The sequence below is a fragment of the Mytilus californianus genome, unplaced genomic scaffold (genome assembly GCF_021869535.1).
Source record: "Mytilus californianus isolate M0D057914Y unplaced genomic scaffold, xbMytCali1.0.p SCAF_1, whole genome shotgun sequence".
Lineage (NCBI taxonomy): Eukaryota > Metazoa > Mollusca > Bivalvia > Mytilida > Mytilidae > Mytilus > Mytilus californianus.
The window spans coordinates 9,050,679-9,194,857 of NW_026262581.1; the positions used below are offsets into that span (position 1 = coordinate 9,050,679).

At 32.6% G+C, this 144,179-nt stretch overlaps 7 protein-coding genes and 1 long non-coding RNA gene across 13 annotated transcripts in view; 7 read left to right on the top strand and 1 right to left on the bottom strand.

Annotated features, from left to right (window-relative positions):
- Positions 1-4,017: 4,017 nt before the first annotated feature.
- On the bottom strand, positions 4,018-14,298 carry LOC127699909 (myosin regulatory light polypeptide 9-like). Of its 2 annotated transcripts, none has more exons than XM_052203303.1 (5): positions 14,204-14,298; positions 9,150-9,341; positions 8,610-8,771; positions 7,269-7,336; positions 4,018-5,728 (listed from the first exon to the last, which is right to left on the bottom strand). In XM_052203303.1, exons 2-5 carry the CDS (start codon positions 9,331-9,333, stop codon positions 5,633-5,635), a joined length of 510 nt encoding a protein of 169 aa, XP_052059263.1. In that variant the 5' UTR covers positions 9,334-9,341; positions 14,204-14,298; the 3' UTR covers positions 4,018-5,632. The 2 variants fall into 2 exon arrangements, with proteins under 2 accessions (XP_052059263.1, XP_052059265.1); XM_052203305.1 differs by lacking the exon at positions 14,204-14,298 and adding an exon at positions 13,933-14,069.
- Positions 14,299-17,826: 3,528 nt separating this feature from the next.
- Positions 17,827-26,108, top strand: LOC127699761 (mitochondrial substrate carrier family protein ucpB-like). The gene is made up of 6 exons (XM_052203072.1): positions 17,827-18,178; positions 19,428-19,587; positions 20,637-20,776; positions 22,460-22,671; positions 23,995-24,160; positions 25,135-26,108. The coding sequence occupies exons 1-6, from the start codon at positions 18,115-18,117 to the stop codon at positions 25,314-25,316; spliced, it is 924 nt and encodes a 307-aa protein (XP_052059032.1). The 5' UTR covers positions 17,827-18,114; the 3' UTR covers positions 25,317-26,108.
- A 4,503-nt stretch (positions 26,109-30,611) lies between these two features.
- On the top strand, positions 30,612-60,053 carry LOC127699411 (lipoamide acyltransferase component of branched-chain alpha-keto acid dehydrogenase complex, mitochondrial-like). The gene is made up of 11 exons (XM_052203033.1): positions 30,612-30,716; positions 36,296-36,416; positions 36,777-36,849; positions 39,344-39,528; positions 41,262-41,398; positions 49,944-50,040; positions 50,571-50,875; positions 54,266-54,343; positions 56,330-56,521; positions 57,799-57,870; positions 58,824-60,053. Exons 1-11 carry the CDS (start codon positions 30,663-30,665, stop codon positions 58,989-58,991), a joined length of 1,482 nt encoding a protein of 493 aa, XP_052058993.1. The 5' UTR covers positions 30,612-30,662; the 3' UTR covers positions 58,992-60,053.
- Positions 43,359-45,182, top strand: LOC127699875 (uncharacterized). The gene is made up of 2 exons (XM_052203285.1): positions 43,359-43,618; positions 44,197-45,182. The coding sequence occupies exons 1-2, from the start codon at positions 43,534-43,536 to the stop codon at positions 44,724-44,726; spliced, it is 615 nt and encodes a 204-aa protein (XP_052059245.1). The 5' UTR covers positions 43,359-43,533; the 3' UTR covers positions 44,727-45,182.
- A 9,599-nt stretch (positions 60,054-69,652) lies between the features above and the next one.
- Positions 69,653-77,551, top strand: LOC127699962 (uncharacterized). The gene is made up of 2 exons (XR_007981319.1): positions 69,653-69,785; positions 75,519-77,551. It is a non-coding gene; the product is annotated as an uncharacterized LOC127699962 (long non-coding RNA).
- Positions 77,552-85,148: 7,597 nt separating this feature from the next.
- On the top strand, positions 85,149-91,624 carry LOC127699887 (histidine-rich glycoprotein-like). Of its 2 annotated transcripts, none has more exons than XM_052203291.1 (3): positions 85,149-85,265; positions 89,033-89,307; positions 90,962-91,624. In XM_052203291.1, exons 2-3 carry the CDS (start codon positions 89,199-89,201, stop codon positions 91,405-91,407), a joined length of 555 nt encoding a protein of 184 aa, XP_052059251.1. In that variant the 5' UTR covers positions 85,149-85,265; positions 89,033-89,198; the 3' UTR covers positions 91,408-91,624. The 2 variants fall into 2 exon arrangements, with proteins under 2 accessions (XP_052059251.1, XP_052059253.1); XM_052203293.1 differs by having other exon boundaries at positions 85,210-85,254.
- A 7,056-nt stretch (positions 91,625-98,680) lies between these two features.
- LOC127699202 (low-density lipoprotein receptor 1-like) lies at positions 98,681-118,069 on the top strand. 3 transcript variants are annotated; one of them, XM_052202974.1, is made up of 20 exons: positions 98,681-99,143; positions 99,500-99,622; positions 100,913-101,038; positions 101,379-101,489; positions 101,631-101,747; positions 102,046-102,288; positions 103,221-103,337; positions 103,679-103,816; positions 104,333-104,359; positions 105,565-105,684; positions 106,079-106,225; positions 106,649-106,817; positions 107,088-107,315; positions 107,580-107,695; positions 108,151-108,432; positions 108,811-108,966; positions 109,401-109,496; positions 109,856-110,112; positions 110,370-110,528; positions 115,113-118,069. In XM_052202974.1, exons 1-20 carry the CDS (start codon positions 99,071-99,073, stop codon positions 115,140-115,142), a joined length of 2,835 nt encoding a protein of 944 aa, XP_052058934.1. In that variant the 5' UTR covers positions 98,681-99,070; the 3' UTR covers positions 115,143-118,069. The 3 variants fall into 3 exon arrangements, with proteins under 3 accessions (XP_052058934.1, XP_052058939.1, XP_052058940.1); XM_052202979.1 differs by lacking the exon at positions 104,333-104,359 and having other exon boundaries at positions 98,687-99,143; XM_052202980.1 differs by lacking the exon at positions 109,401-109,496 and having other exon boundaries at positions 98,693-99,143.
- Positions 118,070-133,779: 15,710 nt separating this feature from the next.
- Positions 133,780-144,179, top strand: part of LOC127699657 (phospholipid phosphatase-related protein type 5-like) — a 10,742-nt gene continuing 342 nt past the window's right edge. The window contains exons 1-9 of one of the 2 annotated variants that reach the window (XM_052203058.1): positions 133,780-134,081; positions 134,633-134,785; positions 135,535-135,688; positions 137,624-137,735; positions 138,305-138,491; positions 139,294-139,351; positions 140,077-140,253; positions 140,758-140,853; positions 143,834-143,942. In XM_052203058.1, coding sequence (XP_052059018.1) covers positions 134,637-134,785; positions 135,535-135,688; positions 137,624-137,735; positions 138,305-138,491; positions 139,294-139,351; positions 140,077-140,253; positions 140,758-140,853; positions 143,834-143,839 — 939 coding nt within the window. In that variant the 5' untranslated portion in view covers positions 133,780-134,081; positions 134,633-134,636 and the 3' untranslated portion in view covers positions 143,840-143,942. Of the gene's footprint in view, positions 134,082-134,632; positions 134,786-135,534; positions 135,689-137,623; positions 137,736-138,304; positions 138,492-139,293; positions 139,352-140,076; positions 140,254-140,757; positions 140,854-143,833 lie in introns of both variants that reach the window. The other variant, XM_052203057.1, reaches the window with a different exon arrangement.

Genomic DNA, 144,179 nt, shown 5'->3' on the forward strand with positions numbered 1-144,179 from the left:
AGTTTCATAAATATCTGTGAAGGTTTGACAAAGTAATTGATGTATAACTTAATCCCTAGACTGTATCTACTTGTTAACTGTAAAAAAACTAAGTCCATTTATCAGTAAAATATGGTAAATGAAAGCAAATATGTTCAAAATTTTGCTCTGGATACTGTATTTTGGTCATAAACAAGCTTCTGACCAAATTTCATAAATTTCCATGAAGGTTTGACAAAGTTATCGATGACCTAAAACCTTTAACCTCAGACTCAGCCTGAGTGTTAGCTGTAAAAGAAACTAAGTCCATTTATCAGTAAAATACGGAATTAAATGCTCCGCTGCGCAGCTTGATACGACCGCAGAGGTCGAACCCTGAACAGTTAGGGCAAGTATGGACACAACATTCAAGCTTGATACAGCACAGAATTTGGATAGTGATTAAATATTTGACACAGCATAGGTTTCTGACACAGAATGAATGTGGTCTAAGAACTTAAAATTTTTAATTTACCTATTCAAACCATATCATTATTATTTGCTTTTATATATAAATCAGAAATAACCAATTCAAAATGGAAAATTTTAAAGAAAAAAAAAAAGGAAAAAAAAATCCCTCCCCCAAATTTTTTGAACCCTTTATGATTCATCACCCCCAAACTCAATCCCAGCCTTCCCTTTGTGGTATGGTACCTTGTTGTACAATTTCAGAGAGATCCATACACTTGAACACAAGTTATTGTCTGGAAACTAGAAAAATGCTTGTTTTTAGGCCCCTTTTTGGCCCCAAATTCCTAAACATTTAGGGCAATTACCCCCAAACTCTAACCCAGCTTTCCCTTTGTGATATGGAACCTTGTAGTACAATTTCATAAAGATCCATACACTTACACACAAGTTATTGTCATGAAACTAGAAAAATGCTTGTTTTTTGCCCCTTTTTTGGCCCCTCATTCCTAAAATTTTGAGGCAATTACCCCTAAATCAATCCCAGCCTTCCTTTTGTGGTATGGTACCTTGCAGTACAATTTCAGAGAGACCCATACACTTGAACACAAGTTATTGTCTGGAAACTAGAAAAATGCTTATTTTTGGCCCCTTATTCCTAAACGTTTTGGGCAATTACCCCCAAACTCAATTCCAGCTTTCCCTTTGTGATATGGAACCTTGTAGTACAATTTCAGAAAGATCCATACACTTTCACACAAGTTATTATCATGAAACTAGAAAAATTAATTTTTTTTACCACTTTTTTGGCCTCTAATTCCAAAAATTTTGAGGCAATTACCCCCAAAATCAATCCCAGCATTCCCTTTGTGATATGGAACCTTGTGGTACAATGTCAGAGAGATCCATACACTAACACATAAGTTATGTCTGGAAGTTACAAAAATGCTTATTTTTGGCCCCTAATTCCTTAACTGTTGGTACCATAACCCCCAAAATCAATCATAAGCTTCCTTTTGTGGTATTGAACCTTATGGTAAAATTTCATAGAGATCCATTAACTTAAACTAAAGTTAGAGTGCGAAAACCAATGTGTCTTCGGACGACGACGAAGCCGGATGACGACGACGACGCCAAGGTCATACCAATATACGACCGCAAAATTTTTTTGCGGTCGTATGAAAATGAAAATAAATATTTTCAAAATTTCACTCTGGATACTGTCTTTTGGTCAAGTTTCTGAAAAAAAATAAGTCAATTTTTTAGAAAAATATGGAGAAATGAAAATAAATAGTTTCCAAATTTTGCTCTGGACACTGTATTTTGGTCTTAAACAAGCTTCTGTCCAAATTTCATAAAATTCCATGTAGGTTTGACAAGTTATTGATGTCACAAAAAACTTTAACCACAGATTGAACCTAAATGTTGATGCCGATGGAATCTAGGATCCCTATGTCTCACTTTCGTGAAATAAATTTCACCGGCTCAACAAAAACCAATAATAAACCAAACACAAATATAACAAACAGCAACCAACTACTACCACATAATTACAGGCTCCTAATTTGGGACAGGCACATATAGAGGAAGGGTTAATCACGTTTGTGAACGTTCAACTCTCCCACAATTCTGATAACTGTGTTTCAGCACACTATAAGAACAAACAAAAATGCACATTATAATGTACATGTTAGGAATTTGAATACAAAATATTTAAAAAGACACAAACCCGACCACCAAAGCATGAAATATGGAGTAGGCCAAGTTACATTTCAGACTGACAAATACTCTTTGCAACATGTTCACATACCCAATATAGTAGCCATGTTATTTCTATTAATGATGAACAGACCACTTTCTTAAACCGTGTGAAAACCAGGTCAAAACCATGTTACATACATATATCTCGTCTTACTATTTTTAATGATGTATTTAGTATGACGAAAAATTTTTCACTTCTGTACTTGTACTATGAATAACAAATCTATTTTGTAAAAATTGTTTCTGTACTCCTAACAACACAATTATTATATTCAAATTTACCTGTGTATGTTACTTTATTTAACGCCATTTTGTCCTAGATTAAAGTTGTCTTTTTTTTAATTTATACTGTCATAGATCAAACTTATTCTTTCAGTGTATATTTACTTGTTTTTGTGTAATGTCTTTTTGATCAAGTTAAGCCATTTCAATTGATATTTTATTGTGTGTCTTTTTATGTTGTAATGTTATACCACTGTTTCAGGTTAGGGTGAAGGTTGGCGCCTGTTAAAACGTTTAAACCCGCTGCATTTTTATGCACCTGTCCTAAGTCAGGAGCCTGTTTTTCAGTGGTTGTTGTTTGTTGGTGTGGTTCATAAGTGTTTCTCGTTTTTTATATAGATTAGACCGTTGATTTCCTGTTTGAATTGTTTTACACTAGTCTTTTTGGGGCCCTTTATAGCTTGCTGTTCAGTGTGAGCCAAGGCTCAGTGTTGAATGCCGTACTTTTGACCTATAATTGTTCACTTTTTACACATTGTGACTTGGATGGATAGTTGTCTCATTGGCACTCATACCACATCTTATTTATATACAAGATATTGTTGACCTTTCATGTGTAGTTAACTGAAGATCAGACCTCATCTTGAAACTTAAACTGATCAAATTAAACCATATCTGGTTGACAAGGCTTCAATACAAAATAACTTAACAATTAAATTTGATAATAGGAAGAATAAATGAATTATAAGATAAAGAGTCAACTATATTTGCAAGTTGTGCAGATGAAATAATAAGGGTGGCAATATGTAAACACTTCATCTAAATGTACATTAGTTAAAAGTTAATATGTGCAACCGAAGATGATGAGTGACTGTTTTTTTTTTAATTGATTTATTTATTTGGTGAATTCCTACACAATAAATTATTGGCTATGTTAGTATCCTCTATGATACTTTGTATTCTCATTTCCAGTTGTTTTAGTGATTGATTGACTATGTACACTACAGCTCGTGTGGATTTTGCTTTGTCCACCGGCCCACCATGGGAGTGGGCACCGGGTGGGCAAAATTTGTACCTTGTACACTCTGCCCACCTGTAGGAGTGGGCATTCAATTTCTTTTGTTTCATCTAAAGACTTGCAAGTACAATCACTTGAAAAAAGCAGATAAGCATTTGTAATCAATATTTTTACAAAAAAAGAGATTATAGCTACAGTGGGCACGGGTGGACTGCCCACGGTGGGCCGGTGGAAAAAGCAAAATCCACACGGGCTATTGTGTAATTACATACAATAAGGAGATGTTGTATGATTGCCAATGAGACAAGAATCCACCTGAGACCAAATGATGTAGTTAGCAACTATAGGTCACTGTTTGGCCTTCAACAATGAGAAAAACTCATAAAACCTATAAAAGGCCATTGTTTACTTACCTTTTTTCTTATTTATTCAAGATGAGTGTTTTCATGACATTTATGTTGAATGCCACATCGAATACCAAATGTTTGTGTGCAAGATGATTTATCTTTTGTACTGTATGTCTCATACATAACGAACCAATACTTCTTCATTTATATATTTTTGTGTATGGTCTTAGATAAAGAAAAAAAATTATTTCATTTTTTATTGTATAGTATAAATGTTAACAATTTGTTTGTAATACAAATATTTCAATAGACTGGTCCATAAGCACAGTGATTGGAATGATTCATTGTTGAAAAAAATAATATAACTTACAAATGTAAAATATCTTTAACAAGTACAAAAAAACTTCATCAAAATGTTTTATAAACCAATAAGTTCCAGCACTTCCACTGTGTGAACAATATTTTGATCCAATTACAAGCAAAATATTCTTAATAGTAAATGATGCTTATTTCAATAATTACAGGAATGTTAATTAAACAAATGTGACTAGTGAATACTTAACAGAATATGAAAAATGTCGTCCACAATGGTTTTAAATTTTATCTGAATTAAATGTATGCACATGCTTTCCTATTTGAAATATGATTATCTATAAAACTTAAGATTTTTCTTCACCCAGAATAAGAAATAAAACTGGTAGTTCTTGAAAACGAACATTAATATTCAACTAATTTCAAATCTATATATGTTGTAAATAAAACATGTCATTTTATAACAATCTAAATTGATTATGTTGAATACTAGTCTAGGGGTTTATTTTACACCGTATGTATGTAACTTGCAAAAGTGTAGCAACATAAATGCACTTAAGAGAACTAAAACATTTCAACTATCAACTCATTGAATATTTCAGTCTTGTACAGTTCAGATTATCACACTTACAAAAGAATTCAGTTTACTTTCAAAAAAGAGATTCTGATTAAATATCCTTTGAAAATTAAAAAAAATAGTATGTTTAAATTATCTTAATATCAACATTATAAGACAAAATTGGATTGATGGCAAAAACATAAAAAAAATCAGTGATGGTGATGTCATTCTTTCAGTCCTTTAATAACTTTTTTACATCCCAAATTCATTCTTAGGCATAATAAAAATATCTAGGCACTGAAATCCAAGTAAAATGGTTGATATGTAAAAAATCATATGTTCAAGAACGAAGTCTAAAAACAAGAATTCTTTAATGGTTTCATATTCATACCTTGTCTATTTTTCGAAAATTTTAAGACAATATATTAAATATACAGTAATGGAACTGAAAACCTAACTGGGTCTACTAATTTTTACAAACAAACAAAAATCTAAGAAAATATTAAATGTGGAAGATGAGATAGCAGTAGTTGTACTATGTCAAGTCATACAAAATTACATTAATAAGTGAACTATTGGCCGATCATTTCTGATCAGTAAATGCATAAATATATATTTATATCATCTAATCTAGTGATAAAAAATATGGTGCCATTAAAATACATTGTCATGTGTGTGTTTATTATTCAACTTGTAAGATATTAAAAATATAAGTTGCCTACGTTTATTTTGCAATGTGGCATCAAGACATTAAAAAATCTAACATGACATCAAAATTTTATAAGAATGTCTGTGATGTATAGTAATGGAAGACAAGCAGCAACACTGTGCATTATTTAAAGCCAACATATGCATCAGAATTATCCGATTTTGACAAAAATTTACATGAATATCTAACATTATCGCTAGATTAGATGATAAACTGGCATAATAGTCTTGATCAAGCATGCAACTAATGTGTTTGGAATGTTACGTAGATCACCATCTTCATTCATCTTTCTTGCCATGTTTTAGTATCCGTGTGAATTCTAGATAATCAAAGTTTCCTTTCCTGATTGGTGCCTCTCTGAACATCTCATCAACCTAAAACAATACAAGATATATCATACATCTACATATATTTTGTGAATTTTTAAAAGCAGATCTACAAAAGGAATACATTGTTAGCAGTTCTTCTGACATTCATTGCCAGCCAGACAAATTGTCTCAGAAATGCTGAGAGTGGGATGTAAATATATTACATGAATAATTTTTCCACTTCTTAGACCATGGCATTCCTTGACATCTGCATTTTTAATTACTGTATCCTCCAAAACAGGACCCAATTTATGGCCATGTAATGAACTCATTATTCGATGATAAATCAAATGAATCTCACTGTTTTATCTAACAGACTAAAGACAGCTTATCACATTTACCTGTTCAGACCTGGCTGGAAAATATATTTAATTACTTCATGATTTGATAACATTTCAGCAAAGGCTATCAACAATTTAGATTTAAAAATTCATTTTTTTAAACAACATAAGATGCTTAATAAAAGATAACTCACAAAAGTATAATGCAATCAATTATCATTTAAACAAAAAATAGAATGGAAAGTTGCATGGTCAATTCTTACGGAATTGAAATTTTAGCTTAAAATCAAAAATCAATTCAATTCAAACTGGTGCATTCCATTTTTTAAATGTAGACAAAAAAGCAGGTAAGAAATTGCATGTTGTTAAAATTATTAAACCATGATCAGGTTTGTTTATCCCTGGAGTTCTGGTTTGAATTAGACAGTTTGAAAAAAAATGACCTTAACTTTCAATTTATAAAATATGACTGAAATCACACAAAGTTTTCCAGAAAGTCTTTTAGGTAGTAGTACTTAAACAAGCATTCTGTGAGTATTGCATGGCAATACATCCCTACCTGTTAAAAATTCATTGTATTGGAACAAAATTCTAACTTGATCTATAACTTGTCATGGTGTAAACTATATAACAAATATTAAGTCAATGTCTTCAAGCATGACGAAAAAAAATGTTGAAAACTGATTATTTTAGTGAATTTTCTAAGTCAAAGGACCATAACTCTACACAAAATCATCAGACGGGAACAAAATTCTAACTTGATCTGTAACTTGTCATGATAAAACAATACACCAATTATCAATTAAATATCTTCAAGAATGACAACAACAAAAAAGTGTGGAAAACTGATTACTTTAGTGAATTTTCTAAGCCAAAGGACCATAACTCTGCACAACATTATCAGATTGGAACAAAATTCTAACTTGATCTGTAACTTGTCATGATAAAACAATACACCAAATATCAAATCAATATCTTCAAGCATGAAGAAAAAAAGTGTGGAAAACTGATTTGCCGGACTGTCGGATGGACAGAAAGACGGACGTAGTGCAAACCTAAAGTCCCCTTCGACTTCGTCGGTAGTGGACTTAAAAAATTCTAACACTTGACTCATATAAGTTATTGTTCTCCCCAAGGCCTAATAGAACCATGGTGCCATCTAAATAGATTTTAAAATAGTGATAATACAATTTTAAGATAACAGTGCTATTTCAAATCCCATGGTGCTATTTGAAAATACAGGAGAGAATACTGAAAGTACAAACCTCATCATCAGTAAATCTTTCTCCCATTGTAGTTAACAAATCTCTCAATCTGTCTTCATTGATGTAACCTAAAACACGAAAAAAGTATAAATAGAAAATTAATAACAAGATGTACTGAGTTCTTGCTCACAACTGAAAACCCTGTTATCAGTATTCAGTAAACACAAATTTGATGAGCCATGAATGTTAAAATTCATTACACAGTATAGTATGTTACATTTTTGTACATAAAGTTTGATTAAAAATTTCATGAAGCCTTGATTTGCAGTTTTTGATAGAAAGCGTCCAAAATTGCATACATGGCCATTATGCGTAATAACTGATTGATTGATTTTTTGTGTTAAACGCCACTTCCATTCACTATTGGCTATTGTGTGGCGGCCAGTTTTTATTGGTGGAGGCAGCCAGAGTGATCAGAGAGAACCACTGTATGTTTAAGAATATGTAAGTATTTGGTATGGATATTAAAACGCATCATACAGTATAGCATGCTCACATGAAGCAGGATTCAAAATTTCAGAAAGCTCTGATTCACTGATTGTAGTTCTTTATAAAATCTGACAATATATACATGGCTTTATGTGTAAGAATACATAAGTATTAGCTAAACTGGAAGTTGATTAGTTATAGATGTGAAAACACATCACATGCATGCTCATATACAGCTTGATATTAATATTTTTTGAAGGTCTGATTTGTAGCTCCTGAGAAAATGCAATAAAAATTTCATGGCAGGGACAAACACATGGGGAATGGATATTCAAAACAACCAAATGATTACCAGTATAAGTTTCTTTTACAAGACTAAAATGTGGAATAGATTGTGTGTGAATGTTAAGCAGGGCTTGATCGTGTGTGTGTGTATATGTAAGGTTGAGCTCAATCTGATTAAATTACAGATCCTGTGTGATCAAGCTTTGCTTACATGGATCAGAAAATACTCCATTCTACTTTCTGTTTAAAGACATTTCGAGATCATCTGGTTTTGTCGGATTAATACATACACACCTTCAAAAATTTGAAGGCTGAAATTTCATTGGCTGATATACAAAAATGTAATAATTACCAGAATAGAAAGTAAAACGGAGTGTTGTCAGATCTTTGTTAGAAAAGCCTTGACACACTGACAGGATCTGTATTTGAATCAGATTGGGTTGAGCTTGATGATGGCTTAAGAATTAATTTTATCTCTCTTTGACTAAAATCCTTCATCTGTATATGTAAGTGTTTATATACAGTTTTGACTGTTGTAAGGTCTGAATACATTACAATAATTCCTCAAATCTATGACTATCCACAGTTTTGATTGGTCTTTGGATAGAATAAGTATATCTTACAAACCTGATACATCTTCATCAAAGCAAGCAAAGGCATTTTTAATGACATCTTCAGGATCTGTACCATTCAGTTTTTCACCAAACATTGTTAAAAACATTGTGAAGTTTATTGGTCCAGGAGCACAGTTCATCATCTCTTCTAAGGAAGCATCTGTTGGATTTTTACCTGTCAATTACATATGCATTATTATATGGATGTGTTTATTACTATGGAGAATCACTCCTTTAAATTTAATATGTCAATTTTACATACATTATCAATTTTTTTATTAGATTTTTTGTAAGAATATCTTAAAGAATACAGAAGGTTATTGAGTTTTGTGTTCTGTACTGTCACGTGTACAATGCATATAAGATCAGGGATGTTGAATATTTAACAAGTGGTTTATTTTCACTTAATTTGGATTAAGATATATACTTATGGAATTAAACATATCATGACATAGTTGTTAGTTATGGATACATTTGTTTCAAAAAAGCAATAAAGCTGGAAAATTGCCAGAAAAAAAGCGAATGAAACGCTCGAGAGAATTTTGAGCCATACCTAGTGATGCTAACATATCATGAAGATCTTCTTTATCAATAAAACCATCTCTGTTTTGGTCAATCATATTAAATGCTTCTTTGAACTCTTGTATTTGTGCTTGATCAAACATAGCAAATACATTAGAAGTTGCACGTTGTGCCCTTTTCTTTGTTGTCTTTCCTTTAGTTTTTCTGCTAGACATTTTTAGTTCTGAAGTGAAATAAATCATAATTTTATATAAATGTACAATGTATATATGTCAATGAATATAATCAAAACACATGTGTACTTTCATAGAAGATAAAATAAAATGCTCTACGGGGCAAAGCTTGATACAACCGCAGAGGTCAAACCCTGAACAGTTGGGAAAGTATGGACACAACATTCAAGCTTGATACAGCTCTGAATTTGGATTGTGATTAAATATTTGACACAGCATAGGTTTCTGACACAGAATGAATGTGGTCTAAGAACTTAAAATTTGAAATTGGATATATACGTATTATTGACCAATATCTAAAATCTAAATACATGGTTTGATTCAGCATATAAAAGAACACCAAGAATTCAATTTTTGATGAAAATTAAACAAAATTTAATTTCGGACCCTTTGGACCTCAATGTGGACCAATTGTGTTACGGTGCCCAAAATACAAATCTAAATACACAGTAAGATTCAGCATATAAGAGACCCCATTTATTCAATTTTTGTTGATATCAAACGAGGTCTAATTTTGGACCCCAATGTGTACCAACTTAAAAACTGGGCCTAAAATTAAAAATTTAAATACATGTTTAGATTCAGCATACATGTATCAAAGAACCCCAAGAATTCAATTTTTGTAGAAATCATACAAACTTTAATTTTGGATCATTTGGAACTTAATGTGGACCAATTTGAAAACCGAGCCCAAAATACAAAATTTTAATACAGTTAATATACAGCATACATGTATCAAAGAACCCCAAGAATTCAATGTAGAAATCATACAAAAGTTTAACTTTAGACCCTTTAGACCTTAATGTGGACCCCTTTGAAAACGAGGCCCAAAATTAAAAAATATAGATACATGGTAAGATTCGGCATATCAAAGAACCCCAATAATTCAATTCTTGATATAATCAAACAAAGTTAATTTTGGACGCTTTGGACCACAATGTGGACCAATTTGAAAACTGGGCCCAAAAATCAAAAATCTAAATACACAGTTAGATTCAGCATATATAAGAAATCCATTGAAATTGATCAAGAAATAAGAAATTTATACAAAGTAATAGAAAAGTATTGTTTTTGGTCCCTAATTCCTAAACTGTTAGGGCCATAACCCCAAAAATCAATTCCAACCTACGTTTTTATGTATGGAACCTTGTGTTACAATTTCATAGAGATCCATATACTTATACTCAAGTTATTGTACGGAAACCAGGATATCCTTGGTTTTTTGCCCCTAATTCATAAACAGTTTTGGCCATTACCCACAAATCAATCCCAACCTTCCTTTTCTGGTATGTAACCTTGTGGTACATTTTTTATAGAGATCCATACACTTATACATTTGTACTCATGTTATTGCAGTCATATAAAAAGTAATGCATGTTTGTTTTTAAAGAACAGGATACATGTAGAAAAAAACTTATTTTTAATGGGATAGCACATCCTAATTCTTACGGAGATGTTGTTTACCGAGCCAAGAAATTTAGGGAAAACTTATCGATCCTTTAAATAGACTTATTTTAAAAGGTTACCAATTCAACACTATAGTTGGATCTTTGAATATTGTTTTTATTGATATTAATATTGATTTTGTTATCAGTAAATTAATATCAAACTAAATATTATTTTTATATACATATGCACATTCATGGCTCTACAATCTGCCGATACCTGTATCTTGGCATTGCACAAGGTCATGTTTTTCTCTTACTATTAATGACGTCTTTACACTAAAGGCCGTACGGCGACCTATAGTTGTTAATTTCTGTGTCATTTGGTCTCTTGTGGAGAGTTGTCTCATTGGCAATCATACCACATCTTCCTATTTTTATATGTCTGACAGATTTTAACTGTCACATGCTCATAAGAGTCTGATACCATGAATCAAAATCCTTGATCATTTTTATTGTTTGGTTCCAGATTCTATTGATATTAATATATTTTGAATGAATGAAATTTAAAAAAAAAAGAATTGAATTAGTTTGACATATTTCTTGCGGGTATATTTGTCACAAATGCCTCTTCGACAAACAGAAATTTGAAAATGGATTAATTTAGAATTCTATATGAATGAGTTACATGTAAGCCTGCTGACTGAGGTTAATCAGCATACATGATATAGAACAACAGACTCATACTGTGATGTAATATCTTAAGCATTGTTAAATGAGAAAATACACCAAAGATATGTACAGTACAAAAAAAGTATACATGTACTATTCAAATTCTTGAATGCAGAAATGTGAAAGTCTTCTATTTAGTTCAATGAATTTTTTTAAAAGCTTTTAAATTCAAGTTTTCAATAGTTGTTTAAAAATATATCTAAATCTTGATCAAAGGAAAAATTGTTATCAAACTTTGCTTAGATCAAGAATATTTTCAGTGATTTCACAAACTTTCAACTCATTAAAAGGATAAACAATCTTTCAATGCGCAGAATGCTCAGAAAGAAGATATGAAGTTTTGTTCTTGAAAACCACTATATATTGTTCCAGAAATACAGATTTCTTTTTAAAATGGTGACATGATAGAAAAAATATTGCACCACGTGACCATCAAAAAATGTTTAATATATTCTTGTATAAATCATATACATTGTCATGATTGTATTTTCTTTTATGTTGTTCAAGAGTATTGTTTGTTTTGATTTGCTTATAAGGATGAAAGTTTAAACTAGTACTGGTAAGTCTTATTCGCCTTTGCAAGTCCAAAATTCAACATTAAATAAAAAAGATACATGTATATTTGTACATATACAAAACATAATTGAAGTGAACACAAATACAATATGGCTTAGGTTTTTAATCATACCACATTTAATTTTATCATTTTGAACAGATTTCAAGTTCAACAATATTTCCTGATGAGTTCATCTTCCTTACGTTTTAATCGTGAAACTAAAGTAAACGTTACAAATTGTGATTGTATGGAAAATTAACAAAATTAAAACACCGTCTGATTGATTCTATTTACAAGTGATTTTTTCAGGATCATTAGGACCCATCATCTGATCAGCAGATTACTTAAGAAAAAAGGGGTCGGACCTTTATCGGGACTCCGGGATTGTCCATTTTTAAGTTCGGGATTTCGGGAACGAGCTATATAATCATCGGGATTTCAGGATTTAGTTTAATCGAGACACAGGATTTACGTGTATTTACGTCCGGGAATTCAGGATTTTTATCTATCAGGACTCTTGTTTGAAAAAAAATAGCATTAGTCATGTTAGCTAAGCCTTCCGGAGCACCTGGGTTTTCTCCTGGTTTTTGTAGGAGTACGTGCATGTTTTTTAGTGTTCTGTTTGTGATTGTTCCTTTTGTACCCGGGTTTATTTGTTCAACGGTTTATGTTTTTTTTTTACACTACTTGGATATATTTGCACATTGTTTGTTTTATGGTTTTAAGTCTTTGGATTTCTCAGAAGATAGTTTTGTTCATAAATGTAAGAGTATTAAAAATTAGTAAACCAGAGGATATGATTTCACACAGAAAAAAAAAACAGCATTTAAACAAGGTGCGTCAGCACAAGATAAGTATTCAAAGAAAAAGTAGCCCTTTCAAAGTCGTCTAATTGTTTGAGTTTCGTGTTACACAATCTTAATTTTCGAAGCACTCTACAAAGTTATTTGCAGAATAATGTCAGTCATTGCGGCAGTGATCACCCATACCACAGAGCTAAATGGGGCCCATATTGAATTTAAAAAAAAAGATGTCGGACAAAATTAAATGGCAAGACACAAATAAAGAATTACCCAAAAAAAACACATTGAATTCACTGTATACGCACAACTACTCGACACTGTATCCTGGCTTCGGACTAGCACATAAAAAAGAGTGATAACGTATACAATGTACTATCATTCTCCAAGTAACTGACGAAAAGTCCTTACCTTCTTTTATTGAGCTCAAACTAGCCAACTTATTTATGTGTCTTTTACATTTTGGAATGTCGCAGTCTCCATGTATATATAATCTGTTTTAAACTAAGCTCACTAGATTATATTAATAATTATAAGATACAGGGAATCTACACAACAGACTAGCTGACTGATTGCTTTAAACATTATACAATCATTAATTAGTGTATTTTGCAAAAAAGTATATTTTATTTTATCAGGATTTCGGGATATTGTCAAATTAGGCCCGGAAATCAGGATTAGGCAAAAATAAACTCGGGATTTTGGGATTGGACCCCCTCTAAACCCCCCTCAATAGTATATCGCCATGTAAAATTGTAGATTTTCTTATGCAATTTTTTTTAAACATCTACAAATTTGATTAACAAAATTGATCAGAAATACTTTCATTTTAAAAACTTTCTCGTAAATGAAATTGCGGAAATGACGAGCACTGGCAAAATCACTGCTACTTACTATTCTTCTTTCTAGTGGATTCAGATAAATTTGGACAGGAAATTGTAAGCTCTTTAGGTTTAATTAAAAATACTGAAATAACAGGAAAAACCTGACAGAAGTTTTTCGTCATGATGTTGAAGTTTTGGCACTTTTCAACCATACAAAAGGAGTTAGATAATTTGAACTTAAATTTCAGTTTCACAGAGAAAAAGAACAAACATTCATTATGTACCTGTTTTAACCTTGCCTGGCTGTACCTTCCAAGAATTGTGTTCTTTACCTTAGTCTCACAATTAAAACATGTACGTAACACTTCCGATATGAATGAATCAGCCCAGGTGTAGCCCAACCCACTTAGACAATCACAATTTGCCTCCCGGAAATGAACAATATTTTCACTTTACCTAACTTCTGCAACAGAAACCATATTTCATTTTCAAAGATGTGGAATATGTAGTTATGATTATGGTCTTATATTCTAGAAGAGAAGATTAAATACCTACTTTTGTGTTTGGAATGTTAAAGAATTTCAAGAACTTGACTTCCAACCTTACCGGAAACTGGGTAACGAATAGGTTTTGAGTGGGCATGCGTCAATAATGCTAAATAAATGGTTGTGAGACAACTCGGCCCCAAGACAACTCGGACCGTCTACAAAAAAAGACAACTCGGACCGTCTATAAAGACAACTCGTTTAAATGCCAACTCAGACAAAGTATAAAAGGAGAGTTTTTACTATATAAAGATAATATAAGATCTTTATAAGCACGCACACATTAAAACAATTATAAATGGTTAAGGCAACAAAATACAGACAAACTGGGACTGGCATACTATATTGAGTATGATAGTCCCAGAGACAAGCTACAATAACATATGTACAATGTAAGAATGACAGTGGATAAGTATGAGAAAAAAATAAAAATCAAGTATCTTTTTGACCATGAGTTTCTTACCAACAACAGAGACATATATATATATATATATATATATAAGTCTGAAAATTACACCCAACAGTGTTAGAATTAGACTTTTGTGCTGACAAATTTTTGTCCCTCAACGGGATTCGAACTCACACCTTTGATACACTACAGCACCAATTGCTTAGCCTCATGTCCAGCGCTCTAGACCCCACGACCACATCCGCTATAAAAATATAACTTCAATAGTCGTAGTGTTACCTTGTCACGTAAGGCGAATCTAGAGATAGACATAAGACATGTGTTTTTAAGCGTGTGAAGATGTTATATATATATAGTATTATATGTCTCTGCCAACAATTAAGCACTCATCCGTGAGTATGAAAATAATTCACAACAATTTTTAATACTGTTGGAAAATTACTATCAAGTTAGAATTGATATAAGCAGAGACATATAATACATTGTATTATATGTCTCTGATAGAACATTGTTTAATTTTTTAATGACAAAGTCATTATCTCTCAAATATTTATAGGTAGAACATTTAAAAAGAAAATGTAGTTCATCTTCAATGTCTCCATTGTTACAACAAAGGACAGATCCTACTATGCTTCGGTATATTTAAATTTTAGAGTGAGTGAATTATTTGACTCTATATAAGGCCAATACTTTATTGCTGACGATTCTATTCTGGTATATAAGGGCAATGTGTTCAGCTCGGCTAAACATGCAGCATTTGATGCTGTGCAAGGTACTCCTAGAATTACTTAAATAAATTTAAATTGTTCAAAGAGATATGAATCCCTGTGAAGTTTGCATTAAAGACGGTCCGAGTTGACTTTTGAGTTATCATTATAAACGGTCCGATTTAACTTTATAGACGGTCCGACTTGATTTTATAGACGGTCCGTGTAGACGGTCCGAGTTGACTCGATCCGAGTTGTCTCCGGGCCGGGTTGTGCCGCATTCTTAACAAATATTTAACAAATTAATGTCGACTGGAAACTTTTTTTCTGCCAATATTATGATATTAAGCCTAAGTTAAAGAATATCGGATTTCATAAATTTATTTTTGATGAATAAATTAGAATATTTGAGCATTTTTTATTTAAATTTGTTCAATTTGGTCATTGAATTAGAGCTTGAATTTTCATTGAGTTCCAAAGTTTTAGAAACTTACAAAAACTATCACTAATCGCTAAGAAGACGTTCTGAATTATCTCTCCATTTAAATATAATTAGCAATTTTATTTGAAAAAAATAAATTTGTATTATATGTCTCTGATTTCAGGTATCGGATCCTAGATCTGATCATGTAGAATACATTTATATTCGTTACAAATTTGCCCTGGTGTTATAGCTGAGACTACTTTGTGCATATATAGTCTCAGGTTATAGAAATATCAGCCCAGCGGACCGCTGGTACATACAAAATGGAGAACTAGTATTCAATTTGGAGTGGCCTTAACTTTATCCTTCTTTATACCTGGTCCATAATACTAGGTCCCAGCTTATATATACAGTTTCTATTAAGCGAGTCATTGAATGAATTTGACTAGTTTACCATGGAAGATGTTTTGCATAAACTTGAGATATTAAAATAAGAAATTGTGGTGTCTGTACGTGTATTCTCCTACCAAAGTATTTAAATTTAAATGGTCTCATGATGAAAAAGCGTCCCGGCTTGTACATCATGAAAGGACAACAACCACAGAGAAGCAAACATAATAGAATAATTTCAGTCGGAAAAAAGTAAACTTCAAAGATGTCAAAAAGGGAATTACCTGATTCTGTGCAGTTTACTGGTTCCATTTTCATCTAAGGTTTCATTTTGGTTTGCTCAGTAATTAATCGATCATTCTGAATACATCTTCAATATCGTAAAATTCCCGGGAATGCACCGGCATAAAGACACCAGTTAACGAAGTCACAAAGAAAGATCAATTAATCGTATTACGGTGACATTTGCTTTGGAAAGAATTTTAAGATTAATTTGGATTTGCCAAAGAAACTTCCAATTCATTTAAACATTGCACATGGAGAGTGCCAAGGGACGTTGAATCAACAATTGTCCAATCTAGGAAATGAACTTTTTTTAATTCAATTTACATTAGTCCCACAAGTGCGTTTAACGTCGTGCAATGCCATTTATCATCGGAAAGAATTACACACATCATTCAGCACTGTTGTGCTTTCCGAGTTCGGCTGAAACATTAGGTGGACATGCTGCTGACAATATTATTCCCTCTATAAAGTTTAATCATGTTGATATATTTTTTTCATAACCATGTACGTACTGCTTGTCTAGTTTTAAGAAGCCTTTTTGTGCTGGTGCAGCGTAAAGCAATCAACAACCAATCAATCAATCTAGTTTTAAGGCACACATTTCAGGAACAACACAACGGGTGCCACATGCGGAACAGAATATCCATAAGCATCGTCCTTTGGTGTCTCCTGCAGATGAACAACCATATATCTTAACCATATAAATCGAGGTGCACTGCTGGACATAGAAATAATAAAGGGAAAAAATATTCAAGAGTACTTATAATGTATTTTATTATTCATGCTATTTTCATATGTCTATTATAATATCTGTCACATTATATGCTGTACAACGTCTCATGTTTGTTGCTTATATTGTCTTATATAATTAAAATTGTTAATTGTAAATGCCCCCTGTGGGACCCTGATTGGAATAATAAAATATTTGATTTGATTGATTTATTTGATTTAATATATGTGGAGCAGGATCTGCTCGTAGTACCCTTCCGGAGCACCTGAGATCACCCCGGTTTTGATGGGTTTCGTGTTGCTTAGTCTTTAGTTTTCTATGTCGTGTTTTGCAATTGTATATGTTGGGTTTTTTTCAGTCACCTGTAGTATCTTTCTCTCTCTCTCTCTACAGATCAGTAATTTAAAAAAAAACTCAGCAAATATACCAGGCTGAGGATTATAATTTTCAAAGTACGCTAGACGCTGCGGTTCGCCTATATAAGACTCACAAGTGACGCTCGAATATATAAAAAAATAATTAAAAGGCCATATCAAGCACGAAGTTTAAGAAAATAAAGGACCCAAAATTTCCGAAATTTTTTGCCAAATACAGCTTTTACTGCTCAAAGAGAGATAACCTTAGTTTTTTTTTATCACAACGTTTGTTTTTCTCCATACTTGTTATCTTCACTGTATCATATGTACGTTTCCTGTTATGTTCACTAATTAATGTACTGTCATGTTTTCATTCAATATGAGGCAAATATATGTTATTTCCAAATTATATGGCCATCGTGTACAAGATAAATCGATCTCTTGATCATATACTCTGATTGAAAGTCACTTGAGGCTGCATGCATCGTTAAACACTATTTTTAATACAGTCAATGAAGCGTCAAATAAGAATAAACAACATAAGATGATCAGGAGAAAATAAATACTAGCATGAAGAACGAAGACATATGATAACATAAGTATAGATCAGGAAAATAATTATGAAGAACGAGGACAAATGGAGATTTTTATTAGCAGGTGTTTCCAATATGTGTGGCGCTACAGGTAACACTATAGCATGATATAAGATGTATACACGTTATACTGTAATAATATCCTATATTTATATTGCTCATATTTTATTTTATATTTTTTGTGTATTAATTGTGTATTTTCACCGAAAACTCTATGTTTTATATTGATTAGTGTATTATCATGATGTTTATGTATCTTGCCTGACGAGGACCTACATGGGATTAGTAAATAAAATGTCTAACGTCTAATGTCTATACATGTCATTAGAACTTTATGTGTGTGTAATCTATAAAGATGTATTATGTGGTCTTATAACCCCAATAAATCCAGTCGTTATATCTCACTACGATCACTACATTACCGTCTGACCGTAACCATTGAACAATGGTAAACAATTCACACAGGGTATGCAAAGACAGGCAAAAAACTATTTCAGTATAGATATAGTGTCAGCTTATTCAATCCATCTTGTATGAGGAGAAACAAGATTTGTAAAGGATTTGCCTTTTGTCCAATCCCCTTGTTTAAATGTAGATTTGATGTTTGAACAATTCAAGTAATACAACATACAAATTAGTTTGAACATAAATTACGTACCAGTTGAATCCGATTTTTTTTTAAATCTGCCGGTTTCCTAACGTAAATAATCAAATTTCATAGGTTAATACATGTACTGAAGACATTGATTTGTAATTGATTTATCAGTATCACTAGTAAACAAACAAACAAGATAAACTAATATTGAACATAACAAGGAAATTCGATGAGCTGGAAAAAAGGGTTCTAGGTTCAAAAGCTTAATTTGTATATGCATGCTAGCATAAAGAAAAAATAAGCCCCTTTAAGTCGTCTTAAAATTTACAAACAGAACATTTGAAACTCGCAAGTTAAACTCAAAGCAGACAGGGATCTACATGATCAAATCAAAATAATCATTATTAAAAGCACATATATAAGTTTAAACACATAAGAACATAAGCCATTGCTGCCAATAATTAATATACGTTCTACGTACTGACACAAGTTATTTTACACTGTAGTTGTTAGACCTGTTGAACCAAGATAAATGGTCATAGGACAACTGTTAGGTTTGTTTTAATGTTTTCCAAAAAAAAAAAAAAGAGAAAAAAAGTCTGCTTTCTATTCCGAGGCATCTGAGATCACTCTCCCGATTTTTTGGTGGTTGCTCAATTCAGCTTCAATTTCCAAATTATTGCCTCCCTAAAATCTTCTTCCTCACTTTTGTTTTTAACTTATTGCACTGTCTTGTCCCTTTCAGCTACAAATCCATTAGATGTCATTAAAATTCGAATGCAGTTAGAAAATGAACTAACTCGACAAAAAGGACTAGACGTTTTAAGGAATAGGTATTATGAGGGTGTCATCAAAGGTGGGATTCAAATTTACAAAGATGAAGGAATCCGAGGTCTATATAAAGGGTAAGTAAATAACACACAGTTGGAGATAGTCAACCACTTTTAATTACAAAAAAATACATTATGTTAAATCTTTATATATTAAAAGACGAGTAAGTGCACCGGGACGTATGTATACCATGTATGTATGTATGTATACCTCGTATACTGTATGGAATAATGTAGTAAAGAAAAATGAGAAATCTTAGAAGGCGACGTAGAAGAAATTGCTGCCATGGCTACATTGTTTGGCTCTACCCTGGCCAAAACATCGTAAGTCCATAAAATGGTAGTCGTTCATAAACTTAAAACCATTAGTTTTTTTTATTGAAAACGGTTTCACATGTTTCATGTCGGGGCCTTTTCTCATTATTGAAGGCCGTACGGTTGCCTATAATTGCTAACATCCACTTCCTTTGAACTTTGGTGGAAAGTTGTCTCATTGGCAATCATACCACAACTCCTTATTTTTATACAGTTTAGAAATCAGAAAGTTGTTCATACTTATCAAAATTAAATATTTATGACACTAAAAAAGATTTTCAGTTGTCACATTTATCCATGAATGTATAACACCAAACGGTTATCCAGTGGTCAACGTTATGTTTGAAACAATAATTGTTTGATTATTCATTGCAAATTTCACCTGATTTTGTAAAAAGACGTCATAAACAAACGAATTAATGTTAATACGTACCTAAAAGACTAATACTTTCTAGGTAATTTTGGGTTTGGTTGAGAATGTCTTTCGTTTTCATTTCTATTATAGAAAAAAAATATAGAAAAAATTGCCAAATTTCATAAAAGTTGCAGTCTTAAGCCATCTTCAGACGTTAACAATAATTGGGCACATGTTCAAAGTACTCCAAATTTGCAAATCGTTATAAAGTTATAGCACACATGAATCTGCGGTACTGAACATTACGGTAAGCAAAGATAGAGACCAAAGTGCTTCTTGAATATTTTAAGAATTAACTCTTTCACAAATAATGCACACAAAGTAATTAGTATATATATATCCAAACAACGACTGATTTTATATGGTAACTTATTGAACAAAAACATTTTTACAGTTTGTTGCCGTCTATGATGAGAGAAGGTCTCTATAGTGGGATTCGTTTAGGTGCATATGAGCCAATCAAAGTTCTCCTTGGAGCAAAAGATAAAGCACACACACCATTGTGGAAGAAGATTTGTGCTGGCGCCGTATCAGGTATACATTTTTACCGCCCCTTTCCGTACTTTTGTTCTTCCAAGTATCAAGTGGGCTTGCTTTTTAGCTAGGGGTTGCTTGATATCAAAATTGCTCCAATGTAAAGTATATAATTGTCATATGATAACTAATGTGAGAAGAATTTCGTAAATTAAGAGAGATTATAAAGCATAATGTAGCAAAATGTAATTTATATATGTAGGACTCAAATCTATGGTGGGTTCCAGATCTATGGCAGATTCCGAATCTATGGTAAATATGACGTCATGCCATCCCAAATCTATGGCAGATTTTTTAAAATCCTAATCTATGGCAAGTTTTTGTTATTTCCTAATCTATGGCGGATTTTTGTTGTTTTCAAATCTATGGCAGATTTTGTGCAAATGGAGATCAAGGCAGAAAATATACGATCAATGACTTGTCTTAAACAAGTCGAAATGTACGACAACGTGAGCATGTCTATAAACATTTGTGAAATAAACATTCCATAATGTTCAACCAAATCGTGATGGCAACCATAAAATGTCCTAAGTGTAGCAGTGATATACCATAATACAGACTTCGGGATTGAAATGATGTGCCCCATAAAAATAATTATTTTCTAATCTGTGCATGGTACCTGTTTAGCCCATTCATTAAACCAACTAGTAAAAATGGAAGTCCCTTAACAAACAAGAAAGCAGTTTTTTATAAAAAGAATTAAACAGTTTGACTTTTCAAAATTATATTTATTTGAGCGTTAATCAATCTTTTTTAACTGATGACGATTTAAGTCAAAGTGGTATATCCTGTAATTTCATCTCTTTGCCAGCCATAGACGCTAACATATTTACTATAACTCCTTTCCTAAAATATCCACTACTAAAACAGCGGTGCCTTTCTTCATCGCGGGATACGGACGATACAGCACATATTGTCCCTCCTCTGAATAAAAGGTCACACCATCGGCAAATTGTTCTAGAGGGAAAGCGGAAAGTGTTTCCCTGTGCATTTGTTTGTAAAAATATGTGAGCCCCGTGTTAAATATCTGTTTTTGATTTACATTCTACATATAAAAAAAAATCTATATAAAATGGTGTTCAATCTATTGGTTCCGCCATCGTTAGCGGCGGCGACGACGCAATATGGCGTTGTTTAATTGTGACGTTATATATTACTCTTTTTCCCGGAAAATTACAAGATCTGCCATAGATTTGGAGAAAACAAAAAACTGCCATAGATTTGATTTGTTTGGCGTTTGTAACGTCATATTTGCCATAGATTAGGAATCTGCCATAGATTTGGAACCCGCCATAGATTTGAGTCCTACATATATGCAGCATATTGGACCGTTATTACTCAAGTGATATTTTGCTTATGCCAAAAATAAATCTTAAATGTTAATTTCTGAAAATTACCCGATATTAAGGCTTCATAGGTACAAAAGAAAACTTACGAGTCATTATAATTTCTTTTTTAATTACCAACGGACTTAGATTAAATTTTGTGTTAAATCTGGGAACAGTATATATGTTCCTGGTTAAATGCGTATGTTATAATGATTTGATTTTCATATTAATTTTGTTTGGACTTCTAAAATGCATGTATAGAAATACATGTGCAATCACACCCTTTGTTAATCCTCTTTGTCAGAACTATATGTTCTTTTTTTGCTGGTGAACCTAGTTTTCTCCTTTGAAACAGGTGTGATAGGCAGTTCTATAGCAACCCCTACGGATCTAGTGAAAGTTAGGATGCAGGCATGCACTCATGGACATTTGACGGGGGACAAAACACCCCGTTATAAAAGTACGTATTCAGCTTTTGCAGAAATAATTGGAAAGGAAGGAGTAAAAGGATTATATGTAGGTGTTGGACCAACTGTAAAAAGGGCAGCAATTCTTACGGCAACGCAGGTAATGATTAATCAGTATTAGTTTTAATTATAATTTGAAAATAAAAAAAAAAAAAAAAAAAAATATAATATGCTGCCTTTGAAGAGCGTTTCTGAATTAACCTTAATCATTAAGGTACGATTGTCGTAATTAGATCGTTCATTAATGATTCGAAAATTCTAGATGAAAGCTTACGGACGAGAATTGTTTAGTTCGTATGCTGATTGATACAGATCGGCACGAAGAAAAAAACAACAACAAAAAAACAAAAAAACTGAAAGCTAGTTCAAAGTCATTTTGACTAATAAATAAATCATGTTCTCCCAGACTAAAGTATCAATCAGTACACACCCAACGGATTATGATTTAGACGCCATAAACAGTTTGAGAAAATCACGATCTTTTGCAATACCAAAATATAAATTCAATATCGACATGATGCGAGGACCATAATATAAAAATAACAAGATAAGTTTGCATAAATGTAAAGCAATACATATTTAATCATGTTTTAATCTATCAAAAACAAAATCAATGTTATTGTCGGTAAAACCATATCCAAAGATCTTACTATGGTGTTAAAATGATATATCCTCTCAGAAAAAGTTCATTCAAAGGATAACATGAATCGTATTTATTTAAGTTAACGAGCTTTATGAACAACATTACCGTAAAAATTAGGTTGATATCAGAATTTCACAGGTGCAGCCAAACTTTGAATCCACATCTTAGTCTATGCAAGAACTTAGCAAAAATAACTATGGTAATTGGAATCCTGACTTGTCAAATTCATGATCACCGATTTGACTTAAATTCTCAAGGGAACACCACCGTCCTAAAAAGGAAAATTAACAACAGGAAAGGAAAAATCGTCTTATCGTATTTTTTTTAATTTTCCCGTGTAAAACAGAAATATCCAAATATAGAAAAGAACATGTTTGCTGTTAATATTAGATTTTATTGAAGTAAGTTCCACCATTATTCAGTAAGCAGCTGTGGCTGTCTTGTCTGGCCTCCTGTAGTAAAGCGAGCTCATTTGGTGCTGCATTCCAATTTCACTTTTACCCGTGACATGCAGTTTATAAGTTGTAATTGGATATGAGTATAGATAACACAGGCTTTTTAATTGATCTTTAAAACCATTTCTTTTTGTTAAAACCATTGTACATTTGACTTGTTTTTATGTATTTTGAATTAAATTTACTGTTAGACAGTTTTATAGTCGCGAGTAAAATGGTTACAAGAAAGAAACAAAAGGAGGATGGGAGACAGTTCAAAACAGAATTATGCTACTAAAAACTGCTCGTTCACTGCTTCCATGTTTTTTCCTTCTCTTTTGTATAGATCCCAAGTTATGATCATACTAAGCACACGATACTGAACTTGAAATGGATGGACGAAGGGCCACAACTACATGTAATATCATCTATGGTAGCTGGTTTCATGGCAGCACTTACTACCTCGCCAGTAGATGTCGTCAAAACTAGAATCATGAACCAGAAATACGAACGTAAGAAAACTATACTTTCCGGGTTGTTCAATTATTTACATTTTTTTTTTATGATTGCCATGGCAATCAGTGACTCAGGATAAAAGTGTTATACATAATCCGTCATTCGAAATCCAAGAGTCGTCCGTCGGAATTTTATTATTTACGTCTGTAGATATTGTGCGGATATATAACGTTTAAAAGTCAATATCAGCTAGTTAAAGATCCTGCATGTTTCTTTTCGGATAACCTATTTTTCGAAGAATTATTTTGGTCCTTGGAATTTGGTAGCAGGTTGAACATGAGGAAGCGGTGGAGGTTATGTATCGTACCGAAACATATACTGATAAAGTTTTATAACTTGTCGTAAATCAATTTAAAATATTGATGTTATTGAGTATTCCCCAAAAAACTTTTTTTTTAAATTTATCAATTTACCGAACATGGATGTTATATCAGATGTTATATCAGAGAAGCGAAGGATACCAAAAGGGACATTCAAATTCACAAGTCCAAAATAAATTGACAACGCCATGTCTAAAAAGAAAAAGACATACAAACACCAGAACGCAAAACACAACATAGAAAACCAAAGACTGAGCAACATGAACCCAACCAAAAAACGGGGGTGATCTCAGGTGCTCGAACTCAAAGGAAAATTCAAACGGAAAGGTCCTTACCAAATGGCAAAATGTAAAGCTCAAACGCATAAAACGAATTGAAAGGAACTGTCATTATAAGCTCTGGAGATAATTTAACCGAATACACAAACATCTACAACAACATAAAAACATATTTATGCAATCAAACTTGAAACAGAGAAAGCCGACACAAAAAAAGTAAGCTCGTTTTGACATGACAAATCAATATTTCATAATCAATTTAAAATCCTTAAGGAGAGTGAAAAACGAAATGAGTATGGCAAACATTATCTATATTAATGATAAAATAGTTTGGTCAATGCATGGGATTTGAGAGATTGTTGTGTTTTTCAGATCATCATCAGAAGGTTTATACGGGTACATTTGACTGTTTGATGAAAATTGTCAAAACAGAAGGATTTTTGGGACTTTATAAAGGATTTATACCTAACTGGATGAGAATTGGTCCTCATACCGTTATATCATTTTTTATATTCGAACAGTTAAGACTATTTGTTGGAATGGATCCTGTTTGATGTAAGAGAGGACTAGGAGTGTTTTGCAGTTTAGTGTTTGACGCTTCTCAGGAAACACATAAACAGTTTAATCCACGAGATATTTTTATCCATATACATGTATATTAAGTTTTTTTTTATATTTAAAGTAATTTTTAACTCATTTGGCAGAAGGGAAGAGTGAGCTGATGCTATCACTTAGCGTCCGTCGTCCACCGTTCAAATTTTTTATTTCAAATATCTTCTCGTCAGAAACTACTTATCTAATTCAAAACTTAACAATTATCATCCCAAGGGTGTCTATAGTTTAGTGTATTAAACATATTATAGTCCATGGACCAACAAAGTTGCCATAGTTAAAATAGAACATAAGGGTAAAATGCAAGTACACATCTAATATATATATATAGATACAGGAAATCTTACCGGAACAAGTATGTCCAAAGTGTCAAGATCTATCTTCTGCATATCTACTCCCCAAATTATCGAGCACTCCTTAAAGGAGATTTTGCTTTTAATTGATCCATGTTGAACAATAAATGCAGTTCTTCTTTGTGTGTTCAGCTGTTAATTTGTGTTATTTAGATTTATCAACCTATATGGCCGCCATAACAAAGGGTTTAATTTCCAATAATTTTCTTATATATATCTCAAAATCTATAGCAGCAAAGTAAATTATGACATGGGCCATGGACAGTCAATTTCTGTTGTAACTCCATCAAATCTGTCAGACGATTCCTTATTGGAATAATGAATTTTACAATTCTAGCAGTTTTCAAAATTATCTTTGAATAAATTGAATTGAGATCTGAACAGTATTTCATTTGTCGTTTTGGTGACTGCTTAGCGGAAGGCCATTTGATTTTGTGGTCAGAGGAGCTTGTGATTGTTTATCCTGATTTGTCTTCAATATTGTATATTTTTGCCAGACGGGAGCGATTCAAGATACTTGAAGCCTTTTGTTTTTACATACTTGTTGGGTTTTTTTATACAATTATATTTCAAGAAATTAATTTTATTTACGGAATGTGTATAACAGAGAGATATAGAGAGAGAGTGCAAACTGGTACATGTATTTAATATTTTTGGCTCTCGTACTCTTATACCTTAACAAAAATGCAGGCGGAGTAGCAGGTTCAATGTACGTATTACAGGGAATAGACGAATCATATTTAGATAGAATCGTAAAAAGTATTTGGATTTTTTTTTTTTCATAGTGAAGAAGATCGTGGAGTTTACCGGGAAAAAGTACTTATATCAAGGGAACCAATGACCTCGGAGGTACTAAGCACTTTGGTTCTATTTGGAAAAGATTTCTAAAGGTTTTTATTTTTCAAATTGTTGCTTATGCTGTGTATAATGGGTTTTCTGTAATGATTGCCAATTAGACAACTATCAACCAAAAGACCAAAAGACAAAGATGTAATCAACTACAATTCACCGTGCGTACAGCCTACAATCATGCTTCTTTTAAATTCATACTGACACACTTTTCAATATTATGCATGAATACCAGAGGCAGTTTAAAAGCTCTATGGACATCTTGTTAGTCATTATAAAAGTGTTTGACATACTTTGTCAGTATCAAAACACAATGAAATTCTAATCTGAAGAGATGAAAATGGTGACACAGACTTAACTTTTGGTTCGCATAGTGTTGTTGGCTTGATACCCAGTATCTCCATATATTGATTATTCACTTGTATCATAGTAAGATGTCATACTGACCATGACATAATAAGGTTAATCGTGGTAATGTAATAATTTTCAGAAAGGTTTATGGTTGATACAGGCTTTTAGGACAGGTCCCCCTTTTTCTTTTCTTTTTTAGTGGTGTTTAAGATTTTTTGAAGAAATATTCTTTAATAGTTAAGCTTAGTTACTCTAATTTCGCGTATTTTCCCTTATTTCATTTGTTAATGTTGTTATCCAAACAATCTTACAATAGCTGTACCTTTTATATACATGCTGGCCTTCTACTATTATTTTCTACAAGGCAGGAAAGAACTGCTCGCCTCAGGTACATTTCATGCACCATATTTCCATCGTACACGTATTCACGTCTATTATTTAAAATTTCAGCAAACTATTCGATTCTTCGTGTATATATGTTAAAATATACATTGTATAAGATAAATTTGAATGGACTGACTAGCTACCCCAGCACGACGGATAAAGTGTACACATTCTCGTCTCCGGTACTGAGAGAAAAAAAAGGTCCTGTTACTTAAAAAAAGACAGGTATATGAATATGTGACACGGTTTTTTTGTCTCAGACTTTCAACATAATATCAATGGTCAGTAAAACAGGCGAGATATTTCAGCGTGTGCACTCTTGTTTAGATATCTTAACTCTCGTCCTCTTCCTTTCGATCAGTGACTAACAAAAGGTACAACACATATATACATTAAAAATCGGTACACGTAAAACACGCAATTCGTGAATATAACGGATAACAAATCACACCGGTGCACGCACGAAAATAAACAACATTATACCGTATCAAAGAATGCTCAAAGTTAATGATGCAACTCCAACGTACTAAACATGCTGATAGGAAACCCGGCCGCCCTACTCTCTAATTTCGTGCTGTACTTCTTATATAATTATTACCTATATCAATAGGTGTATAACGACAAAGACCAAGATTTGAAGGACAATTCAGACTTATAGTTGTTACTTTGGTGATAATATTGAATAACAAAGAAACTGTTTCATATTTGTTTTTGTAATTATCTAAAATGATTTGACGTGACTATGCAGTATTTTTTTTTCTGTGTCCATAATCTGATAATGTATTGCCTTAACATGCTGGAGTCTGATTCAAATAAGGAGGCAACTTCAGTGGATGCAAATTAATTAAGTAAAACAAGGTAAGCTTATTAAAAAATGTTCATGTACTATTACATTTGAACTAGCCAGAACAAAGGCAAACCAGTCATAGAAAAAGAAATTACAACAATCATTGTTTCAGGGGGAAAGACAATTTACAAACTGACAAATCAAAATTTTAGAATTGCCTCTGGTCGAAATGTTTATTATAACTACGGACGGGTGGACGACGGACGCAAAATGATGACAAAAGTAAGTCGGCAGAACACTTAGATTTATCGATATCAAACCAATCACAAGATATGAGCAAAAGCGAAAATAAGTTTTTCTTTTTCTGATTGACCGATGCAATTTATTTTGTAAATCGTTTGTACATTTTTTTTTTATCGTTCAAACGATTGTAAAACCGTACAAACGATTTTTTCAAAATTCTGCAAATGAATTTTTTTTAAAGTGTACAAACGATTTTAAACACCCGACATCTATGATCTAAACGAATTTAAAAATGCATTTTAAAATGGAACGAATACTCTGTCGTATATTGGACATTAAATGACTTGCAACAAATTGTAAACGCTGTGCAGTCGAGTAGACTGGCAGTAAATGGGAAAGAGAAAATAAAAATTCGTCTAAGGAGCGTGCCAAAATATACTAAAACGTTAAACTGTGTCACCGCAGTAATCAAGTCCTAACCCTTAATCTGTGACTTCGTACAAAGATCATGTACACGCAGGGAACTAGTACAAAGTATGGAGAATTTTAACACACTTCCCCTGAAAAAGGGACGCAATATGAAAATACATTTTTATTGCTAGAGGAAAGCTCCAGGCTTGCTAGAATTTTGACTCACCTTTTTAGAATCGGAGACAAGAGTTTCCTTTCATAGACCGATATCCCAAAAGGTATCGTGTCCTAAAATGCCTTTAGTGGTCTAGACAGTACAGACCAACCGCCTTTATTAATTAGGAAACTGTCAATCTAATTAAAATTAATATCTATATTAACTCGCAGGCTCGTAAATGTAAGAGTATAACGAAATGATCGGAGATACATATTTTAATTAGATTGGGAAACTGGCCAATCTAATTAAAATATAGAACTCGGATTTCGTTATACTGCATACGAAATCCGAGTTCTATATTTTAATTAGATTGGGAAACTGGCTAACTGAAAGAAAAGCTTGATCCGCCGCTAGCCGACAGCCTAGCTTTTCTTTCATACATGACGGAAAATGGGAACACTCCAGACTGAAAACTGTTTGAGTCACCAGTACATGTTATATCATGCCTTTACAATTTACTGTAAATGTGTTTAAATGTGCTAATGCATATTGTCTACTGTCTATAAGATTAGACATTTTGCACGGTTCTTTGATAAATAAATAACTTTCAAATTATGCTTTTTAAATAAAAATTGTATAACATCATGAAAGCAAGGACTAACGTGCTACTCGTCTTAGGTATGACTACTTTATAATCAGTGACGTTAGAAAGTAACCCCTAATATGGCGACAGTTACTATGTATGATAGAACATCTTATATACGTCCATGGCACAGGCACTTGTCTCAGAAAAAAATTTCCTATATACCTTAAGATAACATAGGAATTTTTTTTCTGAGACAAGTACCTGTGGATAAAAGTCATGAATTTGACAGACACAAATAAATTAAAATGGCCGCGTGATATAGATATAGCACTAGAAATTAATAGTTACACACACTAAAATGATTTACATGTGTACTAAAAATAATTCAAAAAATAAAATTATGAAAATTGTCATGATATTTTGATAATAGACTAGATTATAATGAGTGAATTATATAAACTAGATTATCACTGCAGCCTAATATCCTAGGATGGCCCACAAAATTTATTGAAACTTATTTCCAGTGGGGTCCTTTCTGAGGCCGGTCCTTTGAATAATTTTATTGAGTAGACGGGCGACACACATTATTTGCTGTCAATGTAAATTGGTTAAGTAACTGCAAGAACATAATAAATAAAGAAATTATTTTGAAAAAATTTGCAACATAGAACGAATTGACCCATTCTTCATATTGGGGACTCAGTGGCGGATCAGAAATTTTCATCATGTAAGGGGGGGGGGGACTAACTGCCCGCTCGAGTCATGCTTCAGTGATTCCCTATATAATCAACCAAATTTTTCCCACAAAAGGGGTGGGGGGGGGGGGGGGCGGACCCCTGATAAACCCTCTAAATCCGCCCCCGGGGGTGTGTGTCACAGTTAACCAATCAGAAAACAGAGTTAAAACATAGAACTTAGTGTGTCTTAATTAGGTGAACTCTAAAAGGTAGACTGTGATTGAAGTTTAAATTTAAATTCCTTATCTATTGCAAAAAGAAGCTAATGAATGTTAACCAAGGCAGCAATATTAATTAGATCTGAGAAGCTAAGAAAAGGAAAGTCGATTCTGTTATCGGGATCGATTAAAAAATTAGTCTGTTCTCAGCCTGGGTTCCAGTCGATGACGTCCTACTCTCTGTTTACAAACAACCAAAGAATCAGTTTAAGATGGCATCGGCCTTGCGAAGGTTGAAATGGGAAAAGTTTAGGTTTCTTAATAATGTACGAATTTAGCATTCTTTAAATACAATTGCAATGAATCAAAATTATCTGTGGATGTAAAATATTTTAAAACAATCTGTTGTTATTACTGCTATGACTAAAAACAAACACTAGGGTAGGTGGTTGCGATCCAGGATCCATGCATTTGTGTTTCAAAGCGTCTGCTCCAATTTGACTTCATTGTCTTGGAGTGGAATTTAGTGTATTTGCAATAAGGGTCCGCAGATGGTCTGACTAATTACCGACTACTACACTCCCCCAGTTTTTATTGAAAAAAAGACGTGAAACACTGAGGATTTTTTAATTTCACCCACAAATGAATGAAAGTAACCATAAATTATTTGTAACAAATACACATTTAAAAATAAAAAAATGAGTATTTTATTTACATCTCTATCCTTTTCACAGGCACTGTTGACATCCCAATACTAGCCAAAGAATTTCCATTTGTCAGTGATACCTGTCAACTTTTCAAAACCTCCAAGGGGGCTTTAGCTCAAGATGACCTTGTGCATGTTTTGTACATGTATAAAGTATATTAAATAAGATATACTATGATTTTAAGGAGTATATTATACATGATATATGTACTTTAATGTCATTCAACTCATTTGAGTAACTTTTTTGAGGTATTAATTTCATATAATTGATTTAAATAGTCAGACCAACATCTCCCATGGGGGATATCCCGTATAAATCGGGACAGTTGCAAATCTGCATGTACTCCAAGATTAACTCACTCTGTCCTAACTTTAAGCACTTGGTTCTTAACCAGAAACTCATCTTGCTACTTGACATGCTTAATGTAGGAGAATGCTGATATATTAATATCTGTTTGTGATCTGATTGATGAAGGCAAAATATAGATCTAGCTTCTCTGCAATAGGCACGAGGATGGCATGGTGGTTACCTAGACTCACCAATACTAATAATGTTCCTTTTTGTATTTATTTTATCTTTGACAATCAGAATTATTCCCATATATGTTTAATATTAAAAAATTTCTATTTGGTACTATGCTTATTTGGGCATGTCATTTAGCATCATCCCTTGGTGTCTCTTGCAGTTGGGTCACCTTACAATATGTATCAACCCCTCTACATCAGACACAAGGATGACATGCCAGGATTGTGCATCTGCTCATAACATTTTAACCAAGTTGTTTATTTACATACATGTATACATGTACCATGTGCGTCTATCTCCCACCTTGCCATGCAGCACCGTCCCTTGGTGGCTTTTGCAGTTAAGTTACATATATCCAACAAATTGCCAATTTACTAAAAAGTATGTTGGGGTGTTCAAACTGCCTTTTCTTTTCTTTGTATGTATACTTAATTATTGTTTTGTGTTGTTGTTTGAATAATGTCTTAAATTGTAATATGCTCTTTGTAAGCTTATTAAATGGAAATAAAACATCTTCTACTTCTATATGGACTGGCGATTCTTGGGCCAGTATTGGGATGTCAGAGGTGCCTGTTCATGTCTTCTTAACTATGAAGTCCAAATAATTATGACTTCTTGTAAGTCTTATTTTTTTTTTCTTCAACTTCATAACATCACATGTACAGCAATTTTTCTTCGACTGGACTTGGTGAGCTTTTTTTTTATCTCAAATTTGAGACCCAATTTTACCATGAAATTTTCACTGAAATGTTTGCATACATACAAATTCTTACCTTTTCTTTGAGTATTGATGCAAAATATTTCCTAAAATATCCATTGAATATAACGATGAAATAAGTTACAATTTCAGTCAAGTGGAGGATGACTAAATTTTTGTTTAAAATATTTCCCAACATTCTTTACTTGAGAGAGTATAAAATAAATCTACAAAATAAACTCCATAAAATTTGATGGAACTAAATATCTGGAATGGTCAATTTATTCTATCTGTAAAATTGGGTTTGTCAAAATTTATGGAGTTTGATTTGTAGATTTATTTTATACTCGGTATATATCATCTTTTAAATTAAATGGAAGATTTAACCTAATGCATAAGCATATATAAATGGCAGTATCATTTCTTTATGTTATTTTTAAAAGTAACATATATTGTATATTAGATGCAAATGTATATGTTTTTGGAAACCATCAAAACTACAGCAGACAACATTTTACAAATGGTAATGAAATAAATGGAAGCATTTGGAGGGCTGATTTACATAGATATATATGGATTGCCTAACAATAAAATTGAGAATGGCAGAGCTCCAGATAAGAATTCACAAATTGGGGTTTTTACCCACCATTTTTTTATGTAATTGGGTGATAAAGTTTTTAAATTGCATTATCAATTCCAATTCACCCCTCAAGCAAATATCAAATTGGGTTTTTCACCACCAAGCCCCTTAATGTATTGGGTTTTTTCATCAACACAATATTGAATGTTTAGGCATGTTATAATCACATTATATCAACCCCATGCAGATGTTTTTCCATCTTAAGGTGGTACCTAACACTACAGGGAGATAACTCTGTAAAAATCAGCTAAACGTTTTAATTACGTTGTATTGTCAAGGAAATATTAAGCTTCTCAATGATCAAAATTAGTGTTTGTCAAACTGCTATATAACCAGTGTAATTTTTCTGATAAAGTGGTTGGTTCAAATTTTTTGAAATTTTTATATTTCTGTCAAAGGGTCAAAGTAAACATTTTGTCAAAATTTTATGAAAATTAAACGAGCCAAATTAATATTAGTCAAGGTGTTGGGTACCACCTTAAATGTGTTTCTTTCTTTGTATATATGCTAGCTGTTTTATTTGGTTTATTCACTGACGAACAATTGACGTTTAATTTGTGTCCGATTTTAAACGTTCTGCCAGTTTTGTATTTTATCACAACTTATATAAACTGCAGCTGGTGTCACTAGTTGGACAGTTACTAATTACCTTTCTAGATCCCATATGATCACCCCACAGTTTAGTTGGGGTAGGCGTGGCTAAGTGTTTAGATTTTTATGTAATATATGTGAAATTTAGGTGCTGTAAGAAAGTTTTGCCAGTCCTTTCACCTATTTGCCAGATCTACTTTTTAATAAAAATAATAAGTAGTTCCCAGATTTAAGATATACCCCAAAACCTTGACCAGCTTTATAGGTTTAATGACGGAGACCACATTCAACTTAAATTTACGGAGTTAAATTTACAAATAATTCTGCAACATCAAATAAATAAATGACAATGTGAAACTGCACTTGCCAATAAGACAACTATCATAAGCATACAGAACAATAAGACCAAAACAAAGAAAGTGTCAAGATGCATTGACGTAAAAACGGATATGTCATTATGTGTATTCACTCATCAACTAAAATGAAAAAAATAATATATAAACTAAAATTATACTTGAATGTTTTTGTTTAATTTAATTTACATAAACCAGGGTTAACTTGTCCCAGCTGATTAGAACGTTTGGTTTCTGATGCTTTCCAACTACATATATCGTGTCATAATTGATTTGGCCTTTCACTGTTTCCAACTGATTTCGTTCTTGACAAAACCCTGTGTTTATCGTTCTAGCAATGTTCTCGTTAAAGTACGCAAACGGGTCTTGTTATCATCATAATAACTTTCCCTAAAGTATCAAAAAGAAGCTGAAAACATGCTTCTATTCAATATTTTTATCGGATATTTACTTTCGTTTTAATTCATTGTATGTTATGATAAATCCCGAGCAATTCGAAAAAAATATGACAACAAGATAAACGCTAATTGGATAAACGCCGAGAAGATCGAAATGTTTTCATAAACACGTGTATATACCTTTTGAGCAACGGAAAATTCCAATAGGGACCCATTTCGGCTACTTGATGCAGGGCTCTATTTTTAGAACGAAAGGACATTTCCAATTATAAATATTATAAAAATAGATTTACCCGACGACTGTAATCAGATAAGGGTAAATAACGCAAACGATAGCGAATAAAAGCGTTAAGAACTCATGGTTTTGGCATATAATTGGGTTTTCCTTTGAATGAATTGGGTTTTTGAACCCTGCAATGGGCAATTGCATTGGGTTTTTAATTATTTTTATTGCGTGATCACGCAAATACGCAGCTTATCTGGAGCTCTGTGAATGGAAATGGGGAATGTGTCAAAGAGACAACAACCTGACCATAGACATGATAGAGCAGAAAACAGCCGAAGGCCACCAATGGGTCTTCAACACAGCAAGAAATCCCACACCCGGAGGCGGGCTTCAGCTGGCCCCTAAACAATAATGTGTACCAGTTCAATGAAAATGGACGTCACACTAAACTCCAAAACATGTAAATGAACTAAAAATAAAAAACATACAAGACTAACAAAGGCCAGAGGCTCCTGAATTTGGACAGGCGCAAAAATGCAGCGGGGTTAAACATGTTTTGTGAGATCTCAACCCTCCCCCTATACCTCTAGCCAACGAGTATGAACAAACACACAGCAATATGCACAGTAAAACTCAGTTTAAAAGAAGTCTGAGTCCGATGTCATAATAGGTAACAAAAGAAACTAAGCAAAATGACAATGATACATAAATTAACAAAGGACTACTAGCAGTTACTGACATGCCAGCTCCAGACCTCAATTAAACTGATTGAAAGATTATGTCTTCATCATATGAAAATCAAGCACAATTAGGGGTTTAGTATCATACCATCATGAAATATATAAGAAGAACATAAACCGTATAATGCCAGTAATGGGTTTTAGAATAAATGTGTTTATTTCGGATGCAAAGACCCTATGAGTGAATCAGTATTAATACCAAAATATGCCATTTTTGAATGACCTGACAACAGTATCGTAACTATATCCCTTCTGAATAAGTCTGTTTAAAGGTTTGGTTAGCTTTAATTTTGAGGTGAATGTCGACATTTTTGTGCTTTATATAGAATATTACCATAAAAGATTGGATGTGAAATACCTGAAGGTATAAGATGTCTGCATGTTGATTTATATTTAAGAATGATGTCCTTGTACCGATGATAAAATTTAGTAAATGGTTTGACTAGTTTGTGATATCGAAAACCCAGGTGTGATAATTTTTCAGTAATACAGAGATTTCTTTCGTTATATATTTTTTGCACACTATTTGATACGTAAAATATTTATAATGTGATGTCAAATTAAAAGCTGTCACAGACATAATCCAACATATGGTAGAAAACATGTACAGGTATTATATAGTATGGAGAATGAGACTGTATTACAAAAAAAATATGATTTGATAAAAAGATATAATACCTGTACACATACCTGCTAACTTTTCCAAATCTCCATTGGGGATTTTTAGTACAAGAGGATCTAATGCATACCTATACATGTCATTAGTGTACTTAATTAGAACATCTATGGTTCAGAATGAGTATACATGTGTCTAAATGTATTTGTTACTCCTCTGAAAGCCTTTTTAAAAGTATTTAGTGTAAATAATTGAGTTTTATAAGGGTCTGGGTAACACCTCTCATGGGGATATCCCCCATAAAGCAGGAAAGTTGGCAGGTCTGTGTACATTACTGTAAGGAAAAGTTCAGAACAAATTGAAATGTATACATGTATATATTTTGTAAATCTTTTTTAAAATTATTTTGCAGTTGTCAAAAAGAAAGAGCAGTTGCAAACAAAATCATACAAGGACAATTTGTCAAAGAAAAACAAATCAGTATGTCTGTCACAGTCAGCTAGTACTCTGCAGGACTTTTCATTGGTCTCCAGGTAAGTACATGGACATAACATATTAGCTTTTTGTTACTTTGTAAGTAGTTCAATAACCTTTATTAGAAGGAGGTGCAAGTATGATAACATCCTCTATTTTGTTCCTTATATCAATGAAGAAATTAAATATAAGGGTTTTTTAAAATCTTTTCAAAATTATTTATTATTATTACCATATGAACAATTCAAATGACTTGGCCATTTCATTTGACAAGTGTTAATTATGAAGTGACCATGACTTCATAATGATATACAATTGGTCTTTTTTCTCTATTTGTTTACATAAGTTTTGTCTAGTATTTTCAGAAATTGTTCTGCTGATCAATGTCATCACAGCTTCTGTTTATTTATTTTTTACAGTTTGTCATGAATTAGTACAGTTTAAACTTGCTGATATAGGTGAAGGAATAAGGGAAGTACAGCTGAAAGAATGGTATGTTATCAAAATAATCAAATAATGAAATTTTACATCTATGGTTTTTATTTAGTTTTTATACAACTACAAACTCTTTTAAAAAAAGTGTTATGGTATGCATTTTGTTCATCCATTGGTCTGTCTGTTCAGGCATATCAATACTTTCCAGTTTAGCTTTCATGACAACTAGCTTCCTTTTGATTTAAATGATTTTCAGTATAGTTATTCCCAGTGGGAATTACTTTTAAAAAACCACCCAGTTTTTAGCTCACCTGGCCCATAGGGCCAAGTGAGCTTTTCTCATCACTTGGCGTCCGTCATCCGGTGTCCGTAAACTTTTACAAAAATCTTCTCCTCTGAAACTACTGGGCCAAGTTTAACCAAACTTGGCCACAATCATCATTAGGGTATCTAGTTTAAAAAATGTGTCCGTTGACCCGGCAAACCAACCAAGATGGCCGCCATGGCTAAAAATAGAACATTAGGGTAAAATGTAGATTTTGGCTTATATCTCTAAAACCAAAGCATTTAGAGCAAATCTGACGTGGGGTAAAATTGTTTATCAGGTCTAAATCTATCTGCCCTGAAATTTTCAGATGAATCGGACAACCCGTTGTTGGGTTGCTGCCCCTGAATTGGTAATTTTAAAGAAATTTTGCAGTTTTTGGTTATCTTGAATATTATTATAGATAAAGATAAACTGTAAACAGCAATAATGTTCAGCAAAGTAAGATCTACAAATAAGTCAACATGACCAAAATGGTCAGTTGACCCCTTAAGGAGTTATTGCCCTTTATAGTCAATTTTTTAACCATTTTTTGTATATTTTTACAATCTTTTACAAAAATCTTCTCCTCTGAAACTACTGAGACAAATTTAACCAATCTTGTCCACAATCATCATTAGGGTATCTAGTTTAAAAAATATGTCTGATGACCCCGTCTGCGAACCAAGTAAAAAATAGTACATATGGTAAAATGCAGTTTTTGGCTCATATCTCTGAAACCAAAGCATTTAGAGCAAATCTGACATGGATAAAATTGTTCATTAGGTCAAGATCTATCTGCCCTGAAATTTTCAGACCAATCAGGCAACACATTGTTGGGTTGCTGCCCCTGAATTGGTAATTTTAAGAAAATTTTGCAGCTTTTGGTTATCTTGAATATTATTATAGATAGAGATAAACTGTAAACAGCAATAATGTACAGCAAAGTAAGATCTACAAATAAGTCAACATGACCAAAATTGTCAATTGACCCCTTAAGGAGTTATTGCCCTTTATAGTCAATTTTTTACAATTTTCATAAATTTTGTAAATTTTTGTAAATTTTTACCAAATATTTTCCACTGTAACTACTGGGCCAAGTTCATTATAGATAGAGGTAATTGTAAGCAGCAAGAATGTTCAGTAAAGTAAGATCTACAAACACATCACCTTCACCAAAACACAATTTTGTCATGAATCCATCTGTGTCCTTTGTTTAATATGCACATAGACCAAGGTGAGCGACACAGGCTCTTTAGAGCCTCTAGTTTATAATGCTGATGATACTCATGTATGCTTCTCCCTATAATATGAAATTCTTTGACAATGTCAAAACTAATAGAAATAAGCTTCCTTTACATTTTGACTTTAACTGTCCAGAATTAGATAATATTTCATATTTGTTACAATAAATCTAGTATGTTTTCATGAATCCTTTTAATTATTTTGGTAGGTGTCACTGATGTTATTTGATTATTTGATGTTTCATCAGGCCAAACGTGGATTAGCTATTTCATCATGTAGGAAGTTAAAAATTTATCAAAGCATTACCTCTTACACTTGAGGGGGATGTAGTGAAATTTATCAGAATCATTTCATACAACATGCAGTTGTGGAAGGAACACTTTCATTATCATACTAATTTATTGAGTCCCCACTGCAAAATGTGTTAGTTTTGTATAGTTTGCAAATACAAAACTTCCACATATTATATTGGAATGGAATATTAATGGAACTGCTTCATACTACATTACATTTTTGTATGTGCAGTTGTATAAGATAGTTTTTTTTATTCATCAAATTCATATTTGCCATAGTACATTTTCATAAATAGTCTCTGACATTTTTCTTTGGAATACATTGAAAATTGGACAGAATGCAATATATATGTATTGGCCTTTTATTTTTTTGAAGTTGAACAGATGAATTTTTTGAGTTTTGTAATGACCACAAAAGAAAAATGGAATGAAACTTCATGGAATCACTTCATACTTAATACCAAGTGTTGTTTTGCACTTTTATTATGTTGTGATGGATTAATATTCGGATTAATAATATCAAACACAGATTTGACCCTTTCTTGAAGAAGTTGACCTTGCAGAATCTCATACAATTTACACAAGTCTTGTTAGAATGGAATGGAATGGACAGAGTTGCTTTATAATTTATATAATTGTGCACTATTAAGTGTTGTGTGAATCAGATCAGAAGAAATGAGGCAGACCTGCGTTTTTATTTAAATTTTAGGTTTGTAAAAGTTGGTGACCATGTGAGTCAGTTTGACAGTATCTGTGAAGTACAAAGTGATAAAGCTACAGTGACAATCACCAGCCGATATAAAGGCATAATCTCTAAACTCTATTATGATGTGGATGATATCGCATTAGTTAGTACACCATTGGTTGATATTGAAACAGATGCTGATTCACCAGGTATGTCTAGCTTGATTACTTTTATATCCATTCATCGCCAGATGCTATAATGTTTCATGTTGAATCTGTTTCTGCTGAATAATGTCCTATATCAACTGTCTTGAGTAAAGTTATGAACACATTGGTACACATTAGTAAGAACAAACTTTATTTATATCTCATAATATTATGAGAAAAAAGTTATTTAATTTACCTAAAAAGAATAACAACAATGACCAGCAGCTGTTGGTTGAATACTTCCTCACAAGAAAGAACAATCCAGAAACAACCCTTCTTACAGGTTTCATGTGCTCTGATCATGAAATTCAATTGGAATTGGCAGAATTTGTGAGAGGCTTGTAAGTGTTTAAAAGACCATTTCAAAAAGAACCATTTTAACTGAATTAGTTAGTATATCAAGCCTGTAGCTATTACTGAAGAAGGATGTATGAAATTCCCATAAGTTAATCTATCATGCTTCAATATTTTATACAACGGCAAAAAATTTTGCGGTCGTATATTGGTATCACGTCGTTGTCTGCGTCGTCCGAAGACATTTGGTTTCCGGACAATAACTTTAGTGTATGTAAATAGAAATCTATGAAATTTAAACACAAGGTTTATAACCACAAAAGCAAGGTTGGGATTGATTTTGGGGGATATGGTCCTAACAGTTTAGGAATTAGGGGCCAAAAAGGGGCCCAAATAAGCATTTTTCTAGTTTCCAGACAATAACTTGTGGAAAGGTGTATGGATCTCTCTGAAATTAGACCACAAGTTTCCATTCCACAAAGGGATGATTAGGATTGGCTTTGGGGGGTTATGGCTCAAACCGTTTAGGAATAAGCTTGTTTAACATCCGGTGGCAAATCTTTCACTCATATAGGCAGGATGACATCACAGTAGAAAGTAATTGTGAGAAGTACCTTTTAATATCATTTAACTACAAGAAACATTACATTTAAAAGCCAGATGTACACATGAGTAAAAGTTTTTGCAATCTGGAAAATCAATGCCTTATGCAATTGGATAGTAGTATTAAAGGGGCACTAGCTACGAGATATATAAAAAATATAAAATTTTTTTGTTCAATCATTAATGAAAGTGAAATAGTGAAATAATATATCGCTTTTAGCAGCCAGTATGGTTCAATTTTGTCAAAATAAGCTAAGAAACATTGAGGATGAATTATTCACTTGTAAGTGAATAATTCTACCTCATTGAAACCGTATTCATGTGAACTTCAATTTAACCCCTTGGCTAGAGTTGGATACCGCATGCATTGTGTGTGTTCAATTACAAATGTATTTAAAGGAAAAGAATGTCAACATTGAAAGTGAAACAAAGGTAAATCATTTGATTGACTGATTCGATCCACAAAAAATCATTCTTATACAGGTAAAAACGATGATGAACATATATTTTTAATCTATAATATTATAAATATTAAATTAAACAGACCTAGAAAAATCCAAATGCACGATTCTGCTATCTATTTATATCTTTATTTATGTTTATATCGCTTATATGGCAAACGGTGGTCTTCGGGGGTCAACTCGACAGTTAATTAGATGGCGTCTAGACTTAAATACACACTAAACGAAGCTACATATTATCTGGCCCATGCCAGGAATATTGTTTATTTTAGACTTTTTATAATTTTGATAAATGTTTTACATTGTTATAAATCAAATATGAGAATTTGAGTCAAATCGGTAATGTAATCATGATCAATGTCAAACTATGTAATTCAGGTACAACACAGAGTGGTTCATCATCATCATCATCAGAAGTGTCAAGCTCATCAGATGATGAACATTCTATGCAGAGGATACGCGGACGGAAGGTTTTGGCAACACCTGCAGTCCGCAGACTTGCCATGGAAAATAAGGTAAATAATAATAAAGATATATATATACAATATTAGGTCAATGTCAGAAAAAGATTAACTTTTTTGTATGAGGCTTAGAAACTGGGAAAGGGTGAGGTTTACCAGCCCTTCAATAGTTTCGTGCCAGATACAATTAAGTTTTTACTGAGCCCTTCAACAGTTTCATGCCTAATACAAAAAAGTTGATATTTTTCTTACATTGACCTAATATTGTTTTTATATTGCCGCTAAAAATTGCAACAAACATAGTTATGAAAATGTTGACACAACTTTTTATCCATCTCTAAACGAACCCCATATTGTGAAGAAAAGTGATGTGATTTGAAATCAACATTGCACGAAACATCCCTTTGTTACTATATTTGATAGATAAAGACAACAGGAAGTGTTCTAGCTGCAGTATAAAAAGTATGATTGGCTAATTGATTGTTTGGTTAATGTCTAGTGACAAGTATTTCATCCATATTTAGGACAAGAACAAATAAACAAAATATCCAATAGGTAGGCTTTGCAAAGAAGGTTGACTTGAATGAAGCATGGCTTCCAAAACGGTCATATATTCCGGACATTGTCCGTCTGGGAAAAGCATGCATGAAACAGTCATCTACTTTTAGTTTTCAAGGCTTCCTTAAGAGACGGTCATTTTAACAGAATAAAAAAAAAATTCGAATTTCGATCTTTTTGACCCGACCTTTTGCCTTAAACAGTCACACATTTCCAGTCATAAAAGTGACATGATGATTAAGTACTATCAAATCAAACCCTACTTTAATACCTTATCATTTTAATCAAGGTTAATTAGTTGTCGGACAGCTGAAATTTACCTATTCAGGCGACAGGTAAACTATTTTGTACCGGACATTCATCGGTCTATTCAAAGTTATTTTCTTACACTTAAGTGGTTTGCACCTAATTAATTTAGCCAGAAAGATTAAAATTGTCAAAAATACGTTTATAATATGATTTGATGAAAAATTTTAAAAGGTTTTAAACGAAAAATCGTCAGAACCACGTTGTTTGAACTTTGAACTAGTACACCAGTGCGCATGTGTGCAGGTGGAAATTTAATTATGCATCCTAATTCTTCAAAAATGATATAATTATCATTGATACCTTTATCTATTGTTCATTTCGAGTATTTTCTTGAAGAAATAACGTGGAAAGAGCTACTTAAACTCAATTTTGTGCTTTGTAAAAGTACACGGATTTTAAGTTTCCGTCTCTGGTCCATGTTTTACCATTGTCAAGTCAGTATCCGGTATTAGGAAATGTGCTTTTTAAAAACGAAAGTAAAGTTTTTGACAACGTTATTTTGCACAAATAAAGAGTCTAAGGCAGATATTAGTACGCTGATGTTGCACAGTTCGAATGATGCATTGTCAATTTAACATTTTACGTCAGAACATTGATTTTATATCAAAGTAAAGTTTAATATCGTTTTTAAAGGCAGTGCTTTAATGCCTTTCTAGTTGCCGGGTTAATCCTTCCTTCCGCGATATCCAACTTATCTACGTGGGGGGTCATTAGACTCCAAGTAGATCCGGAAATGTTGAATTCTCTCCTCTTCTTATTGCGATATAAAATGTTTTTTGTTTCATTTCATTTACATTGGGAAATAGAGAAACGATCATTGTGTTTTGTTAGTTTTAAAAACTTTTGATATATTAGTATTTTGCATTATAAGCAGTCAACCGATTGACAAACTAGAATTATTTGAATTCCGTGTGGAAAGAGCTCGGGTTAATTTCGAGTGTTATCTGCAATCTAGATGTTTATAAATCATTTCAGTCGTTGATATAATAATAAAAGGTCGACTGAACATGAATTATATTATACAATTTAAAGCGCATTTCTGTTTATGCACGTGAACCCGTCTAACGTTATTTTCGCAGTTATATAAAGTAGCAAATTATCGTTCCTGAATAGGTGGCGCCGTGGTAGCGGATCCTGTTCCTCTACTTCCTGTTTCTGCACTGTGCAACTATTTCAGTTAAATTTTTAATTAACGATGCCAAGTACTTGTTGTTGTGTACCTGGATGTCATTTAAGAGGAGGACATGGATTTCCAAATGACTTAAAAAGAAGGAAAAGTTGGATCAACGCCATGGCCCATACGCAGATTGGACGAGAACACGATGATATCGTGGAGTCCATCTCAATCAGCTGTTGTTTGCAAGGCACATTTTACTGAAAAAGACTACGTGCAGGAAACTATTCATGGTAAAACTCTATTTTCTTTGTGAAATATATAGTTATATATGTAATCGCCATGCGAATAAACCAAAGTCTGTTTACAACCGCAATTATCGTTTTAGTAATTTAGAATAAAAGGGGGTGGGTAATTCAAGACGTCATAATTTTTTGGATTACGATTCAATGTGATCTGTTTGAGATTTTTTGGTGATTGCTACAATTATAATGATTTCTTACAAGAGGTATATCATACTGAGAATTATTTTAGCAGTAATTATGCTAATGTAGTAATGACAGGAATGCATAAGCTATGCCTCATAGACTTTCTTGAAAAATATCAATGACAATGTTAACAGGAACAAAACAATGACATGCTCTCATCTATATTATAGTTATTTAGGTACAAACAATGTACGTTTGTTGCATAAGTCTCTCATTGTTTGTCCTTTGGATTTACATAACATACATTGAATCAGGCAAACATAGTTTTATCCAGATTGTAATGAATAAATCTAGTTAATATTTCGCCAGGTAGTACAAAGTATACATTGCTAATGGAAGTTCTTTTAATTATAAAAAAACTAATGTTTTATAACCTTTTTCAGGGCGCAAACCCACCATACAGAGACTTAAGTCTACTGCAATTCCCAGCCTATTTTCCTGGACCAAGCAAGAGACTGAATCGTCCGCAAAAAGAAAAATCAGGGCAGTTTCCTGTGAAAACAAAAGAACTAAACTTGATAAATATTGTAGTAGAAATTTAGAGGAAAGATTTGATTGTAAAGTTGGTTTTCCTGAAGAAGTCATTCATACTGCAGAAAGGATTTATGACTGTCCACCACCAACTGCCGAGCTAATGTTGAGCTTTACAGATGGAATTACGCAAACACCATCAATGCCTATATTTTCAGCAGAGAATTTTGAAATGAAGACGCGTGACACAGCCATGCATTTTTATACCGGTTTAGAGTTGTATACTAAATTTTTATTTGTTTTGACCACACTTGGTCCAGCAGCACATTGTTTGAGATACATATATTTTCAAATTGATAGGGTGTCAGTTGAAAATCAGTTTTTTTATGACTTTGATGAAATTGAGGCATCATACAACAACTTTGAACTGTCTAGATTCTAGATTGAATCTAGTGTTAAGAATATTGTGTATACATGGATTGTTTTTATGTCTAAACAGTGGTGTGAGGCTAACACTTGGCCATCTAGTGGTTTAGTCAGGTGTTTTTCACCATCCAACTTCAAATTAAAGTTTCCTACGACTTGGATTATTATTGACAGCACAGAATATCCCGTGATAAAACCTAAAGCTCCTAGAGCTCAGGCAACCTTTTCATCAAATAAAAACAGAAACACTGAAAATTCTTGAATGTTCGACACCTGGTGGTTTAGTCAACTATGTCTCTATGTCACATAGAGCGAATTATTGGACTTGGCAAAACATACAAAATTCTAATAAATCCTATGAATGGAACTGAAACAAAACTTTCATCTGAAATAACATTTAGTTGTTTTATGTTGTGTAATTTTAGAACTTGTATTGTGCCAAAGGATGCATAAATAAAAGTGACGCAATGAATTTTGTTCTGATATATATATATTTACAATTACATGCACATGTAAATTGTAATGCATATAAAAATAAGGAGATGTGGTATGATATTCAGTGAGTTTATCAAACTAAAGTGCATAAGAAATGGGTTTAAGCAGTTACAGGTATTACTGTCACCGTACAATCTCCAACAATGAGAAAAACTCGTACCCTGTAAAAAATGTCAGAGATCTTACAACTAAGTTTTGTTGTCTCACCTTGACTTTGGTGAATTTTTTATATCTGTTGATGTAAATATAAAAAAGAAGATGTGGTATGATTGCCAATGAGACAACTCTCCACACATGCACAAGAGACCAAATGACACAGAAATTAACAGCTATAGGTCACAGTACGGCCTTCAACAATGAGCAAAGCCCATACCGCACAGTCAGCTATAAAAGGCCCAGAAATGACAATGTAAAACAATTCAAACAAGAAAACTAACGGCCTATTTTATGTAAAAAAATGAACAAATATAACAAATATGCAACACATAAACAAACGACAACCACTGAATTACACTTTTATAGGCTCCTGACTTGGGACAGGCACATACATGTACATACAGAATGTGGCGGGCTTAAACATGTTAGCGGGATCCTAACCTGGGACAGTGGTGTAACAGTACAATATAAGAAAGAACTATAAAAATCGGTTGAAAGAGGCTAAACTCATCAGATGGATAAATACAAATACAAGTGGACGTGGTCGGATAGTTGTACATCCAAACAACAAAAAGACACTAAGTACAAATCGGAGAGTACTTGCAGTTACTGACAGCTAGTTCAAAGCCACTAACAACTGATAAAAAAATCTTGCATCTAAGACTAAATTATCAATCCGTAAGCTCCCTTTAGAATTTTATAAATTTTAGATTTTACATTTCTGAGTTATGGGGTTTTATTCATTAAAAAAGGGGGGATTTTCCAGTTTTTGGACAACAACTCAAAAATGCTTTAAGCAGTTCACATGAAACTTTGGTGAATTATTTATAGCTATTGATGTCATCTCCCTATTGATTTTCATAAATTTCAAATATGACATTGAGAAGAAATTGAACTTTATTTGATTATAGTCTGGCAACAGATTTATTAAGTATTGCACAACAGCACAGTGTATTGCACAACAGCAAGAAATCTTTAATTGAATATAAATTCAATTCATATAACCGATTTCAAGTTCATTGACTACATTTATTCAGAAACTATAATATGTCAAATATTTAATTACAATCCAAATTCAGACCTGTATCAAGCTTGAATATTGTGTCCATTTTTGCCCAAGCTGTTCAGGGTAGTACCTCTGCGGGTGTACTGTGGATTCATTTATTTTCGTGGGTATCAATTTTCGTGGATTGAGGAAAACTTACACATTCGTGGTCATTTAATTTCGTGGTTTTGCTCAATTCTGCATACAAGCCTATGGAAAATTTGTAATTCGTTGAACATTTAAATTCGTGGTCCCCCTGTTCCCACGAAATCCACGAAAATTGGTATCCAACGAAAAAAAAATGAATCCACAGTATCCAGCTGCACTCAGCGAATCAGTTTATTTCTTAATTAAGAACTCCTTTTTATACGACCGCAAAAAACTTTTTGTGGTCGTATATTGGTATGACGTTGGCGTCGTCGTCGTCGTCCGAAGACACATTAGTTTTCGCACTCTTACTTTAGTTTAAGTGAATGGATCTCAATGAAATTTTAAAATAAGGTTCAATACCACAAAAGGAAAGTGGGGATTGATTTTGGGGGTTATGGTACCAACAGTTAAGGAATAAGGGGCCAAAAATAAGCATTTTTGTAACTTCCAGACATAACTTGTGTGTAAGTGTATGGATCTCTCTGACATTGTACCACAAGGTTCCATATCACAAAGGGAATGCTGGGATTGATTTTTGGGGGTAATTGCCTCCAAATTTTAGGAATTAGGGGCCAAAAAGGGGCAAAAAACAAGCAATTTTCTAGTTTCATGACAATAACTTGTGTGCAAGTCTATGGATCTCTCTGACATTGTATCACAAGGTTCCATATCACAAAGGGAATGCTGGGATTTATTTTGGGGGTAATTTGCTTCAAATTTTAGGAATTAGGGGCCAAAAAGGGGCAAAAAATAAGCATTTTTCTAGTTTCATGGCAATAACTTGTGTGTAAGTGTATGGATCTTTATGAAATTGTACCACAAGGTTCCATATCACAAAGGGAAAGCTAGAATTGAGTTTGGGGGTAATTGCCCAAAAAGTTTAGGAATAAGGGGCCAAAAATAAGCATTTTTCTAGTTTCCAGACAATAACTTGTGTTCAAGTGTATGGATCTCTCTGAAATTGTACTGCAAGGTACCATACCACAAAGGGAATGCTGGGATTGATTTTGGGGGTAATTGCCTCCAAATTTTAGGAATTAGGGGCCAAAAAGGGGCAAAAAACAAGCATTTTTCTAGTTTCATGACAAAACCTTGTGTGTAAGTCTATGGATCTCTCTTACATTGTATCACATGGTTCCATATCACAAAGGGAATGCTGGGATTTATTTTGGGGGTAATTTGCTTCAAATTTTAGGAATTAGGGGCCAAAAAGGGGCAAAAAATAAGCATTTTTCTAGTTTCATGGCAATAACTTGTGTGTAAGTGTATGGATCTTTATGAAATTGTACTACAAGGTTCCATATCACAAAGAGAAAGCTGGGTTTGAGTTTGGGGGTAATTGCCTCCAAATTTTAGGAATTGGGGGCCAAAAAGGGGCAAAAAATAAGCATTTTTCTAGTTTCATGGCAATAACTTGTGTGTAAGTGTATGGATCTTTATGAAATTGTACTACAAGGTTCCATATCACACAGAGAAAGCTGGGTTTGAGTTTGGGGGTAATTGCCCTAAACGTTTAGGAATTTGGGACCAAAAAGGGGCCAAAAAAACAAGCATTTTTCTAGTTTCCAGACAATAACTTGTGTTCAAGTGTATGGATCTCTCTGAAATTGTACTGCAAGGTACCATACCACAAAGGGAAGGCTGGGATTGAGTTTTGGGGTGATGAATCATAAGGGGGTTCAAAAAATTTTTTGGGGGGGATTCTTTTTTCTTTTTTTTCTTTAAAATTTTCCATTTTAAATTGGTTATTTCTGATTTATATATAAAAGCAAATAATAATGATATGGTTTGAATAGGTAAATTAAATTTTTTTAAGTATCTTAGACCACTTTCATTCTGTGTCAGAAACCTATTCTGTGTCAAATATTTAATTACAATCCAAATTCAGTGCTGAATCAAGCTTGAATGTTGTGTTCATACTTGCCCCAACTGTTCAGGGTTCGACCTCTGCGGTCGTATCAAGCTGCGCCCCAGCGGAGCATTTTATTTCATTCATAAATTACTTCATGCTTGGAAATATAATTTTGCTTGGAGTTGAAAGAGTTGACATGTTGCAATGTACATTTACTCTACATAGTTCTATGGTACCAAATCAAAAGTTTATATAAAGAAAGAAGTCAAAGGTTTCCCATCATAGTTTAGTTACATACATTTTTTTTGTACCTGAGGTCGTTGAATATAGATCATTATATAAATAAGATGTGTTATGATTGCCAATGAAAAAACTAAGGATTTTCTTATCCAAGGAATAGATTACCTTAGCCGTATTTGGCACAACTTTTTGGAATTTTGGGTCCTCAATGCTCTTCAACTTTGTACTTGTTTGGCTTTGTTACTATTTTGATCTGAACCTCACTGATGAGTCTTATGTAGACGAAACACACGTCTGGCGTATTAAATTATAATCCTGGTACCTTTGATAACTAATTTGACTATAAACATAGATAAAAAAGGTACAAACTGGACATAATGCACTAGTTCATAAACAAGTGAGAACAATCGCCTTCATATAGTGCTCAGAATATGACATTCATAAAACTTATTCAATATCATTAGAGAACTCTAAATCTTAAATACTGAAAGCCACTTCTGATAAGTACACTGTACTATGCAAGATAATGATATAACTGGACTTAAAATACACACAACCTGTAATTAACTGCCTTTACAGCGCTTTCGTGCTTTGATTTAATATCAGTCATTGGTTATATGATGGCCAACTGATTACCATGGTCCATAATTGCCTTTTGTTATTAAGTCTTAAGGGATTAAAATCGGGATAAGACATAAAATGTCCGGCTGGCTCAAATATTTTTTGGATGCCCAGGGTATGTAAGGCAGGGGAAATGTCTTGTCTTGCAACATACCACCTCGATACCCGTTAATGAGTTGTTGCAAGGGTTCTTTCATCTGCAGAGAATGTGGAATTTTCCTACACAAAATCTGATTAAACATTATGACTGGACAATGCCTGCATATCTATAAATCATGCACATTCAAATTTAAGTCCAGGTTACCATAAATTAATACCCCAGTCACCCCTTTGGCTACCAATAAGTATGAAATTTTACTGTGTTTTAATGGTAAATATGAATGTATAGCCATTAGCTAAATGCTGGATCTCCCACCTACTTTTAAATTGTCACATTTTGATGATATTCTTCAATCATAAAAATCAATTAACATGAGATTTAGATGTTGTGCTTGTAGTCTGTAGAATGTTTTGTCTTTGTATTCAGTGTTTTCAGGAATTATTGCTTGTACCATCTCAATACTAAGATACTGAACTGGACCTTTAAGTCTAAAATCTGTTAACTTGTAATACATCATGGTTTGTACTATACAGTGTGAATCCCTTTATATATAACAGTATGCCTTATTTTGCAGATCAAGTTAAGTGATGTTGAAGCAACAGGAAAAGATGGTAGAATACTGAAAGATGATATCCTAAAATACATTGAGGACCCTTCTGTTGGAAAACAAGGTATGATTTTAGTATTAATCAACTTTATTTGAGAACCACCACTGTGGTCTAGTTTAAGCATGGAGGTTAGGGGTTTCACTTTCTGACTGGAATGAAATAAGTCTGTGGCATATAAGGAGTAAGAACAAAAGTAGTTAGCTCAGGCATGACACGAGTCCGAATGTGTCTGACTTTCTAATGATTATGATCATGTGAGCTAACCTGTTAAACTTTTGCTTAACTTTGTACTCTTTTTCAATGTTCTGGACCCAGAAATCCAGTGGAAACTCAATGTAAAGTTTCATGTAGTTTCCATAAATTTATTTTGATATCAACGTTGATTGTTATGATGACTGTTCTGTAGTAGTGTGCTACTTTTTCCATTATTATGTCTGGTATGATAATAGTATAATAGTTTACATGTGTTTTAAGTTGTTATAATTTTACTGATGTTGGCCTTTGATAGCCAAACTGAAATTATTTGTTAATTGAACATTTATATCTTTAGTGTTTCGATTTTATTGGTAATAAAATAAAATTATTTGTTTTAGCAAAAGCCAGTGCTCCATTAGCTACACCACCAGCAGTCACTGTTGAACCCTCCAAACCTACTCCAGTTGTATCAACAACACCTATACAACCACGAATCACCTTACCTGTGGGTAAGGATCACACAGAAAAGATAAAAGGAATGAGAAAAGCAATGGTAAAAACCATGACTGAGGCCAATAACATTCCCACTTTTGGATATGATGATGAATTTGATATGAGTGCACTTGTTGACTTGAGGTCAAAGGTCAAAGCTATTACTGATGAAAAAGGTGTCAAGTTTTCTTACATGCCTATTATAATGAAGGTATGTAGTGTATTTTGTCAACCTTTTTTTTGTTAATCAAAGGAAAATTCTAAATAAGGTTTGTTTAACTTTTATTCTGGCAGAAGTCAATTGACGGATTCTTTGCACCAATGGTGCATATTTCCAAAAACTTTATTCTGATTTTTATGAGAGAAAAGGAAAATAATGTGATGTTTCTTGTTACCCAACCAACACTTTTAGTTACACATTTTATACAGCTAAATTTCAGTCCACTTTTAACTTTTCTTACCTTTCAAACCTTATTCATTTTTTCCTGATGGGACTTCAAGCATAAAGTTTGATCTTCAAGTATTTGTGCTATTTCTTTGAAATTATACTTCATATAAAAAATAATGGTATCACTAATAACTGAAATACACTTGGAGAGTTGAAATTCAAATGGATTTCTTAGAAATTGATTATTTTCTTTATTTACACTAAGATGATGTTTCATCTTAAATAGATAGTTGTAACTTAACAACAGGATAATCTAATATTAAAGTCAAGGTAGAATAGCAACGCCTGTTTAATGTAAGATTAAACATATTCTAAAACATATATTTCTTACCACAGATGAAAAGTTTTCATTTTTAGATTGATGTTTTTTTGAATGATAAAAATGTTTAAAACATAAGTAAATCAGGAAATCTAAAATAAAAGAAGATTTTCAGGTGACAGCTTTTTTTAGAGACACATTTTTTTTAAATCAAAGCTAAGCAACAAGACTGTTAATTTATGTGCTAAACTAGGACATATGTCTGATTTGTCAATGTTTACAACTGCTTACTGTATTGCACATGCATCGACAATTCTGATTAGTCTGTATTAAAAATTGTAAACCAATAAAATTGTAGCTTGCAATTATGCCAGCACAGGGCACATTAGTTTTCGCACTCTAACTTTAGTTTAAGGGAATGGATCTCAATAAATTTTACCATAAGGTTCAATACCACAAAAGAAAGGTGGGGATTGATTTTGGGGGTTATGGTACCCACAGTTAAGGAATTAGGGGCCAAAAAGGGGCCAAAAATAAGCATTTTTGTAACTTCCAGACATAACTTGTGTGTAAGTGTATGGATCTCTCTGACATTGTACCACAAGGTTCCATATCTCAAAGGGAATGCTGGGATTGATTTTGGGGGTAATTGCCTCAAAATTTTAGGAATTAAGGGCCAAAAAGGGGCAAAATCAAGCATTTTTCTAGTTTCAGGACAATAACTTGTGTGTAAGTGTATGGATCTCTCTGACATTGTACCAGAAGGTTCCATATCACAAAGGGAAAGCTGGAATTGAGTTTGGGGGTAATTGCCCAAAAAGTTTAGGAATAAGGGGCCAAAAAGGGGCCAAAAATAAGCATTTTTCTAGTTTCCAGACAATAACTTGTGTTCAAATGTATGGATCTCTCTGAAATTGTACTGCAAGGTACCATACCACAAAGGGAAGGCTGGGATTGATTTTGGGGGTAATTCCCTCAAAATTTTAGTAATTAGGGGCCATAAAAGGGCAAAAGAACAAGCATTTTTTCTAGTTTTAGGACAATAACTTGTGTGTAAGTGTATGGATCTTTATGAAATTGTACTGCAAGGATCCATATCACAAAGGGAAAGATGGGTTTGAGTATGTGGGTAATTGCCCTAAGTGTTTAGGAATTTGGGGCCAAAAAGGGGCCAAAAAACAAGCATTTTTCTAGTTTCCAGACAATAACTTGTGTTGAAGTGTATGGATCTCTCTGAAATTGTACTGCAAGGTACCATACCACAAAGGAAAATCTGGGATTGAGTTTGGGGGTGATGAATCATAAGGGGGTTCAAAAAATTGGGGGGATTTTTTTTTCCTTTTTTTTTCTTTAAAATTTTCCATTTTAAATTGGTTATTTCTGATTTATATATAAAAGCAAATAATAATGATATGGTTTGAATATATACTTAAAATTTTTTTAGTTCTTAGACCACATTCATTCTGTGTCAGAAACCTATGCTGTGTCAAATATTTAATTACAATCCAAATTCAGTGCTGTATCAAGCTTGAATGTTGTGTCCATACTTGCCCCAACTGTTCAGGGTTCGACCTCTGCGGTCGTATCAAGCTGCGCCCCAGCGGAGCATTTTATTTAATTTTTGTCGAGCCTGCGACTTTTGTCGCAGAAAGCTCGACATAGGGATAGTGATCCGGCGGCGACGGCGTTAGCTAACTTCTTAAAAGCTTTATATGTTAGAAGCTAGAAGACCTGGATGCTTCATACTTTGTATATAGATGCCTTATGTTACGAAGTTTCCGTCTGTCATATGTCCATTGTCCTTGACCTCATTTTCATGGTTCAGTGACTACTTGAAAAAAAAGTCAACATTTTTTGTAATGTTAATTTCTTTCTTATTATGAGTAATAGGATAACTATATTTAGTATGTGTGTACCTTGCAAGGTCCTCAATTTTCATTTGACCTCAACCTCATTTCATGGATCAGTGAACAAGGTTAAGTTTTCGTGGTCAAGTCCATATATCAGATACTATAAGCAGTAGGTCTACTATATTTGGTATATGGAATGATTGTAAGGTGTACATGTCCAACTGGTAGGTGTCATCTGACCTTGACTTCATTTTCATGGTTCAGTGGTCAAAGTTAAGTTTTTGAGTTTTGGTCTTTTTTTCTAATACTATATACAATAGGTCAACTATAAATGGTGTATGGAAATATTTTATGATGTACATGTCAGTCTCACAGGTTTTATTTGACCTTGACCTCATTTTCACGGTTCATTTCTCAGTGTTAAGTTTTGTGTTTTGGTCTGTTTTTCTTCAACTATAAGCAATAGATCAACTATATTTGATGTATGGAAGGATTGTAAGGTGTATATGTCTGTCTGGCAGGTATCCTCTGACCTTGACCTCATTTTCATGGTTCATTGGTCAATGTTAAGTTTTCATGGTTAAGTTTGTTTCTTAGAAACTATCAGCAATAGGTCAACTATATCTAATGCCTAAATTGATTGTAAGGTGTACATGTCTATCTGGCATGGTTCATCTGACCTTGACCTCATTTTCATGGTTCATTGGTCAATGTTAAGTTTTCTTGTTTAAGACTGTTTCTTAGAAACAATAATCAATAGGTCAACTATGTTTGGTTTATTGAATGATTGTAAGGTGTACATGTATTTCTCGTTTGGTTTATCTGACCTTGACCTCATTTTCTTGGATCATGTTAAGTTTATGTGTTACTTGTAGTAAAGCTTTGTATTTAGGACTATCAACATAAAATCAATGGTTAGTAAAGAAGGCGAGACATTTCAGCGTGTGCACTCTTGTTATTTCACTGACAATTTTTTTATTTTACTCAAAATGTACACTTTTAAGTCTTTATAGATTTATATACATAAATTGTTTTCATTTTCAGGCAGTCTCAATGGCTTTAACAGAATTCCCAATGTTGAATGCTAGTGTAGATAAAACATGTGAGAACATAACATACAAGGTAAGTATACTGGAAGAAAGAATTTATACAATGACCTATGACTCTGTTTTCAATAATCATCATGTACAAACATGTAGTTAAATCAATAAGGGCTGTTCAAGATTAAAGGCACTTTTTAGCTCACCTGGACCAAAGGGCCAAGTGAGCTTTTCTCATCACTTGGCGTCCGTCATCCATCGTCCATCGTCGTTGTTAACTTTTTACATTTTGAACTTCTTCTAGAGAACCACTGAATGGAATGAAACCAAACATGGCATGAATGTTCCTTATGAGGTGCAGACCAAGTGTTGTTACTTTGTAGCGGATCCATCATCCAAGATGGCCGCCCGCAGGGGACTTAGTTTAACATAGGACCCTATGGGAAATACATACAAATGTCTTCTTTTAGAGAACCAATGAATGGAATGAAACCAAACATGGCATGAATGTTCCTTATGAGGTGCTGACCAAGTGTTGATACTTTGAAGCTGATCCATTATCCAAGATGGCCGCCAGCAGGGGACTTAGTTTAACATAGGACCCTATGGGAAATACATACAAATGTCTTCTTTTAGAGAACCACTGAATGGAATGAAACCAAACATGGTATGAATGTTCCTTATGAGGTGCTGACCGAGTGTTGTTACTTTGAAGCAGATCCATAATCCAAGATGGCCGCCTGCAGGGGACTTAGTTTAACATTGGACCCTATGGGAAATACATACAAATGTCTTCTTTTAGAGAACCACTGAATGGAATGAAACCAAACATGGCATGAATGTTCCTTATTAGGTTCTGACCAAGTGTTATTACTATGAAGCCCATCCATAATCTAAGATGGCCGCCAGATGGGGACAATGTTTAACAAAGGACCATATGGACAATACATACAAATGTCTTCTTTTAGATAGAGAACCACTGAATGGAATGAAACCAAACATGACATGAATGTTCCTTATGAGGTGCTGACCAAGTGTTGTTACTTTGAAGCCGATCCATCATCCAAGATGGCCACCAGCAGGGGACTTAGTTTAACATAGGACCCTATGGGAAATACATACAAATGTCTTCTTTTAGAGAACCACTGAATGCAATGAAACCAAACATGGCATGAGTGTTCCTTATGAGGTTCTGACCAAGTGTTATTACTATGAAGCCCATCCATAATCTAAGATGGCCGCCAATGGGGGGACTTCCTTTAACATAAGACCCTATGGGAAATACATACAAATGCTTCTTCTAGAGGTGCACTGAATGGAATGAAACCAAAACATGGCATAAATGTTTCTTGTGAGGTGCTGATGAAGTGTTGCTACTTTGTTGCCGATTTACTGTTCAAGATGGCCACCAGGATTTTTATTAAATTACAGGACCAATATTAAACCAAATTTGGCCTCACTCACTATTAGGGTATCTGTTATGATTTCAATCTATTTTTACATGATTTCCAAAACCAAAGTAGAATCAGGTGAGCGACACAGGCTCTTGAGAGCCACTAGTTTTAGACCCCAACCACCCATAATATAAATTTTTCACTTTACTTATAATTTTTACAAAATTAGAAAATGCAACCAATAATTTATTATTTTGAGTGCCTCCAATCCGTCCCTCATGGGTTTAATGGGTTTATAAAAGAGAGGCGAAAGATACCAAAGGGACATTCAAACTCATAAGTAAAATAAAAACTGACAAGGCCATGGCCAAAAAAGAAAAAGACAAACAGACAAACAACAGTACACAAAACACAATATAGAAAATTAAAGTCCGAGCAACACGAACCCCATCAAAAATGAGGTGATCTCAGGTGCTCTGGACGGGTAAGCAGATCCTGCTTAAATTTGGAACAACCCTAACTGTATGGAGTCTAAAGTTGATATAAGGTACAAAACACACAAAAAATGGTGCAAGGAAATAAGACTGAGGTATATATAAATATATTATCTAAGAATTTAATTTCATTAATATTTATAGGTTTTTTTTAACCTTCAATGTTTCTTCTGTTTACAGGCAGTACATAATATAGGAATTGCCATGGATACACAAGATGGACTAATAGTGCCAAATGTTAAAAATGTCCAATCATTAAGTATATTTGAACTTGCAACAGAACTGAACAGGCTTCAGTCTTTGGGATTAGCTGGAAAGTTAGGGACTTCAGATTTGAGTGGTGGAACCTTCTCCTTGTCAAATATTGGAGCGGTAAATTATCAAAAGTGCATGGACATAAGCATTTGTCACCTACAATATTTTGCTATTAATTACAAATGATAACACATTCTTTTATATTGTGTCATTAGATCTTTACAAACCAGGTATTAAAAGATTCAGAAATGGTTAAAGTTTTCTTGTTTGATTGTACATGATTTTGTCTCTTGTTGTTTTTGTTTTCTCTTTCTGTAAACACAAATAATAATTATTTATGATTTCATTTTAGTTGAAATATATAGCAAATTTCCTGACAAAATAATACTTGCATTTGAATTGTAAGAATTGTTGTAGATATTCATGAAATAGTTGTCACTGGACATGAAGCAAGCAACAATCAATCAATCAATCCTACATTTACAGAAAATGAAAAAATATCACAACAAATATATGACTATACAAGTCTATGAAATTTCTGCTTCTTATTGTACAAAATTCATTAAAATCCACAAGAAATGGCCCAACTATTAGTTTTGAAAACAAATTTGTTTTAGATAGAACTATAAAGTGAAAACTAGCTAGTGACAGATACTTATGTCAATGCACTGTATATCATTGTTTATTAGAAATATATAGCTTATACAACCCTGGTTTTCATTTTGTTCCCTGCATAGCAGAATCAACATATTGTTATCACTATTCATAGTCTACATTGAGGTTACAATTTTGTTTCTTTACGTCTCCTCTTGATTTTTTTTCATGAGAGTCTCAGAGGTGAAGTTGTACTTCTCCTTTTTATAGTTTGCTTGAAGAAAGTTGCGAGGGACAATTGCTTTAACACCAATGTTCAAGTTTTAATGCACAAGTCTGCAACTTTTTGTTGGTTCAGATGTCAGATGCTGAGTGACCTTGAATCACATAATTTGGTATAAGAGCCTAAAGAGGCAGCTAGGTAAGTTTATTCAAAGAAGGTTAGAAGACATCTGAAATCTGAAATCAATATTAGACGTTCAATAAAAGACAACTCTGATCTAGATCAGATTTGCCTGTTTTCCTACCGATGGTCTGTGTTTCTCACCAGGCAATCAAGCTTCCTTTGCCAATAAAATCTGGCCACCATGATATAGCCAAGTCTGCAGAAAGTGATCTTAAACAACAACAATCAAATTATCAATTATAAAAAGTTGAACATAGCAAGTCAATACTGAGTTCAGTTGTCATTTTTTCATATTATGTCGTGTATGTTATGTACGGTATCACAAAATAAAAGTAATTTTGTCTCCAGAAGTAATGATGTTTTTAATAAAATAATTTTATTTTAATCATTACAGATAGGAGGAACATATGCTAGACCAGTTATATTACCTCCAGAAGTATCAATTGGAGCATTAGGAAAAATACAGGTAAATTTTATGATCTAAACTATTTTATAAGGTAAGGAAACTGATGATACTCTGGTTGTTGGATGGATTACAATCTGAATGCTGTTGGTAAAAGAAACTTATTTACAATGAAAAACTCACACTTAAAATATTCTGAAAACTTTAGGTGGGCTGTATCACTAAAAATTTTCCTCATCAACATTCAGTGGATTGTAAAGATGGTGCTTAATGTTCAGTGGCACCATTTCATGCTTATCAGGATGAGGACATATTTATATGAATCCTGCTAATCAACTTTCTGTTAAAAGCTTAATTTTATATTCTAACACATAATGGCCATGCATGAAATTTTCATTGCATTTTTCTAAGGAACTGCATGTCCAGACCTGATATTGGTCTTGTTTTAATGATATAAAGACAGAGTGGGTGAGAGATTAGAGTGTGTTATTCTGTTCAAACTTTTGTGTCAGTACATTTAATTAATCTTTTAAAAGTACACAGTCTTCATAGTTAATCTTAGTAAAAGTACTATATTTAAAACTGAGCCACTCTTCTTTTTTTTTCAGCTTATTGATTTCAATTATCCTTCACATAATTTTTTTAAAGCATTTTCAGTGAACTTACGCTTAAAACACCAATCTGCCTGCATGGTTAGAAAAAAACGGATTTGGAAAATGCATGAATACACTTTGCATCATTTTTGAAGTATGCAGCAAATTAACTAACTCAAATACAAATAAAACTATGCAATACTAAACACTGGACTTTGGAAATATAAAAATAAGAAGATGTGGCATAATTGCCAATGAGCCAACACTCCATCAGAGACAAAATGACAAAGTCTGATTGGTGAATTAATTTGATTGATTGTGATGAATTACTGGTATATTATAAGATACATGTATTGCTAAGTTTATATTAAACATTAAATCTTCTTTATATGACCAATTTAATTATTTTTTTGTTTCTTTCAGACATTACCAAGATATGATAACCATGGAAATGTAGTAAAGAAACATATAATGTGTGTTAGCTGGTCAGCTGATCATCGAGTCATCGAAGGTGCCTACATGGCACGTTTCTCTAACTTACTCAAATCATTCTTAGAAAATCCAGGATTGATTATGTTATATCTAAGATGAAAATCATGTGATAGATACATTTACAGGTATATTGACCTTGAATCTTATCGTAACTGGTAAGGTCAGAATGAAATGGTCTTGCCTATTGTAATAATGGTTCAGATTTATAAAAGTGTGGTCTTTCAGGGATTGACAGGAGCATGCTTGATTGTGTTTTTTATCATAAATTTCGTTATTTGATTCCAGTCAACAGGATGAATTAATCAGGCCTCTGTCTTTTGAAAAGTGCAAATGGCCTGAAGTTAAGTTTTAGCTTCATATTTCTATATAACAAAAAATCCAAATTGTCCACCAGCCTGAAAGAGAAGGTCAAGGGAAGTTGTTACCTTACTTTGACTTTTATTGTGCTCTAAGGCTGTATGTATAAACCTTTAAGTTATTTATGCATTCTTTATTTTTTGCTGTTTCATGGATAGTTGTCGCATTGGTAATCATACCACATCTCCTTATTTCTATATTGTATTGAAGACTGGAATTAATATATACAGAGTGATGTAATATATCTGTGGGTTCTGGAGTATGCTTATACTTTTCAGAAAATAACAGATCCTAGTCATATTTGCATTTATATTTTGAAATATGCTATTATATAAAATATGTTAATACAATGCAGTCTTATTTTTGAAAAACAATATACAGCTAAAATTGTACTTGTACTAAGATTGAGTAAGTAAGCATTCTTCTTAAAAAAATAATTTAAGTTGATTCAAGATTAATACAATAAGTAAGATACACATTTAATGCTTACAGAAAAAAAAATTATGTTTATCTTTTATTAGTTGCTTATCAGTACAAAAATGACTCTAAATAATCAATATATTTTTGAAAATTTATGATCTAGTTCTAGAAGTGCCATAAACACTTTCTGTTCTAAAAGATGATAGACTATATGTAAACCATTACAAAACAAGACAGAACAAAGAGTGTATTAATCAGTTGTACAGTATCATATCACTTTCCTATTGAATGAAACAGAAACAATATGAGAGGGCATTTTGTATTGTAGAGTTCGAGTGATATATGTATTTGAATCTCAGAATAAAATTAAAAAAGAAAACTATACGACTTTTGAATTCCTATTACTTTACATAAACATTTATTTGATTGGTCTGTTTATAGATTTTAAAAATTGAACTAGTAGTTCATCTTAGCTTGGGCAACCATGGTGTGTTGGATAAAGTATGCATATTATTGATATTTGTATAATTTGATAAAAAAAACGTGCAAATTAGTCAAAGCCTGCTGTTATATGAAATAAAATAGGTAGCTCTGAGAAGTATAACATATAATGTGGTGATGGAGGTTTGATTTGTTGGGAAGTCGATGTCCCAACTCCAACCACATGCCAATTTTACTGAGTTTTGTGCAACATATTCATATAATGCAAACATATTAAGGTTTATCTACATTTCATATGCTTATGCAATATATCAACCATATTCACTATTTTAGTCTGCACAAAATGTCATGGATGAATTTTGTGTCATCTCTCTCTCAGACTTAGAAAAATGTATGGTATGCCCTTTTTCCAAAAATCTTAATTTTCACATTAATTTCCTTTTTTGTTGGATTTTTTATTAGCGTGAGGGATATTTAGGCCATGGAAGAGGTTTTTTTAGGTGTCTCAAAGATTCTAAGAAATAGATTGAAGTAAAAATATTGATCTATATTACATTAGTTGCAATGAAACACAGGACAACTCTCACATTCATGAATTAATGTGTTGTTCTGCCACTTCTTGAATATTTTTCTATATTTGAATTCTTGGATTAGTTTTTCAATTAAAATAAAAGGATAAGGATGAATGAGAAGTATCAATTTGAACATAGCAGAAGTAGATCTATGGTTATTTTGTTGAAATCTTGGAGCATTTTTACCCTATGAGTGTTCATGGCAGGTCTTTTGGAGTTTCCAGCTTAATTTAAGAGCTCATCACATGGTATAGACCCTTCTTATTATTTATCATCATAGGTTAACCTCTAAGTCTCTTTGTCCCCTCCTGAACACAGTCTGGGGGCAGAGAAGTACAGGGTGTCAGTCTGGTCTTGCACATCTATGCAGGTCAACTATTTTAAAAGGAACCCCTTGGAATGTCTGTGTTGGTCCTGTAAGCATTCCCACAAGGTCAATTATTGCTAGATTTTAATGAAATTATATCAAAGGTTTATATAAGCAATGTCTTGGACTAGTTTGAAAATAAGTGCCATTTTTACTATTTTTAAAGGACTAATGCCCACTTGAAATGAAATTTTTATTGAAAATTGCATTGTAAGCACTAGGATATTTAAGAAATAAAACTTAAGAACCCCAGAAAATATATTGGAGTCATTGTTCTTGGACATATAAAATATGTGCATTGGGAAGACTCCGCTTCTATTTTAAATATTTATATTTGAGTTGAGGGTAGAGGCTGATCCAGGATTTGAGTTAGAGTGACCATCTCTCTAACAATTTCACCCAGCAGAGTGAGTTAGAATAAATAAAAAAATGTATGCCAAAATATATTTTTCTAATTTTATTGTGTTCACATCCCTGCTTTATCCCCATCTGAATTTGCCCCTGGAGGGTTTAATAAGTATTTGTAACTATTAACATAGACTCAAGTGGTAGAATTTTGCATCAGAGGTTATACAATGTGTTTGATAGAACATGGTTACATTTTGTGTTGAAAGCCATTTATGACATTTTCTCTATAACAATTTATCAATAATTTCTGTCTGTGTAGTTTTGTTTCAGTAAAAATTCTGAAGTAGAGACATTATTTTTGCAATATAAATACTAATTAAAGTATAAATATCAAAAAAAATGTGAGTAGGTGTACTTTTGATATCTTCATCACTACAAAAGAGAAACAAATTATTAAAAGTACCTGGAGGTTACAGTGTGTGACTTTAATGACTTTATCACATTTAGTAAACCAAAGATGATCAGGTTTGTAGAATACAAATTTTTGAAAAAAGGAAAACATTAGCTAATGCAATAGACATGTTTGGAAAATAACAACAATTTAAACTGAAACAAAAATTTCAATTCAGTTATTTATTCAGGTAAAGTGCTATTGTCATCCTTGCACTTTTCTGGTACCACGGTAAAACCCTTGCTAAAGTGAGGTGTCTTTTTTTTCTGTGTTGGATGTATAAATAAGCAGCCACGTTTGGTTGGAAATGGAATGTTAATTATGATACCTTCTGTGTATTGAGTTCCACACTCTGCATGTTAAAGAACCCTTGTAACAACTCGTTTACAAGTCAAAACAGTCTGCCCTATTCCAAATACCCTCATTTTCTAGTGTTTCGACCCAGCATCCTGGTTGACTTACCTTTTGTATTAGTTATTTTAAATTTGTTCTCGTCCTTGCTATGCATGAAATATTTGCCACTGGCAGTTAAGGAAGCAACAATCAAATAGTTCATTTTATTATGCAGTACACACAATAAAAATAATAACAGTTTCAGTATACCAGAGATATATAATATATATTCTTATTGAAATTTTTATTCACTTAATCTACCCATTGTTCACAGAAAAAGACTAATTTTATATCGAAATATTGAAAATTTGCGTCTGTTTTTTACAGCTGAATCTTTAATCGATTGCTACTGCAAGACGTCCTTTCAGGTTTCGAAGTTTTTTATTGTTTTGTTTCCCGGTCTGTGAATCTGTTCTGTATCAGGTTAAAGTTTTAGTGTAAGAGTAGTTTACTCTTAAGTTGTGATCACATAACCTTGAACCTTCGTGCAATTGTTCATTAATATGTTCTGTTTCTTGGTTCACTGAAATTTGGTTCGGTTGAGAACTTCACGACAAAAGTGATGAGTTCAGCTTTCAAATTGTGAACCTTCTTTTCCTCCATGTAGAAATATTCCAGCAGCACCTACATATGAAACATATTTTTTTCACAGCTTCATGGTACTATATTAAAAACCTTGTCTGTCCTATAATGATTTGTTTTATAGAGAGTTATTGCTTATTTGTTAAACAGAACATATTACATCAACGGTCCCAAGTGGTTAAGTTGGAAGTATCTCTTTGAAAGTTTTACGGTTGCATCAATATTTCAATGCCTGTATATGTAGTATATATTTTCAAGTGGAAACATGGTGGCCGAGTGTTCTAAGAAGTTCATCTACAGGGAATACTAGCCTGTGGATACTGATGTTGTGACGCCGAGACCCGCTCGTGGCAGATGTGTTTGACACCTATCTTAATTGACTAGGAAAGCCAGTTTTCCTGTCGAAAATTGCGATGGTTCTCTCCCGGTATTCCGGTTTTCTCCACCAACAACATAAACTGGCCGCTATGATTTCTCACAAGGAAGCTGTTAAACCATGGGTTCTATTTGTAAAATTAAAAATAACTATACATATAAATCATAGTTTGGCCAAGGATTTGTATAGTTAACTAACTAACTATACAAATCCTTGATTTGCCTGACCTTTTTCAGAGACATATATTACATATAATATATTGTCGAATTATATGTCTATGCCTTTTTATGGAACATCTGTGTCACACTTAGTATTACGACGTCACCAATAAAGGCAATAGTAGTATACCACTGTTCAATAGTCATAAATCGATTTAACTGAAACAAATCCGGGTCACAAACCAAAACTGAGGGAAACACATCAACTATAAGAGGAAACAAAACGGAACAATAGAAACCCTAAACTGCTACAAAAACAAAAGCCAACATACATAGAAACGGACTATGTGATAACAACTGCCATATTCCTGACTTGGTACAGGAAATTTTAAGAAAAAATGGTGGGAAGAACCTGGTTTTATGGCTAGCCAAACCTCCCGCTTATATGGCAATGTGAAAAATACCGCTGAAGTGACAACCTTACGTGACAGGAATGCAGTACAAATAAATGCAAGAACATTTTTTTGCGAAAATTGTCTATGGATTGTTATTACTTGAAAGATTGAAATAGTCGTTCTTATGACATCGGTTACCTTTATCAAACGTGATTTTCCTTCTCTTCATTCCAACAGAGACATATAATACAATATATGTCTCTGATTCCAAGCTGAACAAATATAGTTCACATGTCAGAAGACTTGTAACTTGAGTTCGTAAAATGAGACCTTTTTTACTTGCCATGGGATGCTACTAGTGAAACGGTATCTGCTTGTCTACTTATCCATCTGAAGCATTCGAGTTCCCCTTTTCCCTACCCCTCGTTTTGTGTAGGGTTCGTGTTGCCCAGCCTTGTGTTATTTGTAGTGTTTTGTCTTTTCGTCGTTTCCCTATTGGCGTGTTGTCTGTGTTTTTTTTCCCAGACATGATTTTTGGTTGTCTCCTTTGTACCCTCTGATTGTTGTTTACCTAACGTGGAAATGTGATAGTGTGGAAATAAACTCATCATAGATACCAGGATTGAAATCTTGTATTTGCGCTAGACGCGCGTTTCGTCTACAAAAGACTCATCAGTGACGCTCGAATAAAAAAAAGTAAAAAAGGCCAAATAAAGTACGAAGTTGAAGAGAATCGAGATCATTTCAGTTTAAGGCCACAATAAGTTGAAACTAATTTTCATTATAATGTGAACTTTTTAAAATATATACTAAATTAAAGCTTTGATCAGTAGCAGTCTTTGGTGTCTAATGGACACTTTATTTTATTATTTGACATGCTTTAGTGATTTTCATTGACAAAAAAGATAAAATCTATTTTCGGAATCAGAGATATATAGTTTTATATGTTTCTGTTGGAATGATCTTAAAACTTAACGATTTTTTTTCTATTTTTCAAGTTTCTTGAAAAAATTACTCATTGCTGGCTGTTATATTAATGACCTTTTGGTTATGATGACCACATATGATGTGTTGCGTATTTTTGTTTTCAAACATTTTGTTTGTTAGAGTATATGATCAAAGTTATTACAGCAGCATGTCCTGTGCACACAGAAATGGTATCATACGAAAAAGTATTGAGGTTGACCTGTACTTTGTCATATTCCTCGAGATCAAATCAATATAAAAACAAGGTGTTTTTCATCATTTTAGGGGTGAATTGGTTCAGTGTCTCTGGTTCAAGATTTCAATGGAGACAGTAACAAAATAAAATTTTACTCAAGCTTTGCGATCTATTGTTATTTAGTTAATAAGCATTCAAAAGAAAATATGTTTGTGCGAAAATTGTCTTTGGATTGTTTTTACTTCTATTTGTAAAATTAAAAATAACTATACGGACCTAATCATATTTTGGCTGACCTTTATTAGAGACATATATTACATATAATATATTGTCGAATTATATGTCTATGCCTTTTTATGGAAAATCTGTGTCATACTTAGAATAACGACGTCACCAAATGAGACCTTTTTTGTCGAGCCTTCGACTTTTGTCGAAAAAGCGAGACATAGTGATCCTACATTCCGTCGGCGTCGTCGGCGGCGTCCACAAATATTCACTCTGTTGTTAAAGTTTTTGAAATTTTAATAACTTTCTTAAACTATCCTGGATTTCTACCAAACTTGGACAGAAGCTTGTTCATGATCATAAGATAGTATCCAGAAGTAAATTTTGTTAAAAAAAAATCCTGTTTTTCCGCATTTTACTTATAAATGGACTTAGTTTTTCTGTCAGGAAACATTACATTCACTCTGTGGTTAAAGTTTTTAAAATTTTAATAACTTTCTTAAACTATCCTGGATTTGTACCAAACATGGACAGAAGTTTGTTTATGATCAAAAGCTAGTATCTAGAAGGAAATTTTTATTAAAATTTTGTACTTGTTTATCCATATTTTACTTATAAATGGACTTAGTTTTTCTTCCAGTTAACATTAGATACAGTCTGCAGTTAAATTTTTCAAAACATTTATTAGATTCATAAACTATCCTGGATTTTTACCAAACTTGGACAGAAGCTTCTTACAATAAAAAAATTGTATCGAGAGGAATATTTTTATTAAATTTTTTCCTCATCTCATTTTTGTTGAGCCTGCGATTAACAGCAAAAGTAGGCGAGACACTGGGTTCCGCGGAACCCTTACGAATTTTTACTTCCCATCGGGTGCTACTAGTGATTGTCTTTGGATTGTTTTTACTTCTATTTGTAAAATTAAAAATAACTATACGGACTTAATCATAGTTTGGCTGACCTTTATCAGAGATTTTTTTACTTGAAAGATTGAAATAATCGTTCTTATGCCATCGGTTACCTTTATCCAACGTGATTTTCCTTCTCTTCATTCCAAGCTTGAACAAATATAGTTTCCATGTCAGAAGACTTGTAACTTGAGTTCGTAAAATGATTCCATTTCAAATTTTATTCTATTTATTTTAGCTAGGAAAGGCAGGATTATGAAATGTAGTTTGTTACCAAATTAGGAAACTTTATAGACTTTTGAACAAGGAGCTAATTGTGTCAAACATGCAGTCTTTGTGTAGTACAGTTTCATAGTGTTTTCTTTCATTACCGTGACATAATACATTCCATTCAGTCCCTTCATTTGATTTAATGAACCGGTTAAATGGTCACTCGTAAAAATCTATAAAGTCAGTGGTTTCGAAAAATAAGCATTTGATCATTCTCCCCATTGTTTAAATTCAATGATAGTGCGTTTCTATAGTATCACTGAAATGTTAACAACTTGAAAATCGTGACAAAATTAAACTGAATTATTCAGTCCCTCTTCATGTTTGACTCTCCTTCTCGCGCTACTCCCTCGTACAGCAATGGAATATAACGACGGAATTATCCGTTAAAGGACGGAAATAGCTGGACAAATCATTCTCAACTGTGAATTAGAGTTATCCTCCTTATACTATTCTATATGATTGTCATTCAAGTGAGAGGTTTAGTTAGGTAAATCCACCATTTCTACATAAGGAAATGCCTGTACCAAGTCAGAAATATGACAGTTGATTTCCTTTCGTTTGATTTATTTGAGCTTTTGATTTTGCCATTTGATAGAGGACTTTCCGTTTTGAATTTTCCTTGGAGTTTGGAAATTTGTGATCCTGAGAAATTCCGTAACTTAATTGCGAATATTTCAGAGTTAAAAGTATTATCTTTCCTAATTTTATCGAATAGTAATCGCTTTAGTAAATAATTTAAGTCAGTTTGTTAAGTTGCGTCAGGTACAAACATGGAGTTTCAGTTGTCAGAAACAAATCGGGGGGAAATCCTTAGTGTGCGATTGATTCACTTTCAGTATCGACAGAACACTTTAGTCAAGGGATATTGAATGCATTGTAAATTATTGCAAAGGTATTTCATCATATTCCCTACCCCCCAAGTCTTTGGACATCACTACCGTCAGCAGAATCCAGGCGTACTACAAACCAGGGGCGGATCCAGGATTTTAGGTTAGGGGGGGGGGGGGGCGCAAACTTAAATTTTTTTGAGTTTAAATTATCGAAATATTTATTATTTATTAAGCTGAGTTCAACACATGCTTTGCAAATTTTAGAGGGGCGCACGCCCGCCACGCCCCGCCTGAATCCGCCCCCTGCAAACGACCCGTATTCATTCCATGCTCACAACAATGAGCAATTTTATTCAGCATATCCATGTATTTTTGTGTTTTGTGTTTTCATTAAGCAATTGGCTTCAAATATTCAGCACGTTACGACATGTAAACTCAGTACTTTTAATCTTTAGATTTGCCCTGTTTTTACATTTTATCTATATAATTATATTTCCACGACTAAGTGCTTGTGCATAATAAAACGAAAATAATAGTTGAATAAATAAGTATAATCTACCTGTATTTACCTGAGTTTACCTGTAAAAGAAAGCGCGCAAATGTAATCAAAAGTTCCGCGCAAATGTAATGGTAATGCGCGCAAATGTACAATCGATTTCAGTTTATCCTTTTACCTCTGACCGTTTGGGAAAATCATTTAGTAATGGTCACGTTTATCATGTGGCGACGTTTTCAGTTTATCCACAAACATGGATCATTTTAATTCTTACGTTGAAAAATATGCACCTATGGTCGAACTATATTACGGTCGTAATATGAAGTTCGTATTAACAGAATCAAGGAGGTAGTACAACCTCCTTGGCAGAATAGACCTTGTTCCTCTCATTTCATAAAATGATCCTTTTCCTTTGGTTAAAGAAAGTGTATACAGAGATCTTCAAACTTTATTCATGGTTTTGTTCTACATATATGATAATGATAGCAAAAACGCGTACTTTTCATTACTTTATTTACCATACGGCCATTGACCTGAAGTGAACGTTCGGTTACTGACCTAGCGTAAGGTCAAACTTTCTCGACCCATTTATGTTATGCGGATTTATCATATTTATTACATTTATGTACCAAAAAAATACCTTTATGAATAATATCGTTAAATAAATTCATATTTATATTTCTTCGTGTTTAGATTATATTAAACCTTAGTCAGTTCTGATAACAAAATAAAACCCCAATACTAGAGTTAAAATGCAGGGTTGCTGCTATTATCTTTTTGGTGTTCTCTTTTTCATTGACAAGCTGCACCAAGAATTTTATACACGTGTTTCCAAAACCATTAAATTTTAGATTTTAGACGTATAATCGAAATCTCACTCAAACGTTGCTCTCATCCAAACATTGCGCTAATTATGCTTAATCTCATTCAAACATTGCGTGAAGTGCGCAAAATATCACTGAAAAATTGCATTTAGTGCGCAAAATTTTACGAAACCTGAAGAAATCCGTTTGATGTTTTGTTTTCCAATTTCAGCAATGAGTGCTATAGTAAACTTTACAGAGAGGGTGTTCCGCCAAGTACGCAAACTTTGAAGAAAACTGCAGCAATGTTTAATACTTGAATGCAGCATGTAGCGAAATTTGCGAGATTTTAGGTCCAAGGATATTTTGAAGAAAAAGCTGACGATAAAAATTCAATTTTCATTCTCTGTAATACTACTAATTTCACCTTGGGGGTATTCAAACCCTGTCGGGCTATAGAAGATACTCAAAATCTGAGAATAATGGACCACCTGAATCAATAAAGTTGCCTGGCCGGTTTCTGTCCATCACTGGACTTTCATCGGAGGCTAACTGGGTTTGTACTTTAAGATGCACGTGTTTTTCTTTCTTATTTTAAATAAAAACTTCATAGATTTTAGACCCTAAAAAGTATTCATTGGATACATATCAACGTTCCAACACAGCACGAAATCTGTCAGATAACTTGACATTTAAAGCCAGAGCTGACCCCCCCACCTAAAAAAGTTGAACAAATTCCAAGAAAGATAAACCAACACTACATATAAAGGAAGATGTCGGGTTTGTATGGATTGAAAGTTGATACTACCAGTATAGAGCTCTGTGAAAATCTAATTGTGTATGAACATTTACAATAATCTTATAACTATTTGTGGAACGCGGAAGTCCGTTTGTTTATTTTTCTTTGATACACATTTTTTATCTTTTAAAATCACCTATTATTTTATATATACAAGAAAAAAAATCCATCAACGCTCTATTTATTCGAAAAGCTATCCAACGGGAATAAAAGCCCGACTGAAACATACCCATTCATTTTTGTACGCTGTGTTTTTTTTTAATTCATTCGAAATTACTTTAAATTCCACAGTTTAATATATAAATTATTTTCAAGAGAAAGACGTATTGTTTTGAAAAAAGTACTAATTAAACTTTTACTTATACACCTATAGTTTTCTCGCTTTTGAACGTTAACAATTAACCATTCAAACAAAGCAGTCAATCGGCTATTGAAAGTAAGATTTACATTTAAACAAACGTTCAATGAAAAATAAAAACTTTGTACTTCCTAGGATTGTTACTTTTTCTGAGAGGAAATTCAGAGGAACAATAGGTTTGTATGATTTTTGTAACTTGTTTATTTAGACAGGAAATTGCAAAATATATGAAAATAGGAAATGTCTTACTGGGTGGTGATTTTAATGCAAGAATTGCTAATTCACCATGATAAATGTTATTTACCTTTGTGTAATAACTAACCCATTGATAAACAAATCTTAAAAGGACAAGTCAGTCATTTAACACAAAGGTCTTTTATTAAGATAATTCTATTAGTCACTAAATGGTCGCCGTTCTTGTGGATGTTTTTGGAAAATATTTTATACCCCAAATGGCAGTTTGTCGGAGAGTATCCTGGATTAAATTCATTTGTTTATGTTCACAACTTTATATTACATACTATTTCAGATTGAAAGGGAAATATCAAGTATATGCATTGTTGATGATACCGATTGTAATATTTAAATGTTTGATAAATCACCAAACTTCATGTGGTCAAATGAATCTCCCACAAAATTTCAGACAGCCATATTATCACAAGATATACAAATGTAGAATTGCAAATGTATACGTTTAATAAAAGTCTCATATCCTCGGTCGATGAGGCTGTAGCAGAATTATCACATATTCTCTTATCTGCTTCTCTTAAACGAATAAGAAAATAAAGACAACAAATTGATTTGATGGAGATTTGCAAAATCCCCCCCCCCACCCCCAAAAAAAAAATCAGTTATGGTTAAATATACTTGCAATTAAATTTTTCTTAACATCCAATAGTGAAAGGTCGCTATTATAAACTCAACGGGTAATATTTAAAACTTAGAAAATTTAGATACAAAAAAAATACTATTGAAACAATTACATAATCTGCATGATGATAATCCTAAATACTGTTGGAAATTAATGAAAGATTTAAAAAAATAATGATCATAAAGGTCATACATAGTTCAACTTCTGCTGCTGCATTATCTACTTTGGTTACACATTTCAATGGATTGTATCAGATATATGATTCATTCAAAGACGGAGTTGGAAAAAGCTTGCTAATCAAGACAAAATGTTTGTTTCTTTAATCTTGATAAACTGATAAAAGAGAAAGAAATTTCTTTTTACCATTTCAGAATTACAGTGTAACAAATCGTTAGGGACTGGTCGTTTTCTTTCATTGGGGGGATGGGAGGAAACAGTGGAATTTTCTGATTTTTTTCATGTCCCCACCTTGGGGAAAGAAAATAAATTCAAGACCCCCCTTCAAAAGACAATAAAATCCCCCCTCCCCCCAAAAAAATAAATTCTTGACACTTTTATATAACAAAAATACATGCATACAATTTATATTTATATTATTATCATTCAATAAAATATTGCTTCATTACTACGGCGGATCTAGAGCTTAAAGTGGGAGAAGTTGTTATCTCAGCTGTATTTGGCAAAACTTCAAGGAATTTTGGGTCCTCAATGCTCTTCAACTTCGTACTTTATTTGGCCTTTTTAACTTTTTTTATTCGTGTGTCATTGGTGAGTCTTTTGTAGACGAAACGCGCGTCTGGCGTGCAAAATTTTAAGCCTGGTATCTATGATGAGTTTATCGTGACTTCATGGAACTTTATTTGGTTATATATAAAATGAGGAGATGTGGTATAATTGCCAATGAGACAGCTATCCAACAGAGTTAAAATAGAGTGGTAGTAAGCAATTATTGGCCACCGTACAGCCTTCAACAGTTAAAATGAAGGGGTAGTAAGCAATTAAAGGCCACCGTACGGCCTTAACGATGAGAAAAACTCATACTGTATTGTCAGCTATATAAAAGGGCCGACATGAAAAGTGTTAAACAATTCAAACGAGAAAACTAACGGCCTAATTTCTAACAAAACAATTTACGAAAAACAAATACATTTATGACAGATCTGAACCAACGATAACCACTGTACTACAGGCTCCGGACTAAGGACAGGCACATAAAGAATGTGGCAGGGTTAAACATGTTTGTGAGCGCGTAACCTGGGATAGCGGTGTTACAGCACAAGATACTAACAAACTAAAATTCATTTGCAATTTGAAACTCAAAAGATCGGTAAGATGCACTAAAACAAAAGACACAAAGCAACGAAACTCGCAGTCACTGAAGGCTAGTTCAATGCCAATTACAACTAATAAATCATCTTTTCCCAGACTAAAGTTTTAACCAGTACACATCAAACGGATTTAGTGTAAAGACGTCATAAACAGTATGAGAAATGCACAACCTTGTGCAATGCCAAAATATAACTAAACAATATCTACAGGGTGTAGAATCATAAGTAATTATAACTGTACATATAAAGCAACATATAGTCAGTTATGTTTTAATTTTTCAAAACAAAAACAATGTTAATAGTCCTGTAAAACAATTTTTAAAAGATTGAACTACTGTGTATAAAAATTGATAACCTGGCTTTAAGATTATTCAAAGGATCAATTTGTTTACATGGAATGTGTCTATATTTACGGGCTTTATAAACAACCTCACCGTCAAATTAGGATGGGATATCCCGTTTGTAATAAAAATTCTACAGATGCAGCCAAACTTTCGGACCAAATTTTTATATATGTGAAAGGTTTTAATTTGTGGTACCTTTTAATTTACTAGTTATACACAAATTATTTTCATTGAAATATAAAACCAACTACAGACACGGGCATAGCGAGCAAGTTGTGAAATGTATTATCACACCGTCAGAAGGGGCTATAGGAACATACCTGTATTTACCACACCTAGCTTCATTCAATTTCAGCACATTGTTCATATATATCCTTTATCAAAGAAGTTGGTAAATGAACTTTAAAATTAGATAAAAATACATTCTTGGAAGAAGATGTTGACACTTAGGAATTGAATCTTAAGAATTGAAACGAGCGGAGCGAGTCGAAAAAAAAATGGATGTCTATTGTGCCAAAAAATTATACTTTTTATTGTATAGGGAAGAGGTGGGTGGGGTCACCAAAAAATAAGATGCACTAAAACAAAACACACAAAGCAACGAAACTCGCAGTCACTGAAGGCTAGTTCAATGCCAATTACAACTAATAAATCATCTTTTCCCAGACTAAAGTTTTAACCAGTACACATCAAACGGATTAAGTGTAAAGACGTCATAAACAGTATGAGAAATGCACAACCTTGTGCAATGCCAAAATATAAGTAAACAATATCTACAGGGTGTAGAATCATAAGTAATTATAACTGTACATATAAAGCAACATATAGTCAGTTATGTTTTAATTTTTCAAAACAAAAACAATGTTAATAGTCCTGTAAAACAATTTTTAAAAGATTGAACTACTGTGTATAAAAATTGATAACCTGGCTTTAAGATTATCCAAAGGATCAATTTGTTTACATGGAATGTGTCTATATTTACGGGCTTTATAAACAACCTCACCGTCAAATTAGGATGGGATATCCCGTTTGTAATAAAAATTCTACAGATGCAGCCAAACTTTCGGACCAAATTTTTATATATGTGAAAGGTTTTAATTTGTGGTACCTTTTAATTTACTAGTTATACACAAATTATTTTCATTGAAATATAAAACCAACTACAGACACGGGCATAGCGAGCAAGTTGTGAAATGTATTATCACACCGTCAGAAGGGGCTATAGGAACATACTGTATTTACCACACCTAGCTTCATTCAATTTCAGCACATTGTTCATATATATCCTTTATCAAAGAAGTTGGTAAATGAACTTTAGATAAAAATACATTCTTGGAAGAAGATGTTGACACTTAGGAATTGAATCTTAAGAATTGAAACGAGCGGAGCGAGTCGAAAAAAAATGGATGTCTATTGTGCCAAAAAATTATACTTTTTATTGTATAGGGAAGAGGTGGGTGGGGTCACCAAATTTTTGCCCCCTCCCCCCCCCCCCCCCCCCCCCAATCTGATGTATTGAAAAATTGGACACCCCTTCCTTTCCATGCCCAAAAATTTTCAAGGCCCCCCTTATTTTCCTCCCCCCTTTTCGGGTTACAAATGACCAGTCCTTTAGGCTTGGATAATATTTCGAACAATATGATTAAACATAGTCAGGTTCTTTCGAAAATATTTAATTCTTGTCTGTCTCATGGATTATACCTAAGAAACTGGATACTCTGCTAAGCCTGCACTGAACTGTCCCTTGTTTGGACACTGCTGACTTAACATATATATTCCATTATCTTGTAATAATATGTTATCTTTCTAAATTTTTTTATGAGTTTGACTGATCTGGATAATTATTCAATGTATTTGTAGTATACCTCATAGTTAGATATTTTTTTAATTATCAGTAGAGACCTCTCCTTAAGGCACCATTGATTTATGTTGTTTCTTTATTCAATAGTATAGTTACAATATACTTTCCTGGTGCAGTTGGGTCAAGGTCGACAAAACATAAATTTTATCATAATATGTTGCCTTTTGTTTTATAACATGTCTATTGTCTAGATTGAATATATTATTGTTCTGCAAATTTTTCTAATCGTTGTGTTATATGTCTTACTGACGCCCTAATTTCCTGATTTGGTGAAAAAAGTCTTCATCTTCTATACATTAATTTCTTAGTAAGTGCAGTCATAACTTCACACGGGTAATTCTTAAATTAGACGGAAACCCAACGACACAAAAAACATGATATCTATAGATATCAGCATAAGAACATCAACAATTTATGAATTTGAATGCATATTATGGTCATGCCATTTTTTTAAATTTAAGCAAAAGTCAACCATGGTCTACATAGCGCATTCCACGTTTGATACTTAAGTTTATTTTACAAAATGGCGTGGTAAATCGTCATGCATGAGTAATGATGTGAATAAACCGTCTCTTCCTTGGAACTGTAATACATTTTGTCCAAAAATCTATTAATTTTTAAAATTACTCCAATTCTGTGTTTTCTTTTATGTTCTATATCCAGTGACGGTGGATTCGATGATTGCTGGTTGACAGAAATATCGAAAAGATTTCCAAAAACACAAACTCTTTGACCTGAATCAGGATGTCTTTTGGTTGTTTATGTCGTTGGTTTGCTGTTTCATTGACGGTTAGCTCACATCCTCTTTTGTTGATACCCACAAGAATGATTGTTGCTAATATCTAATGGAGTTAGCAAAGTTGTTTCAGAAGAAAACAACAGACAATGTATAGTGATGCAGTGGAAGAATCGTACATTTTCTCGTATATATATATAAAGTCGAAGTAGTTATAAGTGTCATAAAATTCTGTTCTAAGTTCTTCATCGGGAAAAAATCCATTACGAAGACAAAGTCTATGATGTGGTGGAAAACTTTAAAATTTGGCATATATATTTAAAAGTTCAATTAATGATGAACATATGTACGTAAGTTTCAAGTTGATTTGACCACAAACTACCTTCAACTAAAAAAATTACCTACCTTAAATAAAAACTTAAACTATCACATTTCTATGTACAGTGAATCATGAAATCTGTGTAAAAACTCTTATTTTGCATATATATCAAATAGTTAACAGCTTCAAGTTGAGGTAACCACAAAATATCCTAAACCACAATGATACAGGATGGACCAACAGACGGACGGACAGACGTGAAGATAGGAAATTGTAATGCCCTTCTACTATCAGAAGCAGGACATAAACCATACATTATTACGTACCAATATCATATTGAATATATTGTTGTCGCAACTACAACAATAAGTGTCAATACGCTCACATGATAGTGTTTGCCGGCTAGGATCACATGATAACTATTATGCAACATTCTCTTTACATTTTTAGGATACATATGAACCCAAGGCTGTAAATGATTACTACTGGTTTGTCTGAAGTTATTGTACAAGGTTGCTGATTTTTGTGTGCAGAAAGTTACTAATAACATAAGATTCAACGTGATAGATTAAATAGTGTTTGAATAAGAACTCCAGAAGAATGGATAACAAAGAACCCGAGCCAGATTACCTACCCAGAGACGTACAGAGGTGTTTGAATAAGAACTCCAGAAGAATGGATAACAAAGAACCCGAGCCAGATTACCTACCCAGAGACGTACAGAGGAACAAGAACTGTAATTTTTCAGGAGGACAAAATGTAGTTTGCTTTCATACTTCAGCAACACAAAACAGATATATCAAAGAAGCACAAAACCTGGGTAGCATTCATGATGAATTATCATATACTGACAATATTTCTACTGATGATATGAACAATTGGGTTAAATGGCGGGAAATTGCAAATGAACAATTAGCAGTATTGATTCGTGCATCACCTTCGTCAGACAAAAGTTTGACAAGACCTCCATTGGAGAAAAACGTTTTAACGAATATCGAAACTCATTTTAAGAAATGTTATCCTTCACTTTCTGGTCATCTCTCTAGTAAGCAATTTGTAATGTTTGGTATACCACGAGCAAAGTTATTCATTTTACGTTAAAATATAAACTTAGGACTAAGAGGTTAATTAAAAAAACAAATTTTGTACCAAACATTTTCCTTGGCTTTTCATTGAATTCCTTTTACAAATAAAAGGTAAATTGTTGTACAAATTATAAAGCTCTTCAATACACCAAGTTATAGAGTGTTTCTTTTGTTCTTTATCATAGTAAATTATCCTAAAATCTATCTGTATGCAACAACTAAGTTTTTTCCAGCTCACAGACCTACTCGTTGTCACGAAGGACGTTTTAATATATTTGTTCTCTATAGTTTATATCAAAACAACGTGCCAAGGTCGATACATTCAAAAGTCGCCGTGTGAATCTTACAGTGTTATATGTCCACTTTTGATAAAAATAAAGATAGCTATGTATTTGATATTCAAATGCAATGGTCTATCTCCCTATACAACTATAATACGAGATGTCTACACTCTACAAGATTTGTCAGAACTGCACTGTTCTATCTCCACACTCTCATTGGATTATAGCTTATTCATCTTGTTAGTTCACAGAAAAAATATTTGTTTAGTGTTGTAACTCCACTATTTTTCAGGTATTTTTCCTGTAAAATTATTCTTTGTAGTACTATGCTTAAAGTGTTTGCACGATTTGATCTCAATCTATGAACAATTCTTAGAAAATCCAGAACAGCAGTCCAGAATTGGGGATATTACACAGTTAAAAAATCCATGGTGTATCTCTTAGAGAAACATAGGGATAAATTTCTAAAACAACATTGTTTGTAGTGAATTGTTCTATCTCCAGAAAAAGGGATGCTTTATTTATCTAAGCTGCTTGTCTATTAAAAACATCCAATTGAACAAATAATTTCTCTTCATGTACGTAAATTCAATCCAATTATAACTTTTTATGCGTCAGTCAAATATTTATGATATTGCGCTTTTAAACTTTAATTTTGATTTATACCACTATTACCAAATTGGGAATTCATGATTATAAGATTCACACGACGAAATGTGAATTTTTGCTGTGTTTCGTTAAATTGTGTTGGTATTTTTACTTAAACTTATGTGTTTTAGCTTTACAATTTGACATATACATTTACAAAATATTGACGTGTTAAAATTACTATGCATATAGATGTACCGAATATAGGCGTGTTAAAATTCCTATGGCATATACTTGAAAATGTACGGAAAAGTTGCGTGTTCCTGTGACATATACATGTACGGAATAAAGACGTGTCACTGTGACATATAGTCAGTATTAGAGAACCACAAAATGAATAAATGAATAGTATGTATATTAGTTATTTGTTTCCATAGCAACATTATAAACTTATTTTACACCATTCTCCTATAAAATGTTGTTTTCATATGCTATATTTAGAGAACAATGATAAATTATATGACAACACTGTTTTCTTTGTAGTGAGTTATTAATGTTACTATTATAAATAGCGACTTTGCGCATGTTGCGAAAAACGTGCCAAATATTGTATGTGTCACCTGCTTCCCTAAAGATATTGAAAATGACGTTTACTGATTTATTTGTAGCTGCCGGGTAGCCTAGTGCAATATTTCCATAGTATGGAATCTTCAGTAATCCTTTAATTAAATCATTTGTATACTCTGTCACTATATGTAGGCACATAATAATAATTGCTCTAGCCTAGTGCAAAATTTCAACAGTATGGAAACTTCAGCAGTATTATAATTAAACATTTGTATACTATGTCACTATGTACCTCATAATACTATCTGTTCTTTTTTCAAATGTAAAGGAAAAACTTAAATGGCTGATAACCATAGGAATTTAGAGAGTATTTAAAAAAAGCTGCTTCACGGCTGACTGATGATATTTGTATCGACTATACAGTATACTTTGAGCACGATCCCTTTGTTGCAGTTAGGAAACCTCTAAGATTACACAATATAAATTCCTATGTCTATAAAAACTACCCAAACTTGATACGATATTATATGATCACATTGATTGTTTCTGTGCAGTCGACTCAAGGAGGACAGTAGGACGACTGAATGGTGTCAAATTAACAGGAGCGTAGGGCAAGGATCACCCTTTTTCTTTTTAAACTAGGCATTTCAGATTTTTAAGTAAATTTTCTTTAATGTTTTTATAATTTTCCTTTTTTATGTTCGGCTCTTATCCATTCAAAATTAAAAGAACAGTGATTTACAGGAGCTTCCCCTCTACTCTTATTTCTAACGTAAGAAATTGTGCCCATGCCTAAAAAATTATCGGGACTTCATTATTTTGGAAGTGACAATTGGCCTAGACGCTGAGACTGCGCATATTAGCCATTTAAAAATACGGAAGTTAACTTTTGATATTGATCTCTGCAAAGAAATATTCAAGCTTAAAAAAAATTGCCTTATCATCACACTTCCGATTACTTTAAACAGTTTTAAAACATTTTGGGGGGTCAAAAGATCTGATACCTTATCACAAGGTAATAGTAAATTAGAAAATTATTTCAACCTCAAGACTGACTTCGTAAAGGAGGCTTATTTATCAATTAAAGATTTTAATATAAGAAGAGCTATATGTAAATTGAGAATAAGTGCACATGATCTTAAAATTGAGAAAGATAGGTATAGTAAAAAATACATAGAGAGAAGTCAGCGTCTATGTCATCACTGCCTATCACATGGATCAAATTCTATTGAAGATGAGACCCATTTCACAGTAAGTTGTCCTTTATATAACGAACAGAGAAAATTATTATGGGATAAAGTAAACAGTTTTTGTAATAATTTTAAAGAATTACCCAAGGATAAAAAATATTTCTGGCTGTTCACAAATGAGCATTTACCAACTCTTATGTGCCTAGGCAATTATATAATTAAGTGTTTAGAAATAAGATCCAGGTGGATACAAAATATATAAAATTATTATGCAATTATTGTTAATGTTATGTAAGACACATGATGTGTTAGGCTCTGATCCTGTCCAATATATGATAGTATTATATTAGGATATAGTTTTTCTTTTTTCCAATCATATTGTGCTTAATATTGTTGTAAATGATGCCCTTTATGGGTTCTTGATTAGATTAATAAAATTCTTATCTTATCTTATCTTATCTTATAGAACGATGTGGTATGATTGCCAATGATCGAGGCAACTTTCCACCAGAAATCACATGACGTAGAAATTGGCAATTATAGGTCACTGTACGGCCTTCAACAATGAGCAAAACCCATACCGCATAGCAAGTAATAAAAGGCCCAACAGATTTAAAACAATTCAAACGAGAAAACTAACTGTCTGATTTATTTAAAAATTCACCAAGGGTTCTACAGACTCCGTGTAGCGCATGTGATTGCTGCGGTCGGTGTAAAAGTGTAATGTTGACTGTAAAAAGTGAGTCCATATTTCAGTTCAATACAGAATTAAAAAAAGAATCAACCTTTTTCTTTAGATGCTATTTCCTGATCATTGTTTCATAACATGAAGGTTTACAATGTTATCATGTAAAAAAAATAATCAGACAGCCTGTAAACTTTAACTGTTAAGTCCATTTATCAGTAAAATACGGAAAAATGGAAATAAAAATATTTATTTTTACTCTGGATGATGTCTTTTGATCATAAAAAACTTCTGTGCAACTTACATAAAAATCCACGAAGATTTGACAAAGTATAGATGACTTTAAAACTTTAACATTACACTGAATGTTAACTGTTAAAAAAAACTTATTTATCTTTAAAATACGGGAAAATGAAAATAACTATTTTCAGATTTGCTCTAGACACTGTCTTTTGTTCACAAAAAAGCTTCTTTCCAAATTGCATAAAGGTTTGACAAAGTTATTGATGTCTAAGAAAACGTTAACTACAGACTAATAAAGGTGGACGCTGCATCAAAAGACTGATAAAGGTGGACGCCGCAACAAAAGACAACCACTGAATGACAGGCTCCTGACTTGGGACACGTGCATACAGAATGCGATGGGGACGCATGACGTTTTCGCTTTTATACCTGTAACATATGTAAAGGTCATTTGCGCTCCAAACACTATGTACTTTAAACATTGATACACCTATATAAAATTGACCGGACGTTTGCGCTTTTAACCTATAAAAGTGTAACTGTAAACAGAATAACCGTAACAGAATACTAGTAATCAGTTTTGCATGCACGACAATTTAGAGTGCTTGTGGTATATATGTCGAAGAATTTTTATGGATGAATCATTCAAAATGCTCTAAATTCTTCAAGCAGCTTTAAACGATTCATTGATTTAAACTTGAAACTATATTCCTTGCTCTCACATTCATTCTATTGTTTGGAAAGTCCGAGGCGCTCTACAAACATTGTTTGTCTGAGTCTCTTTCAAATTGTTGTGACCAAAATTTGATTTTAAACCAGCAGCTGTTCATGTTGACTTTGAAGACAACCGCTCTCTTGAAGTGTTGTCGATTTCAGCTGGCATAAGCAAAGATGCAATCATTAGGGCTCTCTATGGATTCAAAGAGTGGACATATGAAGTATGGAAAGCTTCGTAACTTTGTTCGGGTTATCATTTCTTCTAGATTACGATCGATGTTGAAGATTCTATTGCTGTTGAGAAGATGACTGAACCTATATGTTCCAAATATTCAGATTATCTGACCAAACATTACATAACCGTTGACGCTCGATTGCTACCGTCCAATAGTGTGGGCTGGTCAAGCTTGTTTTGTTCTGGTCATATTTGCTATATGGTCATCATCGGCCCATCTCGGGACCTAAGTTGGAAATAAGATTGTCTAATAGTTTTGTAAAAAATCATCAGCACTATTCAACTAAGCTTTAAAAGGATTCACGTTTCTGAATAATGTTTAAATTTGATACACAGACGTGTTCTAGACATTCAATCATGGAAATAAACACCGATTCAGTGTGGAAATAGCTTTGTATTTCAACATCTTGATTTTGTCAACCACTGATGAATTTTACGGATGGTGATTTTTAATTTTAAATTGATATGAGATCATACGACACTGTACCTCAAAAGTATATGATAAATACACTCAAGTTCGACCCCGGATACAAGATATAGATGGGAAAATATTGGTTTACCATCCCGGATACAATATTACTATAAATAGTATAATATAAGATGGCACAAATACAAAATTAATGATGCATAACTAATAATGTATGTTGTATTACTTTAATATAGAAGGTTCAATGGTGATATAACATAGGAATTACTGTTCTAAAACTACAAACAATAACTTAGAACCGTTCTAAATAATATAATCTGTGTCAAAATTTGAAATCTCGTGAAAAATTTGCAGATTACAGGGAAGACCCACTACTGTAATATAGGACAATGTATTGAATAGAGAATGGAAACGAGGAATGTATGAGGGTGTGGATGGGGGTTTACAGATTAGAGAATAATGGGCAAAAAATATAAAGAAAAGAGAAAAATAGGCAAAAAAAGAAAGAAAAGAAAAGGTGCTAAAATATAAGGAATAGAGAATAATGGGCAAAAAGTATAAAGAATAGAAAAAATGGCATAAATAATTAAATAATACAGAAATGAAGGACCCCCTCCCCCATCCAGACCCTCATGTATCAAAGTGACAACAATCCGACCAAAAAACAGAAAACAGCACAAGCTGCTTTCATTGGTTATATTTGTTGAGATCATGAGATCTAACATTGATTCAAGGTCAAGGAACATTACATGTGGTGTGGATGGTAAAGATTGTTGTACGACTTTGCCTCCAGCAGAGCTGTAGAAAAATAGTACAATAACGGATGTTACACGGACACTTTTTATGAATAGAGTCCCTCGTGCATTCAGTGAGTTCATAGGAACTTTATCGTACACCTTGTGACCTAATAATATAATTTATATGAAAAGTGTTCATACAAATTACATTTATAAAAAAAAGCTAACTATGTCCCAAAATGCTGAAATTAAATAAAGTGTCTACGAAGTTACTGACTGCAAGAGTAACTGCAACCATAAAATGTTTTCATGTACAAACCTCTCGTGGGTTTGCTTAGCAGTTCAGCTGAAATCTTTCAAATCGTCTAAATCGAACTATACGGTGGATTTCCCCTTTTCTCTTCATGTTCAAAGTCGAATATTGATAGCACAAAATCAGTCTCAACGTCAAATAAACTATAGTGTGTGATAACATTTTGCGAGGGAATTCGATGTTTGCTATACAACGGTTCATCTCAATGCACTTTATGACAATACCACTAAACCAATCAGAATGATTATTTTGCAGTATTTTAAGAAATTATTTTTCTTTGTATTCATGTATTATTTGTGAATCATTAAATGTTTCTGTTTAAAGTCAATAATTATGTAGACTTTTGAAGCCTAAACTTTCTATTGCCTTAAAAACGAAGATCCGAAATCTATACCAATACAGAACGACATATTTTTGAAATTATAGCAAAAATTTTGGTTGACAAATTTTTATTCGTTATGAACTTAAATCAAAGTACTGAAGTACTGAACATCGGATGACCGCAAGTTCTAGTGGATGGTCACAAGCACTTGTCTCAGAAAAAAAATCATATCTCTATACCTGAAAGTTAAGTTAAGGTACATAGATATATTTTTTCTGAGACAAGTTCCTGTGTGGATGATGAATAATTAAATGACAGGGAATTCAACCTCACCGTAATAATTATTATATTGTAGTGATATAATCATTTGTTATCAGTATACTCTGGTTTGTTGTTATAAGTTACTATTTGTAAAACAGTTATATATATAGCAGATCATCTTAATAGCTCTACAGGCAAATTTTCATTCATTTACATAGCATTCTATTCTACTATTCTAATGATAGTGCAGTGCAAGTGCATGGTGGACACTCTTCTGTAATTATTCGTTTTTCTAATAGATTGGATTTGAGTATATAGGCATTCATATTTTCCCGCTTTTATTGCAAAGCGTTCTCGAGATATTCTTCCGCATGCGTTTACTCAAATATTCGGTATTCGTGATTTGTTATTGATATAATTATATATTTTTCTTACGACAAAACATTTTCATATCATTTATCTATGTTCTTAAAAATTATTTTCATGAATATTTATTGATGAAATTAATATATAACAAGCGATAAGGAATGTTATTTTGCACTCGATAATATCCGCGTAATTATACAAAATACGTTCGGTTATCAGTCAAAAGCGCAAGGAAATTTCTGCGGCAACATAACACCGCTATGACCTCTCAAGGTCACATCCGATGTAAAAATGAACTTAAAATATCTGTCATTTTCTCCCTACCCAGTTTACCCCTATTACTTTTTATGATGTGGACCGGTCATTGTTATTGAATCAAGATTACGCAATTTGATTGGATTAAGTTATTATTAGTTTACCTTAAAACTGTTTATTTTTTTCATACACGTATATTGATTAAATCAGAACATGCATATATGTGTACAGCATACCTGCCAACCTATGAAAATGAAAGTGCAGGTCATGACCTGCATTGGAGAAGAAAATCTCAGGTCAACTTTTTTCAGCTGAATTTAAGTATTTAGGGGACATTTATTTATATTTTAAATCGTACAGTGTCCAAAATATGTTCACATGGTGAATTACTAACTGAATTTAGTTTTATTTTGTCATTGCATAATGAGCCATTGAAATATAAATGTGTTATACTTCATCATTTCAAGCTAAGCCATACCCCCTCTCTTTGTCTTATTCATAGTATTATATCAATTCTCAGGCTACATTTTTAGCTCACCTGGCCCTATGGGCCAATGAGCTTTTCTCATCACTTGGCGTCCGTCGTCCGTCGTCGTCCGATAACTTTTACAAAAATCTTCTCCTCTGAAACTGCTGGTCCAAATTTATCATTATTGGGGTATCTAGTTTAAAAAATGAGTCCGACGACCCCACCTACCAACCAACATGGCCGCCATGGCTAAAAATAGAACATATTGGTAAAATGCAGTTTTTGGCTTATATCTCTGAAACTAAAGCATTAAGAATAAATCTGACATAGGGGTAAAAATGTTCATCAGGTTTAGATCTATCTGCCCTGAAATTTTCAGACGAATCAGACAACCTGTTGTTGGGTTGCTGCCCCTGAATTAGTAATTTTAAGGAAATTTTCGTAAATTTTTGTAATCTTTTACAAAAATCTTCTCCACTTAATCTACTGGGCCAAATAGAATTAAACTTGTATTTTCGATACCTTCAAAATAAAAACGAAATTAAAGAGCAGACAATCCTAGACAATCTTTTACATAATACATTTTTATAGACTGAATATTTGCTTGCTTACATGTTAATAGAATGACATTTTCAAGCCTAAAGATAAAACTCAAAATTTCTCATGCATTTTTTACAAGTAGAAATAAAGTTTTAATTTTAAATAAAAAAATAAATATAATAATTAAGAGTAGAAGACAACATGCACAAACTGCATGATGTTACCATTTATAATAGCGTGTGGTTCATTTCTTTTCTCAATAACTGTATAAATGTTGAATGTTTTAATCTACTCAATCATTGAAATCATGTTTATTATTGTTTGATTTGTCTTGTAGCGATAATTAAATTGTGATTATTGAGGCCCCTCATGGGGGTGTCCAAGTAATCACATAATCACAAATTTTTTGCCAATATAATCACATAATCATTAATTATTTTTTTAAACAAGATAATCACATAATCAAAAATACATATCAAATATATATATCAAATACTCAAATAATCATGAAATATTTGGTCTGGTAATCAAATAATCACTATAAAAACGGCCAAGTAATCACATAATCAAAAACCCCATGAGGAGGCTCATTATTCTGCTCTCATGATGGTACCTTCATTAGTTAATGTATACAATTGTATTGTATTATATTGTGATCTGAGTCATATATACTACTGTTGACTTTATTCATAACTTGTTATATGAAAGGACATTGTCTTAGATTTTGAGGTAAGCAAATCATGGAACAGAAATTGAAATGGAAGACTCTCGCGTATTACAAATAAAATAACAGACATACTCTTTTTCAGATGCCATTATTATTATCAGAATCGATATTGGAATAAAAATGAGTTGTCTCTCTTTATAAAGTGATATACATCTTGTACAGACCAGGAATAACAAATGTAATGAGCTAGTAAGTGCAAACATTAAATTATACACAAAAAAGGAAACATCTAACATAGCTTCATTGTTAGTACGATTCTGAAAAATATATGCATGCCTTTTTTTGCAAAGTTCTGAAAGTTTGTCGTTAACATAGTTACGGGTATCAACATAATTGAACTTCCGGGTATAGCTTCGGTTATTTGATAAATACTATATATCAACTAACCATGTAACATAGTATTCAGCACAAAACATACATGTGAATGCTTCGTTGTATATATAAAAAGTCCACCACCGCTTATACAGTATACCATTGTAATAGTATCAATAGTAAACAGGGGCGTAGCTAGGCCAATATGATGTGTACTCAATGCCAGAGGGTGAAGTCAAACGGCAGGGGGTTTTGGGGCCGCTCAAGGCCCCCAGAAGCTCTAGGGTGAATGGTGCAAAATCCTGCATTCTCGCAATTTCCTTTGACCCATGTAGTTAAGTTGTTTTATTTGAGGGCCTCAATGAAAATTAGACTACTTCTAATTGAGTCACCCTCTTTAAATAAAGAATTTATTATTATTGTTATTATTTTTATTATTATTATTATTATTATTATTATTATTATTATGCATGTACCTCACAGGAAGATGATGAGAATGAATCGTTGTCCATGGTCTTTTTAGAACGTCATATTTTATTTATTCAGTTATTTTGATATCTTCAGAAAATATGTCAGGACTGGGTAAGGGGGCATAAAATTGTTTTCTGACACCTCGAGGACCATTTTAATTGTTTGCATCAGCAACATAATCAAAAGTATTTCAGGAACGGAATATAGCTACAAAGTGATTATTAATATGTTTGTATAATAGTTTTTAATTTAATTTATTACTTTAGTTTTACTTTTACTAGATTTACTAACTTTTTATTTTTGTAAAATTTTCGATGTGTACGCAACTGCGTTTTTGCGTACGGGTTGCTACGCGCCTGGTAAACTGTAGAAAACGACAACACACACAGTCATCACAAAATCGTCCCTGTTTAGAGGTCCTCCTATTGGTTGACCTGTTGACTTGTCATTCTAAAAAAATGGTATTTTTGAGAAAAGTAAATATTTTTTGCATAATACTATAGATTTTCTCGTGAAGATGCAGAGAAATGACAATTTCAGGGAGTAAGCGATATACAATGTATCTTTATTTACATGTAATGTAATATATTTAGCTCAGTTTTGGGCGCTGTGATTAGCAATACACATTATTCTATTCTATTCTAATGTTGATTTAAAAAAAATACCGTATAGTTGGTTTTTATGGAAGATAGTATCAGAAGTCTTGTAGCGTTCACAATTAACGCGTCATTATAATATATTGTCCCATAACTCAGGTGCAATAAGTTGTGAAATCAAAATGGTTGTAGAGTATGAACAAGTACACACGATGTCACCCAAGTAATTAAGCTTTTGAGCAGATAGTCTCAGAGACTAATATTTGGTTACGACGGAAGGATGGACGAAGATGACTAATATTTATGGCAAGCTGTTTTACTATTTATTCAAACTTCAAGATATCTAATAAACTTTATAAGATATCTCATATAGTTTATAAGATATCTCATATGAGTTATAAGATATCTCATATAGTTTATAAGATATCTTATATAGTTTATAAGATATCTCATATGATTTATAAGAAATCTCATAACATTTGCTTTATAAGATATTTTATAAATTATATGAGATATCTTATAAACCATGAGAGATATCTCATAAATTATATAAGATATCTTATAAACTTTATATTTATCATTCATTCATCAGATCAGTTCAGATCAGTCACGTCTCAGTCCTTACAGCTGAAAGGACGTGCAGCATCAGCTCCTGATCATCCGTTAACTACAACATGTTACGCTGCTCAGATGGTTCAACGACAAACTGGTTTATGAGGCTCCCGTACAGTAAACCTGCGTCAGCGATACTCTGAAACCCATTGTGGATGGGTGAGTGTCACATGCTGCCCAGACGTCCGAGGGCTATGTGTATCGTAGTTTTATTGCAATTTGCAGTCATCTACTACTGAGTCAATGATTTATCTACCAGCAACACATCGTCGAGGTTAGCGGGCTGCCCATCTGATCAACCTGGTCCTGAAAGCAGCCGTTGTGGAGTCCAGACTGCAAAGAAAACATCAAAATAGTAAAAAACCAAACCAAAACGACTCACGTTAACCAAGATGGCCGCCTACCAAAATGGCGTCTTCCATCTGTGCTTGACTATAACTACAACAGAAAATATTCAATGCTCAACAATCGCCTCCGGGCACGAGCCGACCGTGCGAGGGCTGTATAGCCAGTCAAGGTCGTTAAAAACTCCCATCATCATCATAAGAAGATTTCTTATAAAAACTAGATTATATAAGATATCTTATATATTATATGAGATATCTTACATATTATATGAGATATCTTACATATTATATGAGATATCTTATATATTATATGAGAATTCATGAAGTTAGAATAAATAGTAAAACGGCTTGTCATAAATATTGCCTCCATCGCGGTAAAGCGGATAATTCACACACACCAATACATTCCTTAGATTTAAAATGCTTCAACATAAATATAGATTTTTAGGTTCTCATGACCTTGACAAATACAATAAATGCTTACATGTCACTTATTTGAATTATTAATTAATAAATCAAAGTAAATATCAGAAATTAAATATGCTCTTTATGCCAGACCTGCATTTTGTGAGCAACGAGTCTACAAGACTAGTTTTTCCTAGTAAATATTAAATACAGTTCCAAATATTCACCATAACAAACAAAAAATCGCAAGTTTCGATATTTTAACATACATTTAGAGTAACACCTATGTATATTCCATTAAAAATTATCACACAGTGATTGGTGACAGTGGCGGATCCAGAAATTTTCATAAGGGAGGGCCAACAGACTGCCATAAGAGGGGCCCCGCTCCAGTCATGCTTCAGTGATTCCTTAAATAATCAACCAAATTTTTCCCACAAAAGGGGGCTCTGGCCCCCTGCCCCCCTAAATCCGCCTCTGGGTGAGTAAGTGTAATGCATTGATTTAATGATCAAACAAGTCTTCTATCCTGTGAGAACAAAATTTATAGAACCTTTACTCCTATCGTGTCTGAAATAGGTTAGAGAAGAATATTTCAGGGAATATTCTACTTTTGTCGCTCACTTGCTCTCGAATGAAATCAATGTTCTAATGGAGACCGTGTTCTGCTTTGCTGATTTTATACAAATTCATTGCTTCTTCCTGATATATTGTTTGTTTTTGATTTCCAATAGTTTAATTTCCCCCAGAAGAAAACTTTGTATCCCCTTTTTCCACAGTTTGACAGAAATGACCGGATTTGACTTTTTAATGGAGACATCTGTCAAGTTATGCCAATCTTTTGAGTCTTTAAGGATATTTTTAAAAGTATTTAAGGACAACTCCTCATGAAGTTTCTAGTGGAAATGAGTAAGTAAATTGAGAGTATGTGGTTATGCAAGCTTTTATTTGAAAAACGATATGTAAATACAATATATTCTTGTTTCTGAAATTGTATTTAATTGAGTTTTTAGTCTAAACCGAAAAAGGGGTTTTTGGCATATGATATGGGAGATATTTGATGAATAAATATCATACATAAATATATGGCGTCACGGGTTATTTTTTTTCAAAAGTTGAATTACCCAGTTATTACTAGGATGCAAACAAAATTCTTGTAAAATCATCTGTATGCAAATACAAAAAATGATTGGTTTATTATTTTCTTATACAGATGTCTACAGTGACTGTGTATGGAACCGACGTTTGATAAGATATGCGTTGTCAGCTGGGTCTATAACTAAAGGCTGTTCCGTAATGGAAAGCAGAAACACATCGTATGACGAAGAAAGAGGCTCAGACTTTGATGGTTTATAAGAATTGAAACGCAAGAAAATGTAATGTCTGATTCAGAAATTTCCTTAAGAATGGCTCAAGTCCAAGTGTCCCGTATTAGCGAAAAGTCAGAACAAACAGAACCCAACGAATATGTAAAGAATAGTGGCGAAGGTGTGTTTTCATCTCAATAAATTAATAGTACTACCTCCTCTCGTCCCGAAGTAGTGAGTACGCAAAGTGATGTCCTTTACTTTCATTTCGTCGTTCGCAACTCCAGTATTGGTCAATATTATTATTATTATTATTATTATTATTATTATTATTATTATTATTATTATTATTATTATTATAATGGGCTGGGATTTCTTGGTTTGGGAAATTTTGAATTCCTTGACTGAAGGATTTCTTATAGGAAAGTTAAGTAAGCTATCCCCTATATACATGCACCACGCATCGACCAGGCATAAAAAATGAGTGCGGATATTTATTTTTAAATAGATCGATTTAAAAAAAATGATTTAGGCCAACACGAATGTTGACTCAATGTTTATGTATCGAAACTGGATTCCTTCCATGTATTAGTACTAATACTGAAATCCGACTAATTTCGTAACGAATTTTACATATCAAGAATTCTTCATTATGTACATTTGTGTATTTACGAGGTGTAACCAGAATCTGGTTGAGGTGTGTTCATTAAAACATTGAAATTATTTGTATATATTCCAGTATTATACATTATTTGGTTTTAACTTCCGTATTATGCATAATTTGGTGTTATACTCCAGTGTTATACATAATTTGGTGTTATACTCCAGTGTTATACATAATTTGGTGTTATACTCCAGTGTTATACATAAATTGGTTGTATACTTTAGTGATTTACATAATTTGGTTTTATACTCCAGTGTTATACATAAATTAGTTTGATACTCCAGTGCTATACATAATTTGGTTTTATACTCCAGTGTTATACATACATTAGTTTGATACTCCAGTGTTATACATAATTTGGTTTTATACCACAGTGCTATACATAATTTGGTTTTATACTACAGTGCTATACATAATTTGGTTGTATACTTTAGTAGTGTTTTACATAATTTGGTTTTATACTACAGTGTTAAACATAATTTGGTTTTATATTCCAGTATTTTTCATAATTTGGTTTTAAGCTTCCGGTGTTATACATAATTTGGTTTTATACTCCAGTGCTGTATACTCCGGTGATGTGACATAATTTGGTATGATACTTCAGTTATATACATAATTTGGTTTTATATTTCAGTGTTTTACATAGCTGGTTTCATAAGTTCAGTGTAATACATAATTTGGTTTTATGTGTTATACATCTTTTGATTTTTTACTCCAGTGCGATACATAATTTGGTTGTATACTTCAGTGTTAAAATAATTTGGTTGTATACCTCAATGTTATGAACATAATTTGGTTTTATGTGTTATACATCTTTTGATTTTTTACTCCAGTGCGATACATAATTTGGTTGTATACTTCAGTGTTATAAATTATTTGGTTGTATACTCCATTGTTATACAAAATTTGGTTTGGAACTTCAGTGTTATACATGATTTAGTTTTATATTTCAGATTTATACATACTTCGGTTGTATATTTCAGTGACATCATAAGTTCAGTGATATACATAATTTGGTTTCATAGGTTCAGCGATATACATAATGTGTTTTCATAGGTTCAGTGTTTTACATAATTTGGTGTCATAGGTTCAGTGTTATATATACGTGTAATTTGGTTTTATATTTCTGTGTTAAGCATAATTTGGTTTTATACTTCTGCTCCATTTCCAGGATCATGGCCATGTCATCAAATTGGACCTCGACCATGCCATCCTCCTCTTTTCGGACCGCCATATCACCATCCGCCACATCATCCACCTCCATTTGAACCAGGCCATCACCCTCCACCGTTTGGATCGCCACATCACCATCCACCACGTCACCATCCGCCACATCATCCACCGCCATTTGAACCAGGCCATCACCCTCCACCGTTTGGATCGCCACATCACCATCCACCACGTCACCATCCGCCACATCATCCACCGCCATTTGAACCAGGCCATCACCCTCCACCGTTTGGATCGCCACATCACCGTCCGCCATGTGGACCAGATCCTCGCCTTCATTCTTTCGGACCGCCACATTGTCAACGACCATTTCGACAGGCCCATCACCAGCATCATTTTGGACCGCCACGTCCTCCATCATTGGAACCACGGCACCACCTTCATTAACCACCATCAGTCGGACCCTACCATTCGAACCAAGATTCTGAAAAACATTGAAGGGAGCCATCTGTTTGTACATGTACAATAATTACTAAACCAGTTATTCATAATGGTACTACTAACAAATTAGTTTACGTTTGCCATAGATATGTAATAGAAAGGTAATCTAAGAAAAAAATATTTATGCAATGAGATTAAACTAAAGGCAAAATAATATTTTAAAGTTTTTGTGTCTGTTTAATTAATCGTAACTTATGACTATCAAATTCATGTTCACCGATTTGACTCAAGTTCTCATATTTGATTTATAGCATACTAAAACTTATATCCAAATTATTAAAAGTCTAAAATAAACAATAACAATGCATGGACTCTATAATATGTATCAGCATTTCGTGTCACGGTATTTTAGTCCAGACGCCATCAAATTAAACATCGAAATAACCTCCGAAGACTGCCGACGGTCATATACTCCGATATAAACAGAAGTATAAATAGATAGGGAGCACGTGCAATTATATTTTTCTAGGTCTGTTTGATTTCATCTTATAGTTAAAAAAATATGTAAATCATCGTTTTTACCTGTATTAGAGTGATTTTTTTGTGGATCGACTCCGTCAACCAAAAGGTTGAAATCATCTCTTCGTAAATTTTACGGACGCCATCACGAGTTGGTTGACCGTTATGGATATCCGTTTCACAGATGACAACGGATATGTTCCAATTGTCGTTACTACAATCCCGTTCCCTTTTCCACAGACTGTGACCTACCGAATTAGACTTATCACCTGGTTTGTACTTACATGAGCAACATGACGGGTGCCACATGTGGAGCAGGATCTATTTATTTTCGATTTATGCGTTTGAATGGTATCTTTCGGCTCTCTTTCACCCTTGTTTCATTTTCAATGTTGATATTTTCCCCCTTTTTATAACGAAAAACGCCTGATACATGCGAAACAGATCTACAGCTAAGGGGTAAAATTGAAGCTCACATGAATACGGATTCAATGAGGTTAAATTATTAACTTGCAAGTCAAAAATACATCAGCAATGTTTTTGAGCTTATTTTTTGACAAATTTAGGCCAAAATGACTGCTTATGACGAAATATTATTTCAAAATTCCGATTTTATTAATATTTGAAACAAAAAGAATCGTATTTTGAATTTCAAAATCGTAGCTAATGCCCCTTTAATAAAACTAGCCAGAATTCGTTTTGTAAAAGGATTAAAGAACACAAAAGCAACTAGTATTTGAAAAGCGAGTTGTGAAGACTATTAAACCTCCAGACTAATCGCCCCTATTTTCCGATACCACATTGGTCCGTCGACACCCCATTGTCATACAGCCAACTCAGACAACGGTTCCACAATTTAACGGTCAGTAGATTCTGTTGGAACATAGTAATCGAGCTAGTCTCTCTTCAGAGAATACGATAGAAACTGGGTAATATCATATTACTGACCAGATACCATAGAATAGAGAGGCGAAAGATACCAAAGGGATATTCAAACTCTCAAGTCTAAAACAAACTGACAATGCCACGGCAAAAACGAAAAACGTCCAAAAAAGACAGACAACAGTTAACAAAACACAACATAAAATAACATGAAAAAAATAAAGACTGAACAACCCCGGACTCAAGGTATCTTTTAAGCGAACCAACTCTCATCCATTTCATCTCCTTTATATATGCAGGTATATGTGTACAGTTTATATCTCATTTCATTAGTGACCTGGGCTATAACATCTTAGTGTAAAGTTTGTAAATGCGAATATTATGCTGCTCCCAAGGACCCTTAATTGGAATATATAATATTCTTATTCTTACTGTAATGGGTGTAAATACTTTATAAAGCTTGAATTTCGAATAAAACAAATGCCATTTATATACACCTAATAATGGTTGGAAATGTATTAAGCAATTAAGATTTGCAATAGACAATTAGAACGTTTATTTGGTTGATAGATAATCTGAGAACCAGTTAATAGTTCGTATTAATTAGTTCACTTGATTCATTTCATCCCTTTTCCAAACCTCTTATGGTTTGTTGAATCCATTGCATATTTAGTTATATGATGGTGCTTTTTCATATTTAGATCATACAGTGCTGTCGAGTTTTTTTTCGTCTAGGCAGTCTGTTTTTTTTTTCACATATAATAACTGATTATTAGTGGCTACTTTGATAGTCTGGGTACAACTAGCAAACATGTTGCACAGAAAATCACTCTTTATCACTACCAACAGCAGTTTCATCTATGAACAATGATATAGGAATGAATTTGTTGAGTGTTTGCGAAGTACATATAGAAAGAAAAATGACACACTTGACTCCCATTCTTAAGATTATGCATGCCTCTACCACATGACTGTTATGTCAGCTATGTACAGCGTTGTACGTGTATAGAAATTAGAATATTCATAAACGAGTGTCTTTATGGTGGGTCCTTCATTTCTGTAATCTTTAAATTTTTATGTCATTTTTCTCTATTCTTTATATTTTTTGCTCATTTTTCTCTATTCGTTATATTTTAGCACCCCATTATTCTGTATTCTTTATTTTTGTCAAATTTTTCTCTAATCTTTATACTTTTTGCCCATAATTCTCTACTATGTAAACCCCATTCAGACCCTCGTATACTCTTTTTTTGCTTAAAGTGTTCTTTTGAGACAACTTCTTTTCTACTGAAAAATCGTTAATGTTTGCGAGTTATTCGTTTAAGAGTAGTGTTATCAGTTCGTTTCATTGAATGTTTTAATTGGAGAACTGTTCTTTTCTAACATGATTGAAATGATATATTTTGTAAATTCTAATTATTATAAGATTATTAAACAATTATCCTTAACTAAGGGCGTATTTGTTGCAGTCAAACTAGTTTCAGTTTACGGTATAAGCTTTTGAATGGTTTAGGTATGGCGCGAAGTGTATTGTTATATATATTGCATTGTGGAGAAGACTTTATAAGTGTGTTTTACTTGTGTTTGATCTTTTTTGCTTTGAGCCAATACAATATGTTTAAACTACTAGTAAATTGTAAACCCAGCTAGTTGAAATTCGCATCCATGGATTACATATGAGTTGTGTGTTTCTAATATCTCTATGTATAATGTTTTGAAGTTCTATTTGTTTGCCAATGGTTTTTCTTACTATGCTTTTGCAGCTATCGCTCATAATTCGTATGCTGCGCTTGCGTGGATGTTGGTTTTGTAGTTCAAAATTATCGTTGGTAGAATCATGAGATGTGTTCGGTGTTTCAGCAATCAATCTGATGAGGTTTAAAAGTAGTCGTCTATGTCAGACTCAATAGAACTTAACTTTTACTTGTTTGGGTCTTTTATAGACGAAATGCGCGTATAGCATATACAACTTTAACCCTGGTATCTATGATGAGTTTATTTGCAACCACTGGGTCGATGCCACTGCTGGTGAAGGTTGTCTCCCCGGGTGTATCACCAGTCAAGTAGTCTGCACTTCTGTGTTGACATCAATTATCATTGATTTGGTCATTATTATGAATTAATTGTTTAAAAAGATTAGAATTTTTCGAAATACTAAGGATTTTCCGGCCCGGATTTTCTACCCAAGGAATAGACTACCTTAGCTGCATTTGGCAAAACCTTTTGGAAATGTTGGTCCTCAATGCTCTTTTAAGAATAGAGGAGCATCGGTCTTACAAATTAATTACTGAATGTTATTGATGAATCGTAAAGAAAATAGCAAGAATACAACAAAAAGGGGAAGATACGTTAAAATACTAAAGAAATTAAGAAAGTTTACTTTAAATGGATTTAAAAAAAAAGGAGCGGTCCATTTTCCAAGCGCCTGTGATGTACACAAGTGTTTAGTTCTTGTAGTACTATAGAAGAAGGTGTGGGTTGGGGTTTACAGAATCATGATAGAATAATGGGCAAAAAAATATAAAGAATAGAGAGAAATGGACCAAAAAAATAAAGAATAGAGAATAATAAGGTGCTAAAATATAAAGAATAGAGAATAATGATGTGCTAAAATATAAAAAAAGAGAATAATGGGCAAAACGTATAAAGAATAGAGAAAAATGCCAAAATAGTATAGACTACAGAAATGAAGGACCCCCAATCCAGACCCTCATAGAAAGTATCTTATTCAAAGCTATGATTGTTGTTCTTAAACAGGCGGATATCCAGTAGCAATTAAGCAACAAAAAATGGGACTCTTTATTACAGACTCATGGCCACGTAGGCATATTTGGATGGTTTACATCTGTTTATTTGGCCTTTAAAATTTTAATGTAGGTGTATAATCTAATATCTATATATACTTTTACACTGATATTTTAGTATGGAGCTACGAGATATATGTTATCTTTTAAATTAAAGACCAATGTTTTAAAAACAGTCAATGTCGGTATAGGTGCAAATCATTTCAGTCAGGATTCTACTTCGTCAAAGTTATCTCCCCATTACGCCAGTTCATTTTTACAATCGTGGATGACGCGCTGCCAATTTAGCTCTTGAAAACCGGTATATTTATCCACATAGCAACATAACGATTCCTATATGCCATTTATATTTTAAAAGACAAATGTATCTACTAGCTAATGAACATCAGTTAATGTACTTGTCTGCATTCAGTCAACTTAAAACTATTGTCTGATTGGTTGTCAGGTGGAATTTTCGAAAATTCATTAACATTTAAAAAAAATCTAATTAAATATTTCGTGGAAGGGCAGACTAAATATTTTCAGTGGTTGAAGACTATAAACCCTAATTATTACACACAAAAAATGAAGTTTTTTCGAAGATATGCATTTTTAAGATCCAACTTAAAAGTCTGTCGTCAAGTACTTTTAGTAAAAATTTGCTATTCGAACACACCTACTCTGTTTTTGTGATTCATTAGAAAGGTATTTCACTTGACCCATATATTTCATTTTTTTAGTACTGTGAATTTTCGATATTATAAAGTCACCTGAAGCCTTGATATATAAAAATGATAGAATCTGAAGCGAGATGATGTATCAAATACTTTTGCTTTATACGTTTTCAAGACAAAATATTCAACTCAAACATGCCAAACATAAAAAGGTGCACTCGATTTTCTCTTTTCGATGCAATTGTTGCCCATTTTTTGGATTTTTTTCTTGAGTCACATAATGGAAGGACAGAAACGAAAATTAAGGAACATATATAGATTGATATGTTCTCCGTCCGTGGTATTTTTTTTTTAAAAATCGGAGGTTATGCATTTTTTAGATCCAACTGAATAGACACCCATGTCGTCGACTTGATATCTAATTGTTCTGCTTAATTGTGTAATAAATAAATTGAAAACTTATGCAAATGTTGTTTTTATGATAAAATACTTTGTAATTTAGCCGAAAACTATCATTTTATTTGTTTCTATTAACTTTTAAAAATTTTGTTACTATAAAATTGAGAATGGAAATGGGGAATGTGTCAAAGAGACAACAACCCGAACTTAGAACAGCATAGTAAACATTACAGTAAGCATTTATCGCCTTCTCTAACAAAGAGCTTCGATTCTTTTGTTCTATTTCAACTGGGTTTCCGCCTGATTTTGGATCTTGAAGACATATATATAAGCCTAAATTCCATCGGAAAAAATCCACGCAATGATAAAAGATTGATCTTTAAAAATCGTTCATCTTGTATCTCTACTTCCAGCAACAGTATTTTTTTGGGGAAATTCAGAAAATGAGCAATCGCAATCTTATCTCGAAGAGAATGTCGTATAGGGTACATATAAAAATAAGATGTAATTATCCATGTAACATGTAATGAATCGTCACAACAGAATAGGTGTATTTGAAATAAAAAAAAAAAGGGTTTTTGTGCCACTTCAGTAAATTTTAGGTGTACTCAAATATTATTTTCAATTTAGACTTGTATATTTATAGTTACGATCCATTTTGTAACATCTGGTGATCCGTTTATTTTGCAATCGCTTATGGCAGTCAGCAGGGTTTAAGAACATCCGTTGTTCGACCGGCTAGTCAAATGCGTTTTGTTAAAATATAGGCCTACTTTTTCACTTTTTTTGGTCTTTTGGAAAATGTTGTTTGTGCTGTATTTAGACCCCTCTACAAAGAAATTTGTTTAGCATGCACACGTATAAAAATTGTGGTTTTTATCCAATGCAGTCATAGGTTTGAACGTTGTTTTCAATTTAGACTTATATAAGTGCCTAGAAAATCAACCTAACGATGTTAGAGTAGATCTGTTTCTTTACTTCATCCCCGAGCGTGGCTGGAACCTGTACTTTCTATTTTTAACTTCTACGACAACTATATATATATATATATATACACCCCTCTACCAAGAAATTTGTTTTGCATGCACATGTATAAAAATTGCGGTTTTTATCCAACGCAATCATAGGTTTGAACGTTGTTTTCAATTTAGACTTGTATATATATATATTATTAATTCATTTTCACATTCGCTCTTTCAAAGTAACATTTAAGTGTACTTTAAACATTTTATACATTAAAATGTACAGACTAGGAAAAAAAAGTTCACTGCGAGTATTTTATTTCTTCAAGAAACTTCTAGACGACACTACTATTGGATCTTGAAAATGCTAAAAAAAAACGTTCAAACATGCAAGATCATGCAAGGTCCATTACCCGAGCGCCTGTGAATACCGTAGCACCACTTTGTTGTTATACACATTTGTTAATATGAAGATAACAAGAATGTGTCCATAGTACACGGATGCACCACTCGCGCTATCATTTTCTTTGTTCAGTGGACCGTGAAATTGGGGTCAAAACTCTAATTTGCCAATAAAATAAGAAAGATCATATCATAGGGAACAAGTGTACTAAGTTTCAAGTTGATTGGACTTCCAACTTCATCAAACACTACCTTGACTAAAAACTTTAACCTGAAGCGAGCACTATCATTTTCTATGTTCAGTGGACCGTGAAATTGAGGGTCAAAACTCTAATTTGGCATTAATATTAGAAAGATCATATCATAGGGAACATGTGTACTAAGTTTCATTGGACTTCAACTTATCAAAAACTACCTTGACCAAAAACTTTAACCTGAAGTGGGACAGACGGACGGACGGAAGAACGACCGGACGCACAGCCACAGACCGAAAAACATAATGCCCCTAGGTGGGACATAACAAATATAACTTCAACTAAATGGATCGTTTAGCGATCACCGTGATACATGATAAAGTTTGAAATAAAAATATCAATCATGACAAACTACTTGGGTCATGACAGTTTATCAATGAAAATAGTGTGTATTCCCATGGATTTCGTCATGTGGTTTACAGTAACCAATCGGAATTGTCATCCGTATTTCGAAAGGTTGATATCGCCTGATTTTCTCATGAATATTCATTATAAACCTTCCGATCGGATAACTGGTGACGTTTCAGAACTAAAATTCGTTTGAGATCACAACACCCATTCTGCGAGAGTGCGATTTTTAATTTTGACGTTGTGGAAAAACTTTCATACATCTAGGACTTCAAATTTTTCATAGAATTACAGTGTTTTATATGCTAAATTAGCGGATCAGCCAGACGTCTTTTCAAGATCCCCATTTGACCTCGCTGTTACAACTACTGGGATCGACCACCACGTCTGACGTGTAGTCCAAGCAGCTCACATATTTCAGGATATAAAGTGAAATTTTGGCAAAAATGAAGAAATTATCCGTTCTGTTTTTTGCTGTGATTGTTAATATCCTAATATCATCAATAACTTGTGAAGAAGGTAAGCTTTTTTTTTACATTACATGTTTTCGTTATACATGCCGGCCGGCAAGACTGAGTTGCGAGTTTTCATGTTTTCATGTTTGACGAGTTTTATGATTTGAAACAAATTTAAAAAATGATGCTGATTAGTTTTATCAGCAGCCTTTATTAGGTTGTTAATTAATTTAGCTGTTTAAGTGCCCAATAACTTCTATTTACAAATGTTACTAATAAAAACAGCGTTAAAATTAAATAAGCAGGTTTTGGTTTGTGCAGACTTCACTAAACAGTAGACAACGTAGAGTTGAAGTAAATATTCAAGAGTATAAAGCATAAAGTGGGATGTACGATACATACATTTTTGATTTTTTTTAGCTGCCAGTTGTTTTGAGACTCAATTTAAATGCGTGACAACAGGACGATGCGTTGCGATGAACTGGAGATGTGATGGGGATAGCGATTGCGGATACGGTGATAGATCAGACGAGGAAAATTGTGGTATGTACAGCCAGCATAGTGTATACAGTTATACAAGTTCAATTCTAACTCTTTTAGAAAGTTGGGTGTGTCAAGAAAATTACATTTGTCCCCCAGTTTTAAAATTTAAAGTATGACAGTAATGTAAATGTGTTTATTTTGAATCTATAGATTGTTTCTGCAATGTACTGTCATTTGAAATGTAAATGAAATCTTGTAAAACATGAAAATTATAAATATTGATGTATTTGATCAATAATATGACCTGATTTCCCATTGGTTTCATTAAATGGTCTGAGGTCACATTCTTAAAAATAGACCAATCAGATGACGGTATTCTGACACACCTGAAAAACATGTGAATATCTTAAAATTCTTTACCTAAACTGAAATAAGCAAAAGAAATTTATTTGAAGAAATGAAAATTGCATAATTGTATTCAATGGAATCCAAACTTGTACTTAAATCTTGTTAAACTAAATTTTGAAATAAATGATCATTTTGAAATTTTTTATTTGTTGAATGCTGGGACTAAGGTATTCAAGTAGAATAATAAAGTTACAAGAAGGCTTTATTTGGAATCTGTTCAGCTGCATTGGTTTTATTGTCCAAATTTGGCACATTATCTAGGTTAAATAAGATATTTAATTTTGGTGGAAGATTGCCACCGTTGATTAGTATGTTATGGCAGGAATTGTTTAAAATAAAAGTTTATTTACAAACCTATTTCAGTAAATTTTTCTCAGTAGTTAATATGATCAGGAATTTTCTAATTTACATGATAAAATTATAAAAGCCTGTTAGATTTTGAATGACAAGTTTACAAACAACATGAACAAAGTGGCTACAGGGGCAGGTCTTTCATCATCAGGAAGTACCTTAACCCTTGGAAACAAGTGATTGAATTTGCCTGATTATTTGACTTTTACACATATATACATAGATAATTTACTAATAAAATCAGAAAAGTACCAGTTCATACAACCCATGCAAAAGTCTGAAGGGTGCTCTAACTTTGTCCTTTAGTTTAATCCCAGGATTCAATTTCTACTATACTTTTTGCTGATAAATTTGCATCTTGAAGATATCGAAACCAGTGAATGGAAAAAAAGCAATTGCAAAAGACTGGTTTGGAATTTCATATTCTATCAAATATAAAAAAATTAATTAATCCTGCAAGTATCCTATGTTTTATACAATGGGCCATTTTGCTTAAAGTATAAAAAAAACTTGTTACTGTAAAGAAAATTAGAAGTATACAAGTAAATATAAATGACATAATTATATGTAGGAAACTTTTGACATTTACAGATTCAAAAACATGCCCTCCAGATGAATTTCAGTGTGCCTCAGGACAATGTATACTTGCGAAATGGAAATGTGATGGAGAAAAAGATTGTTATGATGGCACAGATGAATCAGCTGCTGTCTGCAATGGTTAGTTATGAATTGCATAAAATAATAATCAAAATGAAAATAAATAAAAAGGGGGACTAAAATCATAATGTTGAAAAGCACAAAACAGACTTGCTACCAAAAGACAAACAATTTACAAAAAATAAACACAGGAAACACAAAGTAACCCGAATTCCATTAACACATGGATTGTGCTTTGACAGGTGTCCAGTAAGCAATTCGTTTTCCACTTGACAACTATTACAAAATTCCACTGACAAAACTAGTCTGAAATGAGTTATGAACAAAGTTTTACAAGACACTAAATTCGTAAACTTATCGTTATAGTTGTATAAATTGGAATATCTTATTTTTTCTTCAGGTACCCAGTGTAAGGATGAGGAATTCAGATGTAACAATGGACAGTGTATCTCAAATAGTTGGCGATGTGACGGAACCAAAGATTGTTCAGATGGTGAAGATGAAACTTGCGGTATGTAATTTTGTAATCATGGTAAATAGGATAATAATAATATAGAATTCTAGATAAACTCCTTCATGATAATAAACATAAAGAAAAAAGTTAGTTTTTGGTTAACATTCATTGTTTAATGTATTTGATATTTTTTCACAGATGCTCCAACATGTGCTGAGGATGAGATGCGATGTGCCAATGGTAAATGTTTGACGAAAAAATGGCTATGTGATGGTGAAGATGATTGTGGTGATAGCAGTGATGAGAAGAATTGCAGTATGTAATATAATATCCCAAGACCAAAAATAAAATAAAAAAAATTTCCTCACTGATCCTTTTATCTAACCCTTGTCTCAGTTTTTCATTGCTAATCCTAAAAATAAAAATTTTCCAATTAAGGATGAAAACACCTGTTTCTGAAATGCATCATATTTTATTATTTGCAGTATTTGAGTAATTTTTAATTTTTGACTAACTACTTAATAATTTTGATTTTTGTAAAGATTAATGTAAACCACGTATATATCGAATTTGTTAGAAAATCAACATGTGTTAATTATAATTTAATTTTCAGCCTCAGTTTGTACTGCTGACCAGTTCCAATGTGCAGATGGTAAATGTATAGATCAAGACTGGAAATGTGACGGTGACCATGATTGTGATGATCATAGTGATGAAACCAATTGTAAGGCAGAGCCACCCAAGAACACCTGTATCGATACAGAGTGGGCATGTATGTATGAGGAACAGTGTATTCTCCTCAACTGGAAGTGTGATGGGGATGAAGACTGCTTTGATGGATCAGATGAAAAGAATTGTAAGTATGCTGGATAGGGTAAAATTTTAAAATCATTTGCAATATATAAAAACATAATTTGTGGCTTCCAAATTTTACAGGTTATGGAAGTATGAGTGGACAAATATACATTTCAATGGGTGTTAAATAAGATAATTGTTGGTTTTAATTTAAAACAAAATACTTTTAAATTGGAATCTCATAATAACAAATTCTTTACATTTGTATTTGTTCTTAAAAAAATGTTAATAGCTATTAACTGCATATTAAGAGACCGCAAAAATAAATTTATTTTGGTTATCATCCCAACTCTTAGAAAAAAATTTTGAATTCATTTATTTTTATCTAAATCTCTTTTAACAAAAAATAAGATGCAGATTTTGGCAAATAATGTGTGTTGATATGGATGAAATCTTGTGCAAATGTCAACAATCTAAATGGCTTTACTTAATTTGGCAGTATTTTTTAAAAATATTACGTAAAAAGAAAATTGGCATAATTTCAGACTATTGAATTGCATTGAATTATAATTAATGAAGTATAAGGGTTCAGTATTTTTACACTTTGTCATTTTAATCATAGACTAAGACATTTAAGGTCAAAATTGTTTTGATTCTATAATTCTAAAGAATATATGGTGCTTATAAATTTGTTATTCTTTGTAATTTGGCACTATGCCAGAAGTTGAAAATTTGGTTGAATTAATGTAAACATGAAACTCAAGATTTGGAATTTGACATATATTCCAAACACTTTGATATTATGTACTTTAAAATTACATTCATATTTGTTTGCATCATTCAGTCACAATGAAGACTGTATATATTCAACCCTATCAAATTGATGTCATTTCAAATTAACAATAATTTTATAAGTTGCATAATCACAAAAATGACCACATGCAGTATGACTTAGATTTTCAAGTTTAACATGCATATATTATGACATTTTAGGTACCTACACATGCTCTGCTGACCAGTTTAAGTGTGAAACTGGACACTGTATTGATCATGTTATGAGATGTGATGGCCTCCCAGACTGTACTGATGGTTCAGATGAATTTAATTGTAGTAAGTTTTATCATGGAATATTCCTGTGTCTAGCCAGTCTCATTCTTAACTTCATTGAACGTGTCGGAAGACCATTATAATGAAGAATATGAACAAAATTGGCCTACCTTGACAGAAATTATGTTTCCTCCAAATTGTTTTTTGTTATGTACAACTTTAACGAAGCCATTTTTCTTTTAAAAAAAGCTTATTCTTATTTTATTTTGTTTAGAATTACTAATCTAACTATGATAAAGAAGTTGATGGATAATCTGCATAGTGTTGTGTCTTCCAGAATTGTATATTTTCTAATCATGATTTAAGTACTTTATAAATTTTTATAATTTTTTTTTTCATTTCAGCGTCTGTTATTCAACATTGCCCAGATAATCAGTTTGATTGCTTTAAAAATGGAAAGAAATGTATTGACTACACCAAAGTATGTGATCATTTGAATGATTGTGGAGGCTGGGAAGATGAATCAACAACTATCTGTGATGGTAAATATTGTTATCTATATCAGACAGCATGCTGCTCTGCTACTTGTATCTAATAGTTCTGGATTTGATTAGTGTACTTTTATACCTGTCATCATGTATAAAGTATGAAAATGAGTATCAGATTCTTTAAATAAAAGAATAATTATGGAACATAGAATAATTAATTGGTAATTTTGATGTGCATCAACTAATATTACTGTCATTACTATCATTTTCACAAAGAATTTTTAAATTAAAACTAAATTTTTTCCTTCAATATTTTTATGTCTTTCCCTGATTTTGAAATAAAGCTGAAAGTAGTACATGCCTTCTATTCACTGCATAGTCAATTTTCTTGATTAACACACATGTATATATTGATGCTTACAATTTATCTTTAGAACACCAAGGCTAAAGTGTAGAAATTTTGTCTTTCTATGAAAATGTAAATTAGACAGTAGTTTTTACAGTTCAGTATATGACTGAGGTGTATATTATTTTCTTCGTAACATCCACATTCATTCTTTCATTCATTAGCGGTGTTTAATGGGACCAAACCTGGAAGTATGTGTACCATTCATTGTATTTGTATGTTGTCTGCTGCATGCTTTATTCATTTCTAAGATCATAAAAATATACTAACTAGTCAGCACGCTTCAACAGAAACAAAGAAATCTGTGAAATAAAAAAACACAATCAAATTTTGTAGCTAGCTTGAGCAGGATATGTTGTCAGACAAAAATAAAAATATAACAAGGTAGATCATACTGATGAAAAAGCTGAAAATTGAAGAAAAAAAAAATCATTAATTTAATTTGGACATTAAAATTTATGAAGAACTAGAAAATTGAACTAATTCATTTTTGGCAACAGGATTTCATATTTAGCTCACAGTAAAACCATAAAATCCTTGGGAATCTACACATTAGGCATAAACTTGAACATTCTACATGTATAATAAATTTACTTAATAGAAATTCTTATGAAGTCGGAATGCTTTCATTCATCATGTTTGCCAGCTCATAATTTTTTTCACTGTAATACAAGACTTGTGACCTATCTCTGTAAAGCATGGTCTTTGTTAATCTAAGACAACATAAAGTTTTTTCTTCCTTTAGTATTAGTTACCAGAAAACACTGCTTACCAGCCAGTTGTCCTATATATTGTTAATACATGTAGTTATATTGAATGATTGTAGTCATCAGAAAGTTTTCAACTGGCTAGTCCTTGTTTCTTGTTGTATTTTCAAGTGTAACCTTGGACATGTTGATCTGTTTACATGAACATTGTACTGACAGTGTAGCTCTATGCATTTTTAGAATATCTTATTTGCTTAGAAAGCAGAATAGTTGTGGTTTAGTTTCTAAAAATAAAAACCAGCTTGATGACCTTTTTATATTTTGCTTTTTACATTATAGACAAACATTTAAGTGGTTAATAACTGTTGCATGTCCATTTTTAAGTACATTAAGGTCTTCAGAACCGACACTAACTGGGTTGCTGTTGAATTCCTAACCTGAGATTTTTTAATATTTGTACCTCTAATGTTAATTGCAAATGATTATTGTAGCTCTCTGAAACAAAGTCTATGCATAATACATAATAATCAAATATTTTTTTATATAAAAAATCTGGCAAATATATTTTGATGGAATAAAAGCATTTACACATAAAGCTAGTGAATTTCTTTACAATATCTAATGTTATAATGTATCTAGTTGTATACATTTTACAACATCTATTTCAAGTTTTACAACTTTCTTTACAGCAGACCCATGCAAAACAAAAAATGGTGGTTGTGACCACGTTTGTGAACCACTGGTAGGAGCAAAAGCTAAATGTTCATGTAACAGTGGATACAAACTAGAGGGGACAAGCAGATGTGTCAGTAAGTAACTTAACTTGTATAACCTGTCATTGACAAAAGATATGTGTCAGTAACTTAACTTGTATAACCGGTCATTGACAAAAGATAAGTGTCAGTAAGTAACTTAATTTGCATAACCTGTCATTGACACAAAGATATGTCGTTACGTAACTTAACTTGTATAACCTATCATTGACAAAAGATATATCTATACTTCTTGGTCCGTTTGGTTTTCCTCATAGATTTTATAAACATCAAATAATCATACTTAAATAAACACTTAGTTATGTGACTTGTATATAATACTAGAATCGAATTTTATGGCAGTTTGGGTTGAAGAACTATATAGACTGTTATGACCTTTCATGTGGTCCCTGTACACAGCATGATGTGTTTTATATTTTAATTTCTACAGATATTGATGAATGTAAAGAAAGCAGCATTCCAGTTTGTTCACAACTCTGTCATGACGAAAAGGGTCATTACAAATGTGAGTGTGTGGAAGGCTACAGGAAGGATTTTATTCTGGGTAAACCAGGCAAAACAACTTGTAAAATTGATGGTATGTTTATAATTTATTATTGACTTGTTGGATATTTCATAAATTATAATGCTGATACTATACATTACACCCTCAACAGACAGAGTTGAGGAGTGTCTGCCTGACAGTTCATAATCTTCTAATCTCAATTCCTTTTGAAACTGATTGAAAAAGGTAACAATATTAATGTCTTAAAAAATTGATACAGTTGTTGTAATTGAACTTGCATCTTAAAAATAAATTGGATCCACTTTGGGATATCATTATGTGATTTTATTGACAGTACCACTAAAGTAATTTGTTTTGAAAATTTAGATGGTGAATTGAAAGATAAAATGTGTTAATTATGAAGAAATATAACACCCCCCTTCAAAGTGGAAATACTTTCTTCAAAAGAGTAAATATTAATTCATAATTTCTGAAGATAAACATTTATTTTGACAGGTCCAAGACCTTGGTTGCTGTTTGCCAACAAAGATGATGTTAGAAGGTTGGAAGTAGGGACTTGGTTGTTGGAACCAGTTGTAGAAGGACTTTCAAGTGCTGTTTCTGTTGCTTTCTATAAAGAGAAATATGTTTATTGGTCTGATGTCAATCTACAGAAGATATCTAGGTATGTTTATCATAATTTGCCAAGATGATGCTTTTGAAGTTTAGTAACCCTACAAGTAATCAAACTACATATTGGTTCGGAATAGGATTGAGCAAGTTTTTAATATATTTTCTCATGAATAAAAGAAAAGGATGATGCAATTCCAATTAATGGTTTTATTTGAAAAAAGGGACAACATTTTTAAGCAAAGGTCTTCCTGCTCTTTCTTAAAATGATTAGAAATGACTACATGCACACATTTTTGAAATGCGAAATACAAATGTTTTACAGGACTGAAATCGGGAATGGCACCATGATGAACAACAAAAAAGAAATCATTAAGGCTAACATAGATACACCTGATGGTATTGCTATTGATTGGGTCCATGATCTTCTGTACTGGACTGACACTGGATTAAACAGCATACAGGTATCCAGTCTGGATGGAGATAAAACTGTCACAGTTGTCCCCCATGATTTAGATGAACCAAGAGGAATAGCTTTGGATCCAAGAAATGGGTATGTTACAACATGACTGCATTTTTTTTAAGAAAAAAAACTGAACACTCTCTAATTAAATAGACTTTCTACAAACCTTTTCTCTGAAATACTATATGAATTTTATTTAGATTAGTTTTATTTTTGATTATGGTTTATACAGCTATTACATGTTTGTAACAAACAAACTTATTGTTAAATATTGAGCCATTTATTGACATAATACTTCAAAAGAGTTTGATTGGAAGTTTGCAGTATATTTTGAATTTGATCATATTTTAACAGGTACATGTATGTAACTGATTGGGGTAAAAGTCCAAAGATTGAGAGAATTGGCATGGATGGATCTGACAGAAAAATCATTTCCAAGGATGTTGTCTGGCCTAATAGTATTACAATTGGTGAGTACATGTCTCAGAAATAAACACTGTATATATCTGTACAAAAGACACTCTTGCTGCCATAAGTATTTCAATAATGCTGGTCAACAAAGTGAAAAATATAGTTATCCATGCAATCAAAAATAAGCTATTGTCTGCAGTGAAAATCTGTGTTGGCAACTTTTTGAATACTTTTGGTTAACTTGTATTGTTGAGATTTTGTTGCATTGGCAATTATCTCTCATCCCTTTTCATTACTATATTTTATAATTGAATCTCCTGTCATTTCTGTACACTGATCAAACCATAAAGGTTAATGACTGGTTAGGATGCTATTGAGTAGTATGGAATATACATGTAACTGTTTACGCCATTAGTATAAATGTCTATTTGGAAATTGTTCATTAAACATCTAACCAGAAAATGGAATTATTAAGTTATTGTAATACAATTTATAATTCATTCTTTCTTTTTAGATTACATTGATGGTAGATTATTTTGGATTGATGCCAAACTACATACAATCAAGTCAGCTGATTTAGATGGATTAAACATCCGTACAGTTGTACACAATGCTAAACACATTGCCCATCCATTTGCTGTTGCTGTATTTGAAGATGATGTCTATTGGACTGATTGGTCATCAGATTCAATCCGTAAGGCCCACAAACATACCGGAGAAGACTTCCAACAAGTAGCCCTAGGTCTTCATTCGCCAATGGACTTGAAAATTTATCATTCATCTATACAAAAACCTGGTAAGACATTTATATCTGTCAACAGAGAGACAGCCAAAGTTTATATTTTATTAAGTATCCTTTTTATCCCTCCTTAAAATCATGTGGGAAATTCAGACCGCTTAAAGTCGGCTGATATGAAGATCAAGCCATAAAAAACTCTAAACATGTTTAAATTTAAATATCGGACATTTTATTTTGTAATTATTTTCTTTAATTTTTGTGTAACAAGCTATTAAGACTAATTAATCAATGGCATGGTTACACATATGTACCTTTTCTTTTTAGAATTGAGATGTACTGATTGTCAATTCCTTAAATGTTGCCATCCCTAATTTAAATAAATACATTTGTATATAAATAATTTTAGATGATGACATTTTCTATCTTTAACTTCAGGATATAATGCTTGTGCTAACAGGAATGGAGGATGTGAATACCTGTGTTTACCAAAACCTAATGGAAAGTCTACTGATCCTAATGTACCCAAATATACATGTGCCTGTCCAGACAACAAAAAACTTTCCTTCAATGGAATGACATGTGTTGATAAAGGTAAGATAGTTTTTATTTTTTTTTAAATTGCTGTCATCATATACTTCATCACTTACATTATACAGGCATGTCTCCTTTTCAACATTTTCAAGAAAATCTACATTCCTTTAATTATATATTCATAAATTGTATATAATCATATCACTTCTATATCATTTTTATCATTGTCATGTTTGTCATTTTCTCTCAGTAGATATTTGTTATCTCTTACAATTTCAGTCATCAAAAAGATTTGCCAAGAACAACCTCTATTGAAATAGTTTGTGGTAATTGGTATGATTTTTTTGTACTCAATTACCAGTGGACCACATTATCTAAAACTGAAATCTAGTTTATTTACAAAAAATGACTGTTAACAATTGTTGTAGATAACAAACATAAATATGCTTGCAATCATACACATAATAACCCAACTCATCATATTTACTTAACAGAACCAACAGATATTCCTGTAATAACTACAAGTGTAAAACCAGTTAAATCTACTACTCCATCACCTAATAGTACTAATAAGAATCATAGTTCAACTGGTGAGAATTCATTGTTGTAGTTGATTGTTGTGAAAATTCATTGTTGTAGTTGATTGTTATTCTTTATTTTTTAATAGTGAAGAAGAAAGTTAAACAACATATTAAATTTTACCAAACAGTTTTTTATTTGTTGTTGTCTTGTCATAAACTTTCCCCATCGTATAAACAGGCCCCTCATTACTTGTTACCTGTTTTCAGAATAGCACATCTAATTTTTTAAATCCTTAAACACATGATTTTCCTATAAATGAATCGTTAATGAATTAAAATGTATGCTGATTTAGTGAACTTGTGTCTGTATGCAATGATAACTTGCATGTTGTGCAGTGCAACTATTTTATAATATTTTTTCTTTGCAGCTGGTATTACTGTTCCAACAACCAAAAAACCAGCCTCTACACCCAAGTCCGAAACAACACAAGCGCCTCATGTGACTCAGAAACCAGTGACACATCACCCTATTGTGGTATCTACTGGTGGACCAAAATACACTACGTTTACAGAGAAACACAACAAAACTTTGGAACATCCTAAATCATTGCAGGAAGAACAGGCAGGAATTGTAGCATTTGTTGCCATTGGTGTTGTTGGTTTTATTGTCATCATGTTCCTTATCGTAAGTTTATTGCAACATTTTAAAGTTAGAAACATTTATTTAAATAATGCAAAAATTTCTAGTTCTATGTAATATTTGTTTTATAATAAAGATTTTAGTATTTTTGTTCAAATGTTCAGGTTAATGTAAAATATTTCTTCATAGTTAGGATGGTGGCTTGCACAGCCGAGAATATAAACAGTATTTTTTTTTTTTTTACATATAATAAAAGTCTATTAGTATGAATTTATTATAAATTAAAATTTCTGTTACTGCAGGTTGGATGTTTTGTATACAGAAGAGTTAAGAAACGTAACATCAAGAGTATGAACTTTGATAACCCAGTTTACCGTAAAACAACTACAACAGATGATCATCATTCTGTGATGATTGGTCACCAGGGCAGGGATGGACATCATATTAAAGGAGATCAATCCGTAAGTGTCCTATTGTTTACTTTAATTATTTATTAGGTGTCTTGGTGGTCTAGTAGTATACTTTATCTTTTGAATCCCACTTCCACAAGGTGGGTTTGAATCTGATATTAATTGGCAAGGTTTGCCAGTATTCCTGCTGAATTAGTGGTTCTCTTCATTTACTCTGGCATCCCAAACCATGATATAGCTAAGTGTGCTGAATTGGTGGTTCTCTCCATTTACTCTGGCATCCCAAACCATGATATAGCTAAGTGTGCTGAATTGGTGGTTCTCTCCATTTACTCTGGCATCCCAAACCATGATATAGCTAAGTGTGCTGAATTGGTGGTTCTCTCCATTTACTCTGGCATCCCAAACCATGATATAGCTAAGTGTGCTGAATTGTTGGTTCTCTCCATTTACTCTGGCATCCCAAACCATGATATAGCTAAGTGTGCTGAATTGGTGGTTCTCTCCATTTACTCTGGCGTCCCAAACCATGATATAGCTAAGTGTGCTGAATTGTTGGTTCTCTCCATTTACTCTGACGTCCCAAACCATGATATAGCTAAGTGTGCTGAATTGTTGGTTCTCTCCATTTTCTCTGGCGTCCCAAACCATGATATAACTAAGTGTGCTGAATTGGTGGTTCTCTCCATTTACTCTGGCGTCCCAAACCATGAAATAGCTAAGTGTGCTGAATTGGTGGTTCTTTCCATTTACTCTGGCGTCCCAAACCATGATATAACTAAGTGTGCTGAATTGTTGGTTCTCTCGATTTACTCTGACATCTTAAATCTCATGCTAAGTGTGTTGAATTGGTGGTTCTCTCCATTTACTCTGGTGTCTCAAACCATGATATAGCTAAGAGTGCTGAATTGGTGGTTCTCTCCATTTACTCTGGTGTCTCAAACCATGATATAGCTAAGTGTGCTGAATTGGTGGTTCTCTCCATTTACTCTGGCATCCCAAACCATGAGATAGCTAAGTGTGCTGAATAGGTGGTTTTCTCTATTTACTCTGGCGTCCCCAACTATGATGTAGCCAAGTGTGCTGAAATTTTTTGTGTTAAAATTTATTATTAAGAATTACATGTAGAGTCCTAGTAGAAATTGCAAACCAATTATTATTTTCAAACCCTTCTCAGTGATATTTGTTTAATTATGAGCTGTTACAGCAGATTCCATTGAGTGTGTAGTGAAAGGTAATATCTTTGGTTAGCTTGCTTGTTAGCTGAACCGTGAAGTCATTATTGGGTCAGGTATACTACCCTCCTTTCAAAGTAGCATAGTCCAACAGACAGATCGATTGGTTTTCTGTCAGACTAGTCTATTCTTAAAGAAGGGTAGTTTACCTAACCTAACAATGACTTCACGGTTCAGCTAACAAGCAAGCTAACCTTAGATATTACCTTTGGCTACACACTCAATGGAATCTGCTGTAAAAGTCTCCCACCTTTTCACTGAACAAATACAATAAAAGAAAATGTTTACATTTTAAGGCAAAGAGGTGAGAAAAATGAACCTTTAAACAAATTAAATATCAAAATGTTTTGCAAGGGCATCATTAGCTCGTGTGATGAATTTTGAATGTATTCCATTTTTATACGACCGCAAAAAAATTTTGTGGTCGTATATTGGTATGACGTTGGCGTCGTCGTCGTCCGGCGTCGTCGTCCGAATACATATTGGTTTTCGCACTCTAACTTTAGTTTAAGTGAATGGATCTTTTTGAAATTTGACCATAAGGTTAAATACCACAAAAGGAAGGTTGGGATTGATTTTGGGGGTTATGGTACCAACAGTTAAGGAATTAGGGGCCAAAAAGGGGCCAAAAATGAGCATTTTCTAGTTTCCAGACAATAACTGTGGAACGGTGTATGGATCTCTCTGAAATTATACTACAAGTTTCCATACCACAAAGGGATGGTTAGGATTTGCTTTGGAGGGTTATGGCTCAAACCGTTTAGGAATTAGGGGCAAAAAAGGGGGAAAAACAAGGTTGTCCTGGTTAATGGACAAATACTTTAGTACAAAACATAATTTAAAGCAGTGTAAGGGAGATAAATCAAATACATCATTGAAATTATCTCCCTTACACTGCTTTTAAATTATGTATAAAGTAATGGTTAATGAACAATAAAGATAATCTAAAACAGTGTAAGGGAGGTAATCCAAATACAACGTTTTGGTTACTTCCCTTACACTGCTTTTAAATTATGTTTAAAGAAATGCATATTTATAAAGGAAGACCAGTACAAATATCTGCAAATGTTTTCATCTTTTTTTTTTTACAAAAAAATCCATATGAAAGATTTGACACTATATTTTTATTAATTCTATTATAAAATAGATTAAGTTAGCACTATGGTAAATTTAAATGGGTAATTATGGTTGCCAACTCCATTGGAAATTTGAATTGAGATTATGACCATATCTTGAGGGAAAGAATTTTTTTGGGGGAAAAAAGGGGGGGGGGGATAAAAAGAAATTGTGGGGGGCCAATTTTTTCTCATTTCAGATTTCAGAAATTATAAAGAATTATTCTTCAAATATTATTTTTTTTTCAAATTTCAAATATTGAAAAATTTCAAGAAGTAATCTTTAATTGCACAGTATGGCGCATTAGATTTGTAAAATCTTTGATCACATTTATTTATTTGTTATGCCGAATCTAACAGTGTATTTAGATTTTTAATTTTGGGTCCAGTTTTCAAATTGGTCTACATTAATGTCCAAAGGGTCCAAAATTAAACTTTGTTTGATTTTAGCAAAAATTGAATATATGAGGTTCTTTGATATGCTGAATCTAAACATGTATTTAGATTTTTGATTTTTGGCCCAGTTTTCAAGTTGGTCCAAATTGGGGTCCAAAATTAAACTTTGTTTGATTTCAACAAAAATTGAATATATGGGGTTCTTTGATATGCTGAATCTAACCATGTATTTAGATTTTTTATTTGTGGACCCCGTTATCTAATTGGTTCATATTGAGGTCAAAAGGGTCCAAAATTAAACTTTGTTTGATTTCATCTAAAATTGAATTATTGGGGTTCTTTGATATTCCAAATCTAACCGTCTATTTAGGTTTTTAATTTTGGGTCCTGTTTTTTAAATTGGTCTACATTGAGGTCCAAAGGGTCCAAAATTAAACTTAGTTTGATTTTAACAAAAATTGAATTCTTGGGGTTCTTTGATTTGCTGAATCTAAACATGTGTTTAGATTTTTGATTATGGGCCCAGTTTTCAAGTTGGTCCAAGATAGGGTCCAGTATTTAAACTTTGTTTGATTTCAACAAAAATTGAATATATGGGGTTCTTTGATATGCTGAATCTAAACATGTATTTAGATTTTTGATTATGGGCCCAGTTTTCAAGTTGGTCCAAATTGGGGTCCAAAATTAAACTTTGTTTGATTTCAACAAAAATTGAATATATGAGGTTCTTTGATATGCTGAATCTAACCATGTATTTAGATTTTTTATTTGTAGGCCCCGCTATCAAATTGGTTCATATTGAGGTCAAAAGGGTCCAAAATTAAACTTTGTTTGATTTCATCGAAAATTGAATTATTGGGGTTCTTTGATATGCCAAATCTAACCGTGTTTTTAGATTTTTAATTTGGGTCCCGTTTTTTAAATTGGTCTTCATTGAGGTCCAAAGGGTCCAAAATTATACTTAGTTTGATTTTAACAAAAATTGAATTCTTGGGGTTCTTTGATATGCTGAATCTAAACATGTGTTTAGATTTTTGATTATGGGCCCAGTTTTCAAGTTGGTCCAAGTTGGGGTCCAAAATTAAACTTTTTTTGATTTCAACAAAAATTGAATATATGGGGTTCTTTGATATGCTGAATCTAACCATGAATTTAGAATTTTTATTTGTGGGCCCCGCTATCAAATTGGTTCATATTGAGGTCAAAAGGGTCCAAAGTTAAACTTTGTTTGATTTCATCAAAAATTGAATTATTGGGGTTCTTTGATATTCCAAATCTAACCGTGTATTTAGATTTTTAATTTTAAGGCCCGTTTTTTAAATTGGTCTACATTAAGGTCCAAAGGGTCCAAAATTAAACTTAGTTTGATTTTAGCAAAAATTGAATTCTTGGGGTTCTTTGATATGCTGAATCTAAACATGTGTTTAGATTTTTGATTATGGGCCCAGTTTTCAAGTTTGTCCAAGTTGGGGGTCCAAAATTAAACTTTGTTTGATTTTAACAAAAATTGAATATATGGGGTTCTTTGATATGCTGAATCTAACCATGTATTTTGATTTTGGACATTGGACCATAATAGGTAAAAAAAATTCAAGTTCTTAGACCACATTCTTTCTGTGTCAGAAACCTATGCTGTGTCAAATATTTAATAACAATCCAAATTCAGAGCTGTATCAAGCTTGAATGTTGTGTCCATACTTGCCCCAACTGTTCAGGGTTCGACCTCTGCGGTCGTATCAAGCTGCGCCCCAGCGAAGCATTTTATTTATTTATACACAAAAGTTGTGTACAACAAAAATTGTAATCAATTCTTGACAACATACATGTACCCTAACATGCCTAAAGATTGTTTTATTGGCATTATTATTATATTGTTGTTTCTTTTATAGGAAATAAAGCCATTGACAGAAGATGTATGATGTAAAGAATTCCAATAGAACTTTTAATTTTAATCATGGCTGTGGTATAAACTTAACAATTATTGTCTAAATAATTGAGAAAAGGAATTCCAGTGTAAGAACATTCATCAGATAAAATCTCATGATGCACCTACATCGATCAAATTCAGTCCCATTGGAACGTTGATTGTAAAATCTTGCGGAAGATAGATCTGAAATACCCAAAGGCAGTCCGAAGAAGAAATCAAGAAGGACCAAGTTTTAATCCTAGATACGTAGGATAATTTAAAGCATAATATATTTATGATGGCCCTTGGGTAACAATGGGTAGTCATATCATTCTTAGTCTTTGTACACTGGCAGCTTTGTTTTTGTTGTGATTTACATAAAACCTGGATTTTTATCAGTAACTGCATTTATTCTAGAATTTTCTTAATCTTGATCAAATATACAGATCTCCACTTTGTTTTTTTCTTGGTTCTTTAAAGATAGGCATCACAACAGCTGAAATGTACATAGAGACATTCTGGAAATAGTTCTCAGGTTTCTGCTCTGTGTCAGTTGAGACAAGTTCCAGTGAATTTGCATGAAGAACAAACAGAGAACTCGTGTTAATTTGTGCTTAATATTCCCAACGTCACATTCTGGTAAGATAAGTGTAATTGTTTAAATGATCAAGATGAATAAAAGGTTTATAAAATGTGTGAATGGAACTTTGTTAATGGATAAAATCCATAGTTAAAAAGACTTGAAAGGTAAATATTGTGTGTATGGAAAATGGTGCTAAAGCCCTTGAATGTAATTAATGGAGGTACTTGGAAGAAGAATATGTGCATGTGTACGTCATAGACTTGTTGTGTGCAATAATTGTCATAGACCAATGATGTGATCATTCTTAGCTAAAATCTTGGTTAGTTACTGTTACACAGCAAATCACCTTTTTGAATGATACAGTTGCAAATATGTATTAGACCATTGTCTAATTTTAAAAACAGTATATTAACAAATAAATGTCTTTGTTTGTACTGTGTTGTTGGGTTACCATCTTGTTGATGTATAGCCAACAACACATATCTTATTTATAAATGATAATTTCTTTATCGGTACATGTAATAATGAAAATGATGAAATGGAAACATTATGAAGAAAATAAATTTCCATATGATATATGAAAGAAAAAGTTCAGTCATTGTCCTTTGAAAGTAGAACTAAATTTTCCCTAAAGCATTACCTTTATTTAGAATATGTGGCCTACATTTGCTGTTGTAATATTGTGACTAGACATGTTTTGACCTTTGTGTAAATGATGTTAATTGTGAATATATATGAACATGAGAAGTATTAGAATTGTATATAGTTGTTTATTTATTAACTTTTGTTTTTGTTAAATCTTTGTAAATATGAACATACAATCATGATGTAGTATATTTATGTGAATAGGACTTGCTTCCGAGTCCATTAGTGTGAGATAAATATTGGTGCTTACCTAGAAGGTATATATATATATATATCAAAGAGTACTAGATCTGATTCCCTACTATGTTTAATAACTGCTCAAAAACAAGTGAAAAGTTGTGAGGCATTATTATTTATTCAATCATAAACAATATTTTGTTTCCCCGTGTACAGTTTAATTTTATAGGAATTTCTCTTGAATATTTTTAAATTTGATACTTTTCTGTATGGACCAGTGAAATCTGACAATTCAACATCATAGTCTTGCATAATAATATTTCCTTAAGAATCTCAATTGTAAAATTCCAGATTCTTTTATTTATTGTAACTATACATTGTAAATAAAACCAGGGATAGTGCTTTGTTAAAAGCTTGCAAAGGAATTGCTTATTATTTAAAAGTAATGTTTCAGTTTCTAACTGTGCCAAATATGAATTACAGCAAGTCATTTTTTTTTTTATCTTTATAAAATGTTGAAAGGAAATTTGTAAACATCTATTGTTCCAAATGAATTTTAAAGTAAATTACCATTTTTTACTTGAATAAAACTTAAAAAAAAAAGAAATTGCAGAAATTTAAGCATTTAGTTCTTTAGAAGTTTGTCAGTTATTCAGATGAAACCTTTTACTTTGTTTCATAGTGTGCTCATACATTCCTCGGATGGTTTTAAGCTTGAAGTGCTAAGTATGCTTGAAAAGCATGTTCCAAATTATGTTGCTTAAATATAGTGTCTAGTATATGATTAGATTGCTTTATATTTTTAATGAGTGGTTAAAGTTTTAACCTTTTACATTCCATAAAACGTTCAAACAATACCACTTCTTTCAGATTAAAAAAGCAACAGCATTGATACATAGGAAAAAAAATGCATTTTGTATTCTTTTTTGTTTATCAGGCTCAAAGAATTACTTTAAGGAAGTTCGCTTATATCATTCCTCATTCACATCACCAGAAGCAATGTTCATAGTTTATTATCTAATTCTGAAAAATAACACCACATGTAAATTAACATAAATTTTAATAAAATTGTTCTGTAACATGAGGAGGCTTTGAAAAGGCTGTTGCAAGTCTGGTTTTGGTAATTTAGAATAAAGAAGCTCTTATAATCTCATATTTCAGATAACTTTTATGTGTAATAAAATATCAAAAGGACATAATAAAATGTTAAAAGGACGTAATAAAATGTAAAAGGACAAGAAAATTGACCTTGAAATGTAAGCAGTTTTATCATATGTTCCCCCAAGTCAGGTTTAATTAATTAAAGCTCGTATATTTATATAAGAGAAATATTGCATATCATTTTGAATTATTTCGAAGTTCCATTCATTATTTAGTTTGTCTTTATGCTTGTTTTTCAAGTATGTATGGTACAGTTTAGTATGAGTGCTTTATATTGTATTGTTATGTAAATAGGGTGTAAATGTTGTTAATGTGTTGCTTGTAAGAAGTTTGTACAAGTAAAAAATTTAAATAATAAAAGATGAAAAATCCTTTCTCATTGTTTGTGTTTATGACTTATTGAGCTAGTTTCAGGATGGATGTCATGTCATGAACATTACAAATCTAAGTGTCATCATTTGGTGTTTGCCGCTGGGTGTTTAGCAAACAAATATCAATCAATCATGTATTCACACTTCATTGGTGGTTTGTTATTTCCTGTATTCATCCAGGATATGTATGAAATATATGCTACTGGACATTGAGCAAGTAACAAATTCTCATTTTATAGTGATTTGTGCAGGGTTATCCAACTTGAAATAACCGATTGCTTGATTAAAATGGAGTGACGATTTTTTACGGGATGTTCATGATTCTTTTAAATCGGAAGCCAGGGTGTATATATATATTAAGTTTATGGAAAAAGCTGTCTAAATGATCTCTTTCCTTGTCACAGCTAAAAGCTGAATCTAGCATTCAAAATAACAGGTTATGGTTTAGTACTTTACAAGGATAAACATACACAAATATTCTTTGAATGAATGGAAAAAAGAACTTTAAAAACACAGATAAAAATCGGCCCATTTAATTTTCTTGTTAGTACCAGGTAAACAGAAACACTACATAATCTTGTTTGATTTAAATTTCAAATTCCAAACAAAAAATAGATTGAACAGTTGTGAATGTCGTTAGCGTTGCTATTGATCCGGTTTCTGCGTCATCACTAGTGGTATGATCGTAGAGGTCAATTCGATCTTTTGTCGTTTCTAGATCCCCACATTTACTATTTACTACATAGAAGAGGTAGCCATGCGTAGGTGTCAATACACGTCTTGATGAATTCATTAATATTTTCTTAGGGAACACGAGGAAATTAACATAATACAGGATGTTTGCGATAGTTACAATTTCACTGGAGATAAAATAATAGAAAATAATGTATTCCAAATTTATTTATTTGTTGACAAATGAACATTTATACCCGATAAGACCATTGATTTTATGGTGGTGGACAGAGACATGTCTCGATGGTGGGAATAGGGATTTGGAAAATGAATATCCGTGCCCGTCGGTAGGAACTGAAAATAAATAATCTTGCACAAGACAAGATGGAAATGAATGTCCAACAAAAAATGCAGGAAATAATAGTGTACAAAAGTGAAAATAATAAAAAAGCAAGCGTAGAAACAGATAGAAATGCACATTCAATACGCAAAAAAAAAATCCCCCTTCCCAGAATATGAAATGGTTCGTCTGATTCTCTCCTTGTTAGCTCACCTGGCCCAAAGGGCCAAGTGAGCTTTTCTCATCACTTGGCGTCCGTCGTCCGTCGTCGTTAACTTTTACAAAAATCTTCTCCTCTGAAACTTCTGGGCCAAATTTAACCCAACTTGGCCACATCATCATTGGGGTATCTAGTTTAAAAAATGCGTCCGATGACCCCGCCTGCCAACCAAGATGGCCGACATGGCTAAAAATAGAACATAGGGGTAAAATGCAGATTTTTGCTTATATCTCTGAAACTAAAGCATTTAGAGCAAATCTGACGGGGTAAAAATGTTCATCAGGTTAAGATCTATCTGCCCTGAAATTTTCAGACAAATCAAGACAACCCGTAGTTGGGTTGCTGCCCCTGAATTGGTAATTTTAAGGAAATTTTGCAGTTTTGGGTTATTATCTTGAATATTATTATAGATCGAGATAAACTGTAAACAGCAATAATGTTCATCAAAGTAAGATCTACAAATAAGTCAAACATGACCAAAATGGTCAATTGACCCCTTAAGGAGTTATTGCCCTTTATAGTCAATGTTTAACAATTTTTCGTAAATTTTATAATCTTTTACAAAAATCTTCTCTGAAACTACTGAGACAAATTTAACCAAACTTGGCCACAATCATCATTAGGGTACCTTGTTTTAAAAATGTGTCCGAAGACCCCGCCTACCAACCAACATGGCCGACATGGCTAAAAATAGAACATAGGGGTACAATGCAAGTTTTGTCTATTATTTTTTGAACCGTTATAAATAGAGAAAATCTGAAAGGAGCAAAAATGTTCAGAATAATGAGCTCTTCCAATTGTCCATATACGTCAAAACTTATAGGAGTAATTGCCCATAAATGACAAATCGCAATAGATAGAGAAAATCTAACGGGACATAAATGCCCAGAATGATGATTTCTACATACCGTTCATCCACACCGAAACTGTCAGACGACTCCTTACAGGAGTTATTGCCCAAAAATGACGAATTTGTTTATTATCTTGAAAATTATTATAAATGTAAAATATAATACATGTACATTGTCGGAAAATATATAATTTATTTAGGCTAGCTTTAGAAACAGTACAAAAAGCGAGGCTCCCCGAACTATTCTCCTGTTTCGTGGCGAGTTTTATATTACCGACACTGTACATATATTGTTTTTATCTTGCAATTTACAACCGGCACTTTTAGTTTTAGTTGTATAAATCATAATAGTAATGTTGACTCTGACTTTTCTAAGAAACCTGTAGTTCAGTGGTTGTCGTTGGTTCATGTCTGTCCGATTTGTTTTTCGTTAATCGTTTTGTTATTTTCTCAATTGAATTGTTTCATACTTTTCATGTCGGGGCCTTTTATAGCCGACTATACGGTATGGGTTTTTATTATTGTTGAATGTCCTACGGTTGCCTATAATTGCTTACATCCACTTCATTTGAACTTGGGTGGATAGTTGTCTCATTGGCAATCATACCACATCTCCTTATTTTATATAGTTTAAACGCAGACTGCGAAGAGGACACCAGAATGAACTGTTACACTAAAAGAAATATTCGCATCACCGTTTTCTCAAGCGGAGTAACAGGAGACTTTATTTGTTCAAATTTATTTTGTGTACTTGTTATTTGTACAATAGTTGTCTAATTGCGGATAAATAGAGTAAAACTTCAAATGGGAAACATGATAAGCAATACAAGATCTACAAATGAGTCAAATATAGCCGAAATCGTGATTCGACTCCTTGTACAGGGGTGTAGCTACCTTCTTAATGAAGTGGAATCACAAACTAAAGGGCGAGGGGTCTGGGGACCGCTTAAGGCCCCCAGTGCCCTGGTAGGGGGACCTGGGGGCGAAGCCTCCCGGAAGCTCCGCATATATAGCATTTCAAAACAATCACAACCGTAATAAAACTTGTACATTTTTGTTGTGTTTTTTATTGGTCAACTATTTGTTTAACTTCGAGTAGAATGAAGACTAAACATTGTCGTTCGCGTTTTTTTTGTACACCGTGAGAGCTTTTAAAATCACGAAGATTTGTTTCATATGCTAGTATTTGTATTGAGAAAAGTATATGTATAAAAAAACAAACAATAAACATAAACACTATACTATATGTGGAGTTTCTGTTAGCTTAAAGTTAACATAACAAAACAATCAATCAGATTGAATCGAAGTCTTAAATACGAACTAACCGGCGAAATTGTCATAAACGGACGTACACCTGATATCTAGATTTCATTACGGCAACCTGATTTGAATTTATATAGAAATAATCATATATTTATTTCCTGACACAACTTGAACAACTTCAGTGCTTAGCGGTCCGTGCTTAGCTGACAAGTTACGAGGGGAAATTTCTGTACTTACTCAATAGACACACTTCCGACAGCAGTTGACCAAAGTTCCCGCCCTACCGTGATCAAATAACCTACGTATTATTTTGTTCTTGTCTAGAATATGCATGAAATATTTGCAACTGGACGACTACCAAACAATGATATATAATAAACAAGTTGCTTTCTAGATACAAAAATAAATGCAATCGTGAACCTAAATTCCTGTTTGGTATATAAGATCACATAATTGTTACATAAAGGTCTGATGCATGATTTTACATCATTTTATTTTTATATAAGATGTAGAAAAACTGACATGGATTCTTAATGAAACTGCTGTTCAATATTGGGCTTGTTACTGTAAGAGTAGAAACAATTTGAAACCTCAACTTTATACTTCAGTTAAATCAGTTTGTTCAAACAAATCTCACTTTTTTCATTTCATAACTTTTTGTAAATTAGCCAAAATATAATAAAGCTGTTGATTTGTTGTTTTATATACGATTGTGTGACAGACAGAGGGAAGCAGGAATGACGTTGCCAATTCAGTAAAGCGCATGTCCAGTACGCAATTTAAAAATCCTGTTTTTGCAATCGCATTTCCATTGAATACGGATATTGATTTAAAGAAAAATAATTTGTTCCTAAGTTGTGCTATTTTTTGCTTATGAATACAAACAATTTTGTATCGCCTAATTTGTAAGGATTTCGTCATATTTTTTTTTCGCCAAAAAAGCTCTAGGCCTCTGTCAACTAGATCATCTAAATTCGCTTATGAATACAGATTGCCTCAACTCCTTAAAAACAAATTGACGGAAATCCCAGAAACTTGCACTGATTCTTCTTTTGGTGGCACATTAAGTTGTGCACCTGCTACTTCAACTTTTCGTTGGTTTTTTTTTGTGTGTGTGTTTGGCGGTTGAGGGTCACATACCACAAAGAATATCACTCTGTGTGTCTGTTAATCATTTCATATCAATAGAATTATTGTAAGGACTAAAACGCATATTCATTTATGAACTGTTTCGATATGACATATAATTTCTGCATTTAGCACACCTGAAAGGTGCTTTTGAAATTTCGTCGTAATTTCCAGGGTTAACTTGCATTTTTAAATAAGATTAAGATAATAGATGCATCACGTTAATACCAAACACACTCTGTCCGATTGACCAATTCCTAAATGTTAACTTTGTCCGTCTGTCTCTCTCTCGCTCTGTTGTTTTTTTGTTTTTTTTTTGGTGAAAAATGACGTGGATTCACGTGCTGTCATGCCTCAGGCCGGGTAGCTACGCCCCTGTTGTAGGTGATATAGCCCCTAAATGACGATTTCTATCAATTTTCTGTGCTTTGGCTTTTTTTGTTGTTGAAAACTTTAATAGATAAAGAGAAACTTTAATATGCAAAAATGATCAGCAGGACAAGATCTACAAATTTGTCAACATGGCCGGAATATTTAACCAAAACAATAGTAGTTAAAGAATAATTGTCAACAGCAAAAATTATCAGCAAGACAAGGTCTGTAAATATAATTATCAACATGGCTGAATTTTCAGTCAACTCTTTACAACTTTTTTGTATATATAATTGAAGGTTAAAATGGTTGTAAGTACATATAAATTATACGATACATGTTTGGTTTTAGCAGTCACAGTTTAAAAGGTCTTAGATAGGCTTGGCATGTACTTAACTTACAATAAGAAACAGAAAGGATCGAATCTGCTTATGATTAAAGACCGTAATCAAAACAAATAAACCAACATGATCAACATTGTAATGTTATTAAATTTTTTTTTAGTTTAAATTTATCTAATGCAATTGATACTGAACTAATTTAGATTAACACTTATCCTACATGCGCAATTCAGACACTATGTGGTATTCTAAAGAATGTTTGGCGATATACTTACGCAACCTTGTTTACACGATGATGCAATAAGAAACATATGACGCTTTGTATTTTTAAATACACAATATGCAATGTCATATAAATAAAACCTCGCCTATATTGGAAAAATGTCTCAAAATAGTTTTCGTAAATAAAACACACATTAATAAAAAAATAATGTTATTGCTATTGTTCATTTCATTATCTACAATTACTATAAACATAATAAATATTTCGGAATCAATCAATCATCTAGCAATCAATAAATCAATCAATTAATCAATCAAAATACTCCCTTATCTTATCCTTTGCTATCTTTATTTTTAAATTCATGTGTATCATTAAACAAAATAGTTTGGGAGAGGGTACAAAGCATGTGGAATGGGGAATTATGAGCCATTTCAATGTTTGTTCTATTTATGCTAAGGAATATTATCAAAAAAGTTGTTTGAAATCGAAGGGGGTTAAAAGGTCAGCGGAATAGGACAAAACCAGCAATTTCAATGGTTGTTCTTGTTTTATATTAAAGGAGTATTATTTATTAATAAATAGGATTACTGCCTAACACCAGTAATTTCAATGTTCGTTCCTATCAATACTTAGCGTTAAAAAAACAACAATATCTCTCAAAATAATGAGTGCAAGTTTTATCATTGCAACTTTATTTCTAAATATTTAATCTATTGCTGTATTTATATCTGGATTGATATATATATAGATTCTACCACTGAATCGAGTGTGATACGATATTTATCCACTCGAGACAGTTAAATTTTCAAATTTAAAACGCGAGGCTCGCCGAGCGTTTTAAATATTTAAAATTTAACTGTCGAGAGTGGATAAATATCGTATTACACGAGATTTGGTGGTGGAATCTGTTTCTCTAATGATTTTCAAACAATACGCAGGCAAATTTATTCCTTCTTTTCGAATGATCTGCAAAAAGATGTGTTCTTTCTATGTGACGTCATCAGGCATGGTCGCCTTTTTTCATGCCGTCACAATAGGAAATTCAGAGGAAAGCAAGAAAATTCGACGTCATAATCGGATTTTAACCAATGAAGAACTGAGATCAAATGAACCACACGTTAATTAAATTTTTTTTATACAATGGGTGCAGAAAGGGATAAATTGACGAAGAATTAGAGAAACTCTGTTATATTTCCAATAAGATAAGATAAGATAATATTTATTTCAGACTCAGAAGGTCAATATATAAATACATGACACAAAATATTCCGTTTAAGCAGGATATAATGTTAAAATATTTACAGTTCAAATTTAGTAAAAAAATCTAGATAATCACTTCTAAGAATTGTATGAACCAAATAACTTTCAGATATTTTCAAGTAATTTCACAAACTAAACATTGACTTTCACATAACTTCGCATAACTTCCTCGTAGGACATAACTGCATTTACGACAAACATATTACTTGGACTACACCTATATTAATATCCCATTATTATAGTATTCTGAAAGTATTATTATATATTACTCGCATTTTATTTAGAAAGGCAGACTTACATTTAAACCAAAAAGTTACACGATAGACATTCATACAATAAGACTGAAAAAGTTGAATCTTAAACACCCGTAAAATATTTATTAAATTGTCGCTTCAGCATATACAATTGTCCTGCATATACTTTGATATTGTCAAACAATTTATCGAGTTTTCGAAGACAGCTGTGTTAAAAAAAGATTTGGTTTAAGTTTATACATTAATTCAAAGAATTCAAAGTTCCATGACACAACGTTTTTTAAATTTAAATTGACTTTTTTTAAAGGTAGTTAAAAACGTGAGGCTCTGAAGCAAATCACACGTGACGAGCTTTTCATTAGGGAAATACACATGACAGTGAATAAGAAAGTAAACTTTATTCCCTGACGTCAATACAAAAACAGAATGTTCAATTCCATAGCACGTTTTTGTCCAAGTTAAGTAAATAAGTAATGTGGAATACAAATTTGTTAGTATTAAAGATTAATAGGATCAGCCTATGGTAATAAAACACAATTAAACAGGGTTAATGAATTGTACATAACATCAAAACTATAACTAGTTTCGAATTTTAAACTGCAATCTACAATCCTACAGGGCATCGTTTCACAAAAAATTCGTACGATAATCTTAGATCTTGCGTCGGTCGTACGTCAATAACCGTAGGGTGGATAATATGTGTTTTTGAATGCTGAAAAAACCATTCCATCTTTAATGAAACAAAAAGAGATATAGGGTTTAAGTCATTGAGACAGCAACCCAACGTCAAAATAACCAAATGATATAAAAAGGGCGACATCTATATATATATATATCTGGATATGGTGTACAATTTTTTGCACCTCATGTTTGCGGTATACCATCTTTTCCGCAAGTTTATTATTTTCTGTTTGGTATTAAATTAATAATTAAGGTTTTTGAGATCAGCTTGGGCATGCCCAGGTGATCTCAAATGACGACTTACGGGGAGGTCGGGCTTGCAGGTGTAGTCACTTCGATGAACATTCATGCGTTTGTTGAATGGCTGTTCTGTCTCGCCAACATATAACATGCAGTAAACCCTGCTGACTGCCATTGGCGATTGCCAAATAAACGGATCACCAGCTGTAACAAAATGGATCTTAACTATAATTTTATACCAAACAGAAAACAATAAACTTGCGGAAAAGATGGTTTACCGCAAACAAAAGGTGCAAAAATTAGTACACCATATCCGGATTTCGACAATTAATGTCTCTTCGGTGATGTTAGGAATCGAAACGGTATTTGGAAGGCCATATACTTTACATCAATTTAGGATAGACTTGAATTTTGAAGAGTCGAAATAGGATGAACGGATCATATAAACCCGGAGGCAAATATAATACAAGCCCAAACGAAAAAAATAAACCAGTCTAAATTGAAAACAAGGTTCAAACCTATGATTGCGTTGGATAAAAATATTTTCCTGATCGTAGGATTATTGATGTCGGGTTCTTTTGGAAAAATGGGACACGAGTTTTCCTTCATATTTTTTTAAATAATTGACCGCAAAGAAACTCGCGTCTGTACAAAAATTTCCAATAATTGAAGATATATATGTATAAATAAATGTTCTGCCATAGGCCTTTAAAAAAAACATTCGAATAGTAGCTTAAGTTGAAATTAACTGTTTTGACAATATGAACTTTTAAGCTAATGGCTAGATTTTGGTCAACAAAATGTACATATTTGTTGAACTATTGAAATAACCATTATACTTATGTTAAAATCCTTATGCTCATTATTAACATATGTGCAAGTCAAATGATCCGCAGCGACAGTCAAGCTGGTTCATTATTTAATATGTAACATCCCCTTTTTTAAAAGTAATTAATTATCTGTAAGCATGACTCAATATCGTTCTACCCAATAATTCGATTGGATAATTTTCAATATTCAACATTTAACTTTCGATTTTCAACATTCAACAATCGATTTCAATCTTCATCATCCTTATTTCAACATCAGATTTAAATTCATCACTCAATTTTCAACTTTCGAATTTAAACATTCAATATTCGATTTCAATTCGTAACAGGGGTAGAGTGGCTGGTGCATGAAAATTGAAAAAGTCAAATTTCCAGTAAATGGAGTAGAAACCTGACATGTGTTATGAAGGTGATAAGATTAGTGCAACGTGGGTTATCTCTTTCTACTACTAAATGAGGAATGCAAATTTCTATTCTCGATGAGGATCGTGAAAAGGGGGATATGTTCACGGACGGACGAGAAACAAAACGTTCATTTTACGATGAACGAAAAATCAAAACATTAGCTAACACGCTGCTTAAATATAAATTTGCACGAACTTCGATGAAGGATGAGATTCAAGAACGAAAACACGTGAAATAAAAATTGCAAACACGGGATACGTTACCACCCCTCCATACTGGACTCGGAATTTCCGGTAAACAAAGGGGATCAGATCGATTCAGTGTGTTTTTTCGCTTTACTAAAGTAGCAATACACAGTTAGGAAAAAAACTTAAAATTGACACTCATAATATTTAACCACCCTCTTTCTCTTGCTTTCTAACAAATAAGGCTTTATATTTGTGTAATGCATGTGTATATATATATATATGGAAATAGCATCTTCCATAGATTTGATTTCCAATAGTGATAATGGTTAAATATAATCTCTTTTTGGTGTAACCATGGCAACAATCTGCATTTATTTGATACAAAATATTGCAAAAAGGGGGGGGGGATGAAAATGTCACAAAAGTCCCCAAAATTTGGTCCAAAGGAGAATTTCAATCTATGAAAGTGATACCTTTCCTGAAACCATAGACATTATCTATCAAGAGGTAAAAAAAAAAATCATATGCATTTATGCTCATTTTTCCATAAAATTGAATTGAAAAGATCGAGGGTCAAATATTTGATGAAAACCACTACAACAATTTCTGGACCTATGGGCGGCACGGATGTGAAAATACGGGCTGTCAAACAGAAAAATGGCCTATAAAACATGCAAAAAACAATCTTGATGGTCATATATACCCACTTGGAAGGCTATATCATTCTTCAACTATCTAAAAATAAATTTTATTATACAAAAACTTTCATATTTAAAAAATTCACAATGCGCCAAAATGCGAAACTAAACTTTCAACTGTGTATTGCTACCTAAGTGAGAAAACCTGTTCCAGAAAGTTTCTACTCTAAATAGTGAAATGTTGCAAATTTGGAAATTTGTTGAAAATGGAGATCACAAAATTTATACAGCCCATAACGACACCATAACGAAACTAGTGAAGCAATTCAACACCAGAAAAAATACTCAATTCATTTAATAGACATATTACATAATGTTCCAGTATCTAAGACAGTCTAGCGGGAAGTATTACATGCCCGACAGGAAGTCCAACAGAACTTTGGTCTTAGCAGTTTGCCTGAGATTTGATGGTGTACCTGAAGTGATTTTGATAAAAAAAAAAGTTTTTGTCTGTTGAATTTGGAGTTGCATCATCTTCAAAACCGTTAAGATAACTTAATTACACAACAAAAATCAATAATTTTAAAATATTGAAAAATAAGATAACGGTATTACACGACATTTGACGTATTTGTGTCAGCTTTACGTCAAACCAGCCTACTTGATAGCAGGATGCAACTATTTCAACATCCTGTAAAATGTTTAATATACGGACAACAGGTTAAGCCTCTTACTGTGGTCAATGAAAAACTAAAATAGCCAACAATGCTATTGTAATCTCAGTTGATGCTGAGTTTTCTGATGCAATGCATTAAGGAAGTTTTTAAAAATACATTCGTTTTCCCATACTAAATAGACAAGCCCTAAACTCAGTTGCTTATTTCTATGAATTATAGTCAATGACGTCATTATATAAGAAAATATCCACTTCGTATCATCATGTTCTGCTATCACGTGACAAATATAGCATAAGCGGAAAATAAACCTAGTTATGATATTTAATTTTACGATTATATGCAAAATAATAAACTTTCGTCTTTTCAAAATTGTTCCTAATTGATTATTTGCAGTTCAACTCAAACTCAGACTCTGAATCTCTTTGGTGCAAGGAAACTTGTGGGTAAACTTATTCCATCTTTTTTTCCCTACACTGTAGTTGCATCTTGTGTTCGATTCCAAATATTTGAACTTTGGAGGTTGCTGATTTTCCACCAAAAGCATACAAGGCATTTGGGAGTAAGAGCAAAATAAGCAAAAAAAAAGTCAGAAAAGTGTGCCTGGGCACAGTGGTAACATCATTCAATTCATTGCTGGCACACTTAAAATTTAAATGAGCGTGTCGATATAGTACAAACAGTGTATTGTCCTGTGACATAAACATAACATATGGCTTCCGATACAAATGGGACCAACTCGTTGATATTTAAAAATAACAACAACAAAATAAGTCACCATCGTTACCAATAAGTCATAAGGACTGGTCATATAATGTTATCATTTCCCTTTTTATATATGATAATTAAGAAACAACAGGTAAAAGGAGTTTTGTGTAAAATAAGATTGACTCTTAATTCATATAGTAAAAAATAGACGACATGAAAGTAGACGCAACATTTTATATCATCGGAATACCTGTTTACCAGCCTTTCCATTAACACTACTCCTCCTGAACCGTCGATGGATTTCCATGAAACTTTACATGAATATACTATACAATAAGAACATGTGGATGGAGAAACATCATCAAGCGATGGATTCAATTAAATTTGCACCCTAATTTTGAAAGGTCATGGTTCATTTAATGTTTTTTTTAAATATATGATAGTGAGGTGTAACATTTTGTACAACTAGTTAAGTTTTAATTGTACAAACTATTAAACAATCTGCCACGAATATGATCACATTCTATTGGAACATAAAGTCAAAGAAACTTAGAGGGAGGTTAATAGGGTTGAATCCTAGATTAAGAATCATGAGATTGAGGAAAGTGTGAAATACTCAGTATGCGAAATGCCATACGTTTCTACTTTACATATGGCGATATTAACTTAGTAAGAATTATACTTAAAAGTTTATTAAACTTGATTTTTACCTCAGTAGAATGCATATATCAAATTCAGAATAATAGCATTATGTTAAACTAATAAAGGATTTAAATTCTTTAGTGATATAGGTTATGGGGTCAGTGTATGGTCATATCTACCAAACGGGGATTATGGATCGTTTTCAATCTCCAACAGTCGTCATTTGTGTACGTGGTATTGGATTTTACGTTCCCCGTCATGATTTGACGTGGCTACATATTTATACAATCCGCACAGCAAAATCGACATCTCCATCACTTCGGAATTTACTGTCGGACGAGAGAAAGGCCATGTGAGCTTTTCCGTCATCTTCGCTCGTCGTCCGTCCGTCCGTCCGTCCGTCCATCGTCGTTAACCTTAAAAATAATTTTCTCCTCTGGCACTACTTTGTGTATTATCTTTAAAACTATTACAGATAGAGAGAAACTTTATACTGTAAAAATGACCACCACAATTAGATCCGTCTACAAGTCAAATGGGAGAAATCGTCAATTGACCCCTCATAGGAGTAAGGCCTTGAAAGATAATTTTTACCCGTTTTTGCGGAATCTAAAAAAATAGAGAAAATATTTAATAGTAAAAATTATCACCAAAATAAGATCTACAGAAAAGTCAACATTGCCAGAATCGTCAATAGACCCGTATACGTTGTTACAACTGAATGTGGATTTTTCTGCGTGTTTTGCAGAAACTATAATAGATAGAGAGAAACTATATAAATAGCAAAGATGTTAAGTTAAATAAGATGAACAAATAAGTCAAACATGTCCGAAATCGTAAATTGACCCCTTATTGGAGATTTTGACATAGAAAGATGATTTTTACCCATTTTTGCATTTTTTTGCAAAAACCATACTAGAGAGAGAAATTGTAAACAGCAAAGATGTTTGTCGCAATAAGATCTACAATTAGTCAAAATGACCAAAACGTTCAACTGTATCGTTAGGCCTTTATAAAAACTTTTTTGACTCGAGCACCACTGATGAGTCTCTTGTAAACGAAACTCGCGTCTGAGGTACAATATTATAAACCTTGTATCTTTGGTGAGTTTTATTATAGGAATTATTGCCCCTGAATGACGGTTTTATTATAGGAATTATTGCCCCTGAATGACGGTTTTATTATAGGAATTATTGCCCCTGAATGACGGTTTTATTATAGGAATTATTGCCCCTGAATGACGGTTTTATTATAGGAATTATTGACCCTGAATGACGGTTTTATTATAGGAATTATTGCCCCTGAATGACGGTTTTATCATAGGAATTATTGCCCCTGAATGACGGTTTTACCCATTTTTGTAGAAACTTTAATACACAGAGAGTACCGGTAAATAAGATATACAAAGAAGTCAACATGGCAGAAATTGTCAACCAACTTCTGATAGGAGTTATTACCCCTGAATGATGATTTTTACCCATAATGATTGTTTGCATTTTTTCTTAAAAACTGTAGCAGACAGAGAGAAACTTGAAGCAGAAAATTAGATCTACTAGTAAGTCAACATGGATGAAATCATAAGACTCCTTATAGGATTTATTGCCATTAAATGACAATTTCTTACAATTTCTTAATTTTATAATTTTGTACGACGTTGAAGAGCTCCTAAACGCATTTCATTTAATTTTCAAAATATTTAGATTGTTATTCAATTTATGTCCAGTTAGATTCCCCATTTCAAATATTGATATCTAATAATCAAGAAAACAGTTTCCAACCTAGAGATGACTTTATGTATTAACCTCAACTCAACATATAGAATTGGGGGCTGTGATCGTTGTATAAAGCCGTAAAATATTGCAGGCAAATTTCATTGGTAGATTGTTGCTGCTTACAAGGAAATTACGGAATTAATTAGATATAAGAAGATGTGGTATGAGTGCCAATGAGACTACTCTCCTTCCAAGTCAAAATTTATAAAAGTAAACCGACTTCTAAGTGGTAATGTTATCTCTTCAAAAGCTTTACCAACATTATGACCATGGATTGGTTGACCATTAATGAACATCTCTGACACTGTTGACAACTAATATGTTCAATATGTTCTATTTGTCTCTCTTTCCTCATTTATGACTTTTCACCGGATCAAACTTATTACCGGATTTATACTTGTTTGTGAGCGGCAACATTATGGGTAACTAGTAAAGCAGGTACAGGTCCAAGTTTAATTGTTGAAAGAAAATTTTACTGGAAATAGTTTTCCCAGTATACACTGATTTTTAATATACTAGGAAAGTCCAGTATATCTTCACTATGCAATTGTAAATTAATTTTTGATGGCGACCATATATTACACAGAGGACGTTTTAAGTTCGGCGTAATCTCTCTCTATCTCTTTCTATGTATAAGTCAACCCTTCCTCATTTAATCTTAATTATTAGACTAACAATAGGCACACAAACAAAATTAACAACAGGACAAGTGTACGTCGTCTATCATGTGATGTTTGGTTGGTCTTTATTGTAGTTTTACTATAAAATTATGATTCATTACAGTAAGGAATAAATGTGAAATAAGAGGAGCACCATCACTTGGCAGTATATACTTTATTTCAAAGCAGAAACAAATATAGTAAATCAAATATAACAACAACTTATGGCTTCAATAATTTCTTTGCATGTACGATCGGTGTGTTTTCATGACGGAAACAGAAATAAAGTTTTGTTTGATAAAATTGTGGGTAGTGTATAGAAATCATAATTGTTAATGGGGACAAGCTGACCTTCAAAAGAAAGTTAACTTATCCAACACTTACAAATAGTTGTAACATATTTATAAACTCCTGGCATTCAAATTTGTGGCTATTAGCGTTCGTGATGCAGGTAAATCCAGAAAAGCGATTAAACGCACGCTATAAATGTTATATTTATTTGTTCTTACATACATATAGTATAGTTTGTACAAACATTATATGAAGTGTTAACCGAACTAAGGGGAATAATTCAAATTCAAATGAATAAAGAATTAATCATACTGCATTGTCACACTTACAAATCCTCTTGTATTAACACATTTTCCCGCTTTTTCGAAATAAAGACGCGGAAAAAATCAAGAAGTGAACAACGAAAGAGGCAACTCCAGGAAGTTTTTTATGCCTCGCCTAAGATAGTATTGGGCATTAAGTTTTCTGGTCTGTGCGTCCGTCCGTTCCATGTTCATGGTAAAGTTTTAGTTAAATGAAGTTTACCGTGAAGTTGGGATCACGTTAACTTAAAACTTAATGCATATTTTCATTATGATGTGAAACTAGGGTTTTGACTCACATATTCTAGTATCATAACTTTATCTTTCAAAGAGTGGTTGTAACAACGAATTCAATCTTTTCAAACGTAAAATATTAAACACAGAGTATTTGGATCATGACTCACACGGTACTCCATATATTTGTGCACTTATATATGAGAAGCACAAATGATTCAAACTCTAGTATCTGCTCATGCCATATGTGTGACGTAAGCTACTGTATTACATATTTTATTTAAAATATTACTTACAGTTCTACCTCTGCAACCAGTGATCAAAACGGAAGATTTCTTTATTTGTACTCTTTATTTATGTGGCGAAGATTGTAAATTTGTATGATATAATAATATTCTAACACCTTTTGCGTCATAAAAATGATTTATTGAACTGGTTATCCCCCTTTCTGAATAGAAACAGCTGTTGCAGTTAAGTACAAACATTTATGAATGCCTTTGAAATCGTCTATATTGATTTGATACAACATGTGTCATATCCCACATTGATTTAGGGATATCTTGTATGGTGTATAACTATTTTTACACATATCTTTTAAGGCTGTTGGATCCATGAAAAAGAAAACATGGTTCAAATTGAAACCTTTCATATCTAAATGAGATATTAGTTTGGATACTTTTAAAAAAAATGGTAAAGTATTTCAAGTTACCTTCAAGCAGCCTCACAGGATGGGCATATTAGAAAATACTAACTAATGTAGACAAACTACCAATATATGTATGAATTGTTCGAAAACGTTCGAATTTTAATAGGATTATAATATTTCAGGTAGGTACTTTTATTTATCTAATTTTCTATATGAAACCGTCTTCTTCAAAGGAAGTGTGAAAATCAAAATTACGCATCACAACTTTTCGTACTTGTCGTACTGAAATCAGAGAAACAATTTTGCTAGTCTCAAGTATGCTTCCATCTTGGCGAAGAATAAGAAACTAACCGCGCATTTATACTTTCAAACAACTCTTGAAATTCATATTTCAGTTTCAGATCACTTATAATTTCTCAGTAATGCCTCAAATATCAGCCTTCAAAAATCAACACCATCCTACCTCTTAAGAACCAGTTATCAGATTTTCTGACAAAGCTTATGTTTTTATCGAAGTTAACTATTTCTTGAGTGTAAACAATTCCTTGAAAATTTTGAATAAATATTTGCCATCGATGCAATTGAGTTGTTTCATTACTTTCTGACAGTTTTACACATTTCTGGTATTTTTAACTTCGACAGATTCCGATACCCTTCATCAAAATATTGTGTTATTTGCCGAGGTGTGCCGAATGTATCTTCTGAATGAATCTTTATTTGCATTATATTATAGAGCAATGGAAGAACCGAAACCAGACAACGATGAAGCACAAGAGGATAACAGTACACCCGAAGTCAGCAAACGATGGAACTGTACCATAATGATTACAATTATAATAGAAATATTAATTTTGGCAGTTGTTTGTATTTTGGAATATTTTCTGAGGTAAGTTATATTATTTTTTGTTTAGTTCTTACATTATTTCAATAAGAAAATGTGAAGGGGCAATCACAATCTATAAGCTGAAAACCATATCCAATAGAAAACCATATCCAATAGAAAAAAGACAAAATAACAAACAAGAATAAAAACTACACAGAAAACAAACATCTTCAGATAGAGCGAAAAAAACAAAAACAACAATTTAACACTCTCCCTTTAATTAACAACAACAAGAAAAGTAAAACAAAACACAAACAAACTAAAAATGTAAAACCGGAAATGAACAGTACAATTTTAATAATTAGGTTGAACAGTCTTTGTTCGAGAATGATGCCATGTGATTTATTTCTCTCCAAAACAATGAGGAAACATAATCCACCTATATACCAGTCTAGTAGATAGAAGTATTTAGGTTTTCACAGAACCAAGCTCCATATCAAAGTTATCTTCAGATTTTTATTTAAACAGCCTATGGATTTATATACTTGAAAAAAAAAGTACATTTTCTAACGCGAGCAATGATGATACCAATACAGGTCTCACACTATCATTCAGTTGCTACGGAGTTCCTGATGTAATATGCCTAATGTCTTTTATAATGAACACGATCTTATGCTATTTGTAGTTTTATATTTTTTGCAAAATACTGTAACAGTACCTTTTACACATAACTCAAAAAATTTTCAAATATTATTTATACTAAGTTACTTTTGTAACTGTAAACTATCATATATATTTCAATTAAATTTCAGATTCACAACAGTCTTCCCAATACGAAAGGTGAACTTCTCTTGTACAGATAATGATATTAAATATTCCACATCGAAAGAGGCAGGATTGACATTTGATATGCACATTCCTGTGGCACTAATATATATATTAGATTTCTGTATACCGATCGGCATTGTGCGTATACATATTATTACTCATTCTTGGTTGTGGTCCTGTATATTAACGCAAGTGTACCCGAATTGCACCTATTTTGACATTTTTTTTACCTACGTTTATTTATGATCGATCCAGACAAAGTTTCCGTTCTGTGTTTATTTTGTAGATGTATCATTATTTACTATATAGTTCCACCAATTTAATTTTGAATCCATATTATTACAATGTTTTGCAAACTTTAAAACTTGTGGTGGGGGTTTCATTTTTATTCAGTTCTGAGAGTACTCAGACGTCTCCTATAATCAAATCACAAAAAGCATCAGTTATACAGAAAGCTATACACAATTATTATATCAATGAGTCCATTAAAAATGTACATTATAATATCAATTTCCGAGTTCTTATGTTGTACATTGAAGATTGACCTATATAGTGTTTTTACTCCAATATTGAAAGTCCGAACACAATGAATATTTTGGTTAATTTTAGATAATAACCACAGCATTAAAATGAGCCGAACTCCTGAAAAATCATACTTCTATTATTTAAAAAAAGTCCTATTCAATTCTACTCAGTCCATTACAAAAACATCTCTTAAAGGACAAAACCGCAATATGGGGTTTTGAAAGGATCTAAACAATGTGAAAGCCGTATGGTATCACTTCATTTGGACTCTGGTGGATAGTTGTTTCATTGGCAATCATACCACGTCTCCTGTTTTATATATTGATTCAGATAAGGCACAAGGTATGTTTATATATCTATAGTTATATATAGCATTGAGCCCTAACCGAGACTCTTTATAGTTCGTGCCTGACGCCAAAGTACACTTGGATGTAGAGGTAAAAGAGAGGCGAAAGATACCAAATGATATTTAAGCTCATAAATCGAAAATTAACTGACAACGCCATGGCTAAAAAGGATCAAAAGACAAAAAACTGTATACAAAACACAACATAGAAAACTAAAGACTCAGCAACACGAATCCCACAAAAAACGGGGGTGATCTCAGGTGCTCCGGAAGGGAAAGCAGATCCTGCTCCACATGTGTCACCCGTCGTGTTGCTCATGTAAAAACAGATCCGGTAATAAGTCTAATTCGGTAGGTCACATTCAGAGTGAAGGAGGACGGGATTGTAAGCACGACAATTGGAACATATCCGTTATCAGCTGTGAAACAGATATTCCATAACGGTCAACACATTGGATGTGTTTTGATTTATATTTTAGTCTTAGATACATGATTTTTTTTATTAGTTGTTATTGGCACGTCCGGTCTGTGTTAGATGTTTTTCTTCGTTTTATCGATCGTAAGAGAGCCTTTTTCAACTGATTTTTATAGTTTGTACTTATGTTTTGCTGTAACACCGCTGTCCCAGGTTAGGGGAGGGTTGAGCGCTCACAAACATGTGTAACCTCGCCACATTCTTTATGTGCCTGACCCAAGTCAGGAGCCTGTTGTTCAGTGGTTGTCGTTGATTCATGTCTGTCATATTTGTTTTTCGTTAATTGCTTTGTTTTAATTAGGCCTTTAATTCTTTATTGAATTGTTTTATATTTTTCATGTCGGAGCCTTTTATAGCCGACTACATGCACGGTATGGGTTTTTATTAGTGTTGAAGACCGGTTACCTTTAACTACTTACATCAACTTCATTTGAACTTTGATGGATAGATGTCTAATTGATAATCATACCACATCTCCTTATATTTATCGTGATTGCGTCCGTAAAATTGTCGAAGGGAGGATTTCAACTTCACCTCTTAGAACTCTTGGTTTAATAACTTCCTTGTTAGCAGTAACCCTCTATCAAGGAAGTCATGATATGAAATGCGAGCCCTGGAATCGCGTCTGGCGTACAAAATTCAAAGTCTGCTATCTATGATGAGTATATTTGCTGCACATATATGTTTTGATATATGTTAATATTACAACGTGTACTTTTATTTTAAGATGCTATTATCTGAAACTGGAATTTGGGCATTTGTCAGCGACAACAAGAAATCTTTAAAAACTGGTCGTTTGAAATTTACGCAAGTTATTCGACGCATGATGCGCTTTACTGGTAAGTTCACTGCCTTGTATAGATTTATTTAATTTAAATTGCATCCTGATACAATAATGTATATACAAACATTCTATTCTTAAAAGAGTTAAAGGCTATGAATACAATACTACAGGAAGATTTGACTAAGTTTCTACCTCAAACAATCTTCATATATTCTAAACATATACATATTTTTAATATATCAATATATATCCTGGTATCTATGACGAGTTTATATATACAAGAACTCTGAACCGTTGAAAGTTTTGGGTTGAAAACAATAGGATGATCTGATTACACAGAATGGATACCCCCTATCAGAATGTTGCTGAAAGTAACTCCGTTTAACTACCTTGAAAATCTACTAAAAGAATCCAAACAAGGATGCAGATATTCTAAAGATATTGAAGACTTAAGAAGGGGTTTATTTAACGAAAAGTATACCCTCTTTACATGCACATTTATTCTCCGACTTGATAATTGAAGATACTATTGGTTAATTGATGATAGATTATAATTCTACTGACATTTTCACAATGAAATTTCAGATTTGATATTTCTCTTACAATTCATTTTCTATTTTTCAGGTGTTTTCCTATTTGGCATTTTATCGCTTATGATCTATGTAGATATTATAAAACTAATGACAGGACGATTAGCACCAAATTTTCTTGAAGTATGTAAACCTAATATGTCACAGTGTACCAGCCAGTCTAATTATGGTGGGGACGAATTGTGTACACAAACAGACGAAATCAAATTAAGACAATCTAGGTAAATAATTAAGGCAACAGTAGTTTACATGTGTTCAAAGCTCATAAATCGATTAAGATTGCAAATCAATGTAACAAACAAAACTGAGGGAATTGCTTGAATCGCATATAATAACACTTGATAAACGGATATTAGTCTAAAACTATAAGGTGTAAGTACCCGTATTTCCCTCTCCTTTTGTTATTTCTAGTAGACTAGGTCTGGTAAGGAAAAAATATATGTTATTTTCTTTTACCTCAGTGTTAACAGAACAAGTATATTGGAGAAATGTGTAAAATGTTCTCTATAAAACAGAAACATTATAAAATGAGGAAATGACCAATTCATTAATTGGGAAATTGTGAGATCATACGACTAAATTTGTTTACCCAGTTTGGTGAAGATTTAAGCTTAGGATACAAATGGAATATTATTTCCACTTTAAGGAATAATGCAGTTTTTTCCCCTCACGGAATGAAGGGTAAAGAAGATCTATTCCAACGGAAACAGATATGATATCATTGTTTATAAAAAAAAAAGTTTCCACGGGAGCTTTTATTAGCAGGATCAAATATACGTTGACAAATGCAGGTTTTCGCCAAACTGTTGTACATTTCTTTAAACGAAATAAAGATAGAAAACATCTATTTTCAGTAATTCATAATGCCAATAGATGAATTCTCAAGTTAGGACTCATTATTCCTTACTGGTAATTTCGTATTCATTCTTAACAAATTGAGTTATCCTTCCTGCCCTGTATCATTCAGATCGTGGATTTATTCTTGACAATACGAGTTATCCTTCCTTCTCTGTATCATTTCAGATCGTCGTTTCCATCTTTATATTCAGCAATGTCAACATTTTCCTCTGTATTCATTGTGGTATGTATAAAAGTATGAATACAATATACATAACATAACAAAAACAATGATTCATTAGATAAATTATATACATAACGTAACAAAAACAATGATTCGCTACATATATGAGCCGGTGGTAAAGTCGTTATAGAAAACATAATGTGGGACTTTTCCTTACTTATGTTTAAGTAATAGTGAAGAAATTAAGTTTTGATAACATTTGGTTTCGGATCAAATCTGTACAATATGATAGTTTACATTTTGGTACCAGTTTTATTGTTAATATTAGATAATTAATTGCAAATTTATATGTTTATTTGTATTTCTAGAAGTCTTTGTTTTATTCAATTTGTTTTCTCGAGACAGAATAGGCATGTTCCCTTTAGGTTATTTTTTTAGTTTGATAGTCATATGACATGTCTGTTCTGATGTGTTAGCAAGATTGACAGTTTATTTTTAACTGAATTGTTGTTTTATGGACTTCCCCTTTTTGAACTTGCCTTGGAGTTCGGTATTTTTGTCATACTTTTTTTCTTAAGAATATGAAACTTGGTCTCTTTTATACGCTGTAGACATTTTGTCTGTTAGCTGATCTTTTACGACTGATCTTCAGTACAATCCCCTGTCTGTGGCTGTGTATAAAAGTTACGTATAAGTATCTCATTAAGTATTTTGAAATGCAGCAAGGTCGTGCTGAATCGTTGATTTAAACTTCACTCAAAAAGAATTGCATATGTATTTTATAGATATACATTCACAGAGCCCTAAAATCTCATTCAGGGCGAATATTCCGACCGTTTCTATCATTTATCTTCCTAATGTTGGCATTACTATGTGGTCTGTGGGAAATACGTACCTACCGGTGTCACTGGACGGATGTAGTTACTGGATATGTTATTGGTCTTGTCCTTGCAGCATACCTGGTGAGATATTGAACATATTTTTTTTTTATAAATCTAGAGTCAAGCTTATACTGAATTGAATACTGTTAATTCAGAGAATATTGCATGCATTTGTTATTGCGATTTTTGAAGAATGGACAAAAATGCGAGATAATGTATTGCGATTTTCAAGAAAAGCTGCATATAAACATATGTTTCAGGAATTCGAATGCGAGTTCTTATTATTGCGATACTCGCATCATTCGCATTAACAAATACCTCGCAATAATTTCGAAATTTACAGAATCTGAATATTTAACTGAAGTAAAACATTAGTATCTGATATCCATACACAAGTTATCACATGCAAGTATTAATTAATGCTTTAACACACAATTCTCTCCTCCTTTCTCTGCATTTGTAATTTGCTTTGTGCTAAGGCCTTTGTATACCTCAATAACGAACAATTGTTATTTTTGACTGAATAATCACGAATACTACTCTCTAAGCCTCATCTATAGTCAATCCACACATATTGCATTTTAGTGTCTAATTTCACTGCAATATCATAAAGAACGAAAAGACGACGACAATATAATTAAGTTTTTCCAGCAGTTAATTAAAGATCAAGAGGAAGAGAACGTAAGTAAAATAAAACTATTAGAATTTAATTTCCCGCCACTCGTTTGCCGAAGCATATAGTGTTACGCATCGCTGTCGTTCTGTCGGTTCGTCATTAATTTCCTTTCTTTGGTAAATACAAAATCCAACAGTTGTCTGTCATTTTCATTAGTTTTGGGTAACAAGATTTCAAGATTTTATTGTACACTCACCAAAATTGAAATAAACATATATACAGGTCAATTTAATATAAGCCACCAAACACACCGTCCCATACGGTTGATTCACACGTGGTTAAAATGATCAATAAAAATAGTTTGCGCATATCGTGACATATATATCATATGATTAATTGAATTATAACACACAATTTAAATTAGGTAAGTACTAAATTATTTCGTATATCAAAAATACTTCATGATTTTTTGCTAAAACAATGCAACATTATTGAGTATTTTATATTACAATAATATAGCAAACCAAATAGTTTGTCCTCTGTCGGGGTCAAAAAATAATATCACAGTATATGTATTTTTCTAATTCTTTCAATATTTGGGTTAAAACATACTAACAGATAATGAAATTCTTTTCCAATCATCCTACTATCACATAATGTGCATATTCTGTCCCCACGAGGAATATTTAACCATCTTCCGGCTTCTATAGGAAATTTCAAATTTGAACGCAGTTTACTCAAGTATTCTCTGCGTCGCTTATTTAGCTTCGTCAAGTAGCCTTCCAGACATAAATCTCTTTTAAATAATAAACAAAGTTCCCCTCTTGGGGCACTTTCAACAATACTGTGCCATTTTTGTACAAATTGGTCTTGTAAGATTTGTTTAACAACATACTTTGAATTATTTTTACTAACAATTACTTGGTTATCCCAAACATACGATAAGCCAACATCATTCAGTATAGATTTAACATGTAATAACCACTTTTTTTGCATATTTCCTGAACAATTCATTTCATACGGTAACTTATACATAATACTAGACAGTTTAGAATCATTCGAAAGTAATTTTACCCAAAAATTAAGTATACGTAGTTTAAAATGTATGTCTAGTGGATATCTACCCGTTTCGCCTTACACCATGAAATAACAATGCATTTGGTTTCGGGTGACATAGTTTCCATTGAACTACAGCTCTAAGATTTAAAAATCTCATTATTTATGTATATATACGATTTTTTGTCATTATGCCTCTGAATAGTAGGCTGATGCTTTGTTCATTAGTGTATACTGGTTGGTTACAGACAGACAGACCACGTTTCGTTTCGGATGACTAACTGTTCATGGAGTTATGTTACCATTCCTTCATTCTGTAGGCGAGTGAATTAGTTTCGCTCCGAGAAATCTTGATTTTTCAAAGATATTTCAAAGTATAAACTTTAATTAAAGCCAAGATTCTTAATTTAGTTAGAAAAAAGTACTTTGACATTAGGAGTGCTTGCTCAAAGTTTTGCAAAACTTAACATATTTTATATTAAAAACCGTTTTTCTTTTCAATACAGAGTGATGACAAATCCGATTTCTGTTGCAAATGGCATTCTTTCAATTCCGTAATTGGACAAAATAAAATCTGTATTGTAGAAATAAAAATGTTATATAAATCGCATTAACTATTTTCATCAGAATATCAATATCAGGTTATAATTGGATTGTTACCTGATTCAAATCAGTTGTTCGAAATGAAACTGTTAATTTCATGAAACAAGTTGTGAAGTTCTCGTGTTCCCTTTTGCCATAGCACAACACGGACAAGACACAAATAACTTCGACGTCCTAACGTACGTACATGTAAACTTATTCAATACGATTGACATTACGAGTAGTAATTTTCAGAAAGAGATAATACATGAAAAATCACCCGTTGTTAATGAATAATTCAGTATTTTACCTGACTTGTAATAATAACAACAAGAATGAAAATGGCAAATTTATGAGCTAGGTACCCCAAAGCTATTTTCCTCAGCGAAAGGAGTTACCAGCATATGATAAAGGTTTGCTTATGATAAAGAAAAACATTGACTTGATAAAAGTAACATACAATTAACAAGATCCGACAGCTGGACAAAAAAGGGGGTCAACGGCTCTCCGGACAAAGCTAAAACGATAGACAAAGCATTAAAAAGACCCAAAGGATGTCCTTGCAAATGCGGAGGAGTAACGGCATAGTTTGTTTTCTTGAGTGTCACTAGCAAGCCCCATTTGCAAGGCAAAACATTGATTCTGCGCAAATTAGACTTTAGATCAAAGTTCCCTTTTACCGAAAAGTTATTGGGTTTTAAAAATAAATCCCTAACATGCAAGCTGCTACCGGTCCCATTATGGAAGTGAAGTTGGTAGATGGTGCGAAGAACAGGCGTAGTTGAGAAAAGGGAAGCGGTGACGAGCCGGAGTAGGCGAGCTAATAAAACATGTGTGAAAGAAAAATTTAATGAATAAGTGGCTTAAACACAATTTATTCTAAATATACCAACTTGCAATTAGTTTAAGACGTGAAATATTTGTGAAGAGGGTAACGGTTGTTAAACTCGTTTTTTATTAACTTTTACTGTTTGAATAGGATAACTGGTCTTAAAATAGTATTATCCAGACTTTTATTATAAACTAATGAGATTTTCAAAGTCTAATGATATTGATTTTTTTATTTGATTCTAAAGGTTTTTGAAACAATATACCAGTACCACCCTTCGAAAAAAAAACCAAACAAAAACAGCAAAAAAAAAACAAAACACTCCAACAAATAAACCAAAACAAAACAAAAAATAAAACAACAAAAGCAAAACGTATATACTTGTACCGTACACACATCACTTGTATCTTTAATAAAGTTCATTATCTTAGTTTGCAGTACAACGCATCGAAAGCAAAAAAAGAGAAACCGTTTGAGAGAATAAAATTCAAAAGAACCTTAATATACTAGCAAAAAACTGTGGGTGTCGCATCTTCAATATTGGCAAAATAACTTTATTTTATGAACTTGATTTACAGACATAATGTATTATTTATCAACACTATACCGAAGTACAAGATTGGAACAAAATTTGAAGTAAAATTACATATGATTTTGGCAGGCAAACATGCGAATGTCAAAGAACAGAAATTTACAACGACAAAAAGTCATATATTCCAGTCCAAAGACAAGGTGGCATCGTGCTGTTACATCACTACAAGAAACTAGACAAAACGACCCTGAATTGTACAATACGTTCCAGAGAGACTTATCAAAAGGCATAGATCATTATAGAGACAGAAGGAATACACTTATTGATACAACTCATATAACATGAATAATTAAATGTCTGTATATATATCATGAAAGTCTTGTATCAATAAC

What these genes read in the sequence shown, in the direction of transcription:
- LOC127699887 (XM_052203291.1), top strand. Translation starts at nt 89,199, where the DNA reads ATGTCTGATTCAGAAATTTCCTTAAGAATGGCTCAAGTCCAAGTGTCC. An exon ending in TGTAAAGAATAGTGGCGAAG is followed by an intron (nt 89,308 to 90,961) that starts GTGTGTTTTCAT and finishes CTCCATTTCCAG; the next exon opens with GATCATGGCCATGTCATCAA.
- LOC127699761 (XM_052203072.1), top strand. Translation starts at nt 18,115, where the DNA reads ATGAAGAACGAGGACAAATGGAGATTTTTATTAGCAGGTGTTTCCAAT. An exon ending in ATCCGAGGTCTATATAAAGG is followed by an intron (nt 19,588 to 20,636) that starts GTAAGTAAATAA and finishes ACATTTTTACAG; the next exon opens with TTTGTTGCCGTCTATGATGA. An exon ending in TTGTGCTGGCGCCGTATCAG is followed by an intron (nt 20,777 to 22,459) that starts GTATACATTTTT and finishes CCTTTGAAACAG; the next exon opens with GTGTGATAGGCAGTTCTATA.
- LOC127699411 (XM_052203033.1), top strand. Translation starts at nt 30,663, where the DNA reads ATGGCATCGGCCTTGCGAAGGTTGAAATGGGAAAAGTTTAGGTTTCTT. An exon ending in AGTTTAGGTTTCTTAATAAT is followed by an intron (nt 30,717 to 36,295) that starts GTACGAATTTAG and finishes ATTATTTTGCAG; the next exon opens with TTGTCAAAAAGAAAGAGCAG. An exon ending in CCTTGTCAAATATTGGAGCG is followed by an intron (nt 56,522 to 57,798) that starts GTAAATTATCAA and finishes TAATCATTACAG; the next exon opens with ATAGGAGGAACATATGCTAG.
- LOC127699202 (XM_052202974.1), top strand. Translation starts at nt 99,071, where the DNA reads ATGAAGAAATTATCCGTTCTGTTTTTTGCTGTGATTGTTAATATCCTA. An exon ending in GCCTAATAGTATTACAATTG is followed by an intron (nt 107,696 to 108,150) that starts GTGAGTACATGT and finishes CTTTCTTTTTAG; the next exon opens with ATTACATTGATGGTAGATTA. An exon ending in ATATTAAAGGAGATCAATCC is followed by an intron (nt 110,529 to 115,112) that starts GTAAGTGTCCTA and finishes TTTCTTTTATAG; the next exon opens with GAAATAAAGCCATTGACAGA.
- LOC127699909 (XM_052203303.1), bottom strand. Translation starts at nt 9,333, where the DNA reads ATGTCTAGCAGAAAAACTAAAGGAAAGACAACAAAGAAAAGGGCACAA. An exon ending in TGATATGTTAGCATCACTAG is followed by an intron (nt 8,772 to 9,149) that starts GTATGGCTCAAA and finishes TGTAATTGACAG; the next exon opens with GTAAAAATCCAACAGATGCT. An exon ending in AAAGATTTACTGATGATGAG is followed by an intron (nt 5,729 to 7,268) that starts GTTTGTACTTTC and finishes GTATTGTTTTAG; the next exon opens with GTTGATGAGATGTTCAGAGA.
- LOC127699875 (XM_052203285.1), top strand. Translation starts at nt 43,534, where the DNA reads ATGATATCGTGGAGTCCATCTCAATCAGCTGTTGTTTGCAAGGCACAT. An exon ending in CGTGCAGGAAACTATTCATG is followed by an intron (nt 43,619 to 44,196) that starts GTAAAACTCTAT and finishes AACCTTTTTCAG; the next exon opens with GGCGCAAACCCACCATACAG.